The sequence below is a fragment of the Falco biarmicus genome, chromosome Z (genome assembly GCF_023638135.1).
Source record: "Falco biarmicus isolate bFalBia1 chromosome Z, bFalBia1.pri, whole genome shotgun sequence".
NCBI lineage: Eukaryota > Metazoa > Chordata > Aves > Falconiformes > Falconidae > Falco > Falco biarmicus.
The window spans coordinates 30,908,750-31,052,928 of NC_079311.1; the positions used below are offsets into that span (position 1 = coordinate 30,908,750).

Sequence of the window (144,179 nt, forward strand, 5' to 3'; positions counted from 1 at the left end):
GCTGCTCCGCAATCAGCACAACCAACCGCAGGAACAGGCATGCCTGCTATGGCCCAGTGGGCTCTGCCCAAGCGGTCTGCTCTGCAGGAAGGTGTGATCACTTATCAAATACACAGAAAAGTTCCACAGAACCTGCCAGGTAATTGTAAAAGTTTATGGCCATTGTGACCCCAGATTGTCGAAAAGCTGCACACCTCAGTTTTGAAAGCAGTCCTCTCAGACAATCTCCCTTGAAGTCCAGGGAAGGCAGCTGTTGCACATGCTTTTTTAGCAGAAAGATGACATTAAAATGATGAAATCATCAATGGGGTGGAGGGACTTCAAGCTCAGGCAGGGTTACATGTGGCACTAATCCATTCCTTCAGTCTGCTGCTCTTTGCAGTGCTTTTAAATAAAAGACTGGACATCTACTCTACTGACCCTTTGCTGCCTCCTCAGGAGCCCTGACTGCACTGACTGCTCTAGAGCAGGGAATTGAACCTTACCAAGCTCTTGTCATGAAAGTTTCCCTGGGTCTGCAAGAAACTGCAGCTTTTAATCACTGCTTGCAGTCTGCCTCTGCATACAGAGAAAGCTTTGCCAGGCTGCTCTCAGCGATTCCCATCTGTTGCACACTACTACAGGAAGGCTGAGCTCCACATCTGCAAAAGCCAAAGCCTCCAATTACTTAGAACTAGCTAATCCAAAATGAAAAGAAGGTCAACTCTTCTGGGGTTTGGCAGGAATGTCCAACTCTCAAATACATCTCCCTTCCAAGCTGCAAAACCTGGCAAGAAGACTGATGATGCTGGGTGTCCCCCTTGGGGCAATTTGTGAAGCTATCCCCTGCCCGAAGTGCCAGTGTTAGAGCAAGGAGGCTCTGGAGCACTCGTGCTGGTCAGACCCTAAAAGCAGCCTTTGGTCTTCTTCACACCAGGGCTCACCTCAGACTATGCTGCAGCACACAGCTGTGGTCACTTCAGGGGGAGTCAAAGGCAAGAGGTCCAGGGCAGCCAGAGGGGCCAGGGGTAGTCCACTCCTGTCTCTAGGTGCATCACCCTTGCCTCCCAGAAGGAAATTTTCACTCCCTTCCAAACCCACACCTCACTGCATGCTGTCCTCCACAAAGGGGAGTCCCAAAAGCTGTATGACCAGAGTTTCTTGGTCCTGGGGGACCCCCTGGAGACTCCTCACACTAAGAGCCTAGTAGCAGACCAAACATGGCCCTACGAGCATACGGTCATGATCCCTGCAAGGCAGCAAGGTGATTCTGCAATGGAGACTATCACTGCTAGCCCTTCCTGGGGCACATCTGCAGGGAGATGTAAGTATGGGATGTCAAGGTTGGTGTGAACAGCCCAGCACGGCAGGGAACTGCAGCTGGGCAGGCTATGGTTGGGTTCAGAGGAAGGTTTTTGAGGGCCTTGAAGTAGAGTTTTGGGTGATGTGGGGACCCTAGGACAGATTTTGGCAACTAGTAGCAGTGTTGGTTATCTCTGGAGACACTTGGGCATCACTTGGGATCTTTGCAGGGCCTGGGATATGGTTTGGACAGGTTTGGGGGAAATCTCTACAGGCCATGAAGCAGGGTTCTATGTTCTGAGGTTTGGGGACAGGTTTGTGGGTGTTTGTCTCTCTTGGGAAGGGTTTGCTAGTGTTTCAGGGCTCTGGGGCAGCGTTTGCCAGTAGGGGCCACTTGGGCTAGATTAGGTGATGTTTGGGGAGCTCTGGGGCAGGGTTTGGAGCTCACTGATGGCAGTTGAGCAGAATCTAGGGGGACAATGACTTTGAAGGTCTTGAAGCAAGTTATCAGGGTGTTTTAGGACTCTGCTGCCAGACTGGGAGGCATTGCAGGTACTGGGGCAGGGTGTGTGGAGGCCCTGGGGTAGGGTGTGGGTTAGGCTGCAGGAGGGCTTCAAGGGACCTGAAGCAGTGTCTGCAGGTTTTTTGGGGCACTTTCACAGGTTTGTGGAGGTTTTATGGCTCTGGAGGCAGAGTCTGGGAGTTTTTGGGGTAGAGAAACTTAAAAGCAGGGTTTGTGTTGTGGCCTGGGAGTAGTTTTTTTGGGATTGTGGGGACATGCAGTCAGTGTTTGGGGATGTCCATGGCCTGATGACAGCTCTAAGATAGGGTTTCAGGTCTCTGAGGGTCCTGAAACAGGTTTTGGTGGTGGTTTGGAGCCCTTGGACAGGAATGTGGGCACTGTGTGGAGCAAATGGGATACCTGAAGCACAGTTTGGTGGGGTTTTCAGAAAGACTTATGGTGACCTCAAGCAGGATGCAGGGGTCTTTGGGAGAACTTGCACAGAGTTTGGGGGGACTGGGAATGCTAGGACAGGGTTCAGGGGTGTTTGGGAGAGATCTTTGCAGCCTGTGAAACTGTTTTGTAATTGTTGTTTTGGTTTTGGTTTTGTTTGTTTTGTTTTGTTTTCACCCAGCATTGGGTCAGGTTTTAGGGTTCTTGGGACATTTTGGCAGGTTTTGGGAGAACCTAGAACAGGAATTCGGAGCTGGAAAACATTTCTGGAGGACCTCAAGCAGGATTTGGGGTTTTGGGATCCCTAATTCAGGTTTGGAGATCTTTGGGGACTATTGATCAGGGTTTGAGGGTCTTCAGTAAACCTGGTCATGGGTTTGGGAGGTCAGATGAAGCTTTTCGTGTTCCTCGGAAAGGGAATTCCTTGGGGAATTTTTGAGCATGAGGCAGGTTTGGAGTTTGTGTTAGGGTTTTGGGGAAGTTTCTGAGTGTCTTGAAGTAGGTTTGCTTGGGGAGCCTGGGGCAAATCTGGGGTTTTGAAGAAATCTGGGCAGGATACAGGGTCTCTTGGAGCCAGCAAAAACTATGGCACATTTGGGGATATCTGAGGTTTGATGTGAGCTTCAGGACAATGTTTGGACCCTTTGGTGTGGCCTGGGGGAGGTTTGAGAAGCTTAGAAGTAGTGTTTAGGATGTTTGGGGATGCTTGGGCCAATTTAGGTGGGTCTTTGAGGGCATTTGGATTTGATTTGTTTTGCTGGCTCAAGAACAATCCAGGGTGTTTGGGGGAAGTCTTTGGGGATCTGGAAGCAGGATTTGGGGACTTTCGGGGCCCATGGACATGTCTGGGGTTGTGTGGTCACCCTGGGAAGGACCTGTGGATGTTTTGTGGTTTAGAAGAAAGGTTTGTGGGGTCTTTGTGGGAAATTAGGGTCTGTGGGTCTTTAGAGGATGACTTTCAGGGGCTCAGAAACAGGGTCTGCAATTCTGGGGGGCTGAAGCAGCTTTGGGCAATTTTGGGAGTACCTGGGGAGGGTTTGCAGGTATTGATACCTACATGACATTCTCTGAGGAGTGTTTGGAGGTATTTGAAGGGCTTGGAACTGTGTCAGAACTGGAGAGTACTAGGGATACTCAGGTGGGCTGTAGGGGTACATGGGGGCACCCTGGAGCAGGGTGTAGGGTGTTTTTGGCTGCTGGAACAGGGATGGGGTTGTTTAGAGGCATCTAGGCAGGGTGTGGGGCCGGAGGGGGGAACAACAGCTGTTGAGAAAGATTTGGAGGGGGGGCCAAAACAAGGTTCGGGGGTGTTCTGAGGCCCTGGGGCAACTTTGGGGGCCTTTGGGGTTAGTCAGGCAGGGATTCAGCACCCTGAAGCCAAGACTTCGAGGGCCTCAAGCAGAGCTTTGGGCACCTGGGGGCAGTCTGGATTTTTCTGGGAGCAGTCAGGCCTATGTGGGTGCGTTTAGGGACCACCGAGTACCCCGAGGCAGCAGTGGGAGTTGTTTTAAATTGAGGGTAAGTGTAGTGAAGGGCTGCCTCAGTGCTACCAGCACACGTTCTGGGGGTGCCCTGCCGCTGCCCCGGCTCCCGACCGCCTGAAGACAGCCCGGGGGCGGCCCGGCACCTCGCACCCCCACCCGGCAGGGCTGCGGGGGCGGGCGGCGGCACAGGCTCCGCACTGCAGGAGCCGACAGGCCGCGTCCGCGGTGCCCGGTAGCCCCTGCCGGTCCGCGAAAGGCCGGTGGCATCAGAGGGGCAGTCGTGGTGCGTGGGCACCGCTGCGTGGTGCGGGTGACACCGGTCTTCAGCAATGCTGTGTCGTCTGCCACTGAGCGGCGACGGTGGCGGTCGCGGCCGGTCACTGCTCTTGCTACCAGGCGCCAGGAAGCAGCAAACGGTGCCAGCCTCAGCGGCCACCCGCGAAGGCCCACCGGCTGCGCTGCCGGCGGAACGCGGCCGGCGCCCAACCCGCTGTGGGGCGCAGCGCGGCGAGGGGCCGGGCGCAGGCTGCGGGCCGCGCATGCGCAGCGCTGTGCCTGCAGTACCGCGAGCGGGCAGCAGGCGGGGCCGTACGCACAGCCGCGGCGTGGCAGCCTTGCTGCGGGCGGGAGGAGCAGCGCGCATGCGCAGGGGTCCGGGCGCAGCACGGCGAGCGGCTGCGCGGGGGCGGTGCGCGGGGGCGGTGCGCGGGGGCGGTGCGCGGGGGCGGTGCGCGGGGGCGGTGCGCGGGGGCGGTGCGCGGGGGGGATGTTCCTCAGCGCTGCGGTGGGTATGGGCACCGCGCTGCCCGCAGTCCGGTCGGGAACAGGACGGGGAAGAGGAGATCCCCAGTACCGGCGTCCTCCTGGAGCACATTCTCCAGGTCCCTGCCCTGTGTCTCACCGCCTCTTTCCCCTTCAAACCAGGGAAAGGCCGCCTTTCCCCCCGCAGCGCCCCGCGCAGGCACGGGGACAGCCGTCTGTCCTGCTGCCCTTAGCCAGTGAGGCCAGGCAGCGTGGCGCCTGGGGCCACCGCGGCTGTCCCAGGCAGCGGTCCTGCACTTTGGGACACTGTGTCCCTTTCCCGCAGGTCAGCGGAGAGCAGGGATGCTCCCGGGCGATGCCACGTGGGCAGGACAGCCAGGGCTGGACTCCCAGTGACAGAGCCCCTGCAGCCGCCGCCTCGGCCGGGCACGGCGCCCTGTCCCTGAGAGCCCCCCGCGCGCCCCGCACCCACTGCGCGCCCACCAGCTGGCACCTACGTACCCTGCAGGCCTCGGGCATTGGCATGGGGAGGAGAGCTGGCAAAAAGGTAAAACCTGTTGGTTGGGGTAACAACAGTTTAATAGAAATTAAAATTATTATCAATAACAGTCATGAGAAGGGAAAAGAGAGAAATAAAACCCAATAAAAACAAGCGATGCACAGTACAATAGCTCACCACCCACTAACCAATGGCCAACCCGTCCCGGGCATCGATATGTGACACCTTCTGGCCAACTCCTCCCAGTTTATATACTGAGCATCACGTTCTGTGGTATGGAATACCTCTTGGCTACTTTGGGCTGCCTGTCCTTGCTCTGCTCCCTCCTGGCTTCTTAGCAGCTCCTTGCTACCAGAGCATGGCAAACTGAGCAGTCCTTAGCTTAGGGTAAGCACTACTTAACGACAACTAAAACTTCAGTGTTTTATCAGCGTTGTTCTACTAAACCCAAACCTCAGCATGGTACCAGCTACCAGGAAGAAAATTAACTCTAACCCAGGCAAAACCAAGACAGTGGGTATTAACAAGATCACCCCAGTCAGCTACCAAATGATGGCAGAATTCAACCTCAATTGCTTTTGTGACTTCTACCATGTTTCCTCTGTCAAATGTAGGTAGTTCACCAAACATATTTTTTGGCTGCAGAAATTTGTTTTGAAAGCAAAACAGAACAAGCAGGTAGTCAAACACGCGACACCTCCCCTCCCTTCCAAATTTGGAAGAGTCTCTCGAAAGCTGTTGAACCAAATGAAGAAAGTGGTTTTCTGACACTGCAACATCTAGAAGTTGTTGCATTCTGTCATGTTAAGCAGGTAGGTTTTATCAAACATTCTATATTTGATCAGCCTGTTAGTTTTCCAAGAAAGACAAGACCTTTGTGCCCGACCACCTTGCCTGCTACCTGCGTTTTGGCAGCCCACCGTATCGGAGGGTGATTCGAACAACCTGTTCAGGGACCCCTATGGACAGTATCACCAAGTCAGATCCCTTACAACTACTCAAATCTCTGAAGATTTATACAAAGTGAACTTCAGCTGAAGAATTTTATTATACAAAATGCAAGTTTGTGGCAGAATAAGGTTCAAAGATTGCTGGTGATAATATACTGACTGCAAAGCAAGCTTAAAACAATACAGCTGGCATGAGTTAGTAACGGAATAAAGTTCTGACCCAGTAGGCATCCCTATGCAGGGAAGACAGATTCACCCTGTTGACTGATTGCAGAAGTTACAATGGAGTTTTCCCTAACTTTTCCCCTCCTTTGCTTACTTCTTGTACTTTATAGTACCTTGCATACTCATTATCATACATAGGATCAGTTACAAGTTTCTCACTTCTAATGTAAATTAGTACGTATCCTCAGACAGAGCTACTGAGGTTTTTCACTACACATGCTCTCCAAGTGGGGTTTTGCCCTCTTTGGGGGGAGCTATTTGAGTTGGAGGTCACGATCTTCCACTACCACAATTACCTTTGTCCTATTTTCACCTTACCAGCTTGGCCAGAACTTTCTCACTTGGAGGCTTTTTTCTGCATAATTTAGGTAACAATGTTCTTTTCCCCGCACCTATTCCTTGTCTCCCTTGATTAGAAGTCCTTTCATTCATAAATTTTCACGACTTTAGAAGGTAGGTCAGCTCTACCTAACCTTTGTGCAAAAAGTTTGATAATTCCGGAGTGTAGACAACAACCCCACTCCCATTTGGACTTGTATCAGTCCAAAACCAGTTCATTTTCTTTTACATTTAGGTGAAGCTTGAGTGACTCTAGTACATATTTTTGTTACTAATTGCTGTCATATGCTCAGTGAGGTGTGGGAGTACCTCGGAAGCAGGTAACTTTGGGATGCAGGTGTGCGTTAGTATTGCAATGAGATCATCTCATCCAAGGAAAGCAATTTCTTCACAACTGTTGGCTCAGGAGTGGACATTTTCTCATATTATCAGCTGTGTGGTATCATCAAGTTCCCATTCCTACAGGGAGTACAACCGAGGCTGGCCACAGTGTCTCCACTCCACTGCACCCTCCATTACTCCTATCAGTGTGTGCTAAGATGACAGGGTGTGTTGCTTAATGAGCCGTGGTAAAGTAGATTTTGTGCACGTCAACCGTCCTGAAAGCGATAACTGTATTTTACCCTAAAAAGCTTTCTGTAATACACTTCTACTGTGTCCCAGTTTTCTCTAATTCCCCCCCCCAAGTAATTTTCCTACACACACTTGGAAGCCTTTCCCACATTTCTCACTGGCAGTGCATTCTCTTCCTGGACTTCCCAGGGCACCCCTTCAGAGGCTTGTGACAGTCATGCTCAGGTTTGTGGCCACTCAGGTGGGCAGTGCTATCTCCAAGCGATGGACTGTGATGTCCCCGAGCGATGGACAGTGACTGATGGATTCCGATGTCAGCAAGGGATGGATTGTGACCATGTGTCCTTCAATGCTTATGTATGTGCTCTGAGTCTCACCCAGCTGGCTCATGCCTGCACTCCAGCAGAGCAAGTACACAAGGTTTGGAATGTCATGGAAGGCTGTTGTTTGGTGCTGGCGCTATATTTGGGCAGTTGTTCACTGCAACTCCTGGTGCCCGATCCCAGAGCCATCAGAGATTTCCCCTGGCCTTGCCAGGTTCAGGCAGCTGGGGCACCCAGGAGGCATGTTTGCAGCAGCTGTGTGGGGATGCCTCACCCTGGAGTGGGGAGCTGGACAGGTTTCCTTCTTGAGGGACCTGGGCATTTCTTCCATCCCTTCATTGGGCAAGCCAGTAATTGTGGCCTCTTCCTTCTCTAGTGTGACACTGGCTGCTGCAGCAGCAGTGAAAGGGAGCAGCTTGTCATCCCCCGCTCCCCCCAGTCCCCTGCAATGCATGGAGAGCATGGCCACGGAGCTGGAGCACCACTGTTCATTATACCTGGACAGCTGGGAGGAAGCCTGCTACATGATGCCATGCCTCCAACAATTCTGCTACACCTGCATCCTGTGGTTGGCTGAGAGCAAGCCCAAGTGCTCCCTCTGCAAGGGGAGGGTGGACCTCCATCATACACTCAGTGCAGGAAGATGACGACTTTGAGGAGCACGTCATCTCATCACCTGTGGCACCATCAGTCGTCATCCATCTGACACGAGTAGCTCCCAAACACACAGCTTCCCACAGCCTCCATCACACTGCAGCACCTTGCCCAGCAGCCATGGGACCACTGCCTGGGGCTCCAGTGGTTGACTTCCATGTCTATGTCTGGGCATCCCTCTTCTGTGACTACCTCGCTGTCCTGCATCCCCTGCTGCCCTGGTTGTGACAGGGGCTGGGGCAGCTCTTTGAGGATGCCCAGGAAGCAGCAGCAGCACAGAGCCTTGTCACATCCAGCCTGAAGAACTTTGGTCTGGATGGGGAGGCTCTGTTCTGGCTGCTGCGGGACACCCTAGGCAGACACATGAGGAGCTTCATGTGCCAGCTGATTGACACCTTTGTGGACTGGTGCAGTGGGGACGACCAACGCTGGATGGGCTGGGGGGCATGCCTATGCTGCTGAGGAGTGGGAGGGCAGCCCTACAGCTTCCCCCAGCCCTGCTGCCTCTCAAGGGGGGTATCCTGCCCCCAGCCCAGCCCTTCGTGGGGGTCTCCAGGCAGCCCCCAAACTGCCCCCATTCCCACTCACAGGGAGGAAGAACTGTCACAGAAGAACCCAGAGGAAGATGTGCCAGGGCCCTCCATGCACAGCTGTGGCAGCAAACATACACATGGGGGACCATGGCGAGCCCTGAAGAGGAGAGCCAGCAGCTCCAAAAACCCTTCCCAGCCCCTGAGGAAGCCACACCATCATCAGTGACACTGGGAGCATGCCTCAGGGGCCAGCTAAACCAGGGCCGGGCTGCAGCTGGTGCATACACCAGCCCCTTGTGGTCCTGGCCCCTCAAAGTTATTGTTTTATAAAAGAAAATGAGAGCACAAAAATGCACAAAAAACCTCAGTATTATTAATAATGCCAGTGGCATTGCTATTGCCACCTGTGCAACTTTCACCCCCTTTTTCTTCAAGCTACAGCTACCTTTTCCTCACCATGTCTGTAGGGCCCCACAGCTGCTGGGGTGAGCCTGGTGGGAGTGGGGTGTGGCGATGCAGCCCCTGGCCAGGAGGGTTGGGATGTTGATCCTGATGGGTCCTTCTGCATGTGCCATGTACTGTATTTTGTTGTTCCCCCAAAAGCAAGTGCTGCCCAGCTCCAGCTCTGCATCTCTGCAGCGGGTCCCAGGGCTTGGTTCAGCTGGGGAGTCCCCAGGGCCAGTCCATGCCTCATCGCTCACCACCCCAAGGCTATCATCCTCCTCAGTGCACCCTCTGCTCCCATGTCCTGCGGCCCTGCCCTCCTACCACCCTGTACCGCTGGACGCAGCCTCGCTGTGGTGGTGTCCAAATCCCTCCTGCGCAGTCACAAGTTGGTGCTGCTCTGTGTGTCGCCCCTGGGTTGCACCCTGGCAAGGGAGGAGCCCCAGAAAGTTCAACAAGGGGAAGTGCAAAGTCCTGCACCTGTTTCAGTGAAAGAGAAGTAGGTGAGTGTGCACAGCAGGCAAAAGACTAAAAAAATGGCCTAGATGATCAATGTCATGAAATGTATTCAAGCCTTTGCCTTGCCTTTGGCTGGCTGGTGAATAAAATGAAGACGAGCTGTCCCGGGGGAGCCAGCGTGTGTGCAAAATCCCTCAGTGGGGCGCCAGCAGCCAGCCAGCCAGCAGCTGGGGAAGAGGGCACTCGGGGCGGTTCCCATCCCTCTGGTGGAAGCGATTGCGAGAAGGGGTGCATCGGCAAGGACAGGAGACTGGCTAGTTTCACCTTCCCCAGCTTTTGCACTACTGAATCTCTCCAGCCACCTCTGCTGGAAGAGGGGGCAGGTGCGCGGCGGAGGGACCATGCCACAGGTGCTTGCTGCAAGTTGCGCTGGCAGTGGCAGCTGAGAGAGCAGAGAGGGACGCAGACTCGTTTTGCTGGGAAACAGCTCTAGAGGCACTAGAGTGCAAGCACTGGAAGCGCTGCAGACGTGCTGTCTCGAGTTAGGTACAATCTGTGGGGATGTGGAAATCATCTCCTAGGCAGTGCGCTCCCCCTCCTTGCAGTGCGCACACAACTGTGTGCAGGGATCTCTAGCATTTGCTTCTGACCAAGAAAAAGCTCAGAGTTCCTGTGAATGTGAGTCCCAATCAAAGTAACCAGCCCCTTAGTGTTTGGATTTACTGACCCCCAGCACTGAGCTGATTTGGCTCCTGGGGGCTGGAGAAGCACACGAGAAAATGCACATCACCTTCCTTGTGGGAAGCTGGTTTGATGCCTAATTACAGTAACTGCTAAATCCATCAGTTATTCCAGGTTGTCTCCAAGACTTCATCCTCTTTCACCCTCTGCTGAGGAAGGATAGCCAGCCTATTTTGAGAATGCTCACAGAAAAGTGCTTGGGATTTGTTTATTCTGGACTATACCTCTGGGCATCCTTGTTCCTGTCTTTCTTTAAAGGTAAGCTTTTCTGTGGTTGTCCAGCTTTTTGGAGTTTTTATTTGATTTTATATTATTTTCTGTAAACACTAGTCACATTCTACCTCAACTCTTATTTTCAGAAGGACTTGTATGTGCTTGTAGTTTAAACTTTGTTAGAGGCCAGTGCCGGTCCCACTGAGTTTTGTGATCAATTTGAGTAAGTTTGTGGATCTTACAGTGCCAAGCACCTTCTTTTAAGAAATGAAAAGCTGCCATTTTTTTTAAATAAAAAGTGAGACATTTGCACTTTCAGAAATGAATTGAAATGATTGTTTTAAAAAAAAAAAAGTTCTGGCATTCCTTTGAAAATTTAACCTATCCATGAATTTTCGTGAAATGGGAAATTATAACACCAGGCTGGAAAGGATGGCTGTGAGAACCCTGTAGGTGTGAGGGTGAAATGGTGTCGTTCTAAAAAGAGAAATAACCAGAAGGAGATTCTTGACTTTCTATGCAACATCTGGGAAGATTTATAGCTGCATAAATATATGGATTTACTATTACTGGTTTGGTTTTCTCTTCTAACTTTCAGTATGTTTAATAAGAATCCCTCCAGACAGTGATGTGTCTAAGTGGGAAAAATTTAATAGAAGTAATAATGGGCTTCTGTAGTCTCAGGTGTCACCTGTGACCAAGTTATCTTCTGAAGTTTCAGCATGTTACAAACAAGCGTAGGAACAGTGTGATTCTTCCAAAACATGGAGGATTGCAAGGCTAATAATAAAGAATTTTTAAATGAGAAGGTAGGTTGAAATAGCCAGAGTTCTGAAAGATGTTCAGGATTCTACACAAAATGTACTTTTATTGGTCCCTAACAGCTGAAACACACATGCCTGCAGCAACTAAAAATTCTAAACCTGATATTGCAGGTGTGAGGGACCATGTCATGTTACTCATTATTTATGCATAGAGAAATAAGAATTGTCTTTTTAAAACAGAGGAAGCGGTCTGCATATTTCAGAAGCACAGAGGCACAGAAAACTTGCATATAGGTGATGCTGCACTGGACTATTCATGCCATGCAGATAATTCCTCATTACTTTATCTGAATCTGCAAAACATCCATGCATTTCATTACTACAGCTCTACGTTTCAGCTGCCTAATGTAGCAATGGTATTGCAGAAAAATGTTTCCCCACCTTGCTAAATTAAGAACCTTGCTACCTTGTTTTGTAAGACGTTTCTGTGCTACCTCAGGAGCTGAACGAACAGGCAGCTGATGGCAGCTAGTTATAACTCACTTTGTGTGCAGTCCCATTTTGAGCAGTTGTGTGTCATGTAAATACTTCCTTTTAAATACAGAGTAATCACTAATTCGTCAGGGGGACACTTAGTTTCTCTGAGCTGCACCTGAAGACACAAACTGCTTTTGTAAATAATTCAGAGGATTTTTTTGTTAGGTGCTTTTACCAGCAGTGTAAAAGTATGCACTTTTATAGACAACTGCTAAAGCAGAGTAAAATGAACATCTGATTAATGTGTTCTGTATTTGACCTCTGCTTTTTTGATAGGGTGGTATTTTTTGTTTTCCTTTTTGAAGAAAACGGGGAAAAAAAGAAAAGAAAAGGCTGGGAATTGTGCAGCTGGGGCAAAACAGAAAAAAGTCAAGATAATCTTAGCATGTTATCAGTAGCAGAATGTTTTAACAGTAAGCTCCACATGAACTCCCCCAGGATTCTTCAGTGCACCCACATGGAAGTCACAGCAAGTCCATCATAACTAACATCACTCTCACATAGTGCTGAGTTGTTTCAACAGAATTCATAGCAATTTCTCAACTACTTCATACTCATGCAGGCTGTTTGACAGGAAAGTTGTGACAAGGACTAGGCGAAAAAAACCAAAAATCAAAAAAATTAAAAACTTGGTCATTTTTTCCAGTCCTTTCCACAAAACAATTCTCTGGGAAGCTGCCTGGTGGAGAAGGATCTGGGGGTGCTGGTTGATGGCTGTCTGAACACAAGCCAGCAGTGTTCCCAGGTGACCAAGAAGACCACCAGCATGCTGGCTTGGATCCAAAACAGTGTGGCCAGCAGGACAAAGACAGTGATGGTCCCCCTGCAGTAGGCACTGATGAGGCTGCACCTCAAATACTGTGTTCAGTTTTGGGACCCTCACTTCAACAGGGATGTAGAGGTGCTGGAGCGTGTCCAAAGAAGAGAAGGACGATGAAGCTGGTGAAGGGTCTGGAGCACAAGTCTTATGAGGGGCAGCTGAGGGTCCTGGGGTTGTCTATTCTGGAGAAAAGGAGCCTTGGGGGGGACCTTATTGCTCTCTACAGCTACCTGAAAGGAGGATGTAGGCAGGTGGGGGCTGGTCTCTTCTCCCAGATAACAAGTGACAGGACAAGAGGAAATGACCTCAAGTTACACCAGGGGAGGTTTAGATTGGTTATTAAGAAAAATATTTTTCACTGAAAGAGCGTCGAAGGCTACCCAGGGAAGTGGTGGAGTCACCATCCCTGGAGGTGTTTAAAAAGTGCATAGATGCGGTACTTAGGGACATAGTTTAGTGATGGACTTGGCAGTCCTGACTTAGTGGTTGGACGTGATCTTAAAGGTCTTTTCCAGCCTAAATGCTTTTATGATTCTACAACTTTTTGCTTCAACTTGACTCCACTTACACTACTGCTAGGAGCTCTGATAGACATGGCATTCACGTTAAGTCACTGCAGCCCTCCTCCCTGAAAAGCCGGGAGCTAGTGATGCTTTCTTGAGACATGGGCCCTAGGGAAAATCAGGAAACTGGTTCTCAACCTCCCTGGATGCCAGATGAAATCCCTTAAGCCAGATGTCGCTTCCCAGCCAAGTGCAATCCTTGAAGGAAAACCTGGAGGATGGAAGTACCCTACGAGTCCTAGCAGCTACATACCAGCCTCAGGTGGAGTGACTTGAAAACCCTGACCCGGGGAGAGGTTGGGAGGGAAGGATCAGACCCACCTCTGCTATTTTTTCCAAACATTGTGTAGCCTGGGAGCCAGGGTGAAGGTGACCCTGCAAGGGAGTTCTCCTCCTAAGAAACATGTCCCAGTGACCACATGGGCACCCAGACTGTCTGAGGCGTGTTACCTTCACCTCAGTGCACAACCATTGAAACCTGCTGAGGTTTGAACATCCAGGGAAGTTGAACATGCACTTTGCTAGTCTCCAGTCAACCCATGCATTCTAATTACTGTGCTTTTGTGTCCTTTTTTTAAATGCCACATATACCACACAAAGCAGAGCTGTCAATTTCTTAGTTTCTTTGCTCTGTGCAGCCTGACATCAGGGAAATACTCTGGCCATTGGGCTTTGAAAAGCCCAGCAAAGGCAAAGGCAGGCTGAGGACAGAGCCCCTCCTCTGCAGTCCAGTGGAAATGTAAGTACTCTGCAGTATGGGCAAAATCCTATGGCAGGGGATGCTGCGAGCAAACTAACCAGCTAAAAGTTGTAAATTATGAAATAACTCAGCCTGACTTGGCATACCCAGCTGGTGCAAAGCAGCTTTTCTTTGGCTTAATCACAATACAGAGTTGAATTCCTGCACTACATTAATTTCATGCTTTCTCGCAGCTTTGCTGATTTGGATGAGCTCTAGTGATCACATCAGAACACAACTGGTGATCTCTAGGAGCAAATTCTTACAAAGATGCTGCTCTTGGTTCACTTCCATGCAAGCAGGTGCTGTTTCAGCAGCAGCAGTAGCAGCATTGGCAACACAGTCTCAAAAGGCCAAATTCTGCTGCCAAGCTACAGTTTCCCTAATGTGAGCTGGTTAGACTTGAGGTGACACAAATTTAGAGATCTGTGTAGCAGCAAGAATCAAAGTTGGTACTTAAATACCTACACATGGAGTCTAAACTTCAGGCCTCAGCTGTGTGGGACTGATGGAACTGCAGTGAGCTGTATTAATAAAACTGGTTTACTCCAAAGAGACACTGTTGAATTGATGTGACAAGTTCTGTGCCTTAATATGGTGCAATGTAATGTCATTGGTAATTTAGGTGGTTGGTGATGGATCTCTACCTTAAGATCTCATAAATGTTACTGAACTAGAACCAGATGTTAAAGTCAGATCATTTAGAATCTTTCATACTCTTAATTTGAGGTCTGAAGGTTGCATTCACCTCAGTCCCCCACATTCTTTATGTTGATGCTCTGAGTTGTATCATCCCACTGAGCGATACACAGTTTCAAAGACAACAATGCAGCAGATTCAGGTTTAAAATAGAAAAGATATGAGGAAATCTTTTGATTGTACAAGTGGGTCTTTTCTTCCACATTGGCCAAAAAGATGTCACACATGTACCTTGCAGAGATGGGAAATTAGTGCCAGATCCCTGCCATTACTATAATATCTGGTAACACAGACACCAGAGGCTGGTTACTCTGGATGCTGAGAGTATGTTAAGGCATCACATACACATGGAGTCAGATGGGACTGAATGTACTTGTCATAGTACATGTCTGTTTATAGATGTCACTCTGTTCTATGTTAAAGAACACTAATGTAGAAACATGTGTCTACACATTTAAGACATGCATGCAGAGTCCTAGGCAAATCTCTGAGATTATTTCCTGTGAATTGCTGTCTGCTGCAGTAACTTGCTGTATGTGCTTGCCTCTTGAGATTGACTTTTCAGTTCAGTGAACCAGACCTCATGTTCACTAATCTATGTGCGTTCACTGGGCTGCGCTGTATTACCACAGGCACAGCTGCAGTTGTGGAGCTGGCCCACACTAGTGAAAAGTCACCAGGCCTCAGGAAAGCTGGAGGTATTTCCATGTATATTTGCTGATAGTGATCTGGGCTAAGTCTTCTGTTAGCTCTCCTCAAATCTCACTAGAAAACATGGAAAGGTTCAGAAAGGGCACCTAGGCCCTGATGTCACCAAAGTCTATTATATGATCCTGTTGGTATAGCACTCTGCATGTAGGAAGGGATCCAGAAGCAGATAGAGTGCACAAGAAAGCAGCATCCATCTGGTCCTTGGGATGATGCCAGATGGTGCTTTGGGAGCCTTCAGCTTTGCAGGGGGTCTTCTGATGGTCTGGGAGAAGAAGTTCCTGTTCCAGGCACAGGATTCATGTCCTAAAGACAGCTGCAGACCTTTTTTCTCCCTCTGGTTGATTTTCCTAAGACATGTAGAGGAGAACATGAGTTAACAATGGCAATGCATATTGGACAATTTTGTTAGCAACTACAAACTTTTCCAAGGAGTGAAAAAGGTATTTTATGTCTCTGTGGTGCAGTGAGAACAGTGAACAGCAGTATTCCTTCTCACACCTGCATGATGAAGGAACTCTTTCCAGAGTCTTAAGAATGAGATATGTGAGTCACAAACCAGGAAGTGCTTCCACCTGAACATGATGGCTGTGATTTTTGAGGGAATGCATGTACCCAAATACCGTTCCATTTCACTGTACATCCTGAACAATGGGTTAGTGCAGAATTTTGTTTCTATGTCTCAACAAGGAGGGAGATATAAAGTCTCTCCAGCTCTAGGGTGTGATTAAAGTAGATCAAAACCCTTTGCAACACTCCAGACATGGTTGTTTGAGGATGCCTGCTGCCTAGAGATCCTGCATAATCTTGTCAAGAAAGAGAGCAAATCTGCCTGAGACAGGTAGAGCTAGCACTGGCAATCAGTAGCATCCATGGCAATGAAAAAGGTAGACAGGTGTTTATTGCTGTTTTGGGACACATGCCTGAGCAAATATGGCTTGAAGAGAGAATTTCGCTTATCAAGTCCTTTCTGCATTAAGCAAAGTAGCTGATAACAAGGCTGAGAACAGAACTAGATGATGAGTTATTTGGAAATAACAATCTTCCCACCTGGGGCTTGCAATTAAGTCAGTAAATTGCAAGGGAAAGAGATCTTGTAGTCAGCATGGGTACTTATGCATGTCAACAGTGATGTGCAGGTGACTCTGTCCTGCCTTACTCTCAGTTGGCTGTGCTCAGTTAGGGAAGCTGTGGTTACCAGAGTGCTGAAACAGATGTCTGCAATCCTTCTTACCTTCCAGAAATGCATGTCTTCAGTACTTATTGCATTCCAGAATGTTGCAGAGAAAGCCACAGTCCTCATTTCTGTCCTTAATGCAACATAGATTTGGACAGAAAAAGGACTTAAAGGGAAGGGGCAGGCTTGAGGAGATCTCAGTTCACATTAGCGCCTCAAACAGCCTAAAGCCATTTTGCAGATTGGGCTGACAAGACTGTACGCTGTGTTTGCTGAAGCTCAGCTGTGGCTACATGGTAAAGAATCTCTGGTCACTCCAGAGATTTCCAGATCAGAGATCTCCACCATGCCAAGAAAGAAAATTAAGTTGTAAACTGGCAAAGATACGTGTGTGGCAGCTGAGGCGAGAGAGACTGTCTGATCCATACAGATTCATAGACTGATAGAATATTTTGGCTGACAGGGACCTCCACAGTATGCCCAGTCCAACCCGTCTTCTCAGAGCAGGGACAGCTCTATCAGGTTGCTGCTTGGGCAGTCAAGCTGGGATGATCTCCAAAGACAGTGGTCTCCCCTACAGTAAGTACCCCTCAGAGAAAAAAAGGCTCCCCTGATACCCTGGCAATGCCCCATGGTGCAACTTGTATCTGGTTAGTGCTGTCCCTGTGCACCTCCCAGAAGAGTCTGGCTTCTTCATTACAGAACCCTTCCTCATGGCAGCTGAAGGCAGCCAAAAGACCTCCCCCTTGCTTCCTTGTCACCAAGGTGATCAAAGGCATGTCTCTCCAACTCTCATCAGACATGCTGTGCTCCAGCAGCTTGCTGTCTTAGTGGCCCCCACTCGACTCACTCCACAGGGTCAGTGTGCGTCTTGTGCCACACTGGGGAGGCTTTATTCGGAACAGAGCTGTGTGTCATGCGGTGAGTCTCACTGATGTTGAGTGTAGGCTGTTTGTAGAGAAGGATGCTGTTTAGTGTTTTCATCACCTCTAAGTCAGTACACTGGGGAAAAAACCCAAAGTTGGAGGTCATATAATGATGCAGAAAATGCGTTCCATAATTCTTAGCCATCTTGTGCTGTTTTTGAAGAACTTCCGCATCTTGAGTCTGAAAAGTGGCAGAGCAGGTCATGACAAATGATGGAGCACATTCCCTTGAATATTGTGCCAGTTTAGAAAAGTCATTGACAAACTGAAGTCCAGCTTCAACAGCTATAACAATAGAAAGAGGAGATAAAAAATTAAACAAATAGATGTTAGATGGTTTGCAGTTGTCAGTGTTTCAAGTGGCAAATAGGCAGCAACTTTGAATTAGCTGTTCTTGTTCAGGCTTCACGCACAATTAATAAAAGGCAACTGGACAGTTTCAAGAGCTCTAAGCAAAAGATTTACCTTTCTAATATAGCCAAACAGCTATCCTGCAGCATACTTTCTTTGGCAGCATTTCATTCAAGGTATAAGCCTTCTAATGTGGTCTCCAAAGATATTAGGATTCCCAGTTTCCATTTACTTTAAAATTCAAATTTGTTGGATTGGTATCTCAGCCCAAGCGCTTCAGCCATCGTCAGGTCTACTTAGGTGATCGACATTGCCTGGCAATGATAGTGACAAGGCGGGATGATGGAGAAAGGCTAGATCGAATGGGAACAGGTCTGTGGGTAGAAGGGGATACATCCTTCTCCAGAGGAGGCCTTTTTCCAAGTGGGCAAATCCTTTCCCCTTTGGGTCAAAATGTTCTAGCAACTCAGGAAGTCTATATGCTGGGGAATACAAGAGGGTCGGCCAGACAGCACAGGGCCACTTTCTGTTTTCGGGATAGCTTTGGTGTCTCTGAGACCAAGCACCCTGCATCTGCAGGCATTGCTACTGTATCACAAGATGACAGTCATACTCCACTTGGACACGCGGGGCACCGGTTTTGTTTTAATTTTGTTTTGTTTGCACTGACATAATTCAGGAGCATTAGACTGAAGTTACCAAAGCTTTAAATCAACAAAGTAAGACAAATCAGGCTCCCCAGATCATCATTGTCTGGAAGTACCTCATTTTCAATGCAGCTAATTTCTGCTCTTAGTCAGGATCAGTGACTCAGGCAATGCAGGTTTGGCTGGCAGGGTGCAGCAAGGAGAGCCGTTTATTTCATATCCCCACTAATCCAAACAAACGCAGGACTCGAGCCCTGTACCTGAGGGAAAGACAGTAGCAGGTAGCATTCTGAAAACAGACAGATCAAAGCTAACCAATGCTCAGCTGTCACTGAGACCTTGTGGTATTCAGTCTGGGGAAAAAACCCAGCTGTAAACTTCATGATACAGACCATGCTCAGCCACTTTATATGCACATAGGCAAATCCAGGCTGAATCAGCCAAAACAAAGCACTTCTTACAATTTCAAGTGTTCTAGGTCAGATCTCCACAGACTTTGTTTGATTGATCACAAGTCTGATTTGCTCAGAGCCAGTCGCTTGCCTCATCAAGACAGTATTAGAAGCAGGTTTTGTCTTCAGTGTGAAATAAATTCAGACTCTCTGCTGAGAATTTACAGTTCCTTTTGTCTTTGAAGACCTGGACCACCAAAGCCTCAGACTTCTCTCCCTTGGGAAAAGTACCTTAATACTAGCCACTTCTGTTGCCAAAACCTCCAAAATATCATCAGCTACCTAGCAGCAAAGCATTTTTCACAGAAACAGGCAGCAAGTTCTACCTGGCCTAGTGAAAGCTCAGCAGGGCTGAAACTCATCTATGGATGTTTTATGTAAGTTTTGCTTTTTGTGGAAGTTTTGCTTCTCAAGTGGGAAACTGTTTCAGATTCAGGAACATGTATGTTCATCTTGAGACCCATCCTCAAGTCTTGAGACCCTGACAAGTGGCAGCTCTGATTCAGCATTGGTGGGGCCAGGATTGAAGGCAGACAAACCCTGACACGTACATAAGTAGTCCCCAGGGAGCGCAAGCAGCCTGAAGCATGGCAGCCAGAGCAAGCAAACAGGGCATGGTGCGGCAGTTTGTGCAGGAAGGGCTGGTAGACTGGTGGAGACACTCTACCATCACTGAGACAAATGCACCAGATGGACACATCACAAGAAGCAGAGGCTCCCCTACCTGCTTGCCACCAGGCAGATGGAGAAGTCCTAAGTGATGGGGAAGAATGGAAACAGGTCCCTGCTCGGGGCAGTAGGTTCCCAACCTGCTTCACCTTCCCAGGTACCCCTATACAATAGGTGTATGGCTCTGGAACCTGAAGGCCAGGAAAATGATGACGTGGGTGAAAGCCTGTCCAGGTTGAAGGAGATGCCTAGGCAGAGTCAGTCAACCCCACAACAGCTCTGCTAAGAAGAAAAGCAAGGTAGTTGCCATCAGTGACTCCACACTGAGGGGAACAGAGGGCCCAATGTCCTGACCAGATCCAACCCATAGGGAAGTCTGCTGCCTCCCTGGGGACCAAGTTACTAGAAAACTCCCTTGTTTGGTGGAGCCCTCTGATTACTACCTATTGTTGGTCTTCCAAGTAGGCAATGATGAAGTCCAAACAAGAAGTCTGTGGGTAATCAAGAGAGACCTCAGGGACCTGGAGTGACTGGTTGAGGGATCAGGAACACACCTACTGTTTTCTTCTATCCTGCCAGTTGCAGGAATGATGGGGCATGTAATTGGAAGGTCACACAGATAAATACCTGGCTCTGGGCCTGATGTCAATGGTTAAATCTCAGTTTTTCTGATCATGGGTCAGTCTACATGGCACCAAGCCTGCTGGCAATAGATGGGGTTCACCTGTATCAGAGGTGGAAAAGGACCCTGGGTGAGGAATTAGCAGGGCTCATAGAGAGAGCTTTAAACTAGGTTTGAAAGGGGAAGGAAATTAAAACCAAACTTGTTAGAGATGAGCCTGAGGGTAGCATGCCAGGGTTGGAGGTGAGCTTGATAGCACAGCTGAAGAGCATTTATGCCAGTGCCTGAAGCACGGGCTACAAACAGGAGGAGCTGGAAGCCATTGTGCAGCAGGAAGACTGTGATGTAGTCACCATCATGGTGGGGTAATTCGCATGACTGGCATACTGCAACGGAGGGCTACAAACCCTTCAGAAAGGATAGGCAAGGAAGGAGAAGTGGTGGGGTAGCCCTGTGTATCAGCGAGTGTTTCAACTGCCTAGAGCTGAATGATGGTGACAGTAGGTGAGTGTTTATGGGTGAGAATCAGGAGGAGGGCCAACAAGGTGAATATCCTGGTGGGAGTCTGTTATAGACCACCCAACTAGGATGAAGAGACAGATTAAATACTCTGCAAGCAGTTGGGAGAAGTCTCAAGTTTGCTAGCCTGTGTGCTCATGGAAGACTTCAACCTACTGAATGTCTGCTGGAAAAACAAGACAATGGAGGGGGAACAGTGTAGAAGGTTCCTGGAGTTTGTGGAAGATACCTTGCTGACACAACTCGTCAGTGAGCTAACTAGAGGAGATGCCCTGCTGGACCTGCTGTTTGCAAACAGGGAAGGTCTGATGGGTGATATAGTGGTTGGAGGATATCTTGGGCATAGCGATCATGAGATGATAAAGGTTTTGATTCTCAGAGGAATAAGGAGAGGGCCAGCAGAATCTGGAGGGGTGACTTTGGTCTGTTTAAGAGCCTGGTCAACAGACTCCCTTGGGAGATAGCTCTGAAGGAGTCCATGGAGGCTGGACATTCTTAAGGCAGGTAGTCTTAAATAAAGGCACAGGAGGAGGCTGTCCCCATATGCTGAAACACAAGCTGGTGGGGTAGAAGAATGGCCTGGCTGAACAGAGAGTTTTTGCTGGAGCTCATGGAAAAAAAGGAGAGTTTACCACCTTCGGAAAAAGGGGCAGGCAACTCAGGAGGACTATAAGGATGTCATGAGGATATGCAGGGAGAAGATTAGGGAGGTGAAAGCCCAGCTAGAATTCAAGCTGGCCATTGCCATAAGAGATATCAAACCCCCTGTTTTTACAAATACATAAGAAACAAAAGGAGGGCCGAGGATAATCTCCATCCTTTATTGGATGTGACAGGGAACGTTGCCACAAAGGATGAGGAGGAGGCTGAGGTACTTCCCTCTGGGTACTCAGCCCCCCGAGCTGGAAGACAGGGACAAGGAGCAGAATGAAGTCCCCACAGTCCAGAAGGAAACAGTCACTCACCTGCTGCTCCCATAGACATAGACAGAAGTCTATGGGGCTGGATGGGATCCACCTGAGGGTGCTGAGGCAGCTGGTGGAGGAGCTCACCAAGCTGGTTTCCATCATTCATCAATAGTCCTGGCCAAATGGAAAGGTCCCAGAAGCCTGGAGGTTGGTCAGTGTGCTGCCCATCTATGAGGAGACAGGGAGGAGGATCCAGGGAACTACAGGACTGTCAGTCTGTCCTCGGTGCTGAGGAAGGTTATGGGGCAGATCATCCTGAGCACCATCATGCAGGACAACTGGGGGATCAGGCCCATCCAGCATGGGTTCATGAAAGGCAGTTCCTGCTTGACAAACCTGATCTCCTTCTATGCAAGGTGACCTGCCTAGTGATCGAGGGAAACATTTGTGCCTTGCCTGTGCCTTGCAGCCCATGCTGCTCTCACTTTCTTCACAAGCAGCAGCTAAGGCTTGAGCACTGCAGAAAGAAGGCAGAAGGAGTCATCACTAGCCTTGCCTGTTGTATCCTAGGTACATTTGTTGCTTAAGCATTGCTATGCAAGTACAGCTGGCAGGCTGACAAGGCAAAAGTCCATTGCTCAGGAAACTAGCCATCTCTGGGATCATAACAATTGCTACTGACCAGCACTGCAGAAGGGGAAGGGGAAAGAATAACTGCAACATTTTTGGCCACACTGGGTGGTTCATTTCCACAATATTACTCTCTGTAACTTTTCCACTCCAGTATGTCCTCTGCATTGCCCAGAGAAGTTAAACAATATCACTGCTGCTTCGTTAACCACACACTGAGGCAATGGTTTTGAGGCAAGATCCTTCCCTCACATTTGAACTATGAAAAAAGGAACGAGCTTTCTCTGCCTAGTAAAGGCATGTATGTGACTAAGGAATAGCACCTGGGAGGGCTAAGTTGGGGGGTTTGTCTTTGCTTTCTTCATGTCTTGGGGACAAAATTACTTCTCTTTCTCTTCCTAGAAGATTCACGTATCTTCCTTCTCTTCTAGGGTCCTGCTGATCCTGATGTGGGCTTCTTTCTAATTATATTATGACATTTCCAGGGTGGAAAATAGAGCCTGGTGATTTTACTGCAGCCTCTATATCACTGCTATTTTCTGCACTGGGTTTAGGAAAAACACCTCTCTTCCCACCTATCATCTTCTCAGCCCCAACCAGACTTGCCTATCTGTTTCCACTGAAATTGTTATTACACCTGTCTGTTCATATATGGCTTTCTCAGATCTGAACTCTCCACATGTGCCTGACATGATGTTGGGTGCACTTTTGGTGGGGAGGTGCAGATTGCCTGTGACCCTTTCCAGAGCCATCTGTGAATGCTGGGGAGACTGGCATGGCTACCTCACTGACAGCTCTTGGTTAGTCAAGTCCACAGTGCTTTCCCAGGTGATTTCCCTTAGTTTACTGGTTTGGGTACTGAGACATGTAGAAGTGAAGGGATGTGACAAGCTGCTCTGCAAGCCAGTGGGAGCTGGGAGCCCAGAAGCCCAGTCTGGTACACTGATGACGATATGTCATCAAGGGCAACAGGTACAAACTGCAACACAAGAAGTTCCACCTGAATTTGAGGAACAATTTCTTTACTTTGAGAGTGACAGAGCACTGAAACAGGCTGCCCATAGAGGTTGTGGAGGCTCCTTCTCTGGTGACATTCAAAACCTGCCTGGACATGACTGTGGAAGCTGCTCAAGGTGAACCTGCTTTAGCAGGAGGTTGGAAGTGACATCCTCCAGATGTCACTTCCAATCCTGACCAGTCTGTGATTCTGTGATTCTGTGGTTGCCCATATCTGACATCTGTCATACAATTTTGTTTCTTTCCATTGGCTTCTGTTACTGCCTCTCCCCATAAATCCCAAGATGGCTGGCAAGGGTCACCTTCAGACAGCCACAGCTCTCTGTAACATAGGAGAGTCACCCTTTTCACCACTGCACCAACTCCCTCCTTCTGTGCTCCTTCTACATGTAGTATTACAGTAACTAAAGTTATATTGCATGGAGCTAATGTAAACTAGCATTACACTAAAAATACAGTCTTTTCCCTTTCTGCCTGTAGCCAGTTGTGTTTCTCACCAGCAGCAATGAGGCAGTTCAAAGAACTATCAAACATTTGAGAGATATCCCACTGTAAATATCTTAATGTGTGAGTCTTCACCTTACACATATATCTCAGCTTCTGAAATATCTGCACCAAGCCAGCAGGACCAAAAATATAATCCCATCCTTTCATTATGTAATGGCCTATTTTAGCATGCTGTCATGTGCCTTAAATCTTTGAGATGAAACCTTTCCTAGCATACCCTTTAATACCCATCTTTGCTGGGAGCTCTTTATCTGCTATGAAAGAACAGAAATGACCGATATCAGGAAGATTAGATCCTTTTTGCCTAGGAAAACATGACAATTCTCACATTCTTCTGGGTATCTAATGAGTTTGGTGTGTAAGATGCAGAAACAATCTGCACAGTGAGAGCCAAAGATTAGAGTCAAAGATTACCCGCAAGGGAAATAGATTAAAAAGAGGTTTTAAATGAGAGCTATATTCAAATACGCAACATGCAAACACACACACACAGTCACAGATGCACACAGTGTAGAGGCAGCTGATGTGGTTCCATTGTTTCTTATGTGAGTACTCTTCCCTGAAGATGTGACACCATGCACTTTAAATCAAAGGACATTGAAAGAAATAATGCATTTGCAGCCACAGATAAAAGCAACAATGCTGCACGTAAGAACAAAAACAGATGGGACACATCTGTGTCTCTGGGGATTAAGTGACATATGGCAATGACATGCTATACGTTTCTCAGAAATCTGAGAAATATACAAAATAAGGTGTTCTGTTTTCTATATAGCTACCAATGCATCAGAACATGCCACATTTTTGTAAGTGTTCTTGCTGTTCCAATTCTTTATGTTGATGAAGTTGCCTGTGAAACAACCTGCTTTTTTTCTGATACAATTCCTGTTACAACCCCTATAATTCATAATTGCATATAGTGTGTGTGTTTGTCTTCCTGTGATCATTCTATTTGCTTTCCTAAATAAATAGCTAAAAATTCTTGTAAGAGTACAGTGATAAACTAAAAAGAAAATAAATTATAGAAGAGGTGCTCTGGCAGAAGAGTCTGCGTGCTGTCAGGAAAATACTTGGAAGTTCTAGGATTTAAGTTTGTTAGCCGTAAATTTTCCTGATGGTATTTTGCTCTGTAAATATTCCAATTGTAACTAGATAGTATACAATCATTACACAACAAAATACAACAATACCTCTCAGTGTAACGACACTGTTTTTCAAAACAATCCAGAACTCAACTCAATTTCCTTTAGGAAACAGTAAAACAAACAAACAAATGAAAAAATCAAAACAGAGGAAATGTGGCAAACAGTACAAAGAGAAAAAAATTACATAGGTATGGTGGAAAACCTGTAGAAGGTACAAGGGGAGTGAATAAATACCACAACCACAATATCATGGCAGTTTAGGACTTTTTATGAACTAGCAGGGGGCAAAATATTTAAAAGCCATGTGATGAACCAGGAATATGCTGTTGATTTTAATTTACTCTTCTCTGCAAAGAAGTTGTATATGCAAGCAATTCTAGGAAATGTTTTTGAGAAGGGAAGAAAAAAAGGCATGCTTTGAAATTCAGAGACATTAGCATGCGTAAGTGTGAATATAAAGTGATAGGGGAAAAAGATGATATTTTGTCTGAAAAACATTGGTCCTTTGGGTACCATAATCTTGTGTGAATATAGTAATAACTTGTAAGTAAAGTCTCAGGCCTCTGCCAAAAGAAATGAGCAACAGCTAGAAAACATTCAGCTAGCAGCTGGCCCAACAGGAAGTTCAAATATTATGAAGATAAAACCAGGGAATGCTACGAACCAGAGGTGGAATGGTCAATAAATACAGGTACTGTGGCTGAAAACCTCATGGAAATCCATGTCCTTCCACCTATCCTCTTGCCAATATTTCATTATTATTCTTTACTGTGTACAGAAAGTCAGAATGTGGCCCACACCAGGGATGCTCCATCAAGGTGCTGACCACTTTTGGAGCAAACCTGGGGAACTGACAAGGGCTGGACTCTTGCCTTGTAGCTCAAGGAGCTTTGTGTGCAAAACAGGGCAGGAGGATCAACAGCCAAGACGAGACATGGCAGCACAGCTCCTAGGAAAGGAGGGAGCATCTGGCCTTCCTGGGGATGGCATATGGACAGTATGGCCAGACCTAACTGCAGTTTTGACAGCCATTCCTACCAGAAAATGCTGAACAGCCTCCAGCCCCGTCAGACACTTCCCCAGATCTTAAACCAAACCCACAGAAGAAACAGGGAGTATTATGGTGAAACAGTGGGGAGGATGGGATGACAAGCATGGAAGAGGCAATCCACGCCCAGAGGATCCCACCTGTACAGAGAAGGTGGATTTGCTGTCAGCCTGCAGCCATATGCCTAGAGGCCTATGTCTCCTCAACAGGCCAAGTAAAATTGTAAAGGAACAAACCAGTGCAACCAGGGAAACCATACACAGCACGCAAAGGAAGGAGGAAGGGCTTTGCTAGTTTTAGTCAGGTTTCTTTTTCTCCTTTTCCTTTTCCTTTTTTTCTTTTTTTTTCCCTTTTTCTTTTTTTCTTTTTTTTTCTTCCACTTTTGCTTTTGCTCTTGGTCTTTCAATTTATTTATATATTTGTTTCTTTATTTTTCTCTTTTGTTTTTTTCCTACCCAGAAGTTTGGAATATTTATTTTATTTTTAACTTTGCAGCCAGAGCAGAAATCTGAGTTACACCAAGATCAGTGTGACTTAGGTCACTGTGAAACATGCAAGCCGATGAGGCAGCTCTCCTTGCCATCACTGGCACTAGGACATGTCTAGGAGTTCAGTCTGAGCTTAAGCTTGGGCATGCATAGCTGCTGACTTGGACCTGACATCAGCCAGTATCAGCTTGATCTAATTTAATTGCAGTGTTTCAGAGAATTCAAACCCCTTTATAGATACCATGAAGGCTCACAGTCTGTATGAGACACCATCGGTGCAAGTTTCATCAGAGGTGCCTCTCCCTCTAGCTGTGAATCCACACTTTGTTCATACACATGGATGCAGTTATTAACTTGCTTCTAGGCCTGGTCTGCAATTGCTTTTTTTAATACACAACCATCCCATGTTTCAGTCCTAGTCTCTCAGCCTAGCCTGTCTGGTTTTTGCAACATGTCTGTGTTTAATAAAAAGGATGAAATCTCACATGCAGACTACATGTGAAAGACAGAGCTCAGACTGTAAGCTAGCAGCAAGATGACTTGCTTTATTTCTTGCTGAAATAATTCAAGGCAAGCATGTCATAGGGGAATAAAGGAGGTAAAGGACAGCTCTTTAGATACATTTCAGAAGTAAGCTCATAGGGCAGCGGCTATCTTCTGTTTTCTTGCTACAGGTTCTTCCTTCACATCATGGGGCTCCCTGATCCAGCACAGAAGATACCATGCAGTATTGCCCTGCCAGAGGAGTTCCCTGGTCTCACAGCAATGCATTTGGAGGGACCCACATTTTCTTGTATCTCCTGTTAGAGGAGGTAGCGTTCTGCAATAGAGACATAGCTCCTTGGCAGGTTACCTTGCTATGCAGTTCTCAGGAATTCCATCCTAGAAAGAAAGATTAAATTCAACTACAGCATGTATTCCCAAAAGATTGCTATCAGTTTCTAGGTCATGTTTAATCAGTGGACTTCTTGCTGACTTCTTTGCACATGCAGAAGCATCGAGGAGATTCAGAGAGGTGTTTAAAAGCTGAATGTAGACCATGGATACTCTGTTGTCCATAGAGTTCTTCACAAAACCACCAGGGGACTGGTTGCCTTGTGCCTCTCAGTTGCCTGTAAACTCCAGGAGCAGTTTGGGGAATCATTTCAGATTATTTGGTGAGTAAAGATTGAGGGATAGTCTAGCCTTTGGTTTAGTAACTCTATGCTCTCCTTTGTACCGAGGAGTCCAGAACTAGTCCCAGCACTCCAGGTGTGTCTCACTGGTGCTGAGTAGAGAGGAGGGATCACTTCTGACCTACTGGTGAGGCTCTGCCTGATGCAGCTGAGGATGCTGGTGGCCTTTGCTGCAAGGCTGCATTACTGGTTTATGGCCAGCTTGGTGTCTATAAGGACCCCCAGAGCTTTTGTGCCAGCCTGGTCTCCAGCCAGTGAGCCCCCAGCCTACCCTGGTGCCTTGGATTACTCCTCCTCAGGTGCAGGACTTTTCACTTCATTTCATTGAACTTCATGAGGCTCCTGTCTGCCATTTCTCCAGTTTCTCAAAATCCCTCTGAATGGCAAAAAACCATTGTGATGTATCAGCAACTCCACCCAGTTTTGTACCATCAGAAAACTTGCTGAGGGTGCACTCTGTCCCATCATTCATAACAATCTTAAACAGCATTGGCCACAGTACTGTAGCCCTGGAGTACTCCACCACTGGCTGACCTTCAGCTGGACTTTGTGCTGCTGACTGCAACCCTCTGAGCCTGACAGTTCAGCCACTTTTCATCCAATCCACCTTACTGTTCACTTATCTAGCCTGTAAGGCATAGACAAATGTCTATTAGGATGTTCTCGGAGATGGTGTCAAAAGCCTTGCTGAACTTGACATAAACACCATACACTGCTCTTCCCTCAAGTTTTAATGAGAGTGTATGTTTTCCTACTGCTTCAGAGATAATTCAGAAACAAGGGGGACACTGCCTAAGACAGTGGAAGGTAAGCGGCTGTCTGTTGCTCAAACATACTTTATCTAGAAAGTTTCATACCCTTTGCCAGTTACTTGCACTTCCTGTAACATACACAGACAAGTAATTCTGGCATTGCTTTTGGGAGACTGACCTGGCAATCTTAAATATTGACAGCCAGCTTCCAGCCTAGTTTAAAAGATGAAACAGTGACACTGCTTTTGGTTAGATTTCTGTGACTCAGTTGTAGGCAATGGTAAAGCTTATTCTACCACTGCTCCTGAGAGTTCTAGGCTTCCCCATCACCAGCAAACACTCCATTTAGCAGACAGACATGTAGTGTCACAAAGCATTAGCACAAGCATTGGAGGGAAAAAAAGCAGAAACCTCTTTGGAGTATAAAGCATTAAGTATTTAAAGATTAGAATTTAAAGAAAAAGTCTATGAAAATACAAGCCTGATTTGTCACTCACCTCAGCGCCTTCTCCAAAGCACCTGTAGCAGAGACATGGCAGTGTGATTAGATCAGCCAGGTCTTTGTGCTACCAACAGCTGCCATGATTATTTGCCAGGACACCCCAATGTCTCCACTGCTTCTGAATCTATGTAATTTTGCAAGAAAAACCATGAAGCACAAAAACATGTGGTCACCAGTGCCAACTCAGCAGGCTAAAAGTAGATCAGCTAAGGCTATGCTAACAAGTTGGGATACAAGAGGTTGCAAAGTAATAAGATTAAATCACAGAGGGGAAAGTTGAAGAAAGGATAGAAAAAACAGGTGCAAAATTGCTGTACTGGGCTACTTCAGCTCACAAAGTTTGTCAGGGGAAGGGGCCTGGCTTCAGCGTGGTTGGAGCACACAGTACAAAGATAGCTTTCTGAAGCATACAGCAAAGGGTTATGTTCACATCTCTGCAAGTCAGACCTCTCTTTGGGGGGCTGCTTTAGTGCACTGTGACAGCGATGGTACCAGGGCACTCTAGCAGCCCAGCCAACTTTCAGAGACTGGTGAAGGGCACTTTTCCCTTGTAGAAGCTGAGGCAGCCAGTTTAAAAGAAAGGTTAAAGGCAAATATTACATAAGTACTCAAGATGAGACCAGTAGTGCAGGCAGTCATTCCTTCCCTAAAGCACAGGAACATGGGGAGATGCTGGTGGAAGGGTGGGTGGGTGAGTGAAAGGACAGAAAATTTGCTCAAAACACAGAAGCTCTCCCGGCAGAACAATGTGTAGTGATTTTTCACTGGTTTCCTTTCCACAGAAGGATCTTACAGGGGAGTCAGGGTCTGCCGAGGCACTGGAAAGCAAGTACTAAGACCATAACAGAGGATTAAGTCATTGCCTTACACACAAGCTTACTTAAGGTGGTGAAGGAGAGAAACTGTGGCCACAGCTTGTCTTTACTGATGGTGAAAACATAGCATCCAATATTGACATGTCATCAAGGGCTATTGGAGCAGCACATAGAGCAGCTGCTCCTCTGGATCCCCATGATCATGTAAGGTATTACACAAAGGCAGAGAGGGCAGAGAGGGCCCATGAAAAGGATGTGTTGGTGTAACTTACCAAAATAAAAAAGAATACTTCTCATTCACCAGGCACTGCGTACTGGAGAGCTACAAAGCTTCCTTTAGTATCAGGAAAAATGAAGATAACATGAATTATACAGACTTATAAACTGTTTATAAACTAGATTTATTATTAGCTTTAAAAGGCATGGCTGCTCTGTTGGAGAACAGTTTGTTCCAGGCTTGCAAGGTTTGCTGAGCACTGGAAGAATGTCAGGAAGGCAGAGCTGGTTGTTATGATTTGTTTACATTGTCAAAAAGATATTCATCATAACCACTGTCAAAGGAGTCCTCTTCTCAACGTGCAGAGCTCTACTCAAGAGTTAAAAAAAGTCACACACAGAGACTGGGAGCTGCCATGGATAAAAAAATGCTTCAGTCCAAAGTAATAATAATTTAAAGTGCAGATTCCCTGCCAGGGACTGGATTTCTACAGTTCAGGGAATACGCACTCATGCTGACAGGACTGGTTTGGCCTCAGGGAACCTGCAGCCCATGACCCTCTGTTAGATGCAGCCTTTAGGTAGAGCTTAGGCTGCCACTGGCCAGAACACCAACACCTACACTGTTAGGGGACACCTAAGTTCCTGGGCAGTGTGTCACAACAAAGTGCTCACCTTCCCATGGGAAGAGACCCAAGCCATCACTGCTGTCGTGCCTCATCTGTGGTTGTTGTGGCAAGAAAACCTGGTCATGCAGGTTAGATGGATGCTCTCCATACTCACCCCAAAGCTGGTGAACAGGGACATTTGGCAATTTAAGCATAGACTGAAATTCTGCTAGTCTTTAACATGCTCAAGTGTTCACATAACAGCTACTGTGTTAAGCTGTTCCCAGAGGAAGCTGAGTAAAGCATGTAACATGAGAAATTCAGTATCATTGTACATACTTGTGAAATACTCTGGCCTTCATATCACCACCTCATTAGGTGTTAACAAAGTGTGCTGCCATCAGAAGGAAAAAAGGCAAGGGAAGTAATCCAAAGCCTGTAAAGACTCTCACACAAAACTGAAGAGGGTATGAAGAAGGCTTGTTTGGGCACAGATAAGGGCCTGATACATCATCTTCAAGAATAAGAATAGCTGTTACTCATGCTGGGTAAACACACAGTATGTCCAAGTAATAACAGTGCTGGCTTAGAGCAGCCAGTCTTTAGGAAATAAGAACAAGCAAATAAAAGTGCTCTGACTGGCTTCCAGGAAGCTATCTGGTGGTTTTGGAGTCACATCTTCACTGACCATGAGCAGGAGAGATGCCAAGGGAGGGGGCACATTAGAGCCCCAAAGGTGGTGCAGTAGTTTCTGAGTGTTAGTAATGAGAGTGTTAGTAGTTAATGTTTTTTTTTTAAGAGTTCATCACTCAGCTATGCAGAAAAGTTGTGTCTGTTGCACCCATGTGCAGAATTTTGGGGATTTTTTTGGGAACTACTTTTAAATTACAAGTAGCAATTTAGTTAAACCTGTTAAAAGGGGGTTTTCAACAAAACAGCAAGCAATGGGGACAGTGTGACCAGCCTAAATGACAGATGCCTTCTTTCTTTTCTCTAGTTTCTCAGCAGGGCGAAAGCCAGAGACGCTTGTACCGAGAACTACTGAGGAACTACAATCGTCTTGAACGACCAGTAGTGAATGATTCCCAGCCCATTGTAGTTGAGCTCCAGCTTTCTTTGCTGCAGATAATTGATGTGGTAAGTTACTTGCTGTTCTGTTCTCTGCCGTGCTCATTCAGCATAACAAATCTGATCTCTGTGTAGGGCCCATACTTTTCCTTTTAATCAAGCTATGAGAGATGAAAGCGGACTGTCTTTGGCTAAGGATCCTCCCTAATAGCTGGAGTACATGCTTTGATACTTTGGAGGAGTCAATATCCTCCTAAAAGCACAGCCATCTCTGATACAAGATGAGCTGCAAGGAGATTAATTATGTACAGTTTTTTCCATTTGTTTTAAACAGAAAAAAGAATTCAATACCTTAGAAGCCATGTGTTGCTACAAATTGTTAATGATACATTCTTCTCAGCTATGCAGGATGTAATAATTGAAGACCATGTGCAGCATTCAAGGCTAGTATCACTGCACTTATACTTTTTCATTACACATTACAATGACATTGGCCTCTTCTCCCATCATGTCTTTACCATGCACTGCTGTTGAAGAAGCCTGCCCTGGGATGAGGTTAGAAACATATAAAAAGAAAATCTAGAGGCACAGCCCTCTGTCTTGACTGTAACATACTTTTTCAGAATTGGAGATTTGACCCATGGAACTTTTTAACATAATAATCCAAATCTGTGGATTCTGTATGATAAACCATGATATATATATATATATATATAAAAATTCTTTCATCTACATGGGAAAAACAAACCAGGAGAACAATTATGACCACCTTCACGCTGTCCACACAAGCAAACAGCTGAACCTGTTGGTGCTCCTTTCCTCATCTTCCCGTTTCTATAGTCACTATTATGAGCTGGTTTCCAATACACCATAACTGTCACGGAGGCAGCAAGGAGTAGAGGCAGAAATGTACAAACCTCTGTGCAGTTGTAAATCAATTTGACAGAGGCCTCAAATATCTGAACTTTCTAAAGCTCTCAATCTTTCTGAAGATGAATAGTGCACCAGGTGCTCTCCCTGAAGGGGTAAGCAGGACCCTGAAAACCTAGTCCCCCAGCATCATGATGTACATGTGGCAGGTCCAGCCAGTTGTGCTGCTGCTGGAGGCGGAGAGCAGCCATCCAGGCAGGGTAAGCAGCTTTCTGTTTTGAAATGTTAACCACTGCATTGAGCTGTAAGAGAGGAGATCAGTGCTCTCAAGTAAAGTCACTCATTCACGGCAGGAGTTCACAGTCGTCTTCATGAATGAAAGAGCAGAGAAATCCTCCAGCTAATTTCAAGTAAATTTCAGCAAGCAATTCCAGGTTTAGTAGAGGCATCTTAGCTCTGAAGGTCTTGCTCCAGCTCTTCTTTTTCTGATGGTATTTTCTTGCAGTAATCTGGAGGTTGAGGGTGGTAAAGGGGACTTTTAGCCTTAGGGCTGTGGCTGTACATTTTCAAAGTCAGTCAGTCAGGAGGAGTTACATAAAAGATTTTTCAGTTGGGAATATGAAACCCATCCTTTCAGGAAATCAGCATTTCTTTAAGCACTTTACCTACATTATGTCAATGTGTATTACAATGAATTTAATTCCAGTCTTCCCTTTTTGATTGTTCACAATAGGAAATGATCATACATATGAGAAACAAAGCTTTGCTTCCCTCCATCCGTTCACACACTACAGATGCTAGAAGTTAATCAGCTCAGAGCGTTACTGACTTGTCCCAATCTCATGGTCTTGCAAACTGCAGTCATGGGGTTTTTAAAAAAGATCCAGGGTCACCTGAAGTGTTTATCTTGTGTGATATAAAAAGATGTTCGCCCATCTGGGGAGGGACAGAAGATCCCTTGGCAGCTGAGGCCCTGCAGTAGAGGGGTCACTGTGGCATCAACAAGTGGCTAAACCAACTGCCCTGAAAATCCACTAAACACAGCTCCCTCGAGTCCCTAAATCAGGAAGCAATGCAGGAATCTGCCAGCAGCAAGCAAGTCATGAGTATGGGCACAGCTCCTCTGCCTCCACGGCTGGCTGGACAGACTGCAGCATATGGATGCTCCAGCTGCTGAAGAAAATGTCTGTTTAAAAGGAGGGTGTTCTTAAACACACTGATAGCTCCAGTGATGTAAAGAGTAGCAGGCAAGGTACAAAGAAGAAGTAACCTTTATTAGCTGACACACCATGAGGCAAATCAAACAGGTCTGTCTCTGATCACTCAGAGGGAGGCTGGGGATGAGCAGATTCTGCCTTGTCAGCTGCCCTGCCTATACAAGACAAAGCAATTTGTGCACAATTGCTTCTTGCTCAGGGGAGAGAATAGACAGCATCACAGTCTTGGTAATGGTGTATGCACTAACAAAGCACAAAGCTGCTCTTTTCTAGGACTTGTGTGTCCAGCGTGCACCATTACCATAGCAGAGCAGGGTGCTATGCAAGGTCCCAGCCTGAGGCAACTTCATGCACCATGCTCCCTGGGGAGGAAAGAAGGGTGCTCTTCTCAGGGGATTATGATGTGCCAAGGCATACAACAGTACTGCTGCACTCACTGGAATGCTTTGCAAGTAGCCACTGCAAAGAACATGGGACAGTGGACCCTGGACTGGTGTCCCTGTGGAGGAAATAATGTAAAGAAGATGAAAACAAGTCTCCTGTTCTATTGTTGCATGGAAAGAAGAAGGGATCTGCCACTGATACTCACAGAAACTCATTCCTTACCCTTGCCAAGACCTGGCATCATATCATATGATATCATTTCTACCTGGTACAGGTTCCATGACATGCCTCCATAAGGCTGTTCCTACACATACTGTATTATAACATAACGAAATTTAAACTCATCTTCCACAGCCAGCCCGGTGAGAACAGCTTTGATGACAATCTAGATTCACTTTGCTACATAAAGAGGAAAAGCCGCTCTGATGTCCCTGTGGTTTGCCAAGTAGTAGTGACAAGTGACTACTTAAAATCTCACATCCATTCAAAGAAACTTTCAAAACATGACTACATTAGATTTGGTTTTCTGCTCCTATGAGCATGTATTTGCCTGCACAGGATATGTGTGGGTTTTAGAGCTCAAATACAGCCATCATACCCAAAGCCATGAAAAACATGTTCTCTGCTTGTTGCAGTAGTAGTAGACAAGTACAAGTGAAGGCCTTCTTGTCATTAGGGTTAAGACTTTTTCCAAAATTATTCTACTTCATTACAGCCAAGGCAGGCCTCTTACATCCAGGAAATAAATGAGCAGAGAGAGGGATAGTTACACCCCCAGTTCAGCAGCAGGGCTCAGTTCGCTTTGTCTTGTCCTCTGTGTGCAAGGACATCTTCATGCTGAGCTGTTGTATGTGTGTGCAGTTTCTGAGGGTCCCTTTTGCCTGGAGCCTGTCCTCCACCCTTCCCTGGCAGAAGCCAAGTACTCCCTGTGCATCAGCAGGGCATCTGGGTAGCGATCTCTCCCACAGAGCACTGTCAGGCCCTGCCAAGCCCTGCCAGCCCAAGCAAATCTTTAAGGGTCTTCCTGTGGAAGCACTGGTGAGGTATTTAAAAGAAAAACCAACCCACAGTCTTTATTTTCCAGTTTTATTTCTGCTAGTGATACTATTTAACGTTATCTTTGGGTCAGTGTGTGAGAACCACTGCAACAATAGTGTCACTGCACTTGGTGGTCCGCAGGAATAGCTTGTTTTATTAGCTTCCTAAGCTGAGTGTTCCTTCAAACTGCAATTTTAAATGTATGACCAGAAAAAGAAACAAGCAGTCAATGGGTAGAAGAGTATGAAGAAGAAAATCAGACCAGAAATGTATCACACTTTAAAAAAAAAACAAATCTCTGAAGAGCCTAATTTCAAGCAGAGTGATACAAGATGGTCGCACAATGCTGCAAGAGATAATAAATGCCTCAAAATCCCCTTCCAAAAACTAACACACCTCTGAGATTTACAGTAACTACTGCATTGTTGGCTTTCAGAGGGTGTACACTGCTAAGCACAGTCATTAGCCTTGTGCAAGAAGGGAGGGTCTAGCTGCCACACTATCACTGACAATGTTGTCCTCTGCAGAGCCACCTCAGGGGTCTGGCTGTTCAGCTGTCTGCATGTGGTGAAGTCCCGTAGTGCTTTTCTCCTCCATGTTCACCCTTCCAGCTGCCACTGACCTAGAAAACCACCCCAGAACTGTCAGGTTGCCTGAGTACATAATCCCACATGGTTGTTCAGGTCCTCTTGTGGAAATTTCCTCCTGTTTCAGAGGGCATAATGACTAGAAAAAGGGGCTGTGAGTACCTAGTGGGAAGCCACAAAAATACTGAAAAAGCTCGCAGCTACCCATGAGTCATTCTGCACTTCCAGGAGCCAAAAAATACCTGATTTTATTGTATTGAGGGCTGCAAACCCAAAACAAATGCTATATCTGGAAAATTCAGTGTGTACTGTTTTGATTTGATTGAACTGTATGTAAAATGATTGTACATCCTGGTGACAGCAAGATCATCCCAAACCTGATCCCATGATTGCGAACAGTCTCACTTCCACTGCAGATTTTGTGGCTGCAGTGTGTCTAAGCACTTGACATGTTTCGAAAGCAGCAAGACAAGGTAACTGAAGAGTTTAGTGGGGCAACAAAGAATGAGGATTCAGGCTTTCACCTGAAAACTGTCTGTGCCTTGCTGTGCAAGGAAACTAAGGGAAGAGCTTTTCACAGCTTTCTCTGAGCACTCAGATGCAGTCATTACCACTATAAGAAGCATACTAGCTTAGCAGCACAGCAATATTTATCTTCTCTACCAGGAACTATCAAACTGTTGGAGTTAAGCTTTAGCTTGCACTGGTTTTCCCCTAAATCAGAAACTGCAGCCCTGAAGGTGCTGGGTTTGCTGGGTTGGGTTTTTTCTTTCTTTCTTTTTTTCTTTTTTCTTTTTTTTTTTTTAAATTATTATTATTTTGGGTTTGTTTGGCCTGCTTTTTAGGAAGTATTTGGTGAAAGAACAACTTACAGATGTAGCCATCACTTCAAATCAGAGATGCCCTCATCAGCCTACTCAGTTCCCAGGTGATCTGCTCCTCAGTTAGCAGGACGCTCAAATTCAATCCCCAAGAACTTGTGTGTGACAAGTCTTTCCTGGAGAGTTCTCCATTTGAGTGAGAATTACCAAAGCTAAAGGCTGGCTGTCAGTAGGCTTTGTGCCATAAGGTGAAGGTGAGAAGGCAGGAGGAAGGTGAGTGCCCAGCCCTGTGCTACCTTCTGTCTGACACAGCCCTCGTAGTATCAGTTTCTTCACAAAATCTGTCAGATGTGAATGCTTTTAGCAGTTGATTTCCTTGCTTTTAAGTGCTTTTGTTTCATTGGGTGCAATATAGAGAAGGGCTTTGTTAAAATCCATGAACTTGTGAAAACAAGTCTGCTTTCTCATCTGAAAATGTGCTTATTCGTTCCAACAAACATTAATGTAGTGCAGGCACTGTTTCCCCTTTTGTGAGGTGTGACTGAAGGCAGGGCTGTGAGCAGGCTAGCCTGGCAGTGGTCCTGCTAGCCAGGCAGAGCAGGGTAGTAGCCAGCCACACTGGTCCTGGGTGCTGTCCCAGGGGCAAGCCAGGCCATTGGCCTCCTAACCAGTCCATCCCCTAGGAAAGAGGCTTTCTGGGGCTGGTTTTGCAGGTGAATTAACAGCTAGAAAGTTCAAGGGTTAAATTTCTAGCTTTGACTCCCCTCTCCCTTCCTAAACTGACTTTACAGCGCTAGGTCAACCCCTCCCACCCTTCATCCTACCACCATCACATGTCCAAATCTCTGTACTGTGTGTTACGTAGCAAGCCTAGATCAATAGACAAGTGCTTCAAGGAAACAAATATAAATACGCCAGTACATACAAGCACCTGTTCACGTATTATTCCCAATATAGTATTAGTATTCACTAGATTAAACCATAATCCTGATAGTACATCCTGTACAAATCTTTCATGGATAGATAACTTCAACAATGTAAGCATAAACATTCAAGACTGAAACAGAGTATACGAAAGCGAGAAAAGTAGTAGGGTTAGGATTATGAAGCAGATATTGTGAATTTTATTAAATTCTGAAACACTGACAAGTGCTAGAGAGAGAAAGTGACTCTTTGAAACCTTCCAGATTAAACTACCTTTCTTTTTCCTCTTCTAGTAATGTCTTAGCATTTATCTGTGGGGCTCCTGCACAGCCATTGCAAGCTCTTTACTCTGTTTCTCCTTGAATAGACCTACACTACCAAATCATGTATCTTTCCAGAAAGTTTTTTATCCACCAGAAATTTCAGTCGCATCTTGCAAGAGCAAATTCAGTGAGACCAGAGCAGTAAGATTGATGCAAAATGGTGTAACTGAAAAGGAAAACAGACTGGACATAATTATAAAAGCTGAAAATCAGTAATAAGTGATTATGAATAATAGTCATTATAATTCCAGGCAGAAAAAGTTGCTAAAGCAACAGATTCCTTAAGGTTAAGTCCCAATCTCTCTCTCTCCTGGTCATAAAACTCACTTAAGTGTGACCAATTTTGAACTCTGGGGAAAAAAAAAAAATAAATTGGCCTCTTCATTAGCATGGAAGGAGCTTGAAAAGTGGGAAAACCAGTGCTAATTGAGCAATGAATTATTATTTTGGCTGCCTTCTAAGTGCCAGTCATTATCAAAATGTAATTTGCACTATATCAATTAAACAGGTGACACATGAGTTTGCTAGCACAATGAGGTTAGTCACCATGGGTATTCAGCTGCCTGTCTAATACTACTTTGTCCACACAGTTGCATGAAGCATTTTGATGAAATCTTAATTATCTGAATTTTACTTGCAGCTTTTATTCATTGGCTTTCTCCTGGCTTCAGGCTAAGAGCAGAGAGGGATCACTCAGTGAGCAGCAGTTCAGTAGTTTGTTTTCTCTCAGCATGGTTCCACAAGCTTTACTTGGTGGACGTGGCTCTTACAAAAGAATGGCTGCTTTTCTTCTGAGATTTTCAGTGTGGTCATCCAGCTTGGGTATTTCACGATGACTAAACAATTTTCTGCCTGCCTGGTGAAAAGACTGTACTATGCTGCTTGATGATGTGGGAATTTAGGTCTTGAGCCTATGGATATTCCTTAATCTTGGGTAGTTAATTTGACCCATCAAGGATTTTTAAGAGAGTATAGTACTTTTACATCAGCTCCCCAAGGGGCACAGGAGCAAAATTTATGTAAAGTGAGATATTCCTGATTATCAGTCAGGAACTTAATAGCAGTGGCAGGGAAAGAAAGTCATCCTTTCGGAGAAGCACTCAGCTGCTTGAAATTGAAAATATTTTCCACATCTCTTTTCAGGACAGTCAGCAGGGTCCCCAGAATTCAGAGTCTTCTCCTGGCCATGCCTCACTGTTGTCAGGGGACTGTGGAAGCTGGCATGAGGCAGGGGCACTGCAAATGGTCGTGTTCCTAAAGCCACCAGTTGTAATAAAGCAATTAAACAAAAGCCATTGGGGTGGCCTTGAACCTAGTATTTATTAGTTTCTCAGTGTTTGGAAGGTTAGCATTTTAACACTGTGTTCTCTGAATGTAACTCCTGAGAGACGGTGTCTTCAGCTCCTCAGTAAAACCTTTCCCCCCATTTTCCATCCCTGATTACCAGCTTTAAGAGCATACTTGAGTTTTGGAACAGGCTATGTCCCCTTACTTTGCTGTGCTGTCACAGCAGCATGCAAACAGAGGAAGTAAAAGCAAAGGCAGCCTTGCAGATAGCCCGAGTATGAGTCTCTGATAAGTACTCAGGGTTGACCTGTTTGGGGCCTTTCTCAACCCTCCTCCCACAGCTTTCCCTGTGGTTTCAAATGCTGAAAAAGACAATGAATAATGAAAAGCCTGGAATAACAATTCCTGTCTTGTCCTGTTTATTGAAATGCCTGCTAACTGTGCACAAAACACATGGAAGGCTATTTCAGGATGAGGTATCCACCCTGGAGAATATACAAATCACCTACATACTATGTGTGGATGACTTGGGATTTTAATGGAGGACTGACTGCTTTTGGATGGTGACATAACATTCTTTCCCCCAGGAGCCAAGCATGCATGTCAGTTCATCCAAGCAGTCAGAGAGCAGTGCTGTGCTGGAGAGCCATGTGAGGCCCTCTGACCCTGCTCCTGGGGTTTCCATGAGAAGCATCTGTGAAACAGTTGGACAAATCTGGTGGCTTCACTAACGCCAGGACGCTGTAGCAGTGTGGGGACAGGGAGTACCTTGAATTCGCAAGTCTTTGTTGAAGGGCTTGAGGTCAAACAGCCTCCAAACCAGTGCTGGAGTCTATAATGTGACACACTTTGCAACACTCCTGATTTTCAGGCACTGCTGAGAAGCTGCATCTTGGGAAAAAAATAGTTTCCTAAGGCAGGTACCCACAGCCCTGGGCTGTAGTTGAAGGTCATGTCACATAGGCAGGACAAGAACAAATCTGCCTTTTTTCTAGGCAGTGGCAGTGTAAATTGGAAAGTGTGGGCAGGTAAGGCACAAATCTGTAGGCTTGGCAGACGCTCAGTCACTGGTTGTGTGTGTGAGTAGGAAGGCTGCCTCTTCTGATACCATATTGGCAGCAGAAAATGGCATTTCTGCCCTTGTTCCTTCTTCCTGCTCTTGCCTTCGGGGACCGCAGGTGAAGTACTTCCTGAAGTGGCTTTTGCATCCAGGCCTTTGCATTTGACATCTGTACCAAAGCAGCTGGTTGGTCTCTGATGTACAGGGAGCCAAGGTCTTCACAAAAAACACCTTTCATGGACTTGCTGGCCATGCATTATGTTTCCTGAGGAACAGAACTGGTATCCCTGCATTTGCAGGCTGTTCTCACACACTCCTGTTTGAATGCTGTGCCTCTTCCAGTACAGGATTCCCTTAGGCTCTCCACTTTCACCATGTGATTACTCCTGGCTCCAGGAATTTACAAGAGGAAGAGTGTGATCTGACAGTGGTCAGACCCTCCAGCTACACAGCTCCTGCTAAGAAAGCAAGTGTGCACAGGGCTGCTGTAGGCAGCAGGTAAGGGTGCAATGACACTCCACCCAGAATGCTTTTCTGGGGAGAAGAACACTGTGAGTGGTTAGAGGCTGTGGGACCAGGCAGCCTCATGCTGCTACCTAGTGCAAATACCAAAGGCAACTTGCACTGCTTGACCACAGTGAAAAGACACATGCATCTCCAAGACAGGAAAGGGACCAAGAAAAGCATGACGGAAGGAGAAGCCAGTGGCAACAGAGAATGTGGCTCAACCTTAGGTGAAAAACACTTAGCAGACATCACCTCCAACCATCCATGGGAGAAAAAGCCCAAGAACAAAATGAGAAAAGCAGGAGGACTTGAGTGTTCAGCTATGCACTAACAATATTCCTCTTGGCTTGACAATAGTGGGCTGACTGCTTCTCTGTCCTGATGGGCAAAGAAATGCTCAGCAGGCACTGGTGAATGTTTGTTCATCCTTTGTTATTCTAACGTGGTTTTGTATCTCTCCCCAACCAGTCACCTAGACTCTAGGCCATCGCCTCTTGATTCCCATCTTCCTCCTGAGGGTGCTTTGTTAAAGGTATTGAGATTAAGTACTTACACTTCAGGTATCACCTCAAAGTTGATATTACCATGGCAACATTTATTCCAACTTTTTAATGAGACCCCTGAAATATGCAGGCTGTCCAGCAATGCTTGCTGAATGTTGCCAAGGCAACCTGAATTTTCCTCAAAGTGGTTTTGTGAGACTTTAACCATACAGTGCATTTAAGCTGAGTTTTAGTTAATCAGCTGAAGGTTGTGGGCAGATGGGTGTTTCAGCATTGGAAAGGATTGCCTGCTGCAGTTGTAGACTGAACGTACAAGCATTTGAAAGCCTCATGAGTTCCTTTTGATACCCTGGAGCAAAATCCTGTGTGGAGACCAATGCCTCAGCTAACAAAACCTTCCAAGCCTCCCTGTCAATGTCTCTTGACCACATCCCTCCTCCTGTTCAGGCATAAAAACAGTGAAAAAGAAAAAGAAGAAAAAAGAAAAAAAAGAAAAAAAAGAAAAAAGAGAAAGAAGAAAAGAAAGGGGAAAAGAAAAGAAAAGAAAGAGGAAAAGAAAAGAAAAGAAAGGGGAAAAGAAAAAAAGAAGAAAAAAGAAAAAAAGAAAAAAGAGAAAGAAGAAAAGAAAGGGGAAAAGAAAAGAAAAGAAAGGGGAAAAGAAAAGAAAAGAAAGGGGAAAAGAAAAGAAAAGAAAAGAAAAGAAAAGAAAGGGGAAAAGAAAAGAAAAGAAAAGAAAAGAAAAGAAAAGAAAAGAAAAGAAAAGAAAAGAAAAGAAAAGAAAAGAAAAGAAAAGAAAAGAAAAGAAAAGAAAAGAAAAGAAAAGGAAAGAAAAGGAAAGGAAAGAAAAGGAAAGAAAAAAGAAAAAAAAGGAAAGAAAAGGAAAGAAAAAAAGAAAAGAAAGAAAAAAAAATAAAAGAAAATAACAGAAAAGAAAAGAATAGAAAAGGAAAGAAAAGGAAAAATAAAATAAAAGAAAAGAAAAGGAAAGAAAAAAGAGAAAAGGAAAAGAAAAGAAAAGAAAAAAGAAATGAGAAAATAAATGAGTAGAAGTAGCTGTGTATGGCCTTTGGTGACCTCTAAGAGTTACCTGTTCAATTTGAGATTTTTCTAATCAGTGCCTTGCAATAAATCAATGGCTGATTCAACTCCCAGTTCTGTGGCTCTGTGAGAGGGCAAGGCTTAATGATACTTGCAAGTCACCTGTTAACAAATGCCTTGCTACAGAGATGACACATTACCATGTGATGTGATTGCTGAACCAGGGAAGGGATTTGGTTTTTTTGTCCATGAGCTGTGACCCAGCTAATTATGTGGCTGAGGGCAGTTACATTTTAGCTAGATGTTGGCCTGGCAAGGGAGAATCTACTGGTGAGCAGTGGTGCAAAAGGCAAGCAGACTTACCCACGTTTTGTAAATTTTGGATTGAGAGCAGGGAAAAGAAAACTAAACTAAAACATTCACATGTCACAGCATGTGCACTGGAACAAACCAAACTAACTCTGTTGCTCTCCATGGGTCAAAGGCGGCTGTAGGAATAAGCAGACAACCAGGGCAAAGGATTAACTGAGGTCAGGCTGGAGTTAAGAGAAGGGAGAAAGTGACCCAGATAAAGACAGGAAGGATTTAGAGCACAATTGTTCACTAACTAGTGACCACAGCATTAGCTTTTCCAGCATTTTTTTAATACCAGAAGCACACTCATTTGTCTGAGCTGAGCATTTGCAGGCCAGGGGAACTGCCAGGGCAGCGCTGGAGAAGTATTTCTAGGGGTTAGTCATCTCCAGGCTCCCTTGGGACCTTAGCAGGACTGCTTTGGTTGCTTTACTGCAGGGAGAGCCAGAAGCTGAGGGCAAGCCAAACATGGAGGGAAGGTCATCCCCAGGGCTGACAGTGCCAGGTGAGACAGAAATCTTGCACATGGAAAACAGTGTAATAGATTATTCAGGTTTTTTGGGTTTTTTTTCCTAGGAGGAAAGGAATCCTCCTTAAAAACCCTCTGCACAAACCAATGTCACACCAGGAGGGAACCACCTGCAGTACTTCCCAAGTCAAGAGTTAGCTTTTACTTGGGCAAAGCAGTACTGGCCAGTAACCTCTTGGGACACAATAAGGCACACACTCTCATGGTTGTCTGTAAATATCTTTGTAACAGACAAGTACATTCCCTCCTGTGCCCAGGTATCTCAGAGATGCACACAGTCCACAGGTCTTGGTGAAGACAGCAGGATCTGTGATTCCTCTGCAGTTCTGGCAACAAGTCCACTCCAGAGGCCAGACTATTTCCTTACAAAGCTATACGGCTCAGTAAATCATCATACTTGCAAAGATGGAGAGCTCCATAAACACCTTTGTCCTTAAAAGCCTCTTGCTCTAACAGGGTAAGGATCCAGGCTCTAGACTGCCACAGCCCTCACCTCCTGGGCAGCCCCAGCAGGCACTCTTCCCCGGTCAGGCTCCTCAGGGTCTTTCTTTAGAAGGGTCTTAGCAAGAGAGCTACACCTGGACCAATGCCTGCCTAGTGTAAAGTGAGCTTTGCTGCTTCTGTAAGCCAGGCAATTCTGGCAAACTTAGATCCTTGTTTGGGAAACTTTCTATTCCATCCTGTGATAAGAAGGACCCATCAGGCTGCATGTGTTGATCAATGCTGAATACAGAAATAACATTTTCTGCGCTTTGCTGTCATAAAGCCAAACACCCTTTGAAAGCTCAGCAGCCTGAAGGCAAGGATGAGAGTAGATGGAATAGCCATGAAAACATCCTGAAGTGACATCCCCCCCCGCCCCAGGCAGAAAAAGGCATAAGTAGCCCAACGCCCTAGTTAGACTCTGTGCTCTTGCTGACTGCTGTTATCAAAAGGCAAGACAAGGAAGACCATGCAGGGCATGATTACACTGTATATAAACTTGTGAAAACTCTATCAGACAAGCTTTCCTCTGCAAAAGAAATCTGAGAAGCTGCACAAACACGGTCAGTACAGTAGCTCTGTGAGGAGGAGGCAAAACATACCAAAGATAATAAATTTAATGCTACCTGAAATACATGGCTGATGAATGGCTTGGAGCCAAAGCTGATTACCAAGGTCATTGGCATCTGACTGAACCTGGAGCTCACAGAAGTGTGACAAGGGAGCAGGTAAGGGCAACAGACAGTTTTATGAAATACAGAAGTCAGCCCTAGATGTCTTCTTTTGCAGTCTGTGAAGTACAAACTTGCTACGCCTGACAAAAGGGAGTTTCATTGTCAATCCAGAGCCACACATGAAAGGCATCTTACAGGAAGCATCTCCCCATGCAGGAAACCCATAGGCCTTCCAGATCTACATTGCATTTTCATGCATCCCCCTGTGTCTCTCAGGTAGCCAACAAAAAGAGGAAGATCCTCTCCCTGCCTCCCGTAGGTGCAATGTAGATGGGGAAAATTATTCATTTTTGCACAGGAAAGGAATTGCTTAACTGTTGCAGCCCATTTTTGGTCATGGTGTTCAGGCTTCTATAGCAGTACGCAGAAAGACTTTGCAAGGAGGACATGTGCAGCTAACAACTATAAAGCAATTATTGATTGGCTAGCAACACAAAATACTGCTAGGATTTAATGAGCAACTCAGAACAAGCATCATGCTCACTGTCCCTAGAAGACGCCTGAGGAGTCATTAGTGGCCAGAAAGGCATCAGTCAGATAGGGAAGGGCTGGCCTCTGAGGATCTCTGAGACACAGACTCTGTGTTGCTGGGTTGCTTTAATTTCCCAGGTCAGTTGATGGAGATAATTCTGATGACCCCGTCAACTACCAGCTCTGGTATTTTTCACTTAAGGATTTTATCTTTGTCCTGCTTTCACCTTTCCAAGTTGGTGTTTATCCCTTTGAATCCTTCAGGATATAAATAAGTACTGAAAAAAAAAATTAGGATCACAGTGAACCAGAAAGCCGATGCTATTTGAGGACTGTGGGTTACCTTATGGTTTTGGAGACAAGGCTTTTTAGATGTTGAGCACCAATGAACAGTAGAAGTGGCATGGACTCAAGTAAAGCAGAAGAGGTGGTAGTGAGATAGATATTTGGCATGGAGGACAACAGCAAGCACACGCTAACTCATCTTCTACGTTAAGGACATGCACAACCATAGAGGGCTGGCATGGCCAGGGTACTCCATAGGGTTTAAATGCCTACCATTTAAATAGACCATAGAGCAGTCTATGATTGCAACATTTCCCACCCCTAACGCTGCAGACAACCATACGCAATTCTTAGGGCATGAACACACACAAAGACACATGAATAGGTACCTCAGCCATCCAGCGGAGCTGGGCACTGGCACCATGTGGTTGTCATCATGAGACTGGGTAGTACTTGATCAGGAGAGAGCCTGAGTCTGGACCCGTAAGTAGGCGGTAGAGATTCTCCTTAGAAATTCTCAGCCAACATATCATCTTGCATCCTGGTGAGGCTCCGTCTGGCTGTTATTACAGCATACTCACCATGAGTGTTTGCACGCTGTTGCTGCCTCCACGTTCTCACACTTCCGTGTCGTATCCTGAGGTTTGATCACTGCAGTCCAGCAATGATGGATTGCAGCTCAAATGGTTTGCTGCAGAGTTTCACAGCAGCCTTGTGTGATGCTAAAACACACCTCTGTCCCTCAGAGATCTCTTTATCTTCCTTGTAATGTAGATCATCTCTGGTCTCTGCATAGTTCTGTGTTTATCCTTGGCTATAGAAGAATGGAAAGAAAACAATCAAATAACATTTTTTCCTCTAGTTAAAGAAGAGTAGTGTTTCAGGAGTGCAAATCATAGTTTATTTCAACTTATCTGTAGGAAGGGGAGTCAAGTCAATACACCACAGGGTGGCAACCCAGGAGAAAACAGGTTGAAAGTATTTTCACTTTGCTGTGTACAGGTGAGTCACCTGGGCCAGGCCATAGCTGTGCTTTCCACAGTGTGCCCAAGAGAGCTGAGCTGAATCAGAACTGTTGCTTTCTGGTATGCCTCTTGGCCAAGAACATGGTTTTCTCAGAGTGGCTGCATTGATCAGGCCTGTCCCCAGCTACAGCATCAAAACCGAACTTCAGGACACACCTCAGTGAGAGCTGGAGTGCTCTCTGGAGAGGTAGGGGTTGCACACAGGTCATGTTCTGAGAGGGAAGAAACACCTCCCCATGGTGTGGAGACAGCTGGGCATATGGTGAGCCAGCCCCACTGAGTACCCCAGCCTTAGCTCCAGGGGTGTGTGGAGCCTGTGGTGGTGTTTGGAGCTGTGCCAGGCAGGGGTGTGGGTCTGGGTCTCTGCATCACAGTAACTGCAGCCCTGCTTCTCCATCACCACTGTGGCAGCAGCACTGCAGGGTCTGCACCTGCAGGCTAATTGCAGCAAACTGGGCACCCTGTGGCTCCCCAAAGCACTTGGGAGACCAGGTGGGTGACAGCCTTTTTGTTTCTGTTTCGAGCCAGAGCTGCTTCCCCCAGGGCCTCTATATGCAGGTGTCTGAACCTACGGACTCCTGCTCTGTGCAGGTGCCCCATGAGCTCCATCTCAGGCAGCATTTGTGTCCTTTTGCCGTGTTCTATCTTGTGCCCAGCGCCAGCCCTTCCTTCCCTTTCAGCCTGAACTTGGCTAATACTGACACTCAGAGTAATAGCACTTCCAGCACCACTCCACCATTGTTTTGCAGTGGCAGCAAATACAAAATAAAATCTCTCTGACTGCTGCATGATGTGTGGGACTGAAAATCATCTTGTTTTGACCAGCTAACTAGAAAGAAAAACTTGTGCTTCTGGTAAGCAGTGTGATTGTCCCCAGCAAAATAAGAGCTATATAATACTTTTACTTTTATTGTTGATCAGGTATGATGAATGCAGGAGGTCTGTAGGTTTAAAAGATAGAAAAGAGCCATTATTATCTGGGCCATATAATGCAGTTCAGTGGTTTTGCACTGAGGTCACAATCTACTCCATAAAGTTTGTGTTTATTTAGCCCAAGGTTCTAAGTTTTCTAAAAGGAACAGAAACTCCCACCTGTAATCAAACTGTACTTTGAGTCTCATACTTTTTTTTTTTCCTCCTCCCTTTGCTTTCCCCTTTTATTCAAAGGATGAGAAGAATCAGGTATTGATCACAAATGCTTGGCTGCAGATGGTGAGTAACCTGTGTCAATAAAGAAAAAAACCCTTTCTAATAGCAAACTACTAAATGTTATTTCTTAGCTGAAAAGCAAGATTAATGTCTTTTAACTTGTCTAAAATATGAAAAAAACAGGCATTTTAAGTCCCTTGAAATTTCTCTAACATTGAAAATTAAATGCAGGAGACTACATTAGTCCTTTCGCAGACCTGTTGACCTTTGGATGGTGAAACCAACTGCATTGTTAGGCCAGTGGATGTAGGGATATAGTAACAATGGGCCAAAGTTAGGGTCCCACATAGCTGAAGGAGAGATTCTTCAGGGGGCTCAAGGCCCCCTCCAAAGCCAGTGAAGGGGACTTTTTGAGAAGGAGCCACCCAGTAAGACCTGGGCACCCTGCGCTCACAGCTTCTGGGAAAATCCCCACCTCTGTCTGAAATGGAGAGCCAGGGGTGCAGGACCATGGAGGGCAGGGCACAAAGATCTGCAGCGCTTGACACCAAACAGAAGTGATACAGTCGTGCTGGAACTTGTGGAAACTGCTTGGGTTGGGTGGTGGGGTAGCCAGGGACCACAAACAGCCCTCTGCTGGCAGTGCCCAGGCACACATTGCCTTCCCTTGCACTTTCCAAACTTCACGCATAAATGTTCCTCCTCACTTTTCTGCAGCCTTCTCCAGCTGAGGAGTGACCTGGGCATGCAGAATAAGCAAAACTGATCTCCACTGAGGGCTTTTGGGGGAGGAGTTTCCCATCAGGTCTGCTGCTGCCTGTGTATGCTGAGAGATATGGTCTTTTCTTAAGGCACATAAACCAATCTCCTTAATGGCTTGTGCTCAGTAAAGATGCAGCTCTGGAGGGAAAAACCTGTGAGACACTTGAATGATTGAACTGATTCTTCTCTGACTTTAAAGTAATCAAGCACTATCTCATATTAATGGGTGCAACTGAACAAGCTGTTTCTTCCTCAGCTACCCGCTGCGATTTGCAGCAGAAATGAGTTGTTTTTAATCGTAAAAAGCAACCCAGACCCACCTATAGGACTACAGGATTGTTAAGACAGAGCCTGTGGGTGTCATGACCCTTGCAGAAGTGTTCTTCAGTTACTGCACCATTAACTGTTTCCCTTGGAGCCCTCCCATAGAGCTTTGCTGTATGTTGTACGCTGTGCCTACACCTTTCTTGAATTAACTGTTTTGTCTTGAGGTTGAGGAGTGGGGATCAGAAACAACCCCTTGGGATATAAAGTTCATTTACCTGCCTCTCATAGCAAGGTGATTATTAAAAGACTCACCCATCCTTGTAACAGATAAAATTATTTCCACCAAAGAGAGATTCTCAGACTATGGTCCTTGTTCCACTGATGATACTCAAGCCATTCAAACCACCTCAGATGAGAACCAGGGTGCCTTGTGGAGGTACCTATTGCCAGCCTTCTTGTCAGCCCACCAGAAAAGGTTTGAGATGCCTGGATTCAGGCCACAAGATGGAGAGGTTAAACACTACATTAAGATACAACTCACAGCATTCAGTTGTCATACTGTGGAATCCCCAGTACATACGCCAACCTTTCTTAAGAATAAAAGCAAAGCACTGAACTACTATCATACTACTGCTATTGAATGGGCAAAATCCATTCTGTTCCCATAGTATTCCAGACAGCTTAGGTGACTTTTACCAGCTCATTTAATCTGATGTATATGTTTGCCAACAGTACTGGGTTGATGTTTACTTGTCTTGGGACCAGTATGAATACCCAGGGGTGCAGAACCTGCGATTTCCAGCTGACCAGATTTGGGTACCAGACATTCTTCTGTATAACAGGTAAGCAAGATGCGCAACAGTCGTTGGGAGCCTAGAACTAAAGCATTAGATACTGGAAATCAGCCACACTTCACTGATATTCTGGGGCTATCGCTGCCATCTGAGGGTTTGGCTCTTACCCTTGAAACAATAACAATGAAGCAAACAAGTGCCAGCTAATAGATTTTTCTAACAGCCAATCTAAGTCTTCCTGGCTGTAGATCTGCAGATGTCTTATTTAACTTCTCCCAATGATGTAGAGGGAAAATAATCCATATCCTCATTACTGTTACCTTTGCTGTCCTGAAGAATTATTACCATGTCTCTGCCATAGTGTTCCTGCCTGAACTAAACAAATAGATTTTCTTCTCACTTTCTTTATCACTCATATTTTAGACCTCTTTTCATCATTTCTCTGCTCTTCTCTCAGGGAAAGCTCTCTAAAATGTTTTCCTCTTCCAGAGCTGAATCCAGGTCTCTAGCCAGCACTTCTGCAATGTTAAATGGAGTGGAAACTCTCTAGACAGATGTTTGCTTAATGCTTTCCAGGAGGATGGTGGTTTGGTTTTACTCTGACTAACATCTTAGTTTTGGACTTATTTTTTGATCTATCACAAACCCTAGATGTTTTACTTCAGCCTTGCTGTCTTCCTAGGTCACTGATCTGTCTTTCTCTGACAGTTTCAAGGGTAATACTTTCTAATCAACCAAACTGAATTTCATTCTGTTGGTTTCCCCAGATCACCAAGATCCATTTTCCATTCCAAGACCTCACTACAAGATATCCAAAGGAGGCTTGGAGTGACCTGGATTGTTTAAGTGTTCTTTGCCTCAGCGTCAGTCTTCACAGTCTCTTTATTCCTTTTTCAGTCTCTAGAAAGCAGGCTTATAGCCTGGTCCATATTACTGTAGTTTGTTCATACGAACATGACGTGACAAAGGGTTTCTGATTTTCAGATGTATTACCTGCCTCCTATTATTCGGTCAGTAAGAAAATTAGACTGATTTGATGTAGTTGGCCCTTGACAAATCTGTGCCAGCTGTTCTTACCTCATTATCTTTGAAGTTAGGCTGGTATGTCTATAATTTCACCTTTAAAAGAAAAAAAACAGCATTCTCTTTGATCTTCCCCAATTCACTGAGCTCTTCCTGTTCTCCATGAGTGCTCTCAGATAATTGTTAATGCTTCAGAGGGTATTTCGGCCAGTTCCTTCAGTTCTCAAGAGTAAATTTCATCAGCCCTGCCAAGTGAAATCTGCCTTATCCACACTTCTTTAACCTGTTCCTCTCCTATTCTGTCCTGGGCTCCTGCCACTGTGGGAGAAATGGTTGTAGTGAGTTAATTGTTTGTGAAGAGTGAAGCACAGACAGTGTAGGATACTACAGCTCTCTGTACAGTGTTGTTTCTTTTCCTTCCACAGCAAGTAATGGATCTGTCTGGTTCTTTGCCTTTTCCTTGTTTCTTCGCATTTATAAAAAAACTTTCTTGCTGCCTTTTATGTCTTCTGAGTTACTAGTCATCCTGCATTTCTCCTTTTCAATTTTATCCCCTTTGTTTTGTGCTGAGGACAATACTGAGGACAGAAGACACAGACATCAATAAAGAGCAGGTCCTAGGAGGAACAGACAGTCTGAATTTTCCACATCCGATTGTGAAACAGGGTGTCTAAGATGGTGTAGTCATGCAACATAGACCTGCACATATCCATACCAGGCAAAGCTCTACAGCATCTGCCAGGGGAACCCTCCATAGTTAATCTTTTCCCAAGACGCCCTCTGGAGAAAGCTTCTGGGCCTGCTCCCTTGAAGAATTCTTGTTCTTACTTGTTTGTAACTCCCTTATTTTTCTCAGAATTGCTGAAATCCTAAAGAAATTATCTTTTTTTTTTATCCTTTTCACCTAGTTTCTGCTCTTAGAGTTTCAATGAGTGTCCTCCTACAAGCCCCAAAATCTAAAACAGCTTCTCCTCAGTGCCTGCCTCCATTGCTTGAAGCAAACCTTTGGCCTCTCTACATCCTATGAGACTGCAGAACTGTTGCCTCAGGCCACCATTACTCTTACAACAGATATTTGGGTAACAGATAACTTGATTTATACCGTGAGCTGCCTGATTCTGACAGCAGCCCCAGACTTTCTGGTCTTTGGGTACAGCTACTGTGACACTTGTTCTTTTCACTTCTGTCTTTACTCTGAGAGACCCAACAGCTCTGCCTCTCACTTCTTTGAGGACATTGCAGCATGCAACCGGCATGCCTGGGTGCAGGCCAACAGTGTCTATTGGAAGCTGAGATACCAGTCAAGGGTGGACTCTTCACCCAGGAGTAGGACCTTAACTCAGACATTCTGTGCATTAAATTTAGACATAATTATTTTCATGTTGACAGTTACTACATCTTAACTCAAACATCAGCTTACTTTTTCTTTGTTTTGTTTATACTGTGTTATAGTGCGGATGAAAGATTTGATGCGACATTTCACACAAATGTGCTGGTGAATTACTCCGGATCCTGCCAATATATTCCTCCAGGTAGGGCACAGAGAACATATGTTTGCTTTAAGTCAAATAACTCAAGCAGTTTTCCTTCATGAATGAAACCAAGGTGTTTAGAAGCAGTCTGTGGAAATTTTGCAAGCTGTGTAATTATGGTACAGAACCACTGAAATAATTTAGGTCCAGTTGTGTATTTCCACTTCCACTTCACAAACTAATACATTACTCTCCTGAGCAGTTTGCTCAGAATATTCAGAGGCCCAGCTGAGGTGTTGTCTAAAGCAAGGTGTCGTGTGCCCTCACATCATGTTTCATGTGCAATCCAATTAGCTCTTTCCTGAGGGTGGAGAGGTGTGTGGCTACAGCTGAGAAACCCTGAAACCCTGAGATCAGCTTTCCCTCTGCAGTGAACCCTCCTTGCCAGGCTGAAGCCAGGTGGAAAGACAGAGACCAGTCTCAGACAGCCAGACCCAAGCCTCAGCCAGTTCCCCATCTGTATGGCTGATTGTGTCTGTAGGGCCCAGCAGCCAGGACCTACCAGCAAATACACTGGCTATCCCCACAGTCACTCACTGTGGTGGACAAGAAATGCCCAAACTTTGTGTCATAGCTGCTGGCAGATTGACCCCAAACAATTTCACAGGACCCACTAGGGAACAAATGGATCTTCCCTGGTGGCTGGTCCTCTGTTGAGACCCCTTAAAGCATCCCTGTGGTTTCACTGGGACAGAGCCATGGGTAGGTTGGTCTCCAGGGAGCAACATGGGACAGGAATAAAAATGGCATGTACCAGACTAGAGCCTTCTTCATCCCTCCAGGTAGGGAGGAGATGCAGAGGGTGCCTATATGGACAGATCTGGTGTCACACCCATCTCTTGGTGAGCTATGAACTCCATGGTGAAGAACTGGTTACTTAAGAACCCAAGGAAAGAAGAAAGAGAGAAGAAGTAATAAGGGAAATCTGCTCTGTAAAGCACAGGAAGCCCTTTGCTACAGGGATTTAACTGCTGCCAGACAACTTTTCAAAATTTTAGAAGGAAATGTTGATTATCAGACTACTGACTGGCAACAAAGGTTCGCAGAAGCAGCTAGATTAGTCAAGACACTGGAAAACATGAAAGAGTGGAAAAGGTGGTATTTCCAAAGCTTCATTAAAGTTTTATTTCCCATGACTCTGAGAGCAGGCTGTACTCAGTGCTGCTCTCCATTAGAAAAAAAAAGATAGGTGGAGGCAGAGAGAAAAAGGACAAGCAGGGGACAGCTGTCTGCTGTTAAAGAAAACAGCAGAGCCAAGATTCAGGAGAAACTATGAGAAAAGCCTCCACATAGCCCATCCAGAAATGGCCATGACAGTGGGAATCAGACCTGCCAGAACATAATGGGACAACAAAGGGAACCCAGATGCCCCAGAGCAGCAGTTTGTGCAGGGTCCTGCACCCATGGTTATGTGACAGTGCCCTCAGCCTTCGTAGTGGCTGGGAAAGGCAGTAATCAAGGATCTCTGTCTGGGGGATTCTATCTTCAAAAGGCATGGCTCAAGAACTTACTGGAAAACATTAAACTCTTCTCAGTTAGGTGACTCAGAGCTGGGTTTCACATTAGCACACAGAAACAGTTACTGCAAACTGGTAGGCTAAGTGCACCACTGGAGATAATTTTCCAGTAAAGCAGAAGCTGCCCTGCTTCACATGGTGCCTCTGAACCGGCCAGCATGCAGTGAGCTGGCGAGGTAAGGTGAAGGCTGCAAAGCTGCAGACCCACAGGGGTGAGGGTTTGCAGGGATGACCTCTGTTCTTTGCCACCAGCTGCAGGTGACACAGCCTGTGCAGATCATCTTCCCTCCTCTCCAAGCCCTCCACGCTGCTGGACAGCTGGGGAAGAAAGTTTGGAGCATCCATTAATGTTGGTGTTTTTTTTTTTCTTCTCTCAGCAGAATAACAAAAAAATAATTAGTTTGCAACAACATACAAATGTTATTTGCCTAAACTGCTTAAAATGTCACATGAAATAATGATGGTGGACCAGACACATCCAGAGTAAAAATTCAAGGCCCCAGTTAACATACAGAAGATAAAGGCAAGCACAGAGCGAGGTTTAGCATAACAATGTATTTTCAAAGGACGACGGGTCTAATGCAGGGCCTGACAAGGAACCTCTTTCAGAGTGAGTCACATTACTTCCAGCCACAGAGCATAGATATCTAAGTACTCTACGTTCCTGTCGGGCTCTGCAGCGCTGCATGTGATCTGCTAGGGCCAACCTAGGAGATGGGTTGGGCTGCTCCTGGGTGGCCACAGTGTCCTGGGCAACCTATCTCAAGGATGCAGTTAAAGAGAGAGGAATCTTCACTGGTGTCCCAGAAAGGGAGGTTACTCCACTCATAGTAGCATCTTCCACCTGCTCTACTGACTTGGTTACACCATGACCACACCACACAGACTTTTGGAGAAGAAAGTTGGTTGCGGTCAATTGGACAAATAAAGATAGAGATGAATTGCACTTTGCCCGTGCTTGGTTCTCACTGATTTCTATCCACAGGCATTTTGAAGAGCACATGTTACATTGATGTCCGCTGGTTCCCCTTTGATGTGCAGAAGTGTGATTTGAAGTTTGGCTCCTGGACTCACAGTGGCTGGTTGATTGACCTGCAGATGCTCGAGGCTGATATTTCCAACTACATCTCAAATGGAGAATGGGATTTAGTGGGTAAATTGGCTGGCCTAAAAATTTTCACTACTCTAGTTTTCAATGGCAAATCCCAAATATATAGAAATGATCAATCCTACTGGAACACAAAATACAGACATTTCCTATGTAAGGGGCAGAAAAAAGAATAAGAAAAGAAAGAAAAAAATTACACCTCAGAGACAATCTTTCAGCTGCATTCATTGAACTGTGTCTGAAAACACTGTGTTCTGAAGCAATTGCCTGCAATTGGGTACATAAATGAAATCTACTCGTCCTGATGCATCTGAGCGGTTTGTCAGTACTAAACTTGGATGTGTCTCATGTAGGTGCATGGAACACCACTGTCACATCTCCTCTAACATGTCAGCCAACAAATGGTGTAAAACCCACTATTTCAGTAAAAGTGGAATGAGATTTTACAGAGATTAATATCTCTCAACCCAGCAAACCATCTAAGTGCCTACCAGTTCATAATAACTGCAATTCAGTATGTCTCTATTCCCTTCTGTGCTTTGGAAAATGTATTTTTTAAAAAGGAATCTATGCTCAGAACCAGTTATCTGGAGTGGGCTTGTAGTGAGTTATTTTGAACTTATGTAGCTGTAGCAGAAGCAATGCTATGAAACTTGATAGACCATCCTAAGGAGAGCTTGCAAAAGGAACATTTCATCTTCTAGTCTGGATATGCAGACAAGGAAATAACTCTCACTGACCAAGTGCATGCAGTGGTTTTATCATTCAGGGCATCTGAGAAAGAGTATAATAATAAACATAGTTAGTATTCAGTTTCATGAGAAGCTGAAGGACTCTATAGGGAAGTCCTCCTAAAGTCTGTCCATTTCAGAGCACTCTTGACTTTCCAGTGGTCCTTTATAGTAGTTTTTGCTGCCCAATAACTTTGTATATCTGATTAAGAGCCTGGCCTGTGGTTTAACTGCCTTCAGCCCTGGCCAGAGGTGGACAAAACAGGCCTTTATGTAGCTCATACAGCAGAGACCTGAAGTAACACCTCAGAAAAGTCATGGCCATATCCTTTATGGAGACTTTGAAGGCTCTTGTCAAAACATACACATTATCACATCTTCTGTCATGTGCACAGAAAGAAATAAAGAGGTGAGCAATGGTGGCATGAAAAATACAAGGTGTTGAGTTCTTCTGGTTCCCCTGACATTTCCTGTGCTGCCGCAGTGCCTGCCACACAGCATCTCACACAGTCTAGTGCAGCTGGGTCACCATGGGCAACCCTGCAGTACAGCTATATTGGGCAACTACGTCTCTTAACCTTCAGATATGACAAGCTTTAAGCTTAACTTGACATCCCTTTTGAAAATTAAGCCATATCCTGTTTGTTTTTCCTGACGAAACAAAGCAAATGTGTATAAGAGAACGACAGAAAGATAAGAACAGGTGGCACTTGTCACACATAAAATCTGCTGTGTGGGCTAGTAAACATGACATCTGTTTGTCACCATTCCCTGGATGCAGGAAGGCAGAATACATGTTTTACTGAGTTAATCTTTGGCCACTGCCTGCAAATCTTTTCTTGTTGATGTTAGGATGCTCAGAACTGTTTTGATCTGGCCCAGATGAGCTTTTGTGGCTAAGCCAGGTTCTAATCACTCAGAAGGCATGAAAATAACCCCTAGAAAACACAGAAGATGGACTGGGAACAGCAGACATCTTGCACTGTTGCCTCAGACCTCGCTGAAGACACTAGCACAGGAAGAGTTACCTTGCCTCTATTAACCCTGTAGTGATGTATTTCAGGTTTCAGATGACACTGAACTGAGGCACATTGTCCTTTGTCCCCTTTAATCTATTCATCCACATGAGCATCATAGGTCACAAGCGCTAGAAAATGGCTTTTGCCTGGTAACTGATTTGGGGGTGTCTTTTCTCCTCTATCAATTGCCACAGGACACCTCAAAGCACTCTTCAAGGCACAATATGTGGTGGAGACACCACACTGGCTCATAAACCATCAGTTCTTGGCCCATTCCAAGGGGGTACCTGGGAGTCCTGCACTTCTTCCCACTGCTCTGATCTCCTTCTCTGTAGGTGTCCCAGGAAAGAGAAATGAGATGTACTATGAATGCTGTAAAGAACCATACCCAGATGTGACATACACCATCACAATGCGCCGACGCACCCTCTATTATGGCTTGAACCTACTCATTCCCTGCGTTCTCATTTCTGGCTTGGCACTGCTTGTTTTCCTTTTGCCAGCTGATTCAGGGGAGAAGATTTCTTTAGGTAAGTGCTTAAAGAACGCATTTGTTTTGAAAGCATTTCCTATAAAATGGAAAATAATCATCTTATAGTGCTTGATGAATAAGTACTTCCCTGGAGGAGCAATAGAAGACTTACTTGGTTGCAGAGACCAGAGTAACAGCTTTCTGTAAGGCATTCACACATCCTGTGCTAAACACGACTAAAACCTTTTGGATTTTACCTGGGACGAGGCAGAACTTGTCACTGGCACAGGCGGCAGTGATAGTACTCTGTCACCCGTGTTCTGTTTTTCTAGTATGTCTTGATGATGTTCACAGCTGATTAACTCTGCTTTTTAGATAGGACATACTAAGACACAGAGAGTGAAAGGCTTGAGCACTAGCAGCTGGACACTGGATTTGCACCTTCCAAATTCAGCTTCCAAACTACCAAACCATGAAACCCCCATGAACACAAAGCAGTGACAGCCAAGGAAAGGCTAAATGAGAGTTACTGTTGTGGTGTCGATAAAGACAGCAGGGGTGCTTCCAAGAGAAGACAGGAGGGAACTGGAAGTACACAAGACTGTCCCAAGTGAGACTATAAGGGTGTGCACAATTTGCACAATTCCAATGACAATAGAGACCTTTAAGTCACATGGAGTGCCCTCAGTGTTAGCAAAACCATCGAGGATCTAAGGAGTCTGTCTTACAAGAAGTAAAACACAGGCTATGAGGGATACAATTGCTGTCTATGAAAGATAGGATGGAGACAAGGAAAGCAGTTATTTGAGCTGAAGTACAATGCTGGCACAAAAGTAGAAGGTCATGCTCCTGCATTGACCGTGGTGATTCCTCAGCACCAGGGCAGTTAGGTTTGGTAACAGTCTTTCCAGATAGGACAAAGAGCTTCTTCTAAAACAGGCTGCAGGTCTGTAGAGGGTGTTACATAATATGCAATAGCCAAAAACTATACTTATGTGTCTGCAAGTCTCTCCTAGCCCTTAAGAACCATCTGGTCTTTGTTTGTGTTATGCTTTGGAAAAGGAATGTAGTTCACCAGCTCTTCAAGCTTCATTTAACTCAGCAGGAATGATCTCTCCATTACTTTAAGAGGAGCAAGAGTCTGGGTGTAGTGGAGAAAAGTGAAAAGGCACCAGATAAAGTTGCCTCCAAAACTGCTTTCGCTTCATGGAAGTTCTCATCTGCACTGGCAGACATGAAGTTATAGGTTTGGCTCAGCTGTAGACTAGGACAAGGTTATGTTGAACAGCAAAGAAATCAGAGAGGCAGCTGCAGAGTTCATGTTCCTCATCCTTGTCCTCAATGTTCACTCCCTGCAGGTATCACTGTCCTGCTTTCCCTGACAGTATTCATGCTGCTTGTGGCAGAGATCATGCCTGCAACCTCCGACTCAGTCCCACTAATAGGTAAGTTGATTTTCTCTGCTCTGTGCACAACGTATGATGTTCACAGCTGATTAACTCTGCTTTTCAGATAGGATGTACTAAGACACAGAGAGTGAAAGGCTTGAGCACTAGCAGCTGGACACTGGATTTGCACCTTCCAAATTCAGCTTCCAAACTACCAAACCATGAAACCCCCATGAACACAAAGCAGTGACAGCCAAGGAAAGGCTAAATGAGAGTTACTGTTGTGGTGTTGATAAAGACAGCTGGTTGATTTTCTCTTCTCTATGTACAATGTATGAGGCTTCTCAAGAATTGTTCAAAGCTTATTTAAGGACTAACTCTCTTTGTTACTGTAGTTTTGCGTTTCAGTGATGGCAGCAGTAAACCTCTGTCTGGAGTTTACTGTTTGCATGTATGAAAAGAGCATACATGAGGGCTGGAAACTGGATAAGCTGGTAACTGCCATGATTGAGGGGACATGGAACAAACACAGCATGGAGGTTTGAGTAGGCAAAGCACAAAGCCAACACCATCAGTGCACAGGCATGAGAGGCATACTGGAATAGTACTCAGCGCTGGCTCTGTATTCATTGAGTCTGTCCATAAAGCCCCTTCAACAGCACTTTGGGTGAAACTGCACACAGAGAGCTTTTGAAGATCTCAGTGCTGCTGTCTGGAGAAAATTCATCTTCTTCTGCACCACTCACCCTCCCTGCTGTTATGCATCTCTTCCCCACTTGCCCCCTTTTCCTCCTCTTCTCTCTACCTGAACAGCAACTCAGGATACTACAGCCATAATTCAAACATATCACTAGAGCATTTTAACATGTGCTATGAGACAGATTATCATCTTGGGAACGTGGGCCAGACAAGCATTGTTACATCCTCTGTTTTCATAGGACCATCCATGTACTTTGATCATATGAGGCCTCAGTTTCTCAGCTGTAGACTAGAGAAATCTTTATTCCCTGACCTCACAGCAGGCTAGAGAAAACAAACCTGTTCTGGTTTACAAAATAAAGAGCTATGAACACCACAAGAAACCTCAGAACCTGTTTAATTATAAACTCCTGAGCTAAGGTCTATCTTTGAATACAAATCATGACTGAAGTACTCATACCAGACAGTAGAAACAAACAAAATTTTCAACAATATATCTAGGTGCTGATGGAAGGTGTACCTCACCATTATGTATATAATTAGAACCTTGAACAAGTTGTATCATGAATAGGAAAAAAGAGCATTTACTCAGACAACCTCATTATCTCACTTCAAGGATTAAAACCTCAGACCTAACTCTGGGGTGACTATGCAGCAGTAAGGGCAACAACACCCATAGGCAAGAGTTTCTGAAAACCTCCAAATAACTTGGACATCTTGAAAGTCAACAGGACTCTTGCCTCTAAGTCATACAGGAGCTTCCAAAAAACTAACAAAATCTCTCTCTGAACAAATGCCCAGACTCCACAGAGACAGATACAATTTTAAGGGAAACTTTGTGTGTAGGGAAGAGACACAAGGCACCTTGGACCAGTCTTCACATAATTTTGCTTTGTGTAATACGTAACAAAAGCCATTTGGAATAAGTAAAGGAATGCCCTGGCCTATGCCTATTCTACTGGCTTTAAACAGACCAGTTTTGATTGATACAGTCCTCTGTGATAGAAGGTAAGCTTTGTACCAAGAAAAGCTATGAATAGTTATGTATTAGTACAGATTTTGATGCTGTGATAACATTAATTTCTACTTACTATAGCATAGCATAGTGAACATCACATGTCAGAAGGTGAGGGGCAGTGGTGTTGGGGAACCCTGTTGCATCAGATCCTTCTTCTCCAGTTGAATATTGGCTCAACTATTAGGACCTCACAGATCTTTTCACTCTTTTTGGACCACAGACTCATGGAGGTGATAAAGGAGTCTTTTCTCACAAGTATGCCTCATTGACAGCATGTATTGTTGCAAGTTTTTTCCTAATGCCCAAATAATTAGAGCGTACCAAATGTATTAGAAATGCACCTCCCAAAGTTGTCATGTAGGTCAAACACAGTCTGTTTCTTTCATCTGTTCATTAGACAAATTTTATATTGTGAAACTGTAAAAGAATAATCCTTGCACATGGATGCTTTGTAACACCCTAGAGACTGGCTTCAGGTATCCAGATGAGGGATGTCTAAAACAGTCCTGTGGCTACTGTCATCTGACACTTCCCTGTTACAGCCCAAAAACAAACTGAACCGTGACAAACTGGGGTGCACTCAGGCTGCATGCTCTGAAACTCAACCATCCCCATGCAATGGAATCTCTTTTTTCACAGGATCACAAGACAGTCCAGGTTGGAAAACACCTCAGGAAAACTGCATCAAAAGCCTTGCCAAAGTTGGCATAAATGACATCTGCTGCTCTCCCTCTGTCTGCAAATAGTACTGTTTCATTATAGAAGGCAGTCATGTTGGTCAGACGTGATTTATCCCTGATAAATATGGGCTGGCTGTTCCCAGTGCCCACCTTCTCCCTCATGTGTTCAGAAATGTTCCCCAAAGACTTACTCCCTGATTTACGCAGGGACCAAAGTCAGAATGACAGGGCTGTAGTTCTTCGAACTGTCCTTTTGGACTTTCTTGAAGATGGGCACAATAACTGTCTTTCTCCAGTTGTACGGGTTTTTACCCCATCCCCACGGCCTTGCATGATTTCCTTAGAGCTCTTGGGGTCACCTGGCTGTCCCAAGGACTTGGTCAGGTTCAGATCTCACAGTCAGTCCCTGACTCCACCCTCTTCCACTGCTCATTGTTTTCCTCCTCCTTGAATCATGTAAGCACAGACACATATGATGGCAAAAACTGAGGCAAAGAACACACTGTCTTGGCCTTATCTCTGTCCACTGTCACTAGTTCATCCTCCCCACTCAGCAGCAAAACCATCTTTTCCTTTTTCAGCTTTTTACTGTTCGTGTAAGTAGTAAAAACTCTTCCAGTTGCCCTTGTCTCCTTTGGCAGTCTCAAGAGCTTCAACATTCCCAACACCAACCCTAATGCCCAGGCAATGCTTCTGAATTTTCCTTTTGTGGCCTGACCCTGCTTCCCACATCTCTCCATCTTTTGCATTGGAGATCCTGGCTTAGATGTGCTTATCTCATGTATTCGCTTATTTCTCTGAGTAATAGGAGGGACTTCTATTGCACTTGGAGGCTGCTGACTTTAAGCTCTTGCAGTTTTCTTGTGCTGCTTTATCTTTTGGAGCTTTCTCCAGTCAGATCCCAGCTACTACTTCCCTCAAATATGAGAAGTCTTTTCCCCTGCAGTCCAAGGTCTATACTCTGCTGTTCTCTTTCCTCACTCTCTTCATGGCCTTGAACACCATAATAACTATAGCCTAGGCTGCCACTGATTATCATGTTCCCAACCAGTTCTTCCTTGATAGTGAAGAGCAGAGCAAGCTGTGCACCACCCCTGGTTGGCCTGTACTGTACTTGTATCAAGAAGTTATCACTGACATCCTTCAGAAATCCCCTTGACTGCTTGCATTACTCTGTGTTGCCTTTTCAGCAGACATTAGGAGGTCCAAGTCCCCTGTGACAACCAGGATCTGTGATACAGAGGCTTCCCTGAGTTGCTTTAAGGCAACCCTTATCCACTCTGTTTGGGTGGTTGCAGCGAATGAAGAGACGGGACGCAGCTTGATGCAAGCAAATGTCAAGTTATTGTACAGAAGCACGAGTTTATATACACTTTCAAAAGCTGCGCGTTTTAAACAGATTGGTTCTTGAAGCTAAGCCTTGCATACTAGGCAATCCCCGATTGGTGGTTAACTACCATCAATTAACAGCAAGGTGTTACCTTTCCTTGGCACCATCCGTCCCCCACTCCCCTGTGCTCTGCAAACACGTCTCATCATGTTAATTGTTGTCTAGACAAGCTCGAGCACATTCCCCTCAGCTAACTGATTGCCACGCATGGTCCTAGTCTGCAGACCGCTCCTGCATCTCCCCCTTCCTGTTGCACAAAAGAACCCCTGAAACCGAGCAAAAACAAGGCACAAGTAATAGAACAAATAAAAAACCAACTAAGACATATTATCAATGTCAAAATAACCCACTGTCTTTGTTCCATACAATTTTACAATTTCCCCTTTTTGTTTTTGAACAGCTAGTACCAGGTTTGCCATGTTCTGCAGGGCCCTTGCAAACATGACAGCAACCAAGGTAATAGCAAACAAACAATACTGCCAATTGAGTGAATGGATGCCAAAAAGGCTGAAATTTTCTCAGATTTTGATAACATGTTGCTGCAATGGGGTGCCTAAAATCCATTCAGCACATACCATCCAAATCCTCACAGCCATGTCCTTGAATCAACAACAAAAGCAGTGGCAATTTTGACTCACATTCTTAACTGCCTACCAAACAAGGTGATTTAACTCTTTAATGCTTTCCCTGCTGTTGCTCTGGATAAGAGAAGAACCGCTGCGACACGTTCCCATCATAGCCTCCTACTACATTAGCATCTACAGAAAGACAATTATCGACATTCAAAGTGTAAACAATATAATCTTCTTTTGGATTAACATTATACATAGGTGGAAGGGCACACCAAACAAGAACTGGTTCAGTCAAAAAGTTCGAAACATCGAAACATCGCATGCCTTCTCTGAACATACCTCTGGGGTCATTCCCTTCGTTCCCTCTTTTTTTATGCAAAGAGAAACACTTTACCATAACAGAGAAGCCCCTATTTACATCTCTGAGCCCGGACACAAACCGCAGCTGTATGCACCACCAGGCTCAGGGCAGAAATCATTCATGTAGTTACATAGCTATATATCTCTACAAGCATGCAGACACCTATTAAACACTAGATAACCATGTTTATCTTTCCTAGTCTCCTTCACAATACCCAGCTGTTCTCTCATCTCTTGTTAGGTCAAATATTCTCCAGCTTCCTCTCCTATATCTCTCTTCAGACATTCTCTATCCTCCTCTTTTTTGCTTGTTAATTGCGACAAGGCAATGGTTGTGTGTAGCTGGGTGGCCATGACCTGATTTATGTTACAATCAACTAAACACTGAATACAGGAAAAAAAGGTATGGGAGACATAAGGCAAACATCAATAAGGTGGTTAAAGATTATTATAATAAATCCTGTAATACTTTTGAGTCATGGCCCAAAGTTTCCCAGCCGTGAGACGAGACCAAAGGCATCCCGCCCCTGGCTCTGTTGCAGATCTTTGTTTTAAGGATTTTAAGTTTTGTATACTTTTGTAAATTAATTCACAGTGGTCACTCAGATTCACGTAACACATCCTATCAAAGTCTTCACACTTGTGTCCCTGTGCTAATAATAAAAATCAATAGCAACTCGGTTCTGTAGCAACATATGATGGACAGAATCAACATCTGTTAATAAGCCAGAAAAAAAATAGTATTTGTAGTATTACTTTGTTTAGCAAGCTAGCAGCCTAATTTACTAAGCAAGTTAAAAGCGTGTACTATTCTTACAGAAGAGATTAGAGAAGCAAAAATGTGTTATGCTGCATTCCAGAACTCAGCCTGAGAATTACAGTCTCCTGTGAGTTCTGCGTTACAATCATTTGACACATGTTGGGGTTGCGATTGTGAAAGTTGCCCGTTTACAATTTTCATTGGCATTATCATAGCTAGTTGTTTTAAAAGCAACCCTTGAGCTTCCTGAAGTTCGACTTGTTGCAAAATATTCTGAAGCCAATCAATAAAGTTAGTATTAAAGTTAGTGACTCTCTAGGACCCTGCAAGACTGTGGCAAGACTCCCGCATCCGGACTGCTTTAATAGCAATCTCCTTCATTTGCAAATAGTTGTCCCTGGGATACCTTGCCTGAGTCACAGAATCGGCACAGTTAATTTTCTCCAGCCAACTGCTCATAGTTAACAGCAATTCCCCGATTAAGGTTTTCAGTCAAGGCCACTACACATAGCTCACAAAAATCAAATAACCACATCATATACTGTATCAGTTAGTACCATACAAAGCAATAACTTCCAATCATGCAGTGTGAGTGTATAAGGCTCTGCCATCACTTCAAGAACGGACACAGCAAATGTGTTATGAATCCTCCCTTCCCGCACTGCTTTGCTTAACTCTTTAACAGCCTCGTATTGCACAGGCTGCCACTCTGCAGGTTGATTTGTCTGACAAAATACTGAACATGCCATAACGACTCCCAAAACCCATCACTTAAGTGTTTCCCACTTGCATTCCTGTCACCAATCCCTCAGACTCCCTTTCACCCTCCCCAAAAATACAATCAATGCATCAGGAGAGACGAGGGGGTGGGGAAAAGGTCTAGCTCCTTTTCCAGATCTATAGGACCTGGATCAAAAGGTTTATCAGAGTCAATGAAATCATTGTCCGAGTTGTCCTGTTCCCGTGCTTGGTCCTGTGTTGTGAGGGTCGCTGCAATCAGTGACAGAAGCTTTGGGGGCAGAGGAGGTGTGGACAGAATCGCCATCACTGATGGTGTCTTGAGAAGAGTCGCGCTGTCGGTGGAATTTACAGCTTCCTCTGGTTTAGCACCGTTAGTAGAATTAGTCCACACTTGGCAAAGAGTAGTCAGAATTTGCCACCAAGATGCTAAATGCATTCCTGACACGGAGCTCCCCTCCGCGGCAGCATCATACAATTGGCTGCTGTATGTACACACTTGCATTCTTTCAAAGTCTCTAAAGTTTCTTGGCTGCTCACCTGTCTCGATGCATACAGGTGTTATCCTCGGGGTTTAGGTTGTCCGCCTGGTCCAGACAGCAAGACGATCATTCAGCCAAACCGTCTCCTCTGGAACACAGCCCTCTTCCACGAGCTGTCTTTTTTATCGACCAGTTCCGTCCTTATTCTTCCAAGGCTTCGGAACACCACCATAGGGGTCACCATTTGAGGAGACTGAGGCACGGACTCCCTGATCTGACTAGAAGACCCTTCATGAGTCCATATACGTCTCTTTCTGGGGACGAAGCCTGATTCCCTGTTACGGATTTCCCACAGCTCACCTCTCAACTCCGGAGGGATTTCAGGCCGGCTCCTGCTTCCCTTCAGCAGATCATTCAAAGTTCTGTAGGACTCGCTGCATGTCGCTCAGATAGGCGATTCGAGAGCCCTTCACGTTAGATCCTTAAACGCATCACGTCGGGGTCACCAGTTTGCGGCGAATGAAGAGACGGGACGCAGCTTGATGCAAGCAAATGTCAAGTTATTGTACAGAAGCACGAGTTTATATACACTTTCAAAAGCTGCATGTTTTAAACAGATTGGTTCTTGAAGCTAAGCCTTGCATACTAGGCAATCCCCGATTGGTGGTTAACTACCATCAATTAACAGCAAGGTGTTACCTTTCCTTGGCGCCATCCTTGGTGCCATCTGTCTCCCACTCCCCTGTGCTCTGCAAACATGCCTCATCATGTTAATTGTTGTCTAGACAAGCTCGAGCACATTCCCCTCAGCTAACTGATTGCCACGCATGGTCCTAGTTTGCAGACCGCTCCTGCAGGTGGTCTCTAAGGCACCCCCACCACAGCATCACTTTCATTGGCCTCTTCACTCAGCCTGTCCCACAAGCTCTCCAGGAGCTCTCATCCATCCCACAGAGAAGTCCCTCACATCCAAGTGTCTCCTTCACATAGAGAGCAATGTTGTCTTTGCTGTCTGTTCCCCCTGGAGAACTTGTACCTATACATCAGAGTCTTTCAGTAGTGAGAGATGTCCCTTCACATCTCAGTTGTCCCAGCAACATTATTGTTTCATGACAACTTGTAGAGCTCCAGTTGCTCCTGCATATTTTCCAGACTTCATGCATTTGCTGACTCTGGAGGTGAGTCCCTCCACCTTGTTTCACTGTTCCTGAGGTCTGGCCACACAACATCACTTCCTTTCCACTCTTGTCCACCATTTCTCTGTTTAAATTTGGGTCATAATCTCCGTTACACAGTATTCCTAGTTTAAAGCCTTGCTCCTAACTCCTTGCTCTGCTCTGAATAGGCAGGGAAAGACTGCTCACCCATCTGGCTTCTGCACCCAAACAGCCCTTGTTCAATAAGTGCTCAAACTAGGGTTGTGGTTTTACATGATCTTGAGGTCTGAAAACCTTACCCTTGCTCTAACAGGGTAGCACAGCATAATCTCTCCACAGTGATCTTATAGGTGATCCCAAATGGGATATTTTAGCTGCTGAACTGGATATACCACGTCATGATCACAGTTCAGTGTGATCTCTGATCCAGTTGAAAATCCTCAGAAATAAGTATGAGAAAAAGGAGGATGCTTAGACATCTTGTTCAACATTTGAAGAAGCAGCATGGTCAGTGCCAGGTTACATGAACAAACAAACCTTCTAAAGCATGTAGTTTGAGAAGGACACAAGTAATTTGATCTTGAAGAAGAAAGATCCATTGCTGGTCTGCAGAAAAGCCACTGTCACTGGTCTTCGTGAATGTGGGAGCAAAGATGCTCTGAGAAAATGACACACACTTTAAAAATCTACATTATATTGTTAGTGTCTTCATTTTTAAAAACAAACATGCATCCACACCTGCCTGGACCAAGATGAACACTCCCAGCCTTTGCTAGGACGAAACCACTAGCACTTAACATGCTGTACCCCCTACATTTCTCTGCCTTCTGACCACAGCTTTAACTACTGAACTGTAATAACATAGGAAATTCTCACAGCTGCTGTTTGAAGTGTCTTTGTTGAGGGATCAAAGGAAAGCTGGTCTAATATGACACCAAGAAAAGAACTATTTTCTGAGGTCTTGTATACTTGCAAAGAAGTACATGATTCTATGAAGAAATGTGGAATTCATATCCCAATTCTTGTTAGTTGATGTGACTCTCCTTTGACCTCAACTTACGTTTGCAATAAAAGAAGCACCACTCAGCCTAAATAATCACAAGGAGGCAAGTGGAGCAAGACACTTACCTTTTTCTACCTCTCTGCAAAATGACTCCCCACTTTCTTGGTATGTTCTCTGCATTCTCTGTCTGTCTGTAAAGCTGCTCAGAGCAGAGCTCTCTAACTCCACACATCCAGCTTCCTCACACAATGGACTTCCATTTCTATGTAGCCTGCCTACCCATTGCTGTGTTAATACACATTAAAAACAAGAAGCCGACTTCTTTTATGTCAGAGCAAGTGTCAAAGCTTGGCCTAGAAATTAGCAGTAGGCTGCGCAGCACCTTTGAACATAGGGACCCATCTGCTGCTTTATATTGTGGGATGGTGGGTAGAGCTTTCCTTTCCACAGTGAGCCAGCTCCTTTCTGCATCAAGAATTGTGCCAGTTGGACAGGCTGGGTTACTACATTTGCCCTCTACCATTACTCAGATTTCTGGGGCTTGCATTCACACCAGTAACTAGCCACTCCTTGGCCAGCAGCGTGTCTCGTCCTGTCCTCCAGGGGGAACAAGGTATTTTCAAAGCCCAGTTTTCAGCAGCATGCATATGTACAAAGCAAGGCACCACAGTCTTTCAGAAGCTGAATCCTGCCCTTCTGCAAACTCATCTGCAATGCCAAAGAAAGGAGAAGTCTGGGAACGAGAGCAAAGATGTTTGTGTTTCTGTTTAAAACATTAACCATCCATAGCAACAGAAACCAGCTCAGCCATTTAGATCAAAAGCATTAACATCCCATGACATCTACAAACACAACAGTTTGGCCAGAATCCAACACAATTTGACTGTATGAACAAGGCTTTTTTCACTACAGGGTCCTGGAGGTCCCTCCTGGCACTTAAAATCTCTTGGGTATAGCTCCTAAAAGACTTTCAGATCATGACTATACAGCCGTGTCCTAAACTTACCCTTCCTAGTATAGCTTAATCATGCCTCACAGGAAACATGTCTGGCTGCACTTGTGATCTGACTTACTTTTAATTTCTGTCCTTAAAAATACTTTTATCAAGAGTCTATGTAAGTAGACGGCTGGAGTTTATTACTTGAGGAAAGGATATACAGAAGTGCAGAGAACTCCAGATGTGTTGCACACCTGAAATTACTGGTCTAAGTGCACTAATCACTGGCTAAAATCATAAAGTCTGTATGATACAGCTCAGGTATATGACAAAAATTATTCTTTCTGCTTCTAAAATCCTATGCAATTTTGCACAGATTTGTCTTGCACTATAAATGCCAGTAATTTCATTGGAATTCCATGCACCTTCCTGTCCCTACCACATATCACCATTGCTCCCTGTCTAGTGCATTATGTGAGAAGGGGTGCCCATGTCCGTGATTTCCTGGTTCAATGACCAAACTCAAATTAAACAAACACTGTTATTTCAGTTACAGCTTTTCCACAAGCTCAGGTCCTGCCTCTTGAAACTAAAGGCTTACATAATTTATCTGAGAACTGCATTTGAGGATTGTAGATGTCAACTGGAAGCATTTTATTTTATTTCTGTAAAGACAATGTGATCCAAGTAAATGGCATTGGATAATAAGATCTGGTTTTGGTGAAGATTTTATGACCATTTCTGAAGAAAGGATGAGTTCCTTCCTTAGGCAATAGACATAAGCCTGAATTCCTTTTTTTAAAGAGCACTGTGCCTCCCTGTTTACAGTCTCTGTATCTCTGACCTGTTTCATTAAACTGTATTTTCCATTTGAAAGCAACCTTGTAATTAAGGCTAGGAAATCATGCATTAAGAAGTCACTAAGGAACAAGTTCCCCTAAGACAAAACAAATTCTGAACTGTAACTCTTCATGACTAACATTTGACTAGAGACTCCTTAGGGTGGTTGTGCTTACCCATATCCAGTGGTACTTGATAAAGCAGTGACCAGAATCTCATTCATCTTGCACTACTGTAGGAACGTCTGCAAAAATCAATGTCTCAGTATAAGCTGCTAGTTTGGACTCAGAGACTTAAAAAAATTTCAGTTCCTAATGCAAAGTTTGGTTACTACCGAAACCAGTTAGTTTTTCAGAAATACAGAGCAATCCACAGCCCATGTTAAAGTCAGACATGGTCAAAAGCCATTGCTCTGGGAAACTGAGAGCAACACAGTTGTGAGCATAACCAGCATAGCTTCCTGAATTGTCTTTCTCCCTGCCTGCAATATCATCTCCAGAGGGGGAAATCATTAGGGGCCACATGGCACTGAAAAGTTTAGAGCTGTCCCCACTTTTCCCTCTCCTTCTGTGATCCCTGCTGCTTCCAGCACCAGATAGAAAACATCATTAAGGCCCCAGCTCCAGTAACCAGCAGGTTCACTTCTCGTTCCACTCTGCAGTGATACACAGGCTGTGGTGTCATTCCTTCCCCCAACTTCACCCACCTTATACTTACCTCAGGTTTACTGTGCTGCAGTCCCACCGCTGTAAGAACAGGGTGATACCATGCAGAGACAGACCCTAAAAGGCTTACTTTGGAAACCCCACCCAGCTCTTTACTCTCATATTGGTCCAAACCTACTGCAGTCTTTAAGTTCACCCCCAGGTAGCATAAAAAATAGTCACACAGAGAAACTGCTAGGAGCACCTGCAGCAGAACGCTTTCAGCTTGAGATCAAAGCTGCAGTAAGCTCTGAGTTGGCTGCTGTTGCTCCACCCCAGCCAGCGCTGCGAGGAAGTATCACTTTCAAGGTACTTTGTCAAAGCAGAGAAGGCACGCTTCTGCCCAAAATCCAAATCTTGAAACGGAATGTTCAGACCTTTCCAGACAGTCAAATGGTTTGTTTCTTCCATAAACACCTTTTACAGCTGGAAATTCAAGGCGTCCCTTTAATCATTTCTTACTTTTTCCCATGCCCAAATAACTGCAAAGTGCTGCAAATCATTATTTCGTTCCAGCTCTGACCAAAATAACACTATTGGTTTTGGATCAAGAATCTGTATTTTGCCCTAGAAGGAGTTTTATAGTAGAAAGTCTGGAACACCTGGAAGCTGGCATGTGCAGAGTGTGTTTGAAAGGGGAACAAGGGGCTCATGAATATGAGGAGCTGTCACTTCCTATGATTAACATCTACATGGTGTTTGACACCTTGGCTGGATCTATCAAATCTGCACAATAAAAATGAAGTTATCTTCACCTCCAGAAAACAATATTGCATTTCTCCTTTTCTTCTTTTGCTGAGCTCCTCTGCTTACTTCTTTAGAAAACACTGCTTAGGGGTCTACTATCATGACTTATTTTCAGCTGTGCCCCTCCTTGCCAGTCTTTATCATGCCCACATTATTTCAGTACAAATGGTTTGACGCCGTGAGTAAGTATGTTTGCAGCAGATGCTTCAGGTGATTTCTTGCAGTTAGTTGTACAGCAAACAAAGCTGCAGACTACTAAGACAAGGAAGCAATGTGGTGCTTTGCCACCTCCAGGAGTTACAGATTGTTTTAAGTGATGAGCATTAGGCATTGTGGTTCTGACTAGAGAGAGAAAATGAGATTAATCTCCTGTTACATTTTCTATCATCTGCCAGTGTGTTCTCAGCTGCTGCCACTTCACTTTATCTTTCTTTTGATTTTGTGGAGTGCTTTTCCCACCTCCCTTTCATGGTCCTGCCTAGTACCTTGTTGGTGCCAGAACCCTGCTCAGCCTCTTCTATGAAACAGAAATTCTCATTCACAGCAGCTCTTACAGTTTCATGCCTTGTGATCAATGATGCTTTTACCAAAGCCACGAGTCTTGAATGTTTTTCTTTACTTAAAAAAAAGAAAAGAAAAGAAAAGAAAAAGAACAGTTTTACTTTTCAAACACCCAGTTCTATTCTTCAAAAGCATATGGGAGAAGACTTTGAAAATGCTGCAAAAACACTGCTCCTGTGTCCTTTACAAGTACCATAACCAAAAGGTAGACACAGCGATTAACCCTAAAGTCTCTCACTTTTTAAAGACATTTTGTGTTTATGAGGGACCAACTGGACTGAGATGGTCTTTGCTTTGTACTGTCAGTAAAAGCTAATGGATGGCACGAGGTGTCCTAGCTACATCAAATCTTGGCAATGGTGGAAATTTTTTACCATTCTGTGTCCTCTTGGGTCTTTGTTTGCTGTCTGTGTACAACACTAAATCAATCAGCAAGGAAATCTTTCCTCCACCTTTTGGTTTCCCTGGTCTCTGAGAAACTCTGCCACCACCTGTGTAGACTGCAATAGTGTCTCTCCAGCACCAGCCCTGGTCCCTGCCACAGCAGAAGAGGGTGGTTGAAAGCCCCTCCAGTCGTGTCTGAGGTTTTCTACATCCTCCACAGGCTTCAGTTCATTGCCCTGGCCCATTTCCACAAGGAGGAGCAGTGAGTATCTCATTCTGTGCGTGCTCTGAGACATTTCTCCCATTTTCTAAGAGCTCACCAGAAACGTAGCACTCAGAATGACTGAAATGACCTGACTTAGAACAGTTCTAAACTAAGTCATCATTTCACATGCGGAACCTGACATTTCTTACAAAGAGGGAATACAAACAGGAACACCAATTGGAGTTACCCAACTTGATCACTATATGTCAGCATGACACTGTCCTCCTTCCCCCCGTATTTCATAGGAACAACAAGACCGTAACTGGTCACAATGGAGAAACTCTGCCTTTTCTATGATTAACTCTGTTGACAAATCTGGATAATATACTGCTTTCTCAGTCAGTGTTCAGTGATAAAATCAACAAGGCAAAACATCCACCTGGAATCATCTTGCTCCTCTCAGAGTTTCTGTTTCATTTACCCTGCTCCTAATCAGTCCATAAAGTTAATCCAGTTCCACAGAAACATCAAATCTTCCAAAACATCTCTAGAATAATCCAAAGGTGCTCCTCTAACATCAGATAACAGTACAGAAGGTCCAAAAATGGTACCGCATGTGTCTCAAGTTATGAATTGCAAGTCATTGCCATCCTTTTGATATAGGTGACATTAAAGGATGCTTACAAGAAAAAAATAGCTATTGTCACTGATGTTTAAAAAAATACTTTCTAGCTTTCTGAGGTTGTATTAAATCTATACTTGCTATGACAACAGCACCTGGTCATCTTCTGACAGTGCTGAGACAGAAGCTGACAACTCCCAGATGTTAAAACAGCTGCCAGGTACTGTGTTACATAATACCTCCTTTGGCAAAGAAAAGGAAGAAAATCTATTGTAGAAGCACAAATACTTCATACTACATGAAAGAGATCAACCAAGCATCCGAAACAGATTTTGCATTCACACACAACTGCTGAAGAAAGCAGAAAACAGGTCTGAAAAACATACGAGAGCACGTAGCGGTGAACTGTGCAGACCTCAGTATCCCTGGGGAATGTCACTGCGTCAGTCAGGGATACTGAGGGCTTCCAATCCAAACACATATCTTCTGCTCCCATTTCCTGGCCTGTGGCAGCTGTCCAGGGCAGAGTGCAAATAAGCCAGTTCCCCTCTGGAAGGGGTCATGTTGCTTCCAAGCTGTGCCCCAGAGCTGCTGACATACAGCAGCCAGGCCCCTGCTCTTCCAATTGCACTCCGTTTTGGGATTGCTCTTCCTGACACTGCCTGTGGTGAAGTAATTTGTTAAAGCCTCCAAGCTGACCCATCCATACCAGGGACCACGTAGTAACCAGGAGTTCTTGAGCAAGATACAGAGAGATGCTTAATGAGAGTTGCTGAGCATTTTCCTTCTGCAATGTAAGTGAAAGGGGCTGAGCTTCTTTGTAAAATCAGATTTGCATTTACTCCTGGCAACGGACACAAGTAGGGGTAGGACTCTGTGGGAGTCCAGTTTGCATAAGTGCTGTAGGCTTTAGGATAGACCCTAAAATACTGGCAAAACCAGTCTGGTGGCTGGGCTGTGACTGCCGCCTGGGAGACCAAAACTCTGTTCTTACTCCACTGCTTGTCTCCCATGCCACATCACGCAGGAGAGCTTGCTATTTCTGTGCTCAGCAGCATCAGGTTTAGATTGGATATTAGGAAAAACTTCTTCACTGAAAAGGTGGTCAAACATTGGAATGGGCTGCCCAGGGATGTGGTGGAATTGCCATCCCTACATCCCTGTTCAAAAAATGTGTAGATATGTTAGAGGTATGGTTTAGTGATGAACTTGGCAATCCTAGGTTGACAGTTAGACTTGATGATCTTAAAGGTCTTTTCCAACCTAATTGATTCTTGATCAGTGGAGGCCCAGGAACAGAGCTCTCTGATTTAAGGCTGTGTGGACCTTGGGTAGGGTGAGTAAAGACTGCAGTCCCATGGCTTCAAGTGTCACCCTTTCAAGAATAACAAGGAAAGCTTGATCCTATCAGCAGCTAGGCTCCTCTTCTCACAGGGTTCTTGAAGAAGGTCAAGTCATGGTCATATCAGAGCAGGTGCTAGAGGTGAAAAGCGACAGCATCCTTTGCAGCTTTCACCAGGTGATGGGTTTGATCTGGCTGGTGTGAGGTCTGAAGACTGCCAGGAGCAGAGATGCAAGCCAGCAGACTGGAGGACTATTAAGCCATGCTTTTAGGGAGGTGCGTGGGAGACAGCACAGAAGTCTTCCCCACCAGTTCTCCTGGCTATTGCAGTAGGACCATGTTTTTCTGCTACTGGGAAAGACAGGATGTAGGATTATATCCTGGAAGGAAAGATCAGAAAATACTGAGTGGGTATGGGTATTGTTTCAGAGCCAGGACCATTTTGCCTCATGAACGTACCTACTCAGTTTTGGGGCCTTTTCTTCCCTTACAAGTGAATCGTGACTGAACCCCAGCCCAGCTAGTTCTTGTGGCTCAGCCCCACTGCAGTGTCTGGATTGTGGCTCTGCCCCAGTGCAAGGTCTGGGTTGTAGGCAGAGTCATGTTCCCAATCAGAGACCTGCGGGCAGAAGATCTAGCAATTCCTTTGTGAACAATGGCTATTATACCTACCTTGTCTTGCCACAGGAAAGGAGGTGATAGCCTTTATCAAATCTCCAACCAGATATGTGAAGGCTAATGTGACAGATGTGCCAGCTGTTGCTACTTCCTTCCTCTCCTTTCACTCCTGGTTCCTTGGGGCTGGCAAAATTCAGCCCTAGAGCAGGTCCGGGCTGCACCAGGGCTTTGAGACTTTCTTACCCTGAAATGAATACAGCACCTGCACCTGCCTGGGCTGTGTACATCTACCTGCCAGTTCTCATTTCACAGATATCTTGTGACATTTGACTGCCTGACACTGACAATAGGGCTAACATACCATGCCCTATTTCCTCTATCATTACTTTCCAACTGAAAACTTCAGTGTATCTTAAACAGAAACCCCCTCATCCCTAAATGCAGGTGATGCACACCCAGCCATCTTCCTTGCCTGTCACCAAGTAAAAACATGAACCACATTTCTTTATGGGTCCACAGGTCCACTACCGTTCCTGATCTGTTCCTGAGAGAACTGTTTTCCCTGTTTACTAGCAGGTCTCCACGGTCATTTCCTGACCTCTGTTCCTGGGTTTAAAGCATAAAAAACTGGGAGTGTGAATTCCCCTGCTAATCATTTGCTGGGATCTTGAGCCAGATAATACCAAGTTGTTTCCAAGTTCAACTGGGAGACTAAAATTCCAAGGATCTGTAAAAAATCCTAGCTAAAGCCATTTTAAATGGACCACTTCAGGCCTTTGAAGTCTGGTAGCATCAAAATGCATAGAATTTATGTAAGTTATTTAGTTACTTATGGCAATAATTAAATCAGTGATGTCAACACTGCTGTGTTTCTGTTACATGGGGCATACATGAATCAGATCACCCCGCTTCCCTGAAACCTGACTTCCTGGTTTGCTCTGCTTCTGCCTGGCTTTTGGCTCTCTTCTCTCATGAGTAAGTGCAACAGAGGCCTTTCAAGTCACCTCACCCTCAGGACTCTTCTTTTAATCCAGCTGCATAATTCATTTTGCCACGGAAAGCCATGCCCACCTCTTGAAGCAATCGCAGCATTGGTTTCAGGGAGGCCTGAGAACCTCATTATTATGAACAAGCTTTTTGCCGCTGAGGCAGTGGGAATTGGTATTAACAAACAGAGCCGGAACAAAACTTGCCTTGGAGCTTGCATTGTATTTTTGACTTAGCCTGCAAAATGCAGGAGGGAAGGCTGGGGATAGGAGGAGGCTGCAGCCTGGGGCAGTGTCACCTGCTCCCCCACACCACCCCATTGTATCAGCCAACAGCTCTGCTCCCTGGTATTTTGCCACAGCAGCCTTCAAATGTCATCAACCGTGTGGATAATTCTGCTTTACACTCCAGTGCATCAACTACACTCCTGCCATGAGGAGGCTGTACTGCCACTTAGGAGATACAATTTCAAGTCTCAGTTCTGGCTTTGAAGATCTTGATTGCTTTCCTACATGGCAGGCTTAAATTTAGCACTCAGCAAGGATGTAGTGTGCTTTCATAGGAGTGAAAAGAAGTGGTCTTGAGGGCCAAGGAGGGTGCTGAAAAACATGCTTAACCCTTTGTGAGTAGTGGAGAAGCGAGGGAGGGGATCTGGTGATACTTTCAGGGGGGGTCCAGTGACACCATGAAGACAGCATTTCCCTCCGGCACATCTGCTGGTACAGTAGGGCAGCCCAGGACTGGGGATGCTAGTGTTCAGTGAGTCTGGTTAGCTCATGTCTTTGCCATCCTGGCACCGGGCAGGGAGCTGATCCTTCGCAGTGGGGCCTACATTCCTTTCTGGGAACAAAAGCAAAGCAGGTTATGCCTTTCACTGGTTCTAGCCCTTCCCTCACTGGAGAAGAGGGAGCTGAGCAGATACACAGAAAACCTCAAAGGCCTCAAGTGCTCCAGAGCAGAAAAGAGAATGTTTGGATGTGATGTAGTCCTTCTCAAATGCAGATCTCAAGGCAAGGCCAAGGAATATTATTTGCCTGTTTGTTTTTTCTTCTTCTAACCAAGTCCTGCTTTTACTTGCAGCTCAGTATTTCGCTAGCATCATGGTCATCGTTGGTCTGTCAGTGGTGGTAACAGTGCTGGTTCTGCAGTTTCACCATCATGACCCGCAAGCTGGAAAGATGCCCAAATGGGTAAGCAGCTTTGGTGGTAAATATTCAACAGCCTGCTGAAAGAAAAAAATAATCCAAAAGCTGTAGTAAGCTATTTATAGGTGAGGGACAGAAGTTGCTCTCCATTAATCTGAAGAGTCAGCTATGCACAGCACGTTTGATACTCACATATGCTATTGGAGGGAAAGAACAAACATGCTACATTTGGTTGTCCATTAAAAACCGTATCTGTTACTTGGGTTTGGGGTGTTATTGGAGTAGTTTAGTCATGGCAGAGCAATCCTGCCCAGCACTCCCTTTGCAAGTGCTACTCCTGTGGGCATCACCTTTGATTTCTTTTCCTGCAGACACCAGTACTGATAAAATCTGACATTTCAGACCCCTAAACAAACACTGGTCTCTGCTGGGCAGATTTTCTGCCTTGTTCCCTTACAGAGGTTCTCATTGCAGTTTGTGACAGAGCTATAATCTCCCAAAACAAAGACAGGAAGGGAACCCAATCTACTTCTGTCTTGCAACTATGAGCTGGCTCCCTGAGTTGCTGGAACGTCAGGAACCCTAATACTTTAGTGTAGTAGGGGTGTTGCCTGCTGAACCCAGCTATGCTTGTCACAGCTTTGAGCTCACTGCTACTGCACCACCAGCAGAAACAGAAAGGCAATGCTATTGGGCTCAGCGTGACTGTACTAAGGAGACTCCTGGAGTTCCCTGGCTTGGAATTCTGCCTTCTGCTGAAGCCACATCCACTTGCCTGTGAGGAAAACCAATCATGTCTACTGCCATCTGATCAGTTCTCAGTGCATTAGCATATGGACCCTCTTTTCTCCGCAGCAGCAGACTGTTAGCCCAGTGAGGTCTAGCACCAACACCAGCTGGCTTTCAGGAGAAATATGTTTGCAAGCTAAAAGAAAACAATGTTGTCTTTTCCTCTCCTTTTCCTAAGATCAGATTTTAGAATAAGCAAGGTATGTTTTGTATTTGCAAAAAGAAAAGGAATGAAAGCAGAAGCAGATACAAATAGTTACAGTCAAGTATCTACCTACTCTAGTTTCACAGAAGTCTGATTGTACAGCAACCTCTGGTATCTCATTCACCACATTTGTCATGATAGACAATTATCCTGACATGATATTGAATATCACATGGTTACCAATGGCAGCCTGAGGACAGAGCAGCTTTCTAATTTAACATCTCTACAAATAAACCACAGCATAAATGCAAATTAAAAAAAATCCAGTAGCAATTAAGCATACTAACAATTATTTATAAAGTTCTGTATCATTTAAAATCATCTTACTTTTAAGCCAACAGAACACATGAGTTCTGAATGAATGTGCATGTAAGCAAGACCTGAGGCCACAGATCTGGGTAAATATGCTTCGCATGTCTACATGGACAGGGTATGCAGCAGCATAACAGCCCCCATGGACAATTTTATCATTTTTTCTGCTTTTCAAGGAGCCTAGACACAATGGCTCACATTAAATCTGCTCACAGGCCCTGCAAGTCAGCTTTTGCTCTGATCGTCTCTCACTCTCTTGGCTGGAAAAACAGCATGCAATGAATTGCACTGTTGAGGAACCTTGTTCAATGGCCTGGCAGCTGAACAGGCATACATTAAAAAAATTCCACCAGGAAGCAAAAAACTGTGGAAGCACAGATGATAGGCTGTGAAAGCTGTAGACAAGGAAAACTGACAGGGCTGAGAGATGTCAAGAGAAAAAGGGTGAATGCCAAGTATGTAGAGAAGAGGCTGACCCCACAAAAGCAGGCATTAGTTCTCTGCAAGGACAAGGCTCAGTCATTAGGATTCATGGCAAAGTCTCCATTTTTATTTCTTTTTCTTGTCTACCTATGACAGGCATTTTTTACAGAGAAAACCTGAAAGTTTTTTGCACAATGAAACCCAGGAATCTAAGATGGCCATCTGCAGAAATAAAGACATGGCTTACCTGGAATTTGTTCTCTGCAGTTCCAGTCCCAGCAGATACTCCCTACGTCTGTCTACTTACTCCCCACACCCTCCTCATCCTGGCAGAGCCAGACATCAGTTAATTGCAAAGCTCTAACCCTGATTAATTGGATATCATTAGAGGATTGTTCTCACCTCCTGCTTAAATGGATTTAGCTGCAGGAGATTGTTGTAGGAGAAGGTATTGGCTTGGGGGGGGAGCAGCTCCAGACCTAGAAGATTTGACTGATCGTGTTTCCTAAATACCTGCTTCCTAAGCTATTTACAGTTGAGCAGCTTCTTTTCCCTCCCTGCCTCTCGAGGGATCTGTCCTTGGCTTTTGAACCAGAAAAGGGAGATGTGTATGTTAGTATTTAGCCTCTTTGTAGGTGCTTACTTCTCCCCTTTACTGCTCAGAATTGTGCCTTCCTTTCTATTAATCTTTGATGACTTACTAAAGCCAACTTTTTCCAAGAGAGGAGTCTAAGTACAAGGTGTTCAGTCAGGGCAATTGTTGGCTACTCAGCTGCGAAGTGAGAGTGCTGGTTACTCGACACATTTCATAATGTGTGCTGAGCTAGCATGGAAAAGAGTGCTACAGGGCACCCAGCTGAGGATCACTGGTACCTCTGCTGACAACTAAGACCGTTGTATAGGTGAGAGACATGGAGAGACCAAACACAGAGAGGAGAAAGGGTTTTGCAGGAAAAGGCAAGAGCACTCTGTCTCTTTGCTGTTCCTAGACCAGGTTTGTTAGGTTTCAGGCTTTTCTTTTGATATGCTTTAAACCTGGGCATGCACAGATTTGCTTGGGTGCTGGTGCCCCTCAGCAGGAGAGCTTTAGTTGGGAGACTCTCCCCTCTGGACTAGGCCAGGCAGGTGGCTGTGATGGGATCTAGAAATACAGCTGTATTATGGTTAGGGGAGGAACTTCATGGAGAGGGCCATAGCAAGGTTAGGTTGTTGGCCTCTGAGGACAGCTGTATCTGTGTCCTTCCTTCATAGAAAACTGTATATGAAAATGGAGGTGAGAACACAGATTCATGCCATCGTGCCCAGGCTCTTATCCCACAGTCCTTATACAGCAGCTGTCTCCTAAATTAATTGGTGTGACAAGAGCAGGTTGATGCCTCTGTGTCTGTGTTTTCAAGGAAATACGGCATTTGGAAGTACAAGCAAATTAAAAGCTGTGTTGCTGACTTCTGCATATTTATTTTTCAATGGGAAATGGGTTTGGCTCTATTTATAAATGTAACTCCCCTAAGGAGTAACACTTCGTCTTGTAAGAAGAAGTAGCATTGCTATAAAATAGGACTTTTTCACCTCATATCTCCTTCTAAGGAGCTAAGGCAGACATACTAACATTTTCTAATAAGAAAGTTTGTCTGGCTTAGTATTTTGGAATTTCACAGTACTGGAGAATTAATTTATCTCTTTCCTTTGCCACTGACACTGTGGAAATATTGCTAGCAATTAAGATCTTTATTTTGTTCCATGATGTTCCATTTTGTGTCCATAAGAAGTCAGACAACATTGTAATTAAGTAAGTTCAATTAAATGCAAGATTGATTTTTATTTAGGCTGCTACATTATAATTTTCTATTTGTCTGTGGTGACCACGGAGGAAATAATGAAATATTTAAAGACCCCAGTGGAAGCAGAATAATATGAATCACAGGAAAACAGTCTTTCAGGATGAACAATAAAAGATTCATTAGTGGGAGAAAAGCAGAAAGACTCACAGAAAATGGCATGGGGTTGTGACCCAGAAGAATTCATGCTGCAGAATTTAACAATTGTGTAACCATCTTCCGCTGGTCATTGTTGCTGTCTTTTACTATTATAATTCCCAATTGTGGTAATTAATGCCTCTCTTTTCTGAAATTATGCTTGTCATTACAGCAGCAACCCAAAGTGCTAGCTGTAATTTTCCCATCCCTGCATCTGTACTGTAAAAATACAGGAGACAACTCATCCTTCCTCTGAAACAATTTTCAAGGCAAAGTGGGGTCCTGAGTCAAGCCTGACTGTGGCAGGATCACATAGGGAGTCCTGGGCCAAGGCTCAGAAGTGAAACCACAGGTCACATCTGTTCTCTCCTGGACATCAGATTATTTGACTTGCAAGCAGAATGATAAAATCATTAAGGACCCCACCTCTCTTCTGGAAGGAACTCTCAGAAGCACATTGCAAATTTCCATTTTGTATACATAATACCTGAAGGACCTTATAATTACAAGATTTTACTGTTAGTTTGCTGCCCTTTAGACAAGATGTTACTGATTTTGCAGCCTTTTTACTGCCTTTCACAGCAAACAATGTTAGCAATAGGAGTCATAGCAGGCTTGGATTTCAGACAAGACATCTGAAGATCAATTCACTGGGAAGAAATGCTGGATGCAGTCTCTGGAATTAGCTCATTTGCTGATCTTGACAAGAAACATAAGGGGCACAATCTGCCATGTGCAGGTTAGAGCACTTTCATGATGCACCAGAGCAGTTGTACACCAGAGCACAGAGAAATGACAGCAGTCCATAGTAGCCTTTAGATTTGGAACTACCCAATTTAATTTTTCACCATAATAATTCCATTTAATATATTCTATATAATAATTTACTATTCTTCTTTTGAAAAAAGGCCTGCTGTATTATGTGGCTGAACTCTTCAAAAAGTATTAAAATGGCTTTCAAATTAGAAAATAACCAGCAACCAAGGCTATTTAATTAGACTTAAACAACAGAAATTCAGATGGGGAATGCGCTAAAACCAGCTCTTTGTTGTATAGGGGTTTTTTTCATCAGAATCTAAACATTGCCCCCCCAAATATTTGAGTTTATCTCTTTCCATACTATCTGAGAAATAGTTGAAAACAATGCAGCAAATTTTGTGCCCTTTGCTCAATTACAGAGATCTGGGTTTGTTTGCTAAAGATATGACTTCAAGAATAATTTTGAAAGATTTTACAATGCTTTTGCTTTTGCTTTCTAAGCTAAGTGGGCATTGAACACCTGTGTTCAAGACATATCCAAAAAAAGGTCATCCTTGGAAACAAGCCAGATGAAAAAAAAAAAAAAAAAAAAAGAAAAAATTGAAAGACATAGCTGGTGAACACAGAAAGCAGTCAGTATTTCTAAAGAACCTTATAGAATAACTGTAATAGTCACACAAGTTTTCAAAAACTTTTTGAATGCAGAAAAGTTCCCTTTTTTCTATCATGATCACTTTCTTTCAGGTTCGTGTCATCCTGCTGAATTGGTGTGCTTGGTTCTTACGAATGAAAAAACCTGGGGAAAACATAAAGCCCCTTTCCTGCAAATATAGCTATCCCAAGCACCACCTGAGCATAAACAGCATGGAGATGAGTGTCCTGCCTGGGCACCAGTCCAGCAACGGCAACACGATCTATAGCTACCATGCGATGGATCATCCATGCTGCCCTCAGAAGAATGATCTGGGTAGCAAGAGCGGAAAGATTACTTGCCCTGTACCGGAAGATACTGAGCTTGTTCAAAAGACAGCTTTAATGGATACCGTTCCGGTTATTGTGAAGATCCTGGAGGAAGTTCAGTTCATAGCAATGCGCTTCAGGAAACAAGATGAGGGTGAAGAGGTCTGCAGTGAGTGGAAGTTTGCAGCTGCTGTCATAGACAGATTATGCCTGGTTGCGTTTACCCTTTTTGCCATCATTTGCACATTTACAATACTCATGTCTGCTCCAAATTTTATAGAAGCTGTTTCAAAGGATTTTGCATAAGGTTTTCAAAATGAGCATGATAATTTAAAAGTGAGTATTGCCAGTAATTTTGCTAGATAATTTAACTCAAATAGAGAAGTGTACTTATATGTGCTAACATACACAGAAGGGGATGAAAATAATTTCAGGAGGTAATTATTCCTGATGTTAGTGATTGTAGTTACTGAATAGTAAATATATTGAGCTCTGTTACTTACTTCATAGACTAGTACCACATGTAATTATGTCATGATCTGTGACAAGTGATAGACAAGAATTCAAATCTACAATATATTTATTACGTTAACACTAGTATTAATGTTACTATGAATTTGTGAATGTTTAGATATTGTTAATAATTTAAATGATCACTGATTACTATAAGCTTTACAGAATTCTGTTTTCAGTATATTTGTTTTCTCATTTTTATTTAATGTGGCTGTGACATTCACTTCTCAGATTTGATGGACATTCATAGTCTTATGATTCTGTGTATTGTATTGACAAAAATAAACTATCATGATGTTAACTCTTACTAGTATGGTGACTGGAGTGTTTTCTCAGTAAATATATTAAAAGAATGAATTTTCCCCAGACTATTACTTCTTTTTTAATTTTTTTAATTAGAAAATGTTGGTTGTGAGGTTGGGGAAAAATTCATTCTCCATGCTGACAGTCATATAGATCATTAACAGTGCCTTCTTAGCTCTCCTGCTGCTTAACTGTTGCTGTCACCTTGAAACTCTACTTAATTTGAAATATCTCTGATCTCTTGGGACATGGTTGCCAACTTAATACTGTGTGTACTACTCTGTATAATCAGGGAAACAATTTCGGGTCTGCATAATCTGTAGGAAATTTGCACTGATTTCACTGGGCTCGGATTTCATATGTAGTCTACACCACCAAAGTAGTAGTTTTTGAAAATCCTGCGAGTACAGTCCCCTTTCCAACTTAGGCACTGTGGCTTTGTTAAAAGGAGTGTGTAATAGACGAATGTAATTTTGCTAAATTTCAATGTAGCAATGTTAACTATTAATTTGCTGTCCATACATGCTCTAACATATTATCTATATATTAGTGAAAAATAATCCAATTATACCACTTCCCTGGAAGATAAGGGGGAAGAAAGCATTATTCTCAATAGCAGATTCGTTCCAGTCACTACTGTGTGGAGGAATTACATCTCTGTTGGAGTGATTTGTTTTGCCTACTGGTCACAGCAGAGCTACAAAAGGATGTGGGCTGATGTAGACACCTTTCCTCTCTGGGATAACACAGCACTTCTCTAAGTGTTCACTGAAAGGGAACAACAACCTATTACCCTCTCTGCTTGACTTTCAACTTCCCATTCTTACAGTGTTAGTGTACCAAAATCAACATTTCCCACTTCTTTGAGATGGGACCCTTCCCACCATCACGGTTGGAGAGAAACAAGCATATCACAGCACTATTACTTGACGGAAAGTGTTTCCATCTAAAAGGTGATGGTGAAACTGGTAGTTCTACAGACTGACGGAATATGCAACAATTTCTTTTAGGATAAGGTGCTTGAACTTTTCCAGTACTGTGCTTCATTAGGTGGTGATGGCTCCCTTTAAACAGATTATTTTATTGCATTTTATTACATTCACTGTAATGTGTGTTAGCTCTGTAGCTATAAGGTTAGACCATCACACCAATGGATTTATGATACTGCTTGGAGTTATGTTCAACAAAACACTTAGAAGCTATTGGAGGTCCTGACTACAGTGGCCTGTTTTGTATTTCACTTAGCTTTTGTGCTTCTTGCAGTTACTTCAGTTCTGGGTGCAGCTCAAAAGGGTAACTGGTTTATAGTAAAAGCCTCTACTGAAAATTCTGTACATATTTCTGAGAGATACTGTTTTCCTTCGCAGAAGCATTAGTGCTCTAAGTGGCTTTTGCTGTGCCTGCAGGAGAAAACTCCCATGATCTCTACTTCTTTCTCCTGCTCATTTTGCTGCTTCTACTTTAAAAAATTGCCTTGCTGAGGTACAGCATGCAATGCCAGAGGGCTTTGTCTAATAGAAAAATCTAACTGAACAGCAGAACTGGTCTGGGGGTTTGGGTTAGTGATACTAGGCCCTGCTCTTGGACAGCAGCTGAAATGCTCATTGTATTTTATGGCTTTAGTTATGGGGACAACCAATAGATAAAAAAAAAGTTTAAATACCCAATTATTTTTGCAGCTTGTGAGGCAGGGTGCTGAATGAACTTCAGAACACTTTTTCAAGGACAACTAATATTTTTGCTTGAAAATGTTCATTTTTGAAATTAATGTCCAGTGACAGGGGGGAAAAAGGTAAAAGCTAATGTTAAAGCACACAGTCACAATAACTTAGCATCCTAATGCAAAGCATGTATCCTTACATGTAACACAGAGTTGTTGTATAAGAGTATTTTTAACTGGTTGCATATATCTTAAGATCAAAAGGAGGATGGAAGCTACAGCAGAATATTATTTCAATCACTTTTTTATTTTATAACAGCCAGTGGAAATAAAACCCCTCCATTTATAGATTATTACCTTATACTGTTAGACTACCAGGTCAAGGTTGTCTCTTATAAAGATGTCCTAAAACTCAAATTGTGTTAGTGGTATGTAGTTTACAAATCTTTACACTGAAACTACTGGCTGCTTACTTTTTCAGATGACAAAGTAAGGCAGATCCTTTTGATATCCAGTTGCCACTTGATCTTTTGGAAGGTAATAACATTGTTACCACAAAATCTGTAGAATGACATAGTGTAAAATGGCACAGTCAAATGGTTACTGTACATGCAGAACATTGCAGAATAAAGTGTGAATGCATTTTTCGGAGAATTACACAAAGATTGATACATCATCTATATATTTTAATTCACAGCTCTTCATGGCATTACTAGTTAGTGTTTCAGAGTATCTGTAAAGGTATTACAGAATTCTAAAAGAAGGAAAAATTCCCAAATCAATTACAGAGGATAAATGGCAACAAGAAAGCAACACTTAATGTCCTTCACAAAATTCAGTTACTTAAACATGCATGAAGAGTCACTGTTGTACCTTCCATGGGTAACGCAGGAACATGGTAGTAAAGGTCCTTGTCCACTTTCTCTTGCTGAGGAGTACCTTATTTCCCAGAAGGCACAGTAGATTTCTGATCTGGAGATATTTGGCATAAGAAGATGAGAATCTGCCCTTATTTATTGATCAAACATGAAGAACTGTTGATATCATTAAATGTAACTTTAACTTTGACCCATGGGTTACCATTTCTTTTTGAAGCATCTTAACTATCTTGATTCAAATATCTAGATATACCTGAAAATATGTGTTTTCCATTCCAGTTAGAACATTTTAGTCACCCTTGAAAGTTTGCTATTTTATCTGCCACCATAAGAAGTACAGCTGTGTAACTTCCAAGAGTGAATATCAAGTGTTTATTTATTACAGTAAAGCTAGACAGTTCTTTCATGCAACAGCGTTTTAGTAGTGGCTATAATAAAGAGGTAGAGGATCATGAGCTAAAACCATTTTCTTCCTCTAAATTATCATGTGCCCTGGGTAAGCGAATGGTATAAAATCAGAAAAATGTTAATGAAGAACAGGACTAATCTGGGATTTTAGACAATAAAAGTGTAAAATACTGTGAAATCCCCACAGAAATAAAGAAGTGAAACCAGCTTAAATCCCTTTCTTTTTGTGAGGCTCCTCTTGGCAGAACTTGGAAGAAAAATTTGAAACTCTATAAAACACTTGGTGAGATTATATCTGGGTTAAGAGGCTGGGCTAAAGCGGTGATCATTTGGCTGGCAGACTTCCTTTTCCCAGAATTATATATCCAGTTTGGAATTATAAGCAAAACAAGGGTTTCTTAGCCTTTTTTTTTCTTCTTTTTTTTTTCTTTTTTTTTTTTTTTCTTTTGATGACATGCAGACTGAGGGAGAAAGGACACAAAACATATGAAACTCAAGCTTTCAGTTTAATAAGAAAGAATATGCTCAGAAAACTGGCTCCCTTCCTTTCTTGCTGAATGAACTGGAGGCTGCTAGGGATTTACTTACACAGATTTTGCACAGACAAGAGCAGAAGTGTCTCTTTGACACTATTTGATACCACAGCTGTAAAAGCTAGACTCCATCACAACTGTTTTCTGTCACCAGATAATGGTCTTCAGATTTCTAATCTCAGTTCCTTATCAAGTCTGTTGAATCATAGAAACCACACCATCTTTCTCCTGTCCCAGTATGGGAGGAAGAGCAACAGAGTCTTAAGTGTTTTGAACAGATGCTTAACCTTAAACATCCAATAACAGAGATTTCAGATTCCCTAATGTATCGTTGACATATTTTATCACTGCTTGTTAATCTCTAGCATATAAATGAATCTACTAGACTCAACCACTTAAAAAACCACCTTTCATATGAGAAGGCAAAATGTCAGGATCATTAGCTAACTCGGTATCTTTATTCTTTATGGTGATAATCACGGTCGTTTTCAGCAGTCGTAGTGATCAGAAGTCCTAATGATCATCTGTTATGACAAAGTTATTTTAATACTGGCAAGCTCTTGATCATGTCACAGATACAATTTTGGAAGAAAAAACTTCCTAGTACCTCAATACATAGCCAATTCCTTTTGTGAACAGAAACCTCGGAGTTGCTACACAGGCTATCAGCATCTTGTCCCTGTAGATTTTCAGTTAATATAAGAAATCGGTGAAGACCTTCCCAAGTAAAATGTAGTTTTGACACAGACCAGACAGACTTGTCTGATTAAAGGAAAAGAATTGACAAGACAAGTATGTTCAAACAAAAATAAATGTCAATACATTTAGAATGTAGGAAAAGGACAGAATACTAGCAAAAAAACGTGCAGTCATTCTGATGATAAACTCTAAAAAGAGCTATTATTGCAGCAAAGAGAACTGAAAAAGATTAGCATTTTCAGGGGCATGCTTATCTCATACAAGCATTATATCTTCCTGGGTTTTTAAATCCATTTATCAGAGAAAGGGAGATTTAAATTTCAGACTAAGGACAGGAATATGGCAGTGTGGCTTTAGGAGTATCTATTTTCTTATATAGAAAATTATTTTTATTGAAATAATTTGATGGTTATACAACATCCAGAAAGGGAATGTATACACAACACAGTACAGTGAGATGTCCACTGAGTTCTAAGGAAAATAAATTTTAAGATCATATTTGTGACGTTCTTGACGTGACATCGCACTCCAGAATTTTCAAGCACAATCACTATTTGTTCTCAGTGATAGAACATATTTAAAAAGGGGAAGGTATGCTTAGGAATCCAAATATCCTTTGACTGTCTACAACCGTCAGAGTTACAGCTGTATATTCAGCTATTTTTTCAAGAACTGTATCTTTTTTAACTTTTAAAAAGCCGACAAACAACATTTTTTTCCTCACAAATTTCATGTCAAAAAAAGGCATGAAAAGGCCCTTTTTACTAATTAAAAAAAGCATGAAAAGCAAAAGAAAAAAAAAGAAAAGGTGATCTTATAATGTTTTGTGAAACTCTTTTGGGAAAAAAAATTAGATTGAGGGTATTTCAGGTACAGCATTCTGAAATCTATGAAGTACAGATTATAGTGCACACTGATGTAACCTTAACTCTGCCTCCATGCAGCAAGGCCTGAAAGCAACTTTAACACTACTCCCATGCTTTTGTATTCTACCTGTCCTGAATTCTACCTGAATGCTGTACTAATGCATTCATACTTAGAAAAGCACTTCATATAACATGATGCAGTAAATTCTGAATTTCACTTATATCTCACCTTGTTGCTGACAAGACTTATGGGCAGCTCCCAGTACAGCTCACACAGGAGATGTCTTTAATGGAGAGGATGGGGGTTTCACATAGACTTTTGCCTTTATCACATGCTTGGTGCTTGAAAAGATTCATGCCCTCACAGATCACTTTGTATCCCGTTAGTTCTGTTAAGCTATTGGGATCAATTTCTTCACTATTTAATGTAGCTATACCACCAGCGTATGTAGTTAGTATACTTACAAATAAACCTTGTTAACTATCACCAACTCTAAAGCAGCACTGATAAAGTTTAATGTATCTTAATAGTGTGCTTCTTTGATTTTACCCCTTTCAGTTTCATTAAAACCAGTACTACAAGAAAAGCATACAGCCCCAGTCCTTTCACCAAGTTTGGATGATTTGCTTAGACTAGATCATTTCAGGGAAAACAGATCTTGAAACCAAATGATCTGCATCCTTCCCAGTGCTTCTGAAAAGCTTAACGAGTAGTCAGCTGATCCGAACTGGACACTCCCAGCATCTTGGGCTCCTCAGAGCAGTGTACAGCAGTGACTTCTGTCACAATGCCCAGAGATGTAACACCAGTGAAACAGCTAACCTGTTTTGAGAGAGAGTTCTAGTATCTTTATTTCTACATAATAAAGACATTTCCTTTGGAAACACTTATAGCATGGTTTTCATTCAGCATCCTAGGAAAGGTTTAGATTTGATCTTCTGTGCATTCAAAAAGTTCATTTTACGGCTGAAATAACTAAATATTTTGACAGAAAAATGGAATTTCAAAGAAATGTTTGCCTGTCATTGACAGTGTGCCTGCTGTGGCCCCAGTTATAGAACACTGAATGGTATAGCTGTGGACTGGCTTCATAGTTCCTCTGTAGTTCAGAATGGATCACTGGTATGCCTAGGCAAGGCATCTCCTGTAACCATTTCTTCATCATTCCAAGGACTTGCAGTCAAAATCATCCCATTAACCAATACACCATCTTCAGGACATGACCACTGACGCAAATATCAAAAAGTAAAAACAATCAGTAAAATGTCACAGACCAAAACAAAACAAAAAAATCCACTCAGCATAAAATACTGAAGTTCATGAAGGAAGGGAAGAGGTCAAAACCACAGAAAACCTAAAAATAGATTAAATAGATTTACCAACATTATGTTAAATTTAATTTTCATTTGAAATTATTCTGATTAAAAACTTCCATCAGTTTTTATGAGCTCTAAAGAAGACATTGATCTGGAACTAAGAATTAATTTTTAATTGATTAGCACTGTCAGTTTTATTTTATTAAGAAAAACTTTTCCTTAATAATTCTGGTAGCAAATGTCGAAAGTACCTCCAAAACCTGCAGATGCCTATTTTTCCTGAGAAAACACTCTTCTTGATTTCTATGCAAAAAGCCAAAATTTTTCATTTTAAAATCAATGGAAGAATGGTGCAGAATGGCCTTTACATCTGTGGAGTCTGTCAGGCCATGAGGACTATCAAAACGGCAGCTGCTGACTCCCTTTTTCCTCTTAGCCAGGGGCAGTGGAAAGGAGACGCCCTGTCAAAAGAATCATACAGACAGCTAGCACCCATGACCCAGAACTCTAAGGCAAACAAATATATTTCCATATAGGGTGCTGGGGTTTTTGTCTGGTTTTGTTTTTGGTTTTTTTTTCTCTTTTACCTGTCAAAAATCCTTATTGAAAAGAAAAGCTAGAGCACAAGAAAAGAATTGGGTGACCTTTTTTTTTGATCCAAGACTATAAAACCTGGGTGTTTTAGTTAATGTTAGTTGTGAAGTTTAACACTGTATACTTAAATCATACTTGCTAAATGTGGAAGTCCATGGGTAGGTTCAGCCCATCCGAAGCATTTTTGAAATAGCCATAGTGGGGTGGATGACAGACCCTTCTATCCCAGTATCCAGCTTCCAAGAGTACCAATAATGCCTATGATCTGACTATGCCTCCTAAATCGAAATTTGTTTCTACAGCTTTGCAGCGAATAGTCCTTAATGAATTAACAGGCCACATAGTGTGTGTTAAGAAGTATTGAGACTATAAAACATGTTTATGGCTAATGTGAACAGTTCTGCATATGACCAGAGTATTTTAATAATGCATTTTCTCAGCACAACATTTTTTTACCAGATCTGAAAGCTTCCAGTTTTATAATCATGTGCAAAAAAAAAACTCATTGCAAAAGTGTGCCAGATCTTACATAGCCAAGGCACATGATAATCAGAAAGAAGTGGAAGTGAGAAAAGGGAAATTTCTACATTAGTGATAAGGTGGGCAAGATCCTGAAGAGAAGCTGATGTTTTAGGATTGTGTAGCGTATGTAATCCCAAGCACTTGCCCAGCTCCAAATCTACCATTTGAAATGCCCTATCTGTAAAAGTCTCTTGGGTATCCTTTGAAGGTGTGTCCACTGCATACTACCACTCTAGAAAATCTCTCTGCTAAATTCTTGCTGCTGTTGAATTTAAAATTAATGTGCTCTGGGATTAAGTGACCCAGCATATATGTATCATCAGCAGAAAAGACTACAGGAGTTTCAGGTTCTCAGCAGGGGATGCTTGAAAGGCAAGTAGTGCTTGTGGTAATGAGGATGACAGCTAGAGACTTGGGTCTCTCTAAGGATCTTAAAGTGACATCAGCGTAAACTGGGATGCTGCTGCCAGCAACCTGCTAGACCATGTGCCTGGGAAAGCGCCATAAAGCCCATGTTACTGAAAGAGGAAAGGGCAACAGTAGCCCCAGACAGATCGGGCAGGTGAAGGGAATGACCTGGTCTCAGAGACTGGTGCAGTGCAATGACCTGGAAGGCTCAAGCTGTGGAGGTGCTGACTGCCACATGTGTCACAAAGGCTGTGCTTCAGTATGTTCCTCCCACTGCTCAGAGGTCTTTGCCTTGGAGTATAGCAGCAGATTGAAACCAAGTGTCCAGAAACAGACTTGGTAATAACGTGGTAATAACATGGTAATAACAAACAGCAGAGTTTTCAGTGGGTGGACTGCATGAATTTTAGATTTTAATTCCAAATTACCTTTGAAGAAATGACTACACAGCAAATTTGGGCCAGTGTCTTCTTTCCTGTTTCTGAGCAGCTCTCATAGTTGAAGTAGAAAGAAATCAAATTCAGAATGAAATTCCTGTACCATCTAGAAACACTGTCCTGAGGACAAGATCTTGTACCCAGGTTCCTAAAGGCTTCAAAGGTTCTTCTGGACTGGCCCACAGATCAGGAACTCATTTTTTAGGAAATGACTGTAGATATTACCTGTCTCTTCTGACATAACCACAAAATCAGCAATAATTTTTTGAGGGTTTCCAAAGAGCTTTAAAACCAAGATTTAGAAGCGTTGTCACAAAATCAGAAGTGGACCACTTATCATTTATTCATAGTTATGTTTTTGTAATGGTTGCTTCTACAGGGTAAGAATAACATGCTTTTTATGCAGAAAACAGTCTCAACGTGTATTTGGGTACTTGTGGGAGGATGTCAGTAGCAAGAAGCAGCCAGATTTACACCATGGACAACTAAGATTGCCATGTGAAAATCTGATTTTTTTGAAAACTGAATCAATGATAAGCATCTGCAAAGCACTGAAGATTCCTCTGAAGTTGGCAGACTTCAGTAGTGAGAGAAATGGACACCTATTTTATAAGGAGAAATTTATTTTCCTCAGTTCCTGGGGATGTGTGTCAGGGCCTGTAGCTCATCTGCACATAAAAAAGACTAATTGATCTTCTAAAACTGGATGAGACAAAAAAAATCAATGTACATTTGTTCATGCTTTTCTTTAATGGGTGAGCAGTAAGCACTGTGGGTGATTAGACAGCAACAAATATGTTCTTTCATTTTAGACAAGTTTTGGTATAACAATACTATTTAGTGGCTTTTGTCACTACTTTTATTATTAATTTTGGACATGAGCTTCCTTCCCATGAGCACATCAAAACAGCTTGGCTTTTATCTCATTGACACAATAGTTATAGGTTTTTGCAGCTCAATGGCCATATGTTTTCTACCACATATTAGTAGAATCTTCTTGTCAAGATGAGAAAGGGCTTTGCTCTCAGACTGGCTGGGAGTTCATCTCTGTTGAGATATGTTTTTCCAGATGGCACAACTGAAGTCTGTCTGATGGAATTCCCAAACAAAGAAATGTGACAAGTGAAACAGGAGATTTAGCCAGTGGCAGAACAAGCTGTTCAGGGTTCAGTGTTCATCATGGGCAGCATCTTGCTGTACTACTCACCTATTTTGAAGGGAAGAGGGCAAATAAGTTATTACACCTTTGCAGAAGTGCAACGTATTAACTCCTTTAGAGTAAGAACTCCCTGGTGTTCTCCTAACATTTTCCTCTGCAACAGGAAGAAATCTCACTTGGCACTCTGTTTTGAGCTCAGAGCTAAGATTATGGCAGGTACCTGACAAGCGAGTACTAATTTGCTGCACAATTAACATCTTAAGAATAGGGTGCATCTACTGAATATTTAGCAGTGGTTCACCGTGCTCACAAACCACTGCACCTACCAAGGCAGTGACAGGCTCCCCGGCTGACATCAGAATTTATTCATAACCAAGCTCAACACCAGCATCACTGAGTATCTGTAAACCTTCTACGGACAAAAGGTGAATGTTTTCATCTGGGCAGCAAATTCTTCTCCCCACAACATACACAAAAGTAGAATATATTTCTTCTTCTCTGACTGCAGTGTAGGATTTGGTGCTGGCTTATGGGCTGCTCTGTTGAGACTTAGCATGGAGAAGGTAACTAAGACTACCATGGTGACCTGTGGTGAAGTTCTAATGGGGATGGACATTTCCTGATGGATGGACCCAGAGGTGTCTGATACAGATGGACTGACAAAAAAGAAAAAAACCCACCAAAACACGAACATCCTCTCTCACACACACATACATACAGCTTTCTACACTGTGATAGACTTCACTAGAGAACTGCAGCTGTGAAATGTGTATGGAGACATAGGTGCCAAACTTTCAGCTGATCGCATACTTGTGATGACTGTAATTTCCAGGTAAAGACATGCAGACATGGGAGACTGTGCTGTCTATATGCAAGGCAGAATTAGACCTGCTTCAGTAAAACCACTGCGATTATCAAGTTACTTTTGTCTACTGACTGAAGGAATGACAAAGGAGTGAGTGATTTGCACAGTGAGAAGCACTGAAGCTCACAATACCGGCCAGTTTATTCCTGTACTTTTATGTTCCAAGAAACATTAATGGCACATCTTCTTCTCTATGATTCTTACCAATTGCATGGATGTAATGAAATCCTGCTGGTTTTGTTGCTTACAAGCAGCGTTGCTAAAATAGCTTTGAGATTAAGGAGGACTAGCCACCAAATTACAAACACACCTTGAGTGATATGTGGGTCGTTGCTTTCCCTTCTCAAGGGCATCAGAAGGGTGGTTTCAATTACAGAGTTCCAGCCATGTGCCTACATTCACTCCTCAGTATTTAAATGCAGATTGTCTTTGTTTTGAATGATTTTCAGAACCTTTGCTTTCCACAGATCTAAACTAATGGTTCAAGTGCTTGGACCTCCAAAAAAAAGTACTAGATCTAATTTACAGTTTTGTACAGAAAGACTCAACTTGAATTTGCAACTTATGCAAGCTCACATTAATAAAATTAACTCAGAACATTCAGTGAGTCATTGCAAAGCACAATTGAAAAGATTGTGTAATATGCAAGCAGTAGACTGAAATCTTGCTGTACTTGCTATAGAACCTGGGAGCTCTTGGTATCTGTTGGACATCGGAGTTGCAAAGACAATGAGTTCAAATGACTACTGTCAGCAGCAAGCTCTGTATAATAGCAGAGTAATACAGAAGCATCTTCTACTTTCCATTTTGCTTTTCTTCTATTTCAGAGACACAGTAAAAATAAGAGATACCCTAAATATTCAAAGAGTTCCCTTAAAGAAATAATCCCATAAACTTGAGTGCAAATCAGATTTTCATTATAGTAGTATATGGTAGTAAAAATTTCTAAGAAGTATTTAAGGAAAATTATTAACCCTGTGGTGAAGGCTAGCTGGGAATAATCAAATCTAACAATCATTATTTGCAGCTCAAAACCCAAACTTACAGAGTCTCCAGAGTCTCCAAAGTATGACACCTATAGCGGCTGTCACCTGGTGCAAAATGAGCTACTTGAGTGCCATAATTTGAACAGTTCTTGTAGATTGTTGCACCAATCCAACCTCCTGGCCAAGCACAGTGGCTAGTAGCTCATAGGACCCTCCTTTCCACCATACAAGGAGAACAACTGATGGAATGCCAAACTATCTTCCTCCCAGCTTCACTGTGCCCCTGAATGTCTGCTCACTATCTGTGTGCAGAATCCCTGCAGGCAGCAGGGACCTGTTTCCCACGAGGTTGTTGAAAGCTATGTTGCTTTAGGGAGGAACAATCTTTGCTGAGAGATATTGATCTCTCTTGTATCATGTACAATAAGACAAAACCCCACCCAAACTAGATCTCTCATGCTGTGTCAGCCAATTAAGCAGCAGCCTTTGGAATCATATCCATTTATTTCAGTGGAGGATCTGGCCACTCTTGTATTGCATTTAACACTTCACAAGTTACACAGTGACCAGAGAACTGGCTTTGGAAAAGTATTCTATAGCTAAAGGATAAAGCTGAGTGAAGTTTCCTAAAGGTGTTCTAAAATCAATGTTTTTCATAATTTCCTAAGCAGAAAACATTGAATGGTTAAGATTACACTCTTTCAAATGTATTACAAAACAGATACAAATTAAACCCCTTCAAAACTATGGTAAAGCAAATAATAGCATTCCTATAGGCAAACAGGTACAAGTGTTCATGAGAAAAACATGGAATGAGAATGACTGTATCTGACTTGTGCATTGACTGCATGACATTGATGGCAGTGCTTGCCTGGGAAAAGAAAGCAGTATTTTTAAATGGATTTGGCAGCCTTAATTGGTTAGAAAAATCATCTCTACTGCTCAAATAAATTTTCATTATGAGGTATTGTAGGAACAATATACACCTTTTGTTCCACTAGGGAAAATACCATTATTTTCTGGCAAACAGCTATTATTACACATTCACTTAGCTTTTACATTAATTAATTTTCTAAAAATTTTAACACATCACTGAAATGCGTAAGTCTCACAGCTGTTTATATGCTCACCCTGGAAGCATGAACTATCCTGGTGAAATGTTTTGCCTGCCTCCATTTACACTACAATACTGAAGAGGCCTGGTGGTTGCCAGCTTCTAGTCCCACTGAATTCAGTGGAAATTGTTCCACTGGCTTGCCTGAATCCAGCACAGAGACTCTCACCGTTGTACCATAAAAAGTCCAGGGCTTGATCTGGCCCCAGGTGCCTGTTCCCCTTCTGTCTTCCCATATAGTTTGTGAACCCATCAAAAAGTAGCTTCTGGAAAACAGAAGAGGGATGAGCTCAGCTAGAGAAGGGCTTGAACCTAATTTCATATACTTCTCTTTTCTAAGAACCATTTTCTCAAATGCAAGGAGGCTTTTCTGGTTAAAGAAACTGAAGAAACCCCAAAAGTAGGTGCTTAACAAACTGAATTTACCATGCATTGAAATTCTCTTCTGGTGCTTTTCTAAGTTGTGATCTGTTGCTGACTATGTATTCCCTGTTGTGCCCATATGAGCAGCAGGTTAGCAGGAACAACTTCCATGGATTAACCGTGAATTATGATCAGGAGGGTTTTTTCCCTCTTTTTGCATTCAAAGCACAGAAAATTTTCATGGGTATTAGAAGCTTTAGCTTTTTATGTTACATGTCTCTTTTGTATTTCATTCAGTAAGACTTGCATCACCACAAGTACGTGTTTGTTAAAAGTGAGTTTATTAAAGACTGAACCAATTTTCGCTCTTTTTAACCAACAATTTTTACATTACAGAACAGCAGCACTAAGAAGGATAGAAGTGATGCTGTCATACTAGGAAGTTTAGACAAAATGGTGCTAGCAAGCAGTTGAACAATTGTGTCACTGCTTTTTCCTGATCCTTTTGCTGTTGTTCATGACTGCAACTCAAGGATTATTATAATTAAAGTATTTATATCTTTACACTGGATAGAGGCGGGGAAATAGAAAACAGGATCTTTCAGAGCACTTTTCATGAGAAGCCTCATCTCATCTTTTCTTTTTTTCTTTGTTCATAAGAAATACTTCCACGGAATACTTGGGATTATGATCTTATTTACATGGCTCACTTCAAAATTCCGTTCTATTATTCTGCACCAACTTTCTACTTGCTCTCAGCTATTTAGTAAAAGAATAACTACACAAGAAAAATATACTTCCTAAACCTCATTCCTGGGAATTAATATACAATATATTTTTTAATTCTGCACAGGATCTATTCCATTGAATTCTAGACTATGAATACTATTTAAATTCAAGATAGATGCTTAAAATTAGATTAAAGTGTTTATTAATACTTTATGCTGATCATTCTAAAGACAATTTTCACTGTTTCAGACATAAAGAAGCTTATTCTTCTCAGTATGTTTCTAATTTTGCTATTAAAATCCTTACGTATATTCCTGAGTAAGACTTTTAAACATAAGGAAATGAGTTAAAAATTTAATACTTTTACTTAATTTTCTTAGTACTAGATGTTATGAAATCCTTGTTTCAAGCCCAGAGGAACAAAGTTCATTAAGTATTGTGTTCTTTATCTTCCCTATTTTCTAGAGGAAGGGATTTCTTTTATTTTCCTAGTACTCCAGTTTATTGCTCCAGAAGTCTAAGTTTACAATTACGATTATACCACAGACACAAACCGGAGCTTTTCCCCAAACAGAGAGCTATGAGGCCAGTAAATTGACTTGGTTCAAAAACCACTTCTAAAACTTGAAATTGATACCATTTTCATAAAGGGACTGATGTGTTTTGTTGTCTGATAGATTTAGAACAGAAATTTAAAGAAATGGAAATCTTGTAGAAACCGACAGATTTCTACACTTCTATACTACAATTCTATACTACAATTCTATACTAAAAGTATGATTTACAGATAAATGGTATAGGAGGCATTCACATATATGTACTTCTAAACTCACGGGTTTTCATTATTGAAGACACAAAGGCACTCAGAGAAAACAATCTCAGTGTGCTTGGCTGTCTACAATCAATCTGAAGAGCTTTCAAATTGAATAGAACAGGTATAGGAAGAAGGTATATCTCATTCTCTATTCAGATAAAGACAGCACAGATAAAAAGAGATCAAATGACTTACCCCAGGGATCTGTGGCACAATCAAGACTCATACAAAATCACTGCAGTTCTACACCAAAATATTAAACACAAAAGGACATTCTTTTCCTTCTTGTTTATGCATCCATTAGTTTTTGTTGAAAGTCTCAAACTTCCTTACCCTGAGTGTTTCTAAGCATATAATATTATTTAGGTTCAGCTGCTATAAATGTCCTGTTTAAGCAGATTTTGGAGGATTACTGGGGTCCCCCCTAGGAAAAAATGAATAAGATTTAACAAATATAACGTTCAGAACATGGATCTGAACAGCTTCTTAGTATTCCTTTACAGTGTTCCTTTGTCAAAATCAGAGAGTATAAAACCACTACTCCATGAAAAGTGATTTTTCTGCAAAACCATGGATAACATATATGTTAGTATATAACACACAATGTATAAATAAGTAATTTATTAAAACTTGAATTAATAAGAAATGGGTTAAAAAGAACATCCAAGAATCCTTTGTTACATACCTACATGAAAGAAGCCAGATCTAATGAATAGTACAGTTATTCCTCCTAATTATTTCTGCTTAACAAACTGTGATTGTTAAAATAAATTTGGCCTTTAAGCTACAAAGTATAATTCATTTAACATATTTAGTTTACAAATGTATTTAAGAAAAACCTACAAAACTAAAACACTAAATTGGCATTCCCATGCATTCTGACAATTTCTGGATCAACAGTCAGAGGAATATTTCAACATATTCTTTAAAATCTTGGAAAGTGTCATTCACATGAGCAAAACACACACCTCCTGCAGAAATGCATATTAAAATATTTTCTTGTGACTTAAATAAGTAAAAATGAAGTATCAGGCTATACATATAACATAACCAATATAAACAAAGGATCACCTTTAAAGTATCTGAAGCTATATATAATTCACAATAAGAAAATATCTGTAGGAAGACAGTTGCATCTGCACACAGATGGCAAATTTTTTCACAGGCCATGACAGCTTTTGACATCCTCAAATTAAAATAAGCAATATATATATATAAAAAAACAATTTTAAACTTTCACATTCACATGTCATATATTAATATACATTTGCATTTCAGGAAAAAGATGTTGAAACACAGTATTTCCTCCCTCTTTTTACACTTTGTAACAGAAAACCAAATTGTTGCTTGAGGGAACAATGTAAAAATAACAGCTGGATGCAAGATGTAGCTTGTGATACAATTTACACAGAACAGATCACACACAAAATAAAAGAACAATAAAGCTTTCCAAAACCTGACTGCTGAGCTAAAAGACTGACAAAATCCAGCTTTTATATCTTTATCATTTGTCTGCCTTACCTTCCAGATCAGTTGAATTACTCTGAAGCATGGGTAGGGAAGTGTAGGGCACCTGTCCACTGGGAGACACAGATCTGAAACTACACTATCCCAGACATCCTGGAAAACTTCATTAACTCAGAAGACGTGATTTTCAGCAGCCATACCAGATAACAGAGTTCCCTCCTCATCCATCTCCCACTGCACTGCTCATTTCTTTCCCTTTTGCTCCATCCTCCAGTAACACAGGATGATGTCTTTACGTGTTGTGCTAGAACAACTGCATGTGTTACAGTTGCAAACTGTCAAATCAACAAAAAAACCAACCCACACTAGCTCATCAGACAGTAACCTGCAGTGGACTAGCAACTGCCACCCTAGCACCTGGGCCACCCCTGTGTAGCAGGCACTCCTCTTAGACATCCCCCATTGTCGCAGGATGGGTAGACAGCTGCTGGCAGGAACTACTACAACTGCTTGAAAACAAACCATCACCTTTATGATCCACAAGTCCCATTCTTCTGTTCTATGCATGTATTTCACATACAGAAAGTCGATGATGTGCAGTGACTGCAGCTCCAGTCTAGGTAGTGGGCTCCACCTCAGGCCACCTGCTGCATGTGGTGTTATATACCATGTCAGCGCTTTATGGGCTTCTGGTGCTTTAAGGACATCATCTTCCTCTGAAGCTGGCCAAGTCAAAGAATGAATGCATCAAATGAATGCGGTGTAGTAGGATTCAGGGAATTCCTGAACCTTGTAGGAATACGTAATCTTTATAGTTGTGCTAAATCCAACAGAATCTCTAAGGATGAAAGAGGATGTGTAATATACAAGAATCTCTTTAGTATCTGTACAGCCTATTAACTTTTTTCCTGATTTTCGCACTGGGTTCACTCTGATCTGGAATGTTGCTCTGTAAAACGATCAGTTACGTATCATAGCTGCTACATGCCTTTTCGAATTTTCTAGAGCAGGTATTCTCAGAATGCAGCCTGAAATGGAGGGTTTTCTCCCCCATTTCTCAGCACAGCTGTCATTCTGGAATACTCTGCCTTGACTGTGAAGTACAATGTGAAATTTACCACTCTGTCACACACGCCAACTACTCTGCAGACATCATACAGGTACCATAAAAGATTTAGAAATCCTAGGATCTGTTTCAACTTTTAACACTAAAAATTAAATCCCACAGCACAACTGAGTCAAATGAACCTTCTGCTGTCACTGTAAGGGAGGAGGGATTATTTATTCCCCTTCTACTCTCTGACATGAAGAAAGAATTAAGTAAAACAATTGAGTTAGTTTATCTGTTTGCAGATAATACTTTATAAAGTAATGCTCAAAGAATCCACAAGCAAGATTCATAACAGAAGATTACTAAATAATGCCAAGCCTGAGTCGGATGCCTTCTTTGCAACTCTTCCTTCTGATCAGAAAGCTTTGCGTGTGGGAATGGAGGGACACTGCCAATATCATTCACTATAGAAAATGTTTTTTCCATAAATATCTATATAGAATTGAGCTGAATTTTAACATATTGCTTAGATGCATGGAGTGAGCATGATCCCAGCTGAAGACTATCATTTCTGTATATCACATTAAAAAGACATATTTTTTTTAATGTGATATAATCAGACAAACACACAATCATTTACTTTCATGGAGCACACATACAACACCGGAGACTGAATGAATTCTTCTACACAGATATGCAGTCAACTGAAAAATTTTCATCCTTTCTTTGAAATGTATTTACCTGATTATGTGTATTTGTTGTCACTTTCAATGTGTCAGCTAAGGCTGTACAAAGACATCTCTGATCCTAGCTCTCAATACTTTGCCTTCCTGAGGTAATCTCAGCTATGATATTGATAGATTTCTACTGAATATTAAAATGCATATATAATATTATATATATAATTATATAATAGAAATAATACTTTATTCTTATTAGCAATATTATTTTAAAAAAATGTTAATTATTATTATTAACAATAAAAAAATACAAGTATTTATATAATATAAATAATACTTCCAAATCTCCTGTTTTCAAGAACCTAGGAGACGTTGATTTTTTTTGTCATGCATATAGAAATGCAAGTGCTTTCATATCATAACCAGTTCCTTTCAGTTGTTGAATTATAAACAAGTACTAATAGTACTAGAAAATACCTATATCAAGCATTAAAAATCATGTAAATATTGAACTTTCAACATCATACATAAGCAACTGCATACTTGATTTGACTGCAGTTATTGTTGAAGCTGTATATGTATACTGTATATCCTTTCTTTCCTTCATTAGCCATATAGATGAACAACTACTTTTGCCCATCTACTTGCACAAGTGCCTGATTTCCTGTGTAAACAGAATCAATACATGTGCAGAACAAACACTTGTTCTCACTTTTTTCACCTTCACCTCGAACTCTGGTCCTTAGTGTGATCATCAACATTCTTAAACTATTTTTGTCTTAACTTCAGATAATGACCGTATTAAAAAAGCGTTTCAAGTTCTATACGAAATACTAGTTTATTAGTAAGAAATAAAACTGGGTACTTACAAACCTTGTACAAGTAATGTTATGTCATCACTGTTTAATTACATATGTGTAAGCTAACAGACCCTAGCAAAGACATCACAAACCATTTTCATTTGGCTTGCCAAATTAAAAGCAGAAATATTTTCAAGAAAAATGAAGACAGGTGTTATTATGTGTTCTGACTTATCCCACAGGGCATATACCTGTGACATGGTAAACAAGAAGTAACAGTTAATAAAGAAGTGACTATGAGAAGGCTCAACAAATGTTAAAACCCCTAAATTGATAGAATTAATCTGTTTTCAAAACCAGTCCTAGAAGCAGAAGGAAAACCAAGCCAAGAAAACTTCATATGGTTTGTAGTGAATCAATATGCAGATGTTTTGCAGAGTCTGTCTTCAAGGGCTGATACATCTGCTTCTTAGAGTTTAATTCTGTGTTACTTTGTGGTTTTGCTTTTCCACACTGTTTTTTTCTGGCATTAGTAGCTTTTCTACTTTTCAAGATCTGGCAATTAACAAAAAACCTGATAAACAGAGTTGATATTCTCACGGATGTAGCATCTCTTTGAAATCCTTGGGTAATGCCTGGGAACAAAAGCTATCCTTTTTCTCTAGGCTAGTTTATAAACCGGGACTACAAAACCCCAAAGTAACATGGTTGCCTAGTCATATTTCAAAAAGGAAAGATACAGAAGAAAAGGAAATAAATAATAATGATAATAATAATAAACCCCTAAATTTTAAGATTTAAACTGAGGAGACAAATCATTCTGCACAAAAAGATATCATTAGAGGAATCAAATATTCATGCATATACCCTCTCTAATATAATAAAAAGATTGTCAAAGGCATTCTAATCTTGATGTCAAAATAAAATCAGTCATCTGTAAACAAGCATTTACTTTCTGATGGTAAATGAACAAACCTTTTGAAACTCATATTGGCTACAGTTTGCAAATCAAAAAGGATTTTGCTCAAGAGGGATGCTTTAAAGCACTTGTTTTCATTTCAACAAATATATAAGAATCTTAATCTTCAGCTTTGCAAAAGAGTTCAGAACAATATGCCCAGCTTTGGCTTATATTTCTTAGTGTATAGGGAAGGTAACTAACATAAAATATGTAAGACCGGACAGAAATACAATTTTTATTGTCATACTCAGGTATCTATCTTTTTAAATATTTGCTTTACAAAAAAAAAAAAAAAAGAAAAAAAAAAAGAAGCAACTTAGGTGTAATGGAAATCCAGAAAATTTCAGGGCTTTTGATAAATACAAGATTACATAAAAAGGTATAAAATACAACAAACTAATCTGGAGAAAGCACTTTCATATTTCAACAGAAAATCCGGGAGATATATTTGAATAGAAGATCTATCTCATCAGATAAATGTGAATTGACCTAGATCTTTACAACTATTTTTATATGTTACAGTAAATTCCTTTTATTCACATCCTACCCTCCTCTTATTATCATAAGTTGCCAAATTAGCTTCCTGTGTTTCACACACTGGAAAGTAAAATCTATTAATCACAACTAGTCAGGATCATACAAAGATTTTTTCACAACTAAAATTTAATTACTTAAAGTTATAGTTAATTAAAAATGTAATTAATCTAGAATGTACAAAAGTCAAAGAAAGCATCTACAGCAGTGGATCTATGAGATCGACAACTATGAGAATGATGTAGTGATTCACGGGAGATTCAGAACTCTTGAATTACAGAAAACTTTTCATAACTAGAAAGAATGCAGCTTTTGTACCTGATGAAAGAGAAATAATCCTTTCATAGGCTTATCAAGGCAACATAATGAATAAAAAAGAAAGTGCAAAACATTATTTCTGTTAGGAAAAGTGCTACATTCTTCAAACTAATGATGAATTGATTAATAACACCTGGAGGGATAATCTCGAAAGCATGTTAAATAATGAGAGGTGGTAGGGAAGTTAGGAACAAGAATATGCTGAAAAGAAGTATGCAGAAAGGACTTTGCAGGAACGCTTGGGAACATAAAAAGGCAGAACAGCCTTTGACTATGTAAGATGTCAGGACATCCATGGAAAATTAGGGAAAGAAATGTTCTCAGGTATCCTATGAATTCTGTATTTTTCAGATGTGAAAAATGGGGAATAAATGGAGCTAAGGTTTTGCAATGCCTGTTTTTAAATATACAGCGAGTATCACTCAGGGAAGGAACCATTTCAGACTCTCCAGAAATTATTAAAAATATTCTCAGTACAATTGCTGAAATCTTAAATGGATAAAGAATTTCATCCCGGGCAATCAGCACCTTGTATGTACTACACACTCCTGTTGACAAAACTCACAGACAGGCTGCAGATGGTTAATGCTTTGACAGAATCTGTTAAAGGCATACAGGTATGAACTTAGAAAGCTACAGAAATGCAATGGAAGAGTAAGACTGCCTTAGCCAGCTATATGTAAGAAAAAAAAGGAATACTCATATCAAAAGGAAATGGACTAGAGCAGAAAATATAGATTAAATGATGATAAATATTTGAACTCAACACTGAGTCCTTTCAGCATTTTCATGATGGTAGTAAGAGAGAAAATACAGTTGCCTTGGACTACAAGGTTCACTTATCATTATTATTGTAGATGGAAGCTATGACTCCAGTGGAATTTTGGGCAGAAAAATGGAGTCTTGGGGAGCTTGAATTTAGCATCAATGTTGGCAGTTACAAAGACTATGATAATTGAGGGGAGCAATACACCACCAATTCTAGAGCAGAATGTAGGACAAGTATATCTAAGAGTGAAAAACTGTAATAACCTTGCACAAGTGACTGCAGTACTGTGAGCGCTTTGCTCAGTAACTTCTCGTACCAGAAATAAATTGTGCAAATCTGTTCACTGACTCCTTCAATACACAGAACAGATGCCTGGTCAGCCATAGGGGGAAAACTTCAGGCATATGAATAACCAGACAGCATTCCACTGCAAATGCAATGAAAGTATGAAGTTAAGTAATTGTGGATTGCTCCTGTTGCAGGGGGTAAGGGTGCTGTCTGCTCTGCAAAGACATGAAGATCCTGCTACGTGGTAGCTTGTTCAGTGCAAGCAAGAAGGAAACAAGCAGTTGGGTGATGGGTAACACACTTGGTGGACAAGATAATAGTAGAGTTCAAAGAGGACAGTAGTATGGACTGTGAATGAAAACTGTGAGCTATGAAAGCTCCTTATCATAAAAAAGAAAAGCCTCTGCATTTTGTGTTGGAAGATAAAAAATTGGAAATTTGCTTTTCATCTTGGAAAAGGGTGGATGAAGAAATGCTATCTGTTAATGTGAGAAAATTAATTTCTTTATATACTTATTTTTAGATAGGAGACTTCAAGAAGAGTATTTACGAGTTGATACAAAGCATGTAAGAGTCTTGGACTGTTCTGTGTATGAGGTCTATATGCCTACACTGACAGGAGTCTTTAGATTAGAAAGCTCTTCATTTTCCTGAGGATGAAGAGGTTTAAAGAATAAAAAACCTTGAGTGATATTAAGAATATTTCAAAGCCTCACAACCTTTGCTCATTAATCTATGACTCTGAAATCAGCAGTGGTTGCAGCCCTTATACTTCACTCTACTATGTCCTTCATTTCACTGGGTGCTTCAGTCTCAGAGAGTAAATGGAATTCAGCTCACCTAACTTTAACCTTCAGTAAGTAAGGTGCCTTCTGTTAGCCTGCTGCATTGAATCCTCCCTAGTCAATGGAGTGAGAAGGGCACTTTACTAAGATCATCATCAGCTAATAAAACTGGAAGAACATTTAAATCAGATGGAATAAACATGTAAAACAGAATAATGTTGTGCCTGACAGTACCTGTCTTTCCTCTTTCCCCTCCCTCTCCCTCCTCTTACAATGGATCCAAGAGGCACAGCTCAGAGACTAGACCTCTAACTTTATGCCACAGTTAAGCGAAATAATCCTGCCTGTCACTAACACTCACACTACTCTTAGTTGGCCACGACAAGCCACGTTTCGAAGACAAAAAAGTCTTTGTCTTCTGCAAGTGCTTTACAGATTTAGCTGGAAGCCAGTTGGCTGTGTAGTTTCTGGGTCACGTTGTGTAACACACAGACTGCAGAACACTTCTTTTCTGAGAAATGCCAGAAGCAGACAGCTACGGACATGGCTGTGTGAGGGCATCCCATGGCATCTCCCTGCCTTGACAATAAAGGTTTCAGTAGAGCATCTCTGTCATTAAATTCACACCTCATGTTCCAAAGAAGAGGTGCAAACTCCTTTCTCTCTTTCTACATTTAATGTAAAATGTAGTTAATTGCTCTGTGGATTTGTTTTCATGCAATTCTAAAAACATAAAATGACCGAAGCATAGATCGTACCTTGTCCCCTAAGGCAGAAAAAGGTATATCAGATGTTCTCTTTATGTGCTTTGGCTGAAAACAGTAATGCTGAGAAAAATTCCTCTGAATTGCAATTTAATTTAGTCTTGAAAAAGCTGTAGTTAGCAGTTCAGCACTTGCAAAATTGTTAAAATGAGCCATTGAATTCTGGAACCCCTAAATCTCTACCTGAATGCTGGTCATTTAGATTGGATTCTGAGATAATTTTTCATGATTCTTAATAATATTTTTCTCACAAATTCTAAACATCGTGAATGGAAATTCTCTGTACATAAATATAAGACTTTTTTCAAAATACAGTCTTTATGATTTTTTTCCCAGGTGGAGTGAATGCAGATGATCATGCAAGCATTCACTAAATTTGACAGCAGCAACTTTCTTAAGGAGACATTAGAAAAAAAATTAGAAAGAAAACAGATTTCAGCTTCTAAAGAATTCAGTATGCTGTGAGATAAGTAATGGGAAATGTTTAGGAAAACAGAATTTAAGCTGAAACCAAGGGCTTTTTAGTGTCTACTTTATGTTTTAAAATAAACATTTTAGTTTGGCACAATCTTCATAGCATCACTGAAGAAATATATTTTTTAAACTATGAGAAATAATAAGAAAGAAAATCCTGCTAGTTTTGGATGAAACTTAGCAAAATTATGTTGGTTCTTTTACAAGAAAACTACTGCTGGCTCTAGTGGAAATTAGTATAAATAGTGCCTTACCGCACAATCAGTAAAGTAACATTAATGGTATTCTTATTGAAACACACTTTCAACAAAGTGGTTGTGACAGAAAATATAAATTGCACTTTGCATTTGTATTTATAGAGGATGAGCTATGAGTAATTCCCACCTGAAACGTCTCTGATCTGTCTCAAATTTTAGTATTGGTAGAAGTGGTGTGGATAGAATACATCAATGCATCTGAGAGTTGTAAATAAAAAGGGCGCAGTCGCATTGACCCCAGAATTTTAGAGGAATGAAATAAGGAATACTTTTCCTCAGAAAATGGAGTATGGACATCAAAATAAGCTAGCAGCTAACAAATTAAAAAAAAAATATATCAGTGGAGCTCTAGCTTAAAACATTGTGAAGGCTGGAAGTTTACATGGTTTCAAAAAGCAGTTGGGTTTTTTTCCAGAGAAAAATGCCCATTTACAGCTACTTTATGAAATCCGGAAAGCAGAGAAACCACCTCTAGCTTAGGGAAAAATAAGCCACAAAACATCGGTGCCTAGAAGAATATTATGAGGAACAAATTTTGTACTCTGATTTTATACTCTCTTTTCACACTTACTGCACTTGTCTTACCTTTTTAATCAGCATTCTGGCCTGTTCTGGCTGGCCATTCTTTCTGCCCAGTAGTAGAGACATCTGTTGAACCAGCACTTGACAGTGGGATATTATAATAGCTAAAAAACCCAGTTCAATTACCATAAGATGTACTCAGGCAACTTTCACCTAATCTATGGCATGGTTATACCCATTTCTGCAAGACCATTTCTTTTACACCTTTTCCTGCTCCAAATCTCTTCCATATTCAAATTTCACAAATGTTCACTTTTACTTGTGAGCAGCATGTTCATCTGACTAAACACTAAAACTCACTGTAGATAAATTCAGAAAATATAGTTTAGATATTGCTAGAGCCTATCTATTAACTTCACAGCAGTACAGTAAAAAACAGAAAGTAAATTTAAATATGTAGTCGGTGTTTTCTCTTTTAATTCAGCTAACCAATGAACCTGAAAAAGAACTTCATGCAGACATCAGGTGAGCATTCACAGAAATGACAGATACATTTTTTGAAGAAAATAACCTTGGAAAAGCAAAGAGAAAAATAATTTTTGGCATTTGTTTCTTTCACGCTCTTATCTGAGTACGCCTGATGGTACTGGAGCTCATAGGAAGAGGCAGTTATAGAAACCAGTTGTTCTGCCTGTCTTACATATTTATGATATTTCTTTAAACAGTATTTCAAAACCATAATTACATTTTCTGCAAAATTTATATAGTGACTAGTTTAAAGGAATCTGTACTGTATTTGTTTAGTTACTGCAAAGCCTTTCACCCGTTGGACTAATCATCATTCAGCAGAAAGGTCCACACAAAACTTGTTACAACTTAAAGATAACTTTGAAATACACAGTACAAAGGAAGGAAACACATAAGCACAAAGTAATTTCTGTGTTTCCAAGCAGTTCAAAGAACAACTACATATCTGAAGCTTAAGCTTACAGATTGTGAGTGTACATATGGATATATATGCTTCCATAATTAGTCTGTTTTCATCCTGATTTGTTCTTTGATAATTTACTTAACCAGAGATTTCCCCTTCTGGCTTCTGACATAGTTGGAAAAGGAACTATTTGTGATTTTTTTATACCTTTGCAACTTCCTCTGTGGTACTTTGAGTCACATCCACAACACATTTTTGAAAAGCAAAGGAGGATGGGAATTTATCCTGCATTTCTTCAGAACCTACATTTCCATTCTGAAGACTTGATACAGGTACCTGCTTAGTAGTCATATTTACAAGCACCACAATGTCAATAAACCACTAAATTTGGAAAATACTGTGATTTGTTGGAACTTTGGATTCTTCCAGCCTTTACTACCAGCAATGCTGCCAGTAAGTTCATCCCATTTCACATATTTATGAATTGGGTGTGTCTCACAACACAAAGGAAAGAACCAAAGACACAAATACACCAGTGTGTAAAATCATCAGCCACAAGTATACTCATTAGAAAACAACATAAATATTTTCTTTCAGGCATTTTATAAGGAAATTGTTTAATATTTTGTTGTGGATTTTCTGAACATATTACCTTGGCAGGATTTGGTAGCACAGGAGCAAGAAAGGTTTCACAAAGTATAGAGCTTAAACAGACCTGAAAATCAAATAATGTTGAATAGACTGCTTTCTCAATAACTTCAGTTTAGTGTAATAACCACATTTTAAGCAACATGGTATGACAAAATTAATTACATTATTAGAGTACTTTAGTAATACATGGCAGTTTCTCTACCTATGATCTGGGAGAGGGAATAAGCAATATTGTAATTGCACTTTGAAAGCCCAGTTGGAAATGGGCGGTTTGGGATTGGTTGAAGGTCCAGGAGAAATAACAAAGAGTACAAAAAAACATAGAAAACTTATGGGAGACAACAGTTAAGAATTAAGCTTAAAATTCAAAGATAATTATTGAGAATTGCAAAGACAGTAATTATGGGGTATTTGTGCAATTGTGTCGTGGCACAATCTTTCTTTTGTGTATAACTGCATCACCACAGCTTGAATACAGACATTCCTTTCAGATGTCACTGATACCTATTTAAAAAAAAAGTACAAACATATGAAATCAATAAGAAACAAATCAGAGATTATGGATGTGTAAGCAAGGTGAGGTGGTGAGGGCAGGCAAAATTATCACCTGCTACATTACTGAAAGTTAATATTGGCAGAAAAGTGGATTTTGCAAAAATGACAGATTGCTATATGCCCTGTAGGCCTTTCTGTAATTCAGTTCCCAGGCTTTAAAGTAGGATAAGAGTTCCCAGTTTTCCAGTGGATTGTCATTCATTCTTTGATGAAAGAACCATAGGTAAGTAACATGGAGTATGTTTAAAAACTGTAAAATGGCAATGATCTGAAGGCCGCTAATGGCATAACATAATTTGCATGACAATATAGTAAATAGCAAATTTTTCGATCCTAAACATCTTTCTACTTACACCATAATGTAAGTGAGAACTGTAAAAGCACAATTCTGATCTGGCACCAACTTTGTGAAAACATATTTTAATGCAGAATGAAAATTACATACTTGGGTCTGTTAAACTTTTTAGAAGCTCTCATAGAGCTGATATCCATGAAAAGGCAAGTTGACTGTTTCACAGAAATACTCAGTTTCCCAGTTTTATTTCATTTTGCATCATCTTTTCTGCAGTGTATACTTAGCCTTATCCTATTGAAATTGAATCCAGTCTGCAATAAAGAGTAAATTTTATGAGTGTTCATACTAAGTACAATTTCATATTTGGTCACTTTTAAAATAGTAGAGGCTTTGGGATTTGCCATTTTGAAAAACACTGACCATATTTTTGGGCTTGAGAGCTGATGTCAGGTTTCTCATTCTCATATGTAGACCTAAAATGAAGATGACTCAATTTTCTGAAGAGCTAGGCACCACCAAATCTGTAAGCACATCATTTTGTGTATATTGGCTTAACAACCAGAAATCAAGTGAGCATTAGGCTTTTAATTGTTGTATATGAATTCAGGCACATGGTTTCAAAACCGTTACTGTTCTTACAAATGTAAAGTACAGAGCATACATAAACTGGGTAGAAGTATATAACTACACTTATATTATGCAGATGAAATCTCAGTTTCTTCTAAGTCAACAGCAAAATACTATTTGTTACAAGACTTAAGATTTCGTGCACAGGCAATGTAAAATTAAGTATTTTACACAATATAGCACAATAAAGATGTTTTTATAAGAGACTGGTATTTCAAAGGGACCTAGAGAAATTCTTTTTCAAATAAGCCTAAGGAATTGATTTCCTAAATATTACTAAAATATTTAGAAATTTGATATTGATATATGCAAATACATACTCAACAGCACATGAGATGAACTAGTGTAATCAATACCATTCTGAATGCCCTTGCTCTTCCTCAAATTGCTGAGAAGCTCCTACTGGGTCAGGCCCAGTGTAAGACAAGCACTAGTGCAGCTGAGGTAGACATGTCTTCATATAGAGATCCAAGCCCAGTCCGGGGATTCTTTATGAATTGTTTTCCAAGATTCTGTATTACAAACTCAGGAAGTACAAAGGCCACCAGAGGAAATAATGATGTAGTAGTATATAAATGTGGAAAAGCTAAGAGAAAAGAACTGTACCTTAACAGCTTCTTGTACAATACCTGACAAAACCAGATGATTCTTATTTTGTCATCATGCTACAAATAATAAAAATTCAAGAATGAAAAGAAAAATCACTCATCTAGGCTACTAATCTGAAAATTCATCGTACCTAGAAACAACCTCCTCGGTGTAACTGTAAGCAGAAAAGAAGAGATCTCTGCAAGCTACTAATTCTAATAATACTACCTTTACACTATAAATGCTTCAAGAAATTTAGGTCAGCTTCTAGAATGCCCTTAACACAGGGCTGAACTACAAAAGAGCAGACATTCCAAGTAGTTTCACTAGGGCTACAATTCCCACTGCCTTCACAATAAAAGACTGTAAATGACACTGGTGGTATTCCAACCTGCAAAAAGCCCAATTATTCCTCTGTGCAGGAACTGCAGGCAGGAAGCATCCTGCAGATCTATGTTCCTCCTCAACAGCTATGAAACTACAAGCTAGTCTGGCCCCACCTTACACCCAGCTGGAACTGCCTCATAGGGACCCCATATCCTCACTGTTGCAAAACTCTGATTTCATGATTCCTCTCACAGACAGTTATTTGAGTTCTGGAGCAGGTAGAATTCAGGAGAAACCATAACTTCTGTGCAATAAAGAACTTTACCACAATTAATTTCTGAAACATGATCAGTCTCAAGCCTCAGGAAGCTTTTGTCACATTTTCAGTTTTTTCTTCCTCATGTTGTTCCATATGAAATGGTTCCAAGTCATAGTGTCCCCAAGTTTCTATGTGAGCATGAATTTCAAGACACTCCACATACGAATTTACCTTTACCTGTGCCAGGAATTTCTAATCAATGCCATATCGGTGAACCAGCATGTCTAGGTCATACTTATGACACATATATAAGAAACATATTTTTTGTGCATTTAAGCTAAAATACCTTTGAACTTTCTCAAGTTCAAAGTGAACACATACATTTTATTACATTCACATGGGAACACACTAAGATGGGTTAAGGGATAAAATAATAATCAGTTATTTATATTAATATTAATTATTTATATTAATAATTATTTTTAATTAATAATAATTATTAATAATTATTAATATTATATTAATATATATACTGCATAAAAATCAGTATATAAATGTATGACCCTGCTCTGAGCAGGGAGGTTGAAGTTGGACTAGGTGATCTTTATCAGCCTATTCCAACTTCAGTGATTCTATGATAACAAATAGGTCCTTCTCCCTGGAATCACAAAGGAGTGCTTGAAAGAGGGATCTGAGTGTAAATACTTCAAATAATATTACTGTAAGGGATAACATGCCCTACTGATTTACAAAGACATGAATTACACTGTCATCTGATTGACAGCCCTATGCAGCTTACCCCTAAAGAAAGTTTTGTGTATGTGTGGAGAATACTGCCTCGTGCCTCATCAGACCAGGGCACAAACAGTGACACCGGCTGAGGCTGCGAGGAGGAACAGGAAAGAGTGGGAAGAAGGGAGGAGGGGAGAAGGGCTCCCCATATTCTTCCGTACTGCGTAGAGGCAGAAGAGGAGTCTCAGGCTGTCCTATCAAAGTGTGTTGCAGTTTCCACCCGGGAAGTGGAAACACAGGCAAGTAGCCTGTGGGAAACCACCTACCGACAGAGCTGAGCTGCTGCCTTTGAAATTGTTCAACAGGTGAAATGTAGGTGAAATGAAGTGAGGCAGTGTCAGTACTGAAAAAAAAATCTACTCTAAAACATTGGATTGGCCAAGGATCTTTCTGATCTAACTTCTAGTTTCTTTTGTTACCTAATTTAATTAAGATAGGTCTACAAATCCCATCCCTTCAAATTCCATTGGGAGTGCTTTGTCTCAGCCCTAGCACATAAATCCCGGGGCGTTTTCAAGCCGTGGCACATCCAGTATAGCAAGGCATTGCTCTTGAGTAGAGAGAATAATCAGTGAGAATAAATTAAGAGAAGACAAAGGAAAATTTAGGAAGTGTTTGACTTTCAATAGGCAAAATACAAGTGCTATAAAACAAAGAGCATTCTAAATAACATCCTATTTCAAAAAGTCATTTACGTATGTTCTTAAATGAACTGCTAAACTGAAGATACCATTTAGCATATCTGTAAACGCGTTCTTAAACTCCACTGAAATGTTGAAGTGCTAATCAGAGTATACTTTCCTGGACTCAGGCCAGCAAATGGATAATAGCTTAAAATCATGTATGCCTTAGAAGACCCCATGTGTTGGAAAAATATTACTCATGGTCCTACATATCAATATTTTTAAGTCTAAACACTAGAAAACGATCTTTCTCCCCTATCTGCAAATACCACTGTGAATTTCAAACATCTAATCATTGTTGATTTCTTTGACCCGAGCTTATGGCGTGGTACCTTAACCCAAATCAGCAGGCACCTGGAGACAGAATTCCATCCTGCACCCCTAACTTCTCTCTGCCACAGGGTTTCAAGGCATAACATAAAGCTGGACAGGACTTCATGTTACTCAGAAAGACCTCAAGAATCATCAGTGTATGTCACACAGAAAGTCTGATTAAGCACTATTACCAGTGCTGCTCCAGATTATCATTCATTTCAAAAGCCTTAGTAGTTTTACTAAATAGTTGAAAGACGAACAGATTAGTTGTAGATGAGCTCATTAATTTAATATTAATTACAGCAGAATCCTGGATTAATTCACTAGAGTGTCTGGAACCATTATTCTTACTTGATCTCATATGCCAAATACAGTTTAAACTAAAAAGCTCATAGGTCCTCGCTTCTCACTAGTGACTCCCTTATTTTTTCTCTAGAATCCAAACTCATCTCTAATGCCAAACTCATGTAACAAGATCACTAGGGAGGCAAGATGACAAGAAAATTAACTTGTTTTAGTATGCGGACAAGATTACATATTCTTATTTTTGTTTTGATAGGGATAAATCACTGCCCCACTGGAGAGAAATGAAGTGAAATACTGAGGAAAACAGGAGCAGAAGAACCTGGTCTCTTCTAGGGATGCATGACCTTGGAAAAAGTTGATTTAGTCAAATGTTGCTTGATAGTAAATCCACCCACCTCACTCACAGTAAAAATGACCTGATTTTAAAAGGTAATGAATATTAATTAGGCACAGCAATAGATGGTGTGAACAACTTGCAGAATTTCTGTCAGTGAAGATTGCTAATAAAAGCTTAAGAAAATGCCTGTAAGGAGGGTTCTAGGCATCTCCAGCCCTGCTTTGGGACAGATGTGCAATCAAGGTCCAAGAGCATTTTCTAAGTATTGTGACCTTAAAATTAATTTACATATATATATGTAGATAGATAGATAGATAGATAGATAGATAGATAGATAGACAGACAGATAGACAGATAGATAGATAGATAGATAGATAGATAGATATGCGCACACACACACTTTGGAAATGAGGGGATTTTCATCTGTCACATAAAACAGGGCTCAATACAAAGCTGCACTTGGAGTAAAGCATGAACATTTTTATAACTGAAATTATTTTTATTAATTTCTTATGAAATATTTCAGAATAGAATGAATGCTCTCATGAAGTATAGAACAAAGAAGTTTTGTTTACATTTCAGGGTAAATTCAAAAGATCCATACTAATCCCATATTTTGAGAAACACATTTAACTTTTTTCTACAAATATTCTAGTTGTAAGTGTGGAATTTTTAGTGCAATTTAGTAAGTTACTATTTTAGGGCATTTTAAGCATGGGTAATGCAAAATGCAATTTTCTTTAAAAGATATATTAAACTAACCTGCTTAAAATACTTCAAAGAAAACTGATAAATGGGATCTGTCTCTGACAAATGGGCAATTACAAAGTACATGACTGACCCTTAACAGTCGACAGCCCGGTATTTCTCATGTGCAGCATTTAGTTTCTGTTACGTTGCTTCTGCCTCTTGCAGCCTTGCAGAAATGGCACTTGATATAACCTAAAAGAAGTATATTTTCCACAGCATTTTTGCAGTGTTTCTACAACTATTAACTGAATACTGGGGACAGTGGAGAAAACCACCTTTTCTCAATGCTCCAGTGGTTATAGGGACAGTTCCTCTGGGCATAACCCTTTGGTGGCATGTAAATGTTACCTCATGCTGAAGGAGACCTGACTCCACTTCAAATGCTGCCTGACACTTCTGTTCACTACAGACAGAAGCTCAAGACCAAAAGATATTTCTGTCTTGGATACTGTGCACTTTTTTTTACAGAATAACAACATAATCTTAAAAACAAGAGGACTCGCATTTTGTGGGAGCCACCCAAGTCAATCCCAGGAGAAGGCAGTAGTTAGTATTTGTTCTACAGGCACTATCCCAGCAGATCATGAAAACTGAGCCTGAATTCCTGATCAAAAATTCTGATTAGAAGACAAGAAAGTATATAATATTTTCAGAATGTTTTAAAAGTAATCCGTTGATGACTGTTAGTCAAGCAAAGAAATTTTTCAACTCTGTTTTCTAAGTGGTGTGGAGACCTCGAAGTTTTTTTTAACTGCAGAGTGGCAGCATAAATACTCAAAATGTCAATGAAATCATGCCAGATTACACCAGCTGAGGAATGCCTTCTATGGAGAAATCTATGCAAAGGTAAGTGATTTTCTGAGAAAGGTACTTAACACCTTAGGGTTCCCTTATTTATATGGAGGCTACACACAACCTATCTAACTTTCTTGGTTGGAATGACTTTATAGTGCAGACCTCGGTCTGTTAGGAGGTCAGCGTGACAGTTATATATCAAACAGCCAGCTATATATCCTAAATATCACAAAAATGTCATGTTTGCTCTTATTTTGCCAAAAGCCTCCTTTGACCAATAAAGTTAAGTTAATGATGAACAAGCATGGCAAGAATGACACTTACTGAGTTTAATAAAATAATTATTGGCATTAATATGAGTAAACAAATGTGAAACTGCAATTCAGATATACTTAAACTGGCTTTATGGAAAGTTTTCATTTCTGAACAGGCTTCAGAAAATTTGCAACTTTTCTCTGTTCTAAGGAGCATTCCTCTTACTGCATATCATAAGATGCTGTAGCCACAGACAAACACTGGTTGTAATAACAACCATATCAGCATAATATTAAACACCTTAAATGTGAACATTTGAAAACAATAAAATACACTGTAAGGAAGCAGTGTGTGCAATTCATGTCAATTTTCAAAAAGACTTTTAATTCTAACTAGTGGTAGTAACAGGTCACATTTCCAAAAGCTGGATGATACTTCCTCTGTAGAAATAATTCTATCCAGAAGAAACATGAAACCAAAAATCAGCAAATCACTGAGCTTTTCTGATTTCTGACCAGGAGCTGCAAGCACACCTCTTGCATTTGATTCCTGCAGGCGGGTTGATGAGTTCTTCATTGTCCAGGGCATTTCCCTCAGAAACAGAATACTTTCTGAGAATTCTGTCTTCAATGGTCTTAATTTTTTGGTTTGGGTTGGGTTTTAAGATTTTATTTGTCAGCACTGGGGCACACATTGATTTGAGTTCTTTGATCTTGAAGCTCTGGCTCCTACAGATGCACAGCATCACTAGGGAAGATCTGAATTTCTGTTGGTTGCTCTGTTACTTGTGGTCATTGCTTTCCTTTTCCTCAGTTCAGGGCTCCAGCAGTTCTCACTCTTTCCCACAAAACCTAAATCAGATTCTTTTCTGTGTATGCAACTCCTGAGTGTCACAAAGGGATCACAGCAGGGATATCTCACCATCATGGCTTGCTGCCTCATCCTGGTGTAGTTGCAGGGCTCAAGCTCAGCCTGAGTGGAGGCTTCCATTGACAGAGCTGTCAGCCCGTGACAGCTGCCAAAGCACTGCACCTACTTCATATTAGCATATCTGCAGACAGAGCAGAAGCCATCCTCCTGATGCCAGAACCTCTTGCCATGACACTGTCTATTTCCCAAACCAGGAAGTAAAGACTCCACCTGCACTGTATTCAACACACTTTTAAGTTCAGGCTCTTGAAGCTGCAAGGTCTTGGAGAAGACCTGCTCAATCTCTTTCTCATCATCTCTGATGCTGCAGAGTCCACTGAACTCCTCCTGCAGTGTCTTTAGTTCATAACACTGTTTTTCAACACAGGCACACCTCCTGCAGCCTAGGAAGCCTTCTCCCACTGCCCCAGTCTCAGCCAGAGGCCTTAGGCTCTCATGGAAGGCCACCCTTCAGAGCTCCATCTGGGTCACCAGCTCGGATGTTACTGGGACCATTACTCCAACAGCTGTTGGGGACCATGCTCTATGGTGCAGCAACACCATGGCTAAGGACACATGTGCTTTTCTATGCCAAGTTGCTTACCCCTGTTTTGTGCAGCCTACTGTGCAAAATGCCTCTTTTGTTGGCTGCCTCTCAACTGCTCCTCTGCTAGCTGGCCTCTCTTATGCATCATTTGTAAAGAAGTACACCAACTAAACAACAGCCTGGCAAGCAGCACCTCTGTGAACTGCATCATTCATATGCATAGGAAACTTATGTCAATTGTACTAAAAATCACACAGTTTTAACAATAAAATTAAAAACAATTAAAATTTCATTTTAAAAATCAGAAATACAAAGCGTTAAGAATAATCCATAGCAATGGCATAGGAACAACCAATATGCAACATTTCTCAGTATTACAAATTAGGAAGTGATTTATGGACAAAGGCTGGGCATAAATGTGCTGTAAAATCTTCACATAGAATGGGCTCTAAAGAATAAACTTCATTACAGAAACTGCTTTACAGTAAAATTAATTTTCTAAGTAAAATAAATTTAATGTAATAAATAGGGAATAAACTCTGGTACTCATGTGTTAAAACTACCTAATCAAACATTAATAGTCTGGTTGACTTAGAACTTTTTGCATGTTTCCAAAAGAGCAGAAAATTCTATTTTGAAATTTTATTATATCACAGCAAATTTATTTTCATTTATTTTTCTCCTCTGGCATTAGTTAGATAGATAACTTAAAGCAGTTGGCTAATCACAAACTGGGACATTATTCCATTCTAGATTCTGAATTTGCAAACACAGCCTTTGCTACCAATTACATGTCTTTGTGAAAAAGTTAGCAATTACCAAAAAAAAAAGTATTCCTCTGAGTACACAGATTATTTCTTTCTGATTTAAGTTTGTCAGTTCTTGAGGCTGCATCTATGTATGGCAACTACCAGAAAAGGACAAAATCTGCATGGCCATTTTTTAAAAGTGAAAAACAGGTGCAGGTCCCTGAAGGGCAAGGCACAACACTTGGCAAATGACAGCTTTGGCTTTAATGAAAATCTAATGTTACCACAGTGGGAGCCCCGGGACACCACTGCTGATCAAATGGGGACCTGATGCAGTGGAGTCCTGCTGAGGAGTGAAGCTCAAAGGAAAGCACTGCAGGGGTGGATAATAAAACTGGTACTGGTTAACATATCATATATATTCAATGTCCTGTTTTGCTCATCAGCAAACCTACTGATGTGGTGCAGGTTCTGTTGTCCAAATTCTGACATTCACAGCTGCCCACCATCATTGGTGAGGGTGCCAAAGTATGTGCAGGTGGGGGGTGGTAACCTAACAATCCTGGGTTATCTTGACAATGAGATAAGACATGTGTGGGATCTACATAATTGCACAGGTGTGGTGGTGCATTTCTTCCCCTTCTCTGGGCTGTTCTGCAACCCTGGGAACTACCAACTGGGCCTCGGCACCTTGTGTCATGAGTTGGGCTGTTAAGCAACCCTTAACCATACCAGTGATTCTTACTTGGCTGAGGCAGAGAACGGCCCCAGTCTGTACTGGAACTCCTGTTGACTGGTAGAAGCAGGGAGCCAGAACAGAGACAATCAGTTTTCCCTGACAGCCCTGGAATGCTCCTGCCAGATCATAGCCTGAGTGGTAATTCGAGTGGAAAGGGAATTTTTGAGAAAATTACCAACTCAGGTTGCAGTCAGAACCAAAATTTGCTGATGACTACAGCCAATCATCTCACAGCCTTATAAAGAGCAATCCTAAAGCGACACCCTTTTGAGCTCTCCTAGACTGCAAAGGGCTGCAACCAACATCCCCCTCTGGGCAGGATACTGCTCAGAGCTTGCAAAGCACTAAGTTTGTGATACTAGAGGGGCCGTCATCAGTCGATGACAGGGCCTCTGCTGATATAGCGGTATGAGCCTCCTTGAGGCTCTACCCTTCTCCTGTTGAGGAATGCAAAGGCATTGTATGTAGCTATTTCACGGAACTCGAGGCCAAACTTTTAGAAGGTATTCCTTTGCTGTAGTGTACATTGCAAGCTTGAAGTAATTAGGTTAATTATGTATTTTTTTTATTTAAAAGAAATTTTATTTATTTGCTGCTAAAATCTCATGGATAATCTTGAATTGTGAACAAACCCTTTCCCTGTCTCTGTCCCTTTAGATTGAATCTATTGTCCAAGACTGAGACTAGGAATAGATCCAGCCGCATCTGAACTCTATGAGAGTTTAGAAGGCAAAGGGGTCTATTCTGAACTTCATGACTCAACAGCAGAATTCCCCTTACCCTTTATATTTCCCTTTAGATCTCATAGGTTGTCCAAGCCTGAGACTAGGAATAGATCCAGCCGCACCTAAACTCCGTGACAGTTTAGAAAGCAAAGGTGTCTACCCTAAACCTTGTGACTCAGTGGGAGGGTCTCCTTTACCCTTTTATACCTTTGTTCTTTATAAACTATTTCCAACTCTATTCTGATTCCATTTCAGCTTGATTTATCTCTGTGTCTATACTCCAGGTTAAAAGTAACAAAGAGAACCTTGCCATCAAATCTTGCGTAGTTGCATTTTCACAAATTCATATTAAACTACTTCACTCAAACTCTTTAGTGGTAATTCTTTAAGCAACAAAATCAAACCACTCCTTTCATGACAATAAGGGAGGCAAACTATCCTGAGTTACCACAACAAAGTCTTCTTGCACACTCCACCATGTACGATGTTTTTGGGGCTCTGGGGGATATTTTTTATTTTTGAGCCCAACAGTGTTTTGTGAGGAAGTGCTTTTCTGCTATACCACTACCACCCCACCAGTTGCAGGGTGAGCACTAGGATGCTCATTTGTATAATGTCAGTCTTAGTGCAGAGAGGATTTTTTTTCTTTTTGCTAACTGCTGTGGTACAGAGCAAGGTTACAGAGCAGACAGCCAACAGTTCAGTCGCAAAAGTGGATTCATCTGTCCTCAAGGAAGCAGGTAAAGACCAAAAACTGAAGAAGCTCGAAATTTGATGTTATTCGCGTCCTCCTGATGCCACCTGCTGGGTAGGCATTGAAAGAGTAAGAATTCACTGCAGCCTGTCCAACAGATAACACCAGGGTAGGGGCTGTCATATACTCTCCAGTTTCTCTCCAGTTACATCAGTTCACTCACTGAGTCTTCTAAAAATTTGTCTTTCTCTGGCTTTCATAACTCTGGTTTCTGTAGTCTCTTTTCCTCTGCCTCTTTGTCTTCCTTAGAGGGTTTCAAGAGGCTTTGTCACTTTTCCTTTCTCTCTAGTCTTGTTTCTGTGGATTGCCATCAGCAGCATAAAATCAAACAGTGTGGCTATGCTGTCTTAAAATTAATCTCCTTCTTCCAAGCCAGTCTTAAGCTCTGGCACTTTCTCGTAGTTACCTCATCGTGCAAGTCTGCTGATGAAACAAAACTGGGAGCAGGGCTGATACATCAGAAGGCTGTGCTGCCATTCAGTGAGACCTGGACAGGCCAGAGACCTGGGCGGAGAGGGACCTCATGGAGTTCAACAAAGGCAAGTGCAGGGTCCTGCACCTGGGGAGGGACATCCCCAGGCACCAGCACAGGCTGGGGGTGACCTGCTGGGAGGCAGCTCTGCGGAGAAGGACCTGGGAGTCCTGGTGGACAGCAAGTTGCCCATGGGCCAAGTGTGGGCCACACATGCAGTGTGCCGTGGTGGCCAAGAAGGCCAGTGGGATCCTGGGGGGCATTAGGAGGACCGTGGCCAGCAGGCAGAGGGAGGTGATCCTCCCCCTCTGCTCTGCCCTGGTGAGGCCACATCGGGAGTGCTGTGTCCAGTGCTGGGCTCCCCAGTTCGAGAGAGACAGGGAACTGCTGGAGAGGGTCCACCAGAGGGCTGCAGTGGGGACTGGAGCATCTCCTTTACGAGGAAAGGCTGAGACAGCTGGGCCTGTTTAGCCTGGAGAAGAGAAAACTGCGAGGGGATCTTATCAATGTCTACAAATATCTGAAGGCTGAGCGTCAGGAAGATGGGGCCAGGCTCTTTTCAGTGGTGCCAAGTGAACAGGACAAGAGGCAATGGGCCAAACTGAAACACAAGAAGTTCCTTCTGGATTTCTTTACCTTGAGGGTGACAGAGAACTGGAACAGGTTGCCCAGAGAGGTTGTGGATCCTTCTTCTGTAGAGACATTCAAAACTTGCCTGGACATGACTATGCAAACTACTCTAGATGAACCTGCTTTAGCTGGGGGTTGGGTTAGATGAGCTCCAGAGGTCCCTTCCAACCCTGACCATTCTGTGATTCTGTGATCTGTTTGCTAAAGCAGCAGTTTTCACATTTTCTTTCCAAGCATCTCATCCCTGCTGCTTACTTTGCTGCTTCATGTGGGGACTACTTCCCTTAATGTGTATTAATTATTAATTAATATTTATTAATTAATTAACTATTCCCTTATTCAGGCCCTTAATGTGTATTTTCTCTTCAATATTAGACATTTCTGTAGATGCATATCTTGCAAGGTATGTTTAAGTCTTTCAGATTCTTTATCCTTAACACCTCTAAAATAAAGGATTTTCTTCCAACCCACACATTGACTTTCTCATCCTTTGGTATCTCAGCATTCTTTTCATGAGCTTGATGAATATTATCTCTGAGGACAGTAAAGGAAATTAATGTGGCATTCCCTTGCAAAACCATGTAGAATTATGAAGAAAAAGTGGTAATATAATTTTTTAAAGAAATAACATGTTTTCTAATTTTTTTAAAACCACCTTGTCCTACTAACGACACTTCCTGTGCTTATTTCTCACCCATATCAAATTTCGAATGGAATATAATTTCCTAAAGGGAAACCAGCACAAAACAGGTATTATTGAGTCTTGCTTGTGTCTAAGTTTTTCTTACACAAAATAACTGCTGTGCTTTTTAAATGTCAAAGGTTTTTTTCCTGCTTTTTTTTTGAAACAGCTTCATTTAATTGTGTTTTTTGTTTCAGTCTGGTACATCTGAAAATAATAATACAGTTAAGATGAAGAAAACTTTATGTGATGGTTGTGGAATCATATATAAGAGAAACTGTCAACTGTACAACATGCTATTACAAATTGAAATACAAGAACAGTAACCTGAACTTATGGATTAAAAAACTTTTCTGAAAGAACAAGTAAACCCAAATTAATTGAATTCTCATAGTACACAGAAAGCTAGAATAACTAAGATTAACTATCTTTAAGCCATTTTATTTTTTGGTTTTTTATCTAACAATTTGCCTTCATAGGAAATAGAAGAATCTTCACTAAAATCAGGGAAATTACCATATTGCCACAATACTCCAAATTACAATTATTAAAATGAGGGGTTTTTTTTATCAGAAGAGTACATTAATTGCATCACTTCTCTGTTAAGCAGCCTCAGATGATAATGCCTCTTCTTGCCTCCATAAAATCTACAGGTTTTATCCTACACTTTGGGATCTTCAACTTCTTTTTATTGCATATATCTTTCCCATTTACAGACTCAGGACATCCAAATGATGTAACTGATCTAATCTGAAAAGAGAATTGGTTTGAGGGGAGTTCCACTGAACCATGATTTTCAAAGCTAACACACTATGATAGTGGACATGCTAAATGATGCAGTTCATTCTTCAAATGGACATGATAGAAATGGGGATTTGAACATTTTTCTTGAATGATTTGTGCTTATGAACATACTAGCCTAAGGCAAATCTTGCCTTTCTGCGCATATGCAGAAATCCTAGCTTAATGTATTTTTCTGTTAATTTTAGACAACCTGTATATGGAACCTGGCAGAGAGGGGGAAGATAGTGTTTCAGAGTTCTTTGGCTGAAAGCATATACTATTCTTTTTCTAGGGCAGGCAATTTGATCCTGAGACAATTTATGTTAACTGGGTTTTGGAATAAATAAAATGGAAAAGTTACAACATAGAATTTTGTTCAGTGTGAGTAACTTCGCCATGTTTGTTGAGCCACTTTTTTAATTCATCTAGTACTTTAAAAATACGGACTTGAAAATTCAGCTGCTATTAATATCCACAGTTGAGTTGGCTTCACTGGACCTCTCCATCATGTTACAACATCTAAAGATCTGGGATCACATGACTTTTAGAAACTCTCAGTACTCAGTGAAGGAGTCCAGCTTTCAATGAAATACATCAGTTGGGCTTGTTTATACATGCCGCCCACCTGATCTGGGAATTAATCGTCACTGGGCAGCACTGTCCCTGAATGACAAGAAATCTGTTCTCTGTAAATACATTTTCACATGTCAGTCTCTCTATTGAAGATCTCCCAATATGTTTATCAGACTGAAATCCAGACTCGGTGAAAGCTCTATATTTTGGCATTTCTTGATACAGCAATCTATAGGCTGGAAAATATTAGCTGTTAAACAAGATGTTTAGATACTTCTTAGAGAGATTTGTAAGAACAAATGGTTGACTATGAGTACATAGTGACTTAAAACTATTGCCATTGGAAGGCCATGAACTGAATTAGAAAATTACAAGCTTCACCTCATTTCAGAGAAGACATCTGGCTGAGACTGTATTATTAAGAACTAACAGCAGGCTGAGGAACATTAGGTAGATGGGTAGGACTGCTTAGTGGTGTACTGGGCCTGGATGGGATGGAGTTAATTTTCTTTATAGCAGCCCATATGGTACTGTTTTGGATTTCTGACTAAACCAGTGTCAATAATACACCAGTGTTTTGGCTATTGCTGAGAAGTAGTTGCACAGTGTGAAGGTTTTATTTTTGAAGGTTTTTTTTCCCCTACTCTGCCCCCACAGTGAGCAGGCTGGGGGAACTGGGAATGGATACAGCCAGGACAGCTGATCTCATCTGACCAAAGGGATATCCCATACCATATGAGCTCATGCTCAGCAATAAAAGGTGAGGGAAAGAAGAACAGAGGAGAATGTTTGTGGTTACGCCATTTGTCTTCCCAAGTAACCATCATGTGTGCCGAGTCCCTGCTTTCCAGAAAGATGTCTAAATATCTGCCTGCTGATGGGTAGTAGTGAATAAATTCTTTGTTTTGCTTTGCTTGTACACTCATCTTTGCTTCGCCTATTAGACTGTTTTTATCTTGACCCATGAGTTTTCAGCTTCAGCTCTTTCAGTTCTCTCCCCCATCCCACTCAAAGGTGGGAAATGAATGAGCAGCTACGTGGGGTTTAGCTGCTGTCTGGGTCAGCCCACCATGTATGGATATAGTAATTCATTTTAAATCAATACAAACTGATCTTGGATACCTTTCACAAGCACATTCTAGAAAGAAAGAAAAGAAAGATGATGTTTACTCACAAGCTTCCTCTATAGTGCTGTGAAAGCTCCATAGCAGGCCACATAAGTGGCTGCTCTGAACTCATTCTTTGTGATATTTGAAATCTCAACTTCAAAATTCTTGATGGTCTCCTCCCATCAAACCTGTTGACCTCCAGCACATCTATGAGCTCTCCATCTTAGGTCAGGTAAGCCATGGCTCTTGGTAACCAATTGAAAAATACAAGGTTTAGATTCTTTTCTAAGATTCCCCCCTCCCTCACCCCTGCATACCTCCTGTTGCATTATCTGCTGTTATTTGTTTGTATTTATCCCCAGTCTCATTGGTAGGTTAGTGAAAGGCACTGTTGACGGGACATTTTCCTTACTTGTTATAGATAAGGAGAGACAGACTTGAGCTGATACGTGCATTTCCTTTTCACATTCCTAGCAGTTTCTTTCAGTCCCTAATATACAACAACATTTGCTGACGACATCCAGAAGAAGCTGCAAAAATATTGGCTGTTGGATTTCCCAAATACAGTAGTGTATGTTTTTAAAAAAAAGTGTAAGAGCCAATGAAGTATTACAGCAGTGAAGTCCTGGTGTCATGCATGAAGATATTTTGCTGTTGACTGTATATTTCATATGTCATAAGACTGCCTGATGCAAAGCTCTTACAGCCTTATATGAATATGGACAGCTAGCTCTATGCTGGCAGTATGAAAACCTAAGTTTCAGTTTGCTGACTTAAAGAAAAAAAATCACTAAGACTTTCTTCCTCTTCAAGTCTTTTCTCATACTGGCCTTGGAACACTTTTTTCTGGTCGTCCACCCGTCTCAGCTTCACCTCTTCATCTTCAAGTGTAGGCACTGTAGCACTAAGTTCAGCCTCAGATGGCAGAACAAACATTTGGGGTGAAATAGCCAAGACTGTTGGCTTGATACTTAGAAGCTGTTAACATGAGTGAGAGATCACATGCACAATCAGTAGATGTAATTATGAACCTACTGCTAAGCAGAATAAATCTGCCTTCAGTCACATGACTGTAATATAGAATGTTTCTGTCTGGCCTGTAAAACAGTGTTCTCATAACAGCAGATGTCTTTTCTCATGCTTGTATTTGTAAAGCTTCTTTTTTCAATAGCTTATTGAAACTTGGCATACAGGTAAGGGAGAAAGTCTCTTCTGGACTGCAGGTCTTCAGAAATTCATCCTGAGATCCTTTCTGACCACTCAACCTGGAAAAAACAGCTCACATCACTGCAAATACGCAGGTGAATCACTGTGGTGATTCTATCCTAGAAATAATGCTTCTCTATGCCTCTTTGTGCAGGTTCCTACCCTGTGCATTGGAATACACAAGGCTTAGGACCAGAAGAATTAGCTTCTCTAGCTGGAGAGGCCAGCAGCCCAGAGGCTGGGCCCAGGAGATGGAGGAAAAGCAGAGGTGAGATTGGCTGTATTTGGTTGTGACCTGCTTTGGTAAAAAATGACAGATCTGTATTTGCTCATACAGGCTTGAGTAAATGTTATCTTAGCTTCCAATGTGACCATAGCACTAAATTACATAACTAAATGTAATAATTCAGCTTTTCATGACTAAAAAGAAGTCATGAAAGAAATAAATAATGTGTAACATAAACTGAGTACCTGTGTAGCATAATTTTTTTCTCTTTTGTTTAACTTCTTTGAATATCTGACAGAAAAAAATCCATAGTTCTCACCTAAAGGAACATGGAACTGCATGCTTTTGAAACCCTTTCTAATTTTTCAGGTGAAAATCTGGGTTATTGATGTATCTCTGCAGCTTTTGAGAATTTAGGCTTTACATTTTCTTTATCTTATTCTAAAAGCTTTCTAAGAAAACCACCATATCCAAGAAGTTAGATAAGAGGCTTAAGGGATTAAATTAAAAAACCAGTGGTATAAAATTAGCAAACAATGTTTTAACTAACACAAATTGAGTGATTTGAACATGTGTAGTGTTTTGAAGTGATTTACCACAAGAAATGCTTGATAAAGCAATGGGCCTTTTTAAAAAATAAATTATTTTCCTGTAGATATAACCTAAATTTATTAAAATTGGGTCTCTGTTTTAAGACATCTGAAAGCTAAGGAACAGCCTTCCTCCTGAGGAAAATGAAAGGTACTATATGCAGCAAGAGAGCAGATGTGCAAGCAGGGAAACGGTTCAGATTACTGCTTCATAAAAGCATGAACTGAAGTAGGGTCATCACCCCTCTAGTTTTAATTGATCAGTGCAGACATTTCAAAGGCAAATTTCCAAAATTGCTTCTTCATTAGCAGAATGGGTCTTATGGTTTTCTGATACTGAAATTTTAGGCAAGACAGGTTTGAACTCTCAAGACAGTCTGCAAAGCAAAGAACTTGGCTTTTGTTTTAATTCCCAAAAATTTCATGAAAGGCTAATCATGCTTGCCACAGAGTAGAAAATAAACAAGACCTTTTTACTGAAAATTATGGAGTCAGCCTTTCTAATAAGCTTTTAAAGGCATTTTAGATTTTGTAACTTTTATAGTAAGTTTTTAAAGACATGATAAAAACTGAACAGGTTTATGTGAAGACCAAAGGCCATCCTAGGCCTAGAGGCCTAGAGACCAAATCATGAGAAATTGCTAATGCAATAAACAGCGTGAACAGGTAACTCAATCTTAAATTAAATATCACAGTTGTAGTATTCAAAAATACTTGGAGCATACAGTTTATAAACAGGTAACCTAAAAAAAAAAATATAGAAAGTTTCAAGAAGAAAAAAGCTCACTTTACACATATTTACAAAAAGGCTCTTTTCTTGTCTGTGGTTTCTGTTCTTAGTTCTGTCAAATGTCTGTTTTTTTACCCTGTCATCAATTAAAAGTTATGCCTACCCTTTGTTTTTTAATGACACTTTCCTGGCAGAAAATGTTTGCTTACTTCTCAGATGCTGGTTGTAGTATTTTCATAAAACATATCAGTACAGTCCCTAATGACTGCTAGTTTAGAGCAAGGAAGTGGAGCTGAGTGCAATTTTAAGACTATTTGAAAATGTTATGTGTGAAAATTAATAAAAAACTGACAAACCAAAATGTAACAAGCATCATTACATGTCATGCATATTTAATTTTTGCAGGTTACTCTATCTTCCTATTCCTATTTTCTCCTAGAAATTAGAGAGGAAGGTAGGCACAAAGCTGGCTGCTTGTTCTGAGTGTCTGTGAAGTTCAGAAGGTCTGCATATCTAAGTGAGGCCAGTCAGGTGTGCTAAATGTCAATACTGAATGTATTTTAAGTTCAAGGTATTCTTCACAGGGATTTTGGTCCAGGAACATCCATTCATAAATGAACACAGCATGGTGAAAAAAAGATCTTTTGTTTAAAATGGCTAGTAGGTACTTTGTTTGAGGAAAAATAAATACAGGGTAAGTAATGTTTTTGCTGTGAAAGGTGTTGATAGACACCAAGCAGCACACTAGATGTAAAGGTGATTGGCCAATGGGAAAGAAAAGAAAGCAGTAAGAAATGCTGAACCAGCTTACTCAGCATTTCAAAGAATATAAACAGTTTACATTACTGTCATGACAAGAACTGGGGGTTTCATAAAAGCTCCAATTTCAGAAATACACACTTTGGCTAAGGAGTCAAAAGCCTTATTTAAAGCCTTTAAAACTGGAAGAACTTCAACCACGTTTCTCTGAGCATCTTTAGCTATTGCTTGAGTCTCTTCTGGTTTCACTTTAGCATTAGCTTCATCTTCCTGAACAACACAACAAACTTGAAATTAAATGTGCAGTCAAGGGTTTCAAAGAGTTAAAAGAGTTTATTCTTCACTGTTAATATTCACTAACTCCACTTAAGAGTGTACAGAGATGGGAAACAATCATTTACTTTCTTCCACAGGCACAGCAGCAGTTACCGGAGAATTACATAGAAAAGCATAGAACCATGGAACACTCTCAGTTGGAAGGGACCTCAGAAGATCATCTGGTCCATCCTTTCATGGCAAGGGGAGCCTAGATGAGATGATCTAGCACCCCATCCAGTCACATCTTGAGAACCTCCAGTGATGGGTTCTCTACCACATTCATGGGGAGTTTGTTCCAGTGATTAGTTGCTCTCACTGTAAAAATATTTCTTACATCAAGATGAAACCTCTCCCAGTGCAACTTCCACCCGTTGCTCCTTGTCTTCTCCATGTGGCATGTTATGAAGTGTACCTTCTGGCACCTTCATCCTCTTTGTAGCTGCCCATTGAGTACTGAAAAACTGCAGTGAGGTTTAGGATAGAATGCTGTTATTTTGCAACATTAGTAGCTCTCATTGTTAGCTGCTGGGGAATATCCAAAGGAAATGTTGTAACACCATGTGAGCATGTGTCCATGCCTGTAAGACCATGGAAATAGAAGAGAACTATATTACACAAAGCAAAACAGGTGCGTATTATGAATTGCAGGATATTAGCAAGCTGACAACACTTATTATACGCTGGACAACATAAAAGAATAACCCTCAGCTGGTCTTGTAACTTTCTCCTATATGTCTTTTTTCATCTTCAGCTTGACTCAACATAGGTGAATTTTTGTGAGTTTAGGAACAGCTAGTCAAATCCACACCACACAGGTGCACAAAAATAGGCGATGTAGGTAAGGGCTGGTTGGAAAACAAACACAAAAAGATGGATTTTTAAAAAACAAAACTAATGTTCTGAATAGCTATTTCTTGTTGATTTTTCTGGTTACTTCCCAAATTCAGAGAGGCTAGCAGGCAGCAATCTGGGCTGAATGCAAAAAGAGGAATATATATAAGAAAGTTACAGGATCCTTTACAGAAGAAAATTGCTGTATTTTGTTTTTCAATATGTAGCAATTATATATGCTCATCTTGTATTTTTATCTTGCTAATGAATAACCTATGCAATATCACTTCAAATGATCTTGTTCTTTTAAGTATCTGTGGCGTCCTGTCACCACTGCACATTGCAGCTAAGACTGTAATAAGCTTGAATGTCCCGGTTAGGAATGACCCCAGTGTTCCCAACATACAGCTGCGAAGGATATGCAGGCCAAGCCAAGTCCTGTGTACTGAGCTGCCTGTTCTACTCCAACAGCATTTCTTATATCTAAGAGATTTTTAACGAACATTTTATTTTTAAATGTAATAACATTTTAAAAAATAATTTTAAAAAATCAAAACCCATTAAATTTTAAATTATTTTTAAAATGAACATTTTTGAATGTTCAAGTGTTTGTATTAGCAGAGGGAATTTATACCAGTATACTGCATTTCAGTGCATTGCTGTGGTATTTTTTATTTTGTAGTATAAACTGTAAAGTTCTGACAGAATAGGAAATGGAAAGTTCCACTGAGTATTTCAGTGAGCCTAGCCTCTTAAATATTAAATAAGAGAACAGGGCATGGTATGTTTATGTGATGCTTCGGCTCTTAGTCTGAAAGTTTCACTAGTTTTTCAGCTTAAGCATGATAAAAAAGGTTTTAAATACGAAGACCAACAAATTTGGTAATGAGGTCCTCATTTTTCCTCCAAACTTTTTCCTGACATTTAAACCCCCAGAAAAAGAATTAAACAAATATGTTCACGGGGAGGATGCATATTAATTTGATTTATGAAGTAAAAGATATTTCTTTGTTAAATAATGATTTTGGAGCTTAATTCCACACAAAAGAGTGACATGAATTGAGCTTGTCTAATAATTTCAACCTCTTTCAATGTGACATTTCCTAATAAATCTGCTTGTACAGGTTAGTTTCCTCTAAAGAAAAGTACTTTGATTCAGAACTTTTTCCTTTTGGATTTAAGGACAAACTATATTGAACTTCATTTAATCCAAAGGTTGTTTTCTATCTTCTCTGCTATTCAAAATACACCATTGATGTGGAGTTTCAAGGAGAAAATTCTTGAGAAAGCTGAAGAAAAAAGAGAAATACAGAAAAGCAGATTGTTGTATATCAGCTTTGCTTTAGTACCGTTGGGATGTGGCTGGTTTTAACTACTTCCCTATGTTTCTTAATCTTTCTATTGCAAAGTCTGCTGTGACAAAATTAGCAACGCTTCATGCCTTAGTAGGTCCAGATTTCTACACTATTTTTCCACACAAATTTTTCCCCTTCACCATGTCTGCATGCCCTTTCCTAGGGATGCTGCATGTCCTTGAATCCACTAGTCGGGGGTTAAGTTGTCTAGATCACACTGACTCCACCCAGGTTAACTCAGGTGTCTCTACAACTCTGCTTTTGTGTCCAGAGAATCAAGAAATGTATATTAGATTCTTAGAGTGACCCTTCACTTACATTTTTTGGGCAGAGATTATTATCGTTTGTTCCTTGTTTCATGTTACTTCCCAGCTGAGAACTCTTCTGTATGATAAGCAGTTAACAAGTTTTTGGGTTTGTTCCCTCCAGCTTTTTCAAATAGCACCTCTGGTCATCCAGGGTCAGCCTATGCACATTTAAGTTATTTGTTGCGCTATGTGTGATTAGCGTGTTTTGTTACCAGAGGGCTATTGAGAAAAGCTGAAAAGTTCCCAAACTTTGCATTTGGGTAAGCTGTTGACAGTAGCCAACATTTTTGGAGAATTTACAGTGTTTTAGGGACAAGATCTGTGATGAACTCTTGAAAGATTAGGCTGTGAAGAATGATCATTAGAAAAGTAAAACATTGACAATGGTACAATATTAGGGACCAAGATCATGACTTTCCAGTTCCAAACTTCTTTCCCAAGTCCCTTGTTTTGAATTACTCACTGCTGATATAGATCGTAGCTTGTTTTTATCTGCACATTTTTACAAAGCATTTACCCACATTTACACACACACAGAGACAGAGATATAAAGATGTATCTGATCTCTGAGCACTCTTTTGACTTTTTATCTTATTTTCCTTTGGTTTTCTTTAATTTTTCACTTTTTGAATTGCTGTGTGAAGAGATGGATATCTGGATCTTGCACTTCCTTTTTCTTCTTCAATTAAGAATACTTGTTCTCACAAGGTAAAGTGAGTTAACTTGGCTCCGCCATTAGACTTCAGATGTTCGCTCTTTCCAAGTGATTAGTAGTAATCCCTCTGATGATGCCAGAAAAAAATCCATTTTTGAAGGTATACCTAGGTGACTTTTCTGAAATACTTATTTACCTACTGAACTCCTCTCACTAAAAGCAGGTTATTAGTATTCTGTCCAGACCTGATAGAGCACCTAATTCATCAGAAAACCTAGACAGTGGTCTTTTCAGTTATAAAGCAAATATAATATAGCAAACGTAATATCCCCTTCTTTTCAAATAAGATACATAGAAGATGCATAAAAGACACTAGAATTTTGCCTTTGCTTCTTTCAAAATAAGTATCTTGATTTCCATGGGAAATGCTATCTGCTATAATCCAGTCCTGGTGTTTCTGTTTCTCTTGCTTTAGGTCTGACAGCTGCCTATCTATTTAATCTTTTCAAAATATATTAGGGAATTCCACAGAATGAAGAATATTTACATCTTTCAATAACTCCTCTATAACAATGTACAGGCAAGGTTGTACATACATTTAATTGCCACTTGCAAAAATAGAAACAGAGAAAGCAATCATAAAATTTGGTATTAACAGCATAAATACTACACATTGCATAACATATGGAAGGCTGACTAAAAAAAAAAGCTGTTTAACATTAGAAAAGCATTTCAAACTATTATAAAGGAGGAAAAAACCCCGCAACTACAAAAAACCTACAAACACACAAAGAATCACAAATACATTCTTCACAGTTTCCTTTTTATGTCTCCAGTTGTGAAGTCAGAAAGACTCATTACATAGCTTTCATATTAAGAGAGTATTGTTCATGGAGTACCTTCAGCATGCAAAAGAGCTGATAGGAGCCAAACATACAAAGGCATGGAATCTTTAAAATATGCATAAAAGGAAATACAGACTGGAAATGAAAAGACATTCTGGAAGACTTGAATAGAAGGATGGTTACTAAAACCTTACTGATTATATAAAAGATTAGAGAACTTGAAAAGACCTGTTGTCTTTGATATGAATAGCTAACCACTTCCCATAAAAATAATGTTATGGGTAGGTAGCATCCTAGGTTTACTTTTTAAACAAGGCAAAGCTCCTGGGAACGATGTGTACTTTCTATTGCAAGCCAGGGGTAGGCAGGTATGCAGCTTCCACATTCAGACTAGTTGCATCCAAGGCAAGCTATCCAGGTGGCTGTCAGTACAGCTCCTTGAGCTCTTGATCCCAGTGCTCAGTACGGGATGCTACTGTTTGCAGTAAATTACAACTGTCTCCTTCAATTTTAGGTTGCCATAGATTATGCTGGGTGACAGGACTAACATCATTTGTTTCCATATCAGCCAGATGCCCATACGGTCTACCAGCTTTTTCCGTTCCAAACTGAGTGGAAATTCTCTGAACAAAATAAAACTGTGGAAAAAATATATAAAGCAGTACAATCCTAAAATATCCTACAATTTACTTGTTCATACTTTCAAAACTGGAAATTTAGTAACAGGCTTATAAATATACTTATTTTTACAAGCTGAAGAACTGTGTTTAAAATACATGCTTATTTTTTCTGCTGTTTACAACCTTATCTCCATTTTCAGTTTAGTTTTTCAGCTCATTAAAAGCTCCACCTCCACATCTTTCAATATAGGGCCAAAATAAGCAATTGACTTCTCTAATTACAATTAAGCTCTGTTTCATGCCTCATTTTCTGCCAAATCACCATTACAATGCAGCTGAAATGTTTCAGCTTGTACCCATACAACCTTTCTTATTCAGTTTTAACTTACACACCAAATTGATTCTTTTTGCCTGCTACCTATATAATGAGGTCTTTTCTGGGACTAGGTATAAAAGGTATCCTAAAAAGTCTTGAGCATCCACTTACAGAAGTCTGTCAAAGCAAAATAAAAGCTTTGCCTGTGCAGAGAAGAGGAAGGAGAATGTGCAGACAATTCCCTGAAAGGTGGTTGTCTGAAACATCTTGTGATGCATAGTGAAGTGATCTGATCTAGTCAAGTGACAATAGTGCAGCTCAAATTCCTTTTCAGCAGAATTGTTTTGCTAAAATCCTTTGTTTTTTAAAAAAATTCAGGCTGGAATTTTTCTTTTGTGTGGAACAAACAGTGTCAGTCACCAATTATTTTTTTTCCTTTTGTTCCGTTGAAGCCTAATGATCAAAAAGTTTTGTGTAATCTACTTCTCACAGGACCTGAAAAGGGACAGAGAACATAATTAGCTCTTCTAATGATGTGGCCAGTATCATCCATGTATATCTGCTAATTAACTTACTCTTGAACTACCCTGTGACCTGACACATTGTCTGTCCAAGAAGCACTATTAAAGGGGAAATAAATTCAATTCAGCCATCTATTCTACAGTTAAGGTGTAAACTGTGCCTCTCTCAGTACCTCAATACTTCTCTAGTTACCTATAAAGCACCATGAGGAAATGCAATGTCTTTCATTAAATCTTTGACATGAAGAAGTTTCAGGTGCAGGAACCCAACTTTGGGCTCTCCATGCATGCCTGGAAACATGCTTGTGGGTTTGCTATTTGGTGTAATAAAAGTTACCACCTTTTCCTATAAACTTTGCCTCATTTATATCCTTAGGCATGCAGTACTGTCTGGTCAGCACATTATTTCTGTTTGTGGTGTTCCCCACACTTGCCCTGCTTCCTTTCTACTCTCAGGACTGATTGCAGACCACACTACAAGCCAAATCAGGAAACAAGCAGACTTAAAGAAAAGTGGAAAGATTGTGAATTTTTAAGTTGCTTTATTAATGGTTTTGTGGGGAAGGGGGGCTGCTGAATGGGCTTACTGTGCAGCTTCACAAACATGTACCAAGCAAGAACACTGCTGTACCCTGGAACTGGTGAGAGCTGACAGGATGATGGGACATTTTAAGACAACATTGCTGCTGGAGAAGATGCACCACCAAACCCTTGCCATTGCTGCTACAAACTCATTACTATTAACAGCCTAAAAGCATTAGCCGCTTCCTCTACTGAAAAATAGAACAGCACCTTCTCTGACAAACAGACTTTCACACAGAAAATAGACTTGCACTTATCTCTTCATTTCCAGAATTTTTACGAGGTTTTTAGATCTCTAGGGCTACAGTGATTACAGTGTTATATGCAGTTCAGTCTGTTTACAAGGGGAAACTTGCTTTTTGACAGACCGAGACCACAGCTGGGCAAAACTCTGATTTTATTAATATAGACATTTCATAATATGTACTAAAAGGTAATTTCCCTGCTAAATGTGAAGGTTTGTGACCCATTGAACACATGCAGCTTCTTTCGCTTCCATTTTCCATAATTTCAGTTACATCAGACATTTTTAAAAAAATACTTCTATGGTATGCTCACATTAAGAAAGTCACAAAATATAATTGCCTTACACACAATATATTCTGGGATTCCAAACCATTTGGCTACAAATCAACATTCAAAGTTAAACAGGTTTATGTAAGACATATTTGCATACCCAGTGCAACACAAATAAAGTAAGCTGATTTCCTTACTGGCTATTTTAGACGGCATAGGATGGAAATGCTGCTGGTCTCTGTTGTTGATGAGGTGGTTGTGGAAAAATCTTTGGCTTTCAGGACAACACAGCTGCATTTTGTCTCTTCCTACTACAGGATCATAGTGGAGAAAATCTATGTAGAAAAGAGATGGAGTACTTTGTTGTTAAAATCAGAAAGTTTCATTTGATGTTAATATAACCTTTAAAAATCTTTACAAGTGGGAAGAGAGTTGGTCAGGGCCATTCAGAAAGCCTTATTGGCAGTGAAAAGTGTTCAGCAATCTAACAGCATCAGATTATGAAAAAGAAGAAGCAGAAGAAAAAGTGAGACGTTATACAAAATCACACAATGCCTGCAAATGTCTGTGGCAGAAAACACAGGAAGAATGATGCTAGAGGAAGAAGAAAAGTCTATGAAAAATTCAAGTTCAGAAATGAAATGCTTAATCCTCCTTTACTATTTCTCCATCACTTGGAATGGAATTAAGAATTGAGATGGAATGTCACAGAAATTGTAACTGGACAGAGTGGCCTATTAAAAGTGAAAAGAAGAAAGAAGGAAAAGGAATGCTGATGTGTGTTTGTGGTGTTAATATTAATTTCAATACTACAGCATGCATATGTTATTGACCAATATTTTTAACTTGCCTCATAAGAAAAGCTATTTAAAATATTTGTGAAGTTTAAAAAATAACATTCTCTGCACAAACTTAAGCAAGGAGGAAAAAACTGCAATCTTATATTTGGTTATGTAGAGCGGACATCTAGGAAAATTTTTCATTTTTTAAATCCTGACAGGGACAGATGATTCAAAGGAGTATTTAAGTTCCCTTGACATATATATCAAGCCCATTTATATGTTACTTTAAGAAAAATGTCATGCTTTATTTCAGAAAAACTTCTTTAAGGGCCATGAAGCACAAATGGATTATTCTGCTTAGTTTAGCTTGGAGATCTATCCATGTTACTTTAAGTAATAAAACTGGTCTGTCACAATAGTGTCTGATGACTGGCTGCACTATGAATTCCACTGGTAGATTATAATATACACGAAATATTATTAGTTACAAATTATTACCCAATTTGTTCTATATGTCCACCTTTCCTTCCACTATGGGAAAAGTAAAAGAAGGTCTGATCATTTTTCAGTGTCACTTGTAGAATTATGAGCATCTCGGCTGATTTACACTGACTCTTCTCTTTTATGAACAAAATAATCATTGTCCCTGCAAGCTAATGTACTGTATGTAAATTCAATCATACCACTTGTACTATTCATTGCTTTTCTCTGGCTTTTACCAATTGGAACCATATTTCTTTGCAAATAATGTTCTAAATCTGCTGGGACAAACTGCAGAGGCAGAATTAACTGAGAAAGCAAACAGAAGGCAGAATCAGAAAAGAAAGATAGAAGCCTGTCTTCTCTTTATTCACTGTGTGTGCTCACGTATCTGTTTTAAAGTAAATGAGGGAAAGATAAATTAAAAGAGGTTGGTTAATTTGGTTTTCAGGCAACATATAATAGATACCTGAGCAGCTGAAGAAGAAAATAAGCCAGAGGGACGAAATGTGAATATGTATGCCCTATTACCTCTGCAAAGTGAAAGTATTGACACTAATTTATACACAATCCTTTCATGTTAAGTGTTTCCACTGCATTTGCCTTTTTTTTTACACCTCTTGGGAAAAAAAATATATTGTGGGAAACCATAAGCTTCTTTCATCAAGTCTGCTAGCAGAGAAAACAAGACTAAGGTATGAGAGTGAATAACTGAAAATCCTTTACCTTGCCTCAGAAAATCCAATTACAACACTGGGGAAGGAGGAAAACAAGAGGTTCTGAAGATGCAATTATGAGAAAGTGAAGCACTGCAAAGGTCAGTGCTGGGTAGCATAGTGCCCTTAATTGTCCTGACCAACTTAATCTGAAGGTGTTAAAAACAGCTTTATCTTACCTTAGACACACTTGGACAAATCACATAAATTAAAAATGTATGGGATTTGTCTGGTGCTGCAAGAAGATCAGTACTGATGCTTTGATAAATTTCCACAGCAGCATCCACAAACTTTGTTGTGTTCTGCTTTACTGTTTGAGCAAATTCTGCCCAGAAGACCTTCAGGACAGCCTCTGAGAAAAGAAGAAGCAGAAGAATAAAGCACACCCAGAATGCAACATGCAGGAAATTTGCTTTTACTTTGATCATCAGATACCTGCAGTCCCATTCTGTTACCATTTCAAGGAATCTCAGCTGAAAAGTTTAGCATAACAGAAGACACACTTGTACCACAAAACTGTAGTAAATGATTCTAATTTAAGAAATCTATTAGTTAAGTTTTAAATTTTACTGGAAGGTGCCTGCACTTAAAGTTCTAATTCATAGCCAAACATCTACATATGAAAGAGACTGGGCTGTAGGGAACAAATTAATGTCTGTCAAGAGGTAAAGGGCCTTTGGAAATGTCCCTTGAGTACTTGGCACTCCATCTTCTCTGCGCTGAAAAGCTGTCTACCTCCAGATAATCTAGGCAAAACAGAGATATAAGAGCACTCCAGGACAAAGCAAATACATGATGAGGTCTGCACTAACCAAATGGAGAGATGCAGGTCAATTTCTTAGCCTTCTTCCTTATGTCCAAAACTTTCTCGCACTGTTTGCTAGCACAGAATCTCCTTGGCTGAAAGATGCAAAAAATTAGGAAAAAAGAAGAAATGTGGAAAGAAAGGTTGAAACAAGAATAAATGTGAAGGGAAATAGAGACAATTTAATTATATTGCAATATGACATAGTGCTTTCAAAACTATTTTCTCCTCCTTACAGAAAAATGTATATTGCTACTGACCTGAAAAAAACTGGTTCAGGTTATGTTCTGAAGGTGTTAGAAGGCACAGCATGGCCAAGCATTGTAATAAAACATGCAGTTACAGGATTATGTCAAAATATATGAAAGAGTCAACATCGCTTCTCCAAGGGCAAATGATGCCTAGTGATCTAGTGACCTTCTATGATGGAGCGACTGCATCAGTGGACAAGGGAAGAGCTATGATTTATTTTCTACCTGGACTTCTGAAAGACCCTTTATAAGGTCCCCCACAACATTCTTGCTGATTAATTGGTGAGACAGAGGTTTGATGAATGGACTGTTAAATGGATAAGGAATTGACTGGATGGCCAAATCCGAAGAGTTACAGTCAATGGCTTAGCGTCCAAGTGGAAAACCTTAATAAGTGGTGTCCCTCCCTCAAGGGTCCATACTAGGACCAGCACTGTTTAATTTCTTTATTAATAACATAAACAATGGGACTGAGTGTGCCTTCAGCGAGTTTGACGGATGACACCAGGGTGAGTGGTGCAGCTGACAGGCTTGAGGGAGGGAAGGGATGCCATCTAGATGGACCTTGACAGGCTTGAGGAGCAGGCTTATGTGAACATTACAAAGTTGAATGGATTGAGAGCAGTGCTACAGAGAAGGACTTGGGGATATTGGTGGATGAAAAACTGGATATTAGCCAGCAATGTCCCCTTGCAGCCCAGAAAGCCAATCATATCCTGGGCTGCCTAAACAGAAGCATGGCCAGCAGATCAAGGGAGGTGACTGGCCCCATCTTCTCTGCTTTTGTGAGACCCCCACCTGGAGTACTGCATCCAGCTCTGGGGTCCCCCGCAAAAGAAAGACACAGACTTGTTTGAGTGGTTCCAGAGAAGGGCCACAAAAATTACCAGAGGGCTGGAAGACCTCTCCTATAAAGAAAGACTGAGAGATCTGGGATTCTTCAGCATGGAGAAGAGAAGGCTCTGAAGAGACCTTACTGGGGCCTTTCAGTACTTAAAGAGGGCTTATAAGAAAGTCAGAGAAAGTGGTTCTTACCAGGACCTGTAGTGACAGGACAAGGAACAACGGTTCTTAACTGAAAGAGGATAGTTTTAGATTGGATACAAGGAAGAAATTTTTTATTGTGAGGATGGTGAGAATATGGGCAATGCAAACTGCAGCTGCCATCCTAAGAATGAAGATGAAGGCTAGTGGGACTTACAGATTACAGGCAAATTAATAAAAAATCAGTGTAGTTTACTGTACTTGTATATTTTTATTCAGACAGTTAAAATTGCATAAGGACTCTTGTAATGTTTCAGAACAATCTACTCTTTGCTTTCAATGGGTTTACAATATGCTAAAATTATAACTTACTGAATTAATGCCCACAATTTATAGCTGCACAAGCAGAAAGGCAATTGTTCACTAATTTGCATTAAAAACGAGACACAAACATGGGGCAAAACCCCTTGTTAATTATGTACTTCAGTCCTCAGTTTGGAAATGACAAGGTTACCCTATCTTAAAAATTAATTTCAAGCTTTACTCCACATCATGGTGAAATGAAACTCTCTCGCCAGAAGAAAATTCTTAAAAAATGGGCTTCTATACTTTAGATTTAGCCTTGCCACTGGTGCTTTATGAAGGAAGCACCAGGTAATTCATACTCTGCACAGCTCCATCGTTCTGTCCTTGAAATGTTTACAGTATTTTTTTATCAGCCTTCACAGGCATATTATAGATCCAGCATATTCATTTTAGTGCTACATATGGCATAAAATTTAAGTATCCATAGAGAAGATACATAATGTATAGTATACTACCAGAATTATAGATTTAAGACCTTTATATCGAAGGCCTGAAAGATTAGATGAGGTTGTGTATGAACTTTTGCATCTCCTCCCTTATATCTGTACAGATTACTGATTAGATGGTTTTGACTCACTATTATTATTAATACAAAATTCCCCTCTAGGCTTGGAAGAGCAATGAAATGAGGAAGCCAGCACAAGGAGAGCATTCTTGCCAGCTAAATTGCTGCTAAGCCATGTGAAAATCACCGAAGAGTGAAACAGTTGAGGTTTACACAACTCTGTTTTTATCACATTCTCATAATTTATACTACTGCCCATTTGTAGCACAGAATGACCATTGACAGGCCATGGACCTCTCTTGGCAGTGGAGAACTTCCCATACTTCAGAGAGATTCTGGATGGGTTAGATCCACCCCTGACAGATCTGTGTCGTACATTACAGAGCACCCAGTGGAGTCTCCTTCAGTCAGTTGCAGGAAAGAGGCAGTTTTAAAACATGTTACCCCTGCCCTCTTCTTCTTTGTCATCAAACTCTAAGTCCTGTAGTGGCTTTGCCCCCCCAGCAATCATTCCTGCCATTTTTGGCGTGCAGCAGATGACAAAAAGAGGACCAGAACCTTCATTCATAAAATTGGTTTGTGGTGCAGACAGAGGAATAGACACTAAATAAGAAGCTAGTAAAAGCAAATAATTGCTGGATGATAATATTGGAATTACCATTTGAAGAGAAAGACCAAATTCAGAAGCTGACTCCTTGATGTATACCATTAAGCACTGCTGAAAAGCAGTCCTGCTACCTCAGTCCCTGGGCTGGTAGAGGTCAGAAGGTTAAAATATGTAATTCATACTGTTGATACAGTGAGTGCTTCAAGGAACAGTGATAGCTAGTATCAGAAAGAAATGTGTCCTTCTCAAATGAAAGTGATACACAATATAAGTGCCATTATGTAAAGTGCATGTCACAGAGTACTTGAGACCAAGTCCTTGCATACATTCAGACAAGGAAGAAAATCTCTGAATATATGCAAAGAATAGTAAAACCAAAATTCATGTTAAGAAACAGTAAAAAGTAGTAATCCCATAACTATACAAAAGTGTGGAATCCAAAAAACCTTACCAGATTCACCACATGAATAATTTAGAACCCAAGGTGACCCTATTTTCTTTACAAAAAAGTTTATTCCTGTGATAAAACACCTCCAAATCTTCTGAAGCAGCTCAGGAGGAGTCTGAGAGGCATAATGACCCAATTTATGCATGTTTAAAGCATCCACAGAAATAACAACTGTTTTGTTTCCTACTGCACCTAGGAAATAAACAAAAAATGAATTAATTAATAGAGAGACATGTAATTGCTTTATAATTTCCATTTATGAAATTAAAATTACAGTTTTGGAGTAACACTTTTTTGTCTGTGTGACAGAACTGTTTACAACCAAGAAAAAAAGATTTACTATTGTTGTTGCTGTTTAACTTCTGAGGTTAAGGACCTCTGAAGTTTCCACTATGCAACAGGGTGTAATTTTAGATCAAAGGAATACCAGCCTACAGGTCTTGTCATGATGCAGACACCTAGGTAGCAGTTTTATTCACGCCCCTGTGATATGAAACTCAAGAGTAAAACCTACCAGGTCAGTAGAAAAAAACTCAGGAGAAAAATGCCATGGAAGCAGGATGCATCTGAAAGATGCAGTCTTTCAGATTTAACTGTAAATTAAGGACAGGTCGGAGGAAAAAAATCAGGTTTCCATGGCATTTCATTTAGAAGCTGAAAGAGTTGGTAAGTACTTACACCAGGCAAGCAATTTATATCCATCATTTTTAATCACAGATACCCTCAAAATTAACAGGATTTTCCTCAGTGTTTGTTACATTCTCTAGTTCAAAGTCTTCATAAATGATGGCATGACTTTTCACTATTCCAGACTTACATGTTTTCTGTAATCTAGCAATGCCAAATAAAGCACACTTTAAAAAGAGTTTCAGCTTTCAGGAAAGTGCACAATGGTTAATTTCTGGAAAGAAAAATTCAAATCATTCAAATAAGTATGTAGTGCTTCTTCAGTGCTATGGTTCAATATTTTGCCATCAGGGTTGGCAGAGGACAAGAATATATGGGACAAGAGGATCTGCCAAATTTTGAGAAGCAGTGCTGACCCATGAAAGGTTTTGGTTAGTTCCATAAAGGAAGTATATGGCTGTATACTTCTATTGCTTTCTAGTTGTGTTCCTCAGGTTGCCCAAAATGTTACCTGTCTGTTGCTGTCGCCATATTTTTATAGGTATTTGCTGTTTGGATTATGGGGTAAACACACTTGGTGAAGAAAAGGACATTTCCATTACATACAAAAATATTGACATTAAAAGCCAATCTACAGCTCAACAGAAGAGTTTGTAGTTGCTCAGTTGTACTGGCAGGGGCTAAGTCTAGATGTGAATTAAATACGGATAGTGTTTATTTCTCTCTATGTTAGTAAGTTGGCTGACAAGTAATATATTACAAGTATAATCCTAAAATATGTTTTTAATGTCAGACCATGTGGGTATGATTGAACATCAAATTGTAAGTCATATTGGTAAAAATGTCTAATTTTTTTTCATATGAAAAGCTCTGTGTTGAAATAAATTTGAAGTATGAGATGCCTCAATTTTGTGCTCAGCTGAAAAGTGAAAAAACTGAAAGAACTACATCTGTTAAATTATAGAGCTGAAGTTTCATTTACAATGTTACAGTTTAATAGTAACTTGACTGTGAAGCTAATTTTCAAAGTCACTGTGCTTCATAATATCTCATTAGAATCACTGAATCATAAAATCATAAAATAATTTAGGCCAGAAGGGACCCCCAGAGACCTTGAACTTCAAAGCTGGACCAAACAAATTAGGTTTCTTGCCCAATAGAGCACTTGTGTCTACTTGTCCAGTGGAGTGTTGAGCACCTCCAAGGATAGAGACTCAACAGTCCTTGTGAGTAAACTATTCCAGTATTTGCTCACCCACATGGCAATCTTTATATCCCCTGAGTCTTCTCCAGGCTCAACAACAAAACCTGTTCTCTCAGCCTTTGTTAATACGTCAAGTGTTGCAGCCCTCTAACTATGTTGGTGGCCTTCCACTGGACCTAACTATAGTATGTGAAGATCTGTGGCAGAAAGTATTTCAAAATGTTGTCATTCAAATAAAGAAATAATAAGGAAAACAGTAGCTCAAATATTTCTTTCTTCTCTACTTTCAATTCAATAATCTCTTGTGTTCTTGATGATATCTGAGCAAACAAATTTAGATAAATTGACATATAGACTGTTTATCTTGAACTTGTTTTAGCAGTTCCATTGCCACCACAGGCATCAGAAAGAAATGTAAAATTATTAGTAACAACTATAGCATATTTCCAGCTACGTATAGTTACACGCATCCATTTTCTGCTTAATTATGCAATAGTGTACACAGTTCAATGAAATAATTCAAAGGAACAGGAGAAGTGAAACAGATGCCAACCCTTCCTTCTGCTTTCCAGTTCCCCTTGGAACATGTTGTTATGCTAATCCTCTCTGCTTCTGGAGAGACACACCGCTGCAAACCGATGTGCCCAGGATATTTCACATTGCACCTACAATACCTGTTACTTAGAAACAATGAATTACCATATGAACTCAGCAACCTTTTTTTGCCAAAGCCACGTATTCCAGAGGAAATAAAGCTGAGAAATACCTATAGAATAACTTGGTCCAGGTACATTTTCTTCTTAAAACTAAATTGCTGTTTCTACTTTCTTATTTTTTCTTCTTGATGTATTCTAAAATGATGTTTGGCCACATGATGCCTAGGCCTGTATCTTGAACCAACAGTCAGACTAGCATAGAATAAGATGCATGAACAGGGAAAAAATCATGATCCATGAGACCACCACTTTGCATGTGCCAACACTAAATGTCTTCCACCATGATGTTTCACTTTCCTAGGAACTGTAAACTGTTGTAAATTCTTGATTATAACTCTCTGACATACTTGTCTTATTCTGTCCTCCCTAATTTTACTATCCAGAAATCCAGACAGATTTCTTCAGCTTTTAAGGTTACTGATGTTTTAATGATTAATGCCTGATAATGTTGAAGCACTCCACTGTTAAATACTCTTTGCTATACTTCTTAGTCTTACAGCCAGTTTCCACCAAACAAAGATGCATCCCTGGAATGGACATCAGATGGAACTCACTGTGCCAAGAAGAAATCTGGCTACTAGAAAGCAGCTCAGGCTCACCTGAAGGCTCACCGCTAGGCATGTATTCCTGGGAAGTCTCAGACAGCATAAGAAATGCACAGCTGGCACCTGGCTCCCCTGAATATCAAGTCACTTTGCTTTGGCAGAATGAAGATTTCTGTGCAGGATTCACTGGTGGCTCTTAAAGGTGACCCCCAAAAAGCTGCAGTGCTGCCATGACTTGTTCTTTCACTTCCCTCTTATCATCATTGCTGAGACTAGTACTGTCAGATTCGGCCCATAAGATAGATGAGGTGAAGATTAGGCTGGGATTCCTAATGTGAGTGGGGAACAGATGAACACTTCTGTACTATTAGGACTTGGGCAGCAGCTGTTTCAGTGCCCCAAAATAGCAACACACATCTGCAGACCTGCCTACAGCTACGAGAAAAACTGAGCAGGGGTTTGAAAGAAAAGAAAGCAGTGTGTCCTAGGGAAGAGATATATTGCAGAGGGGCATAAGGATCCAGAAAAATATCATTTATTTTACTGGATAGAATCACCATTGTCACATTATGGCAGCTGTCTAGCAGTACAAGGATATACAAGCATAGAGAGAATTAAGGATAGAAGCAAAACAACTGCACAGCAGGTGAATGTTCTCAAAAAGAAAAAAGTCATGATGAGCACAGCAGTATCCTGATATGCTACTGCTCTACATATTGATTAACCACTTAACACCTGAAATGTGAGGTTACAAATGTTGACATAAACTATGCCTTTATAAATTGATGGCTGTATAGGTGAAAATTAATGTACAACATACAGCCAATAAATAACCAGTCTGTGAGGCTTAAAAACTCACATAAGACCCCTGATGACTACAGGTACCTGAGGCATGGTATTTCAGTAAGTATCTTTCTCATTACTTCTACTTTCAAAGTTAATACTTTGACCTCCCAGAGTTCCCCTCCAGTTAGTCACTGGGTTTCTTTATTTTGGCATCAGGGTTTTCCTCAAACATTAGTCTCACAGATACATCAAAATCATCCCAATAATATTCAATTTAATTTTTACCCATTGATCATGAGAAGCAGAAAGCAAACATCAGGCAAAAGACGGTATGCAAACCTGAGTGCCCCAGTGAGGAATAAATATTGATTTAAAAGTATTTTCTACAGTATTTTTCTGCAGAGTACAATCTGCAAAAAGTCCAGCTGTCATGAATGAAGTACTTCCTATTAACTACAAGGCAAGTACATCAAGTAAATCATCAAAGCCCAGGCCTAATGCAAGCAAAAGAAAAAATAACAGTTCCCCTGAATATTTTTAGTAAAATTGCATAAGATGGCATACAGATTTGCTCAGCAAGCTATGCTTGGTTTCCCTGATGCCTTGGAGGGAATTACACAGGACCAAGAACCTGCCTGGAATGATGATTTAAAACTGACACAAACTGACGATTTGAATTTTATAAAGGATTTCACTGCTTTTATAACCCCCCTTCTTGTGATTGAAGCACACCAATTATAATTACAAATATAGTCCACCCTCCAATGGTAAAATCAACAGGAGGGTGTTTCTTTGAAACACAGCAGGCAAAGTGAACAGCTTTTCCCCTGCAGGTCGCAAAGAAATGGAAGCTTCTGTTGGATCATCCTCCCCAACATATCAAGAGGTTTTGCCTCTGCTGACATGAAAGGACACCAAG

General features: G+C 41.6%; 1 protein-coding gene across 3 annotated transcripts; it reads left to right on the top strand.

Moving 5' to 3' along the window:
- The first annotated feature begins 9,728 nt into the window (after positions 1 to 9,728).
- On the top strand, positions 9,729 to 81,915 carry LOC130143005 (neuronal acetylcholine receptor subunit alpha-7-like). Of its 3 annotated transcripts, XM_056325535.1 has the most exons (10): positions 9,729 to 10,480; positions 31,437 to 31,576; positions 47,115 to 47,159; positions 48,858 to 48,967; positions 51,395 to 51,474; positions 53,977 to 54,144; positions 56,185 to 56,379; positions 57,680 to 57,766; positions 75,596 to 75,705; positions 80,869 to 81,915. In XM_056325535.1, exons 1-10 carry the CDS (start codon positions 10,402 to 10,404, stop codon positions 81,388 to 81,390), a joined length of 1,536 nt encoding a protein of 511 aa, XP_056181510.1. In that variant the 5' UTR covers positions 9,729 to 10,401; the 3' UTR covers positions 81,391 to 81,915. The 3 variants fall into 3 exon arrangements, with proteins under 3 accessions (XP_056181510.1, XP_056181511.1, XP_056181512.1); XM_056325536.1 differs by lacking the exons at positions 9,729 to 10,480; positions 48,858 to 48,967 and having other exon boundaries at positions 31,462 to 31,576; XM_056325537.1 differs by lacking the exons at positions 9,729 to 10,480; positions 47,115 to 47,159; positions 48,858 to 48,967 and having other exon boundaries at positions 31,463 to 31,576.
- Positions 81,916 to 144,179: the final 62,264 nt, after the last annotated feature.

Coding starts and splice junctions, on each gene's coding strand:
- LOC130143005 (XM_056325535.1), top strand. CDS start 10,402: ATGCTCACAGAAAAGTGCTTGGGATTTGTTTATTCTGGACTATACCTC. Junction 48,968..51,394: donor GACATTCTTCTGTATAACAG/GTAAGCAAGATG, acceptor ACTGTGTTATAG/TGCGGATGAAAGATTTGATG. Junction 51,475..53,976: donor CTGCCAATATATTCCTCCAG/GTAGGGCACAGA, acceptor TTCTATCCACAG/GCATTTTGAAGAGCACATGT.